Raw genomic sequence first — 122150 nt, 5'->3', positions numbered from 1 at the left:
TCCAGAGGTTCTCAGCCTGGCTGCAGGTTAGAATCTCTGGGTAGCTTTCAGGAGCTCCCTCACCTAGTCCGCACTGAAGACCGATTAAGTCACAATATCTGGGGGCTGGGGCCTAGACATCTTATTGTTTGGAAGTTTATCCTGTGCCTCTGATGTGTAGTCTGGTGGGACTGGTGGATGAGAAACAGCATTGCCTGGGGATCTGAGGCTGACCTAGCCTTTAATTCCTGGGGAAATCATTCACACTTTCTGAGAATCGATTTGCAATTCTATAGAAGGTGATAATATTTGCCTAGCAGAATTATTGAAGGGGCAAACGAAATAGTGGTGTGAAAAGCCATGGTAACTGTAAAGAACTAGGTACTGTTATTAAGATTGTCACACTCCTGCTGCTCCCAGTCTGATTCCAGCCCTGATCCCCTTCACGGGCACTAGGACTCTCTAGCTGTGTCTGTTGCCTCCAGGACCTCTGCCTCCAATTCCTCCTGCACACCAGGGTCACATCAGCTTTTCTAAATTCCACTCGTGCTCAAAGACTATCCTACTTTCCATTTCCCATCAAACCGATACATCCTCACGTTGAAACCCAAATTACTTTTGTAACCTTATCTTCTATTTCCTAAATATGGTTCATCTGCATCCAGATGTGTAGCCAGCCAACAAATGTCTTGAGTTTCTGCCATATGACAGCACTGAGCTACAGCTCTGAGGTAATGCAAAGATGAACCAGAGATAAGTGAACCAAGAAGGTGACCATCCAGAAGCTCATATAAATGCTTCGTTTTAGTTAAATATAATTTCGGAAGAGCAGAGAATGCCTGAAATTCAATAAAAACAAAAAACAAACCACCTAATTCAAAAATGGGCAAAGGACTTGAACAGACACTTCTCCAACAAAGAAGACATACAAATGGCTAATAAGCACATGAAAAGATGTTCAACATCACTAATCATTAGAGAAATACAAATCAAAATTACAGTGAGATACTGCTTCACAACCACTGGACTGGCCACTGTAAAAAAGAGAGACAGAAATATGTGTTGGCAAGGATGTGGAAAAATTGGACCCCTTGTGCACTATCGGTGGGAATGTAAAATGGTGCAACTACTGTGAAAAACACTATGGGTATTTCTCAAAAAATTAAAAACTAGGATTTCCAGATGATATAGCATTGCACTTCTAGGTATATATCAAAAGAATTGAAAGCAGGCACTTGACAAATACTTGAACACCCACATTTATAACAGCATTATTCACAATAGGAAAAAAGTGAAAACAACCCAAATGTCTATTTGATGAGTGGATAAATTAATGGTGGTATATCCATACAATGGGATATTACTGAGCCTCAAAAAGGGAGGAAACTGATACACGCTACAACGTGGATGAACCTTGAAGACATCAGACTCAGTGAAATAAGACACAAAAGGACAAATGTTGTGTGATTCCACTTATATGAGGTACTGGAGAAATCATTTTCATAGAGACAGAAAGTAGATGGCCGTTGTCAGGGGCTGGGAGGAGGGGGGATGGGGAATTATTATTGTTTAATGGATACAGAGTTTCAGTTTGGGATGACGAAAAGTTCAGGAAATGGATAGTGGGGATGGTTGCACAACAGTGTGAATGTACTTAATGCCACTGTAACCATACATTTAAAAATGGCTACCATGGTAAATTTTATGTTATGTACATTTTATCACAATAAGAAAAAAATTGTTTCTCTCTGTTAGGCCTTTGAAACTCTGTGTGGCAGTCCATCTGACATAGTTTCTCATATAAAGACTGCGCAGTGGAAAATCAAAGCATACCTGTGGAAGTGGCATATTGGGACGATTTTGGTTATAGGTAGCAGAAAACAATGCAAAGTGTCTCCTACAATAGGAGGACTATTACCTCGTGGGATGATAAATATGGAGGGAGAACACTGCTAGGATTGCTTAGCGTGCAGACAAAGTGATGTCATCAGCCTTGTCCTTTACCCACCTCTCACCTTTAGAATGTTCTCCAGGAAGCTCCCCTTGTTACAAGACAGTTGCCCCATCCTGACATCATATGAAGATCAGGTAACATCCAGCAGCAAAAAAAAAAAAAAAAAAAGGGAACTACTTCTCCCTCCCAGAGTGCAGAACTCTTTCCTAGAAGCCTTCCAGCCAACTTCCTCTTGTGACTCATTATCCAGGACTGTGTCACGTACTCATCCCTAAACCAATTCCTGGCAAAAGGAATGGCACTACTATGAGTGACCACGTGACTAGGCAGGATTGCCGAAGTCACGTGGGGTAGGGTGGATGCTGGTTATGCTATATGGGAAGAGAGCAAAGTAGAGGAACAGGTCACAGGCAACTACTGAATCTTGCGGGAAGTATGATCCTGGGCAACTTACATAAATATCTCCGAATCTCACTTTCCACAACTGAGGGTAACAATAGCTACCCCAGCTGGGTGGATGGGAGGAGTTAGTTAGGTGATGTTTGCAAAGTACCTAGCAGAGTGATTATACACATTATTGTACTAAACATACTTCATTACTCACACAGTAAGTGCTTCATAGATGGTAGCCATCATTACTGTTCTTCTTCTCCCAAACATGTAAATGAGCATTTGCTTGGCTATCATTTTTATTTATTCAGTTTTGAAAGAAGTAATTTTTTAAGTTTATTTATTTATTTTGAGAGAGAGAGAGAGAGAGAGAGAGCAGGGAGAGTAGGAGCAGGGGAGGTGTAGAGAGGGAGGGGAGAGAGAGAATCCCAAGCAGGTTCTGCGCTGTCAGCACTGAGCCCGATGCGGGGCTCAAACGTATGAACTGAGAGATCATGATCTGAGTGGAAATCAAGAGTCGGATGCTTATCCGACTGAGCCATCCGGGCGCCCCTGCTTGGTTATCTTTTCTAGCTTACCCAGTGTCGGTAAGTACTCGGGAAATACATAGCACTTGGATATCCCACCATGGGTGTGGTATCCAATCGTACGTGAACAGGAGTCCTAAGGTACATTAGTTTGCTAGGGCTACGATAAGAAAGTGCCACAAACTAGGTGGATTAAACAACAAATTTATTATCTCAGTTCTGGAGGCTAGAAGGCTGAGATCAAGGTCTTGACAGGGTTGGTTCCTTCTAAGAGCTGTGAAGAAGGGATCTGTTCCAGGCCTCTCTCCTTGGCTTATAGATGGCCATCTCCTGCCTGTTTTCACATCATCTTTCTTCTTACGTGTCTGTGTCCAAATTTCCCCTTCTTACACGGACACTGGTCATATTGGATTAGGGCCCACTTTAATACTTTCTTTTAACTTAATGACCTCTATGAAGACCCTTCTCCAAATATAGTCATGTTCTGGGGTACTGGAGCTTAAGACTTCATACAAACTTTTTTTAAATGTTGATTTATTTTTGAGAGAGAGAGAGTGTGTGTGTGGATGTGTACAAGCAGGGGAGAGGCAGCGACAGAAGGGGACAGAAGATCTGAAGCAGGTTCCATGCTGACAGCAGAAAGCCTGATGCGGGGCTCGAACTCATGAACAATGAGATCATGATCTGAGCCGAAGTCAGACATTTAACTGACTGAGTCACCTGGTGCCCCAAGAGTTCAACATACAGATTTTGAGAGGACACATTTCAACCCATAACATAGGGTAAGTATAGCTATTAGAAAGTCCATATGCCTGAAGCCCAGAGTGAGAAATCTCAGGTCACGTCATAATTCTTTATCCCACCATACCCACCTCCCTCCCCACTATGATTTGGAAATAACCCTAAATCCCACTTTGGCTGAGCTGGAGTAGCTAGGTTATAACAGATGTGTGAAGAAACAACTTCGGGAAAATCCCCTGAGAGCTGATACAGGAAGCTAGGAAGCATGACTCTGGAAGGGAAAATAGAAACTCCTGATTGGTCATCAAAACGAACATTTATTAAGCACTGATCATGTGCAGGCATGAGCCCTCTATTCTATATGATGCTGGGGTGTGTGTGTGTGAGAGCAGATGAAAGGAATAAACAAGAGTTCTAGTCTTTAAGGATATGTTGATGTCCACATGGCAGCTTGCTATGATGTCAGGCAGCGTGCACTAAGTTTGAAATAAAAGAACAATGATAGGCCACAAGAATTCACAGAAAGTAAAAATGAATCTGGTTGGAGAAATTTGAGTGAGCTTTGAAGGGACAGAAGGTGGGCACCTGGGTGGCTCAATTTGCTTAGCGTCTGACTCTTGATTTCAGCTCAGGTCATGATCTCACAGTTTGTGGGTTCGAGCCCCACGTTGGGCTCCATGCTGACTCTCTCCCTCTCTCTCTGCCCCTCCGCCACTCTCAAAATAAGTAAATAAACTGAAGGGACAGAAGATCATGGTGAGAGACACAGATGTAGACAGCCTTGTAAACTTGAAAGCACCAAACCTTTGGGGATTGACAATTATAAATGGTCACGTAGCTGCATAAGGTTCAAACAAAGGGTGAGGGTGAGGAGAGGGAAGAACAGATCCACTTGAAATCTGGGGATGCTTTGGGGCCCTGAAGTACTCTGAGCCACTGTGTCAGGCTTAGAAGCCACTTGCTGACCGTGGGCTACAACAGGAGCAGCTTGGAAGAGGCTGAGATGCATTTCAGCCAAATGCAGTGGAATTGCCTGGAGACTGTGGTCCACGGCAGAAATCTTGGTGCAGATAGTCAGGGGAAGTGCTTTGGGTTTGGTAGACCTGGGTCAAGTTTGTATTCACCATTTACCGGTCCTATCTTATTGGGCAAGGTATGTCAGTGGTGTAGGCATCAGTCTCCTTGTCTGTAAAGTGGGGGTGATCATACTACTACATCATACTTGGGAGGATGAAATACTGTAGGTTATGGTCAGCAACACTATCTAGTACACAGGCCCAGTTACTGTTCACCAACAAAAAGCAAGTTATCCTTTACTGATTTTGGACTTGATGGTTCTCTCGCCCTGTAGCAGAATAATTTGGGTTCTTTAGAACAGCCAAATATGAGAACGTGCCAAACCGCTGTGGACAACGGTGAAGCAGAAAGGTTGGGAATGGAGTGGAGGGTGCTTGACTCCATCTCCCTTCCCAGCGCACTCCACCCACCGGGAGGGAGAGCATCAAGAGGAAAGACGTTAAAGCAAAAAGAGTAGAAAGCATATAGAGAATAGCCTATTCATTCTCTTCTGTATTCTATATTCAGAATATATTCTATATTCAGAATATTCTGAATATTCTATTCAGCCTATAGAGAATTGCGCTATCCTGGCCCCTACAGGGGTCTGACCTCTAGGTGATGCAGACCAGAGGTTGACATCTCTCCTCCTGACCACTAGAGGGTGCCCTGATTTGACCCTTGGGATCCAGAGGGCCTAAAACAGATGTTTGCTTCCTTCGTGTTGGAGAGATTGCAGTTCAGAATGACTGTGGCTCAGAGGGGAGACAGTGGGGAGAAGGGGCGGGTGAAGCTGGGTCTGGACCTGGGTCGGGTAAAGGGGTGCCAGGTCAGCTTGGGTAAGACGCAGGCTAGGAATGGAGTATGGAAGGATGGATTGCCGAAGGACTGGAGCCAGCTTCGTGGACCAGTAGGGCAAAGTGGTAGATGCAGACTTGGGTCTGAACAATGGTGGTGGAACCTCCTTGTTGTTTTCCTTTTCTCCTGTCTCAGAGCTACACCACTGTGCCATCCGGCAGCTGGATCAGCAGGTTAGCCGAGGGGAGATCAGTGGGTTCCAGGAACCTGACAGCCGATGGAAAGGAAAGATAGGGAGGACAGTGATTGATGGGCATGGGTGAACAAATGGATGAAAAGAGAATAGGACAGATGATGGAGGGGAGGGACAGTGGGTAAGAAAGGAGCTGCATAGTCCAAATCTTCCCTGGCCGATCGGATGTGGTCCTTCCAGCCCATTAGGCAGTGAGAAGTGTCTCATGTTGATGGTACAGTATAAGGAATTCAGTTTATAATGATTTCCCTCTACTGTACTTAGAGCAGACATTAGCAACTGACCGGTGGATATGAGGATCTTGCTCAACCCCAAACTGTACAAATGTGATGAGAACATAGCCGACACCTGCTGTTGAGGGGGGTGCCTAGAGGACTTTGGTATCATAGTCTAAGGCTGACATTCAGCCAGGATGCACCAAATGGCTATATTGTTTATGGTCATCGTCCAAACAAATTGGTGGATGCCTAGGCCTACAGCTGGTTAAACATGTTGACTATTACCCTGACTATGCTCACATAACTCTAGACAGCTGCTCTATAATGTCTGCTGTACCTATCAAAGATGAGGCTAAAAAACAATGAGTTGTCTTTGTTCAATCCATCACCACTTTTAGAAAAGCGATCTAGATGTAGTTCCTTGAAGGTCCTATGGGGTTTCCAGAATACTTCAGTATTTTTTTCCCGAGAGGTCTCATTGTCCTTAGATCCAGAGTACCTGGCTGTAAGTAGGTAAGAGATTTAACAATGTATCCAATAGAGTACCTTTCTCACTTGGTATACCTTATCAGAATAATTAGTCTGTCGGAATTGGCTTCAGTAGGGCCCCCAAATAAAAACCAGTTTTGAAATGTGCACCCTCTTTAGCAATCATTATCGGTAAACTTTATCTAGACTATCTATCGTTTAAGACAACTTTTTTAGACTCTTAAAAAGATTATATATGCCCTAAAGTGGCAAATATCCCATAAGGGAAAAGTAAATTTGCAAATTGAGTGAGAAAAAGTCACTTTTCTTCCCTTACTTTCACACAGACCACTGTATTTCTGAGACTTCTGGTCACCAAAGGTATGGGGTTTTTTTTCCCCACAGGCAATTCTCTGTGACACCAGCTGGGTGTCCTACAAGTCAACTCCATTCTCACACTGGAGATACAGCCAGATCCCACAGGTCGAAGGTTCAGTCCCACAAGCCTGCTGCCCTGTCTCCCAATTGCAATTCCATGTGGTCACCTGAACACCTGACCACTGGTGGGCCATAAGGCAGACGTTTATGGCCCATCACTTCCTCCTCAGTTTCAATTAATTTGCTAGAGTGGCTCACAGAACTCAGGGAAACAGTTTACTTACTGTTTATCAGTTTATCATAAAAGGATATGATAAAGGATACCGATGACCATCCAAATAGAAGAGATGTGAAGCTCAAGGTAGGTGGGAAGGCGCTGGGAGTTTCCATGCCTTCTCTGGGTGCTCCTCTCCCCCGCCCCCACCCCTGACTTCTTCATACTCACCAACCTAGGAGCTTCCCAAACTCTGCTTTGGGGACTTTCATGGACACTTCATCACATAGACCTACTCAATCGTTAAAGCCATTTCCAGCTTCTCTCCCCTCCCTGGAGAAGGGGATGTGGAGCTGAAAATTCCAAGCTTCTCCTCATGGCTTGGACTTTGGGGCGACCAGCACTCAGCCAGGAGCCCACCAAGAGTCACTGCATTAGAACAAAAGACATTCCTATCACCCTGGGAATCCTCAGGGGCTTAGGAACTCGGCATCAGCAACTGGGGGCAAAGGCCAAATATTAGAACAAAAGATGCTCCTGGTGCCTTTATCACTTAGAAAATTACAAGGGTTTCAGGAGCTCTGTGCCAGGAACCGGGGGCAGAGACCAAAACTACAGTTTCTGCTATTTCACACAAATCGCTTTGGTTTAATTATCTATCAGGACGGATGATAATGTGTTTGGTTAAATATGGCTCCTTCGCTCATCACTGACAGCATGTGAAAGCTGGCTGACTGCGGGGTGCTTCTTCGATGTTTCCAAACAACTCTACTGAGGTATAATATACATACCATGAAATCCACTTGGTTTAACATTTTTTTTTAATGTTTATTTATTTTTGGCAGAGAGAGACAGAGACAGAGTGCGAGCAGGGGAGAGGCAGAGAGAGAGGGAGACACGGAATCTGAAGCAGGCTCCACGCTGTCAGTGCAGAGCCTGACGTGGGGCTCGAACCCATGAGCTGTGAGATCATGACCTGAGCCAAAGGCGGACGCTTAACCAACTGAGCCACCCAGGCACCCCTGAATCCACTTGTTTTTAAGTGTGCAACTATTACCGTAATTCGGTTTCAAGATGCAGTTTTGACATGTAAAACTCATACGTGTTAGACAACTCACCTTCACTGTTGGGCTGGATTAAGATCTTTCGGGGTTGTAAGCATCCAGCAGGGTTTGCTTGTTCCTTGTCCTGATTCCCCTCTTTCTTTCTCTTCTCCTCCCCCTGCTTCCTTCCTTCTCTTCTGCCCTCTTCATGTGTTAGGTGCTCCGGGTAGAAGGTGAAAGATAATCCCTGCCCTCAAAGAACAGTAAGACAGTCACAAAATCCATGAAAAGACATCATCACATTCTTCTGTGGAAGCATCATCCCCCATAGAAGGGGTGTCTTTGGGGTTGTGGGGTCACATTTGTCTCAGCCCCACCCCACCTTCTCAGAGACTTAAGGGCTCAGGCCAATTAACACTTGTTGGGTACCTGTGCTCAATGCTGCGGGTATAAAGATGAATAAAAGCTCATCCCTGTCAGGATTTAAACAGCTTTAGTTCAACCTCAGGTGACTAAGCATCAGTCAGTGTTACCAGTCTGACTGACCTTGTGACCCAGTCCTGGTCTCCCGACCTTTGCCCGTGGGAAGTACAGACCCATCTCTTGGGCGCTGTCTGATAAGGGCTCACTGCCTGCCCTGCTCCCTCACTTCCTGCAGTGAGCTCCTCGAAGGGCCCTCCCTGGCCCCTGAACTAAAATTTCAGATTTCTTCCCACACAGAGACTTCATCACCCCCTCTCCTGCTCCTCCCTTTGCCTTTTCACCCTCCAACGTGCAATTTATTTTACTTATTTGTTAGGCTGTATATTCTCTGCTTTCTCTGTTTGAGTGTGTGTCCTGTGAGGGCAGCAATTCGGGTCTGTTTTCTTCTCTCTCCTGATCCTAGTCCGTACTCAAAGAATATCTGTCCAGGGGCGGCTGGGTGGCTCAGTCGGTTAAGTGTCCGACTTCGGCTCAGGCCATGATCTCACCGTCTGTGAGTTCGAGCCCCATGTCAGACTCTGTGCTGACAGCTCAGAGCCTGGAGCCTGCTTTGGATTCTGGGTCTCCCTCTCTCTCTCTCTGCACCTCCCCTCCTTATGCTCTCTCTCTCAAAAATAAAATAAAAACATTTAAAAAAAAAAAAGAGTATCTGTCCAATGAACTCATGAATATCTGATCTTTATGTTGCTCCTCAGGACCAGTGCCCATCCTGATGGGTGTCTCTGTCTGGCGTGTGAGGCCAGAAGCTTTGACCACGCTGTCCGCCAGCTTGCAGCTCCGAACCCTGCCCGGCCGTGGCCGCCTTGCTCCTGGACCGGCCTCACTGAACACTCTGCTCAGACGTGTCACTGCCTGTTCCTCCCCTGACTCAAACGGTTGCTGCCTTCCCCGGGGGGCTGCCCCCGACTAGTCTTAGAACTGGCCTATCCCAGTCTGCCCCAGTTAATTAACCTTCTCTACGAGACAGTTTCACAAGACTGGACAGAAGGCAGAACACCCATGATGTCGAGTGAATTAAAATGCCAGCCAGCGGGAATGAATGAGTAAGGATGCAAGTGACCCCACACCACGCCGAATGCTCGAATCCTCCCAAGGGGTTGTTTTGAAAGCAGCTGAAAGAAGAGTTTAAATATTTTGGAATAATTACTGGTCCCTGAAATTAGCTTCTTAAAAGTAGGCTTTAAAGACCCTCGTGTATAATCATAATATTTATAGGCTAAACTTTCCCGGTAAAATATTTGGGTGTGATAACTTACCATCCTATTCCAAGCTCCTGGTCACCATCAGAGATTTCAATACTCTCGTTAGCGTCTCATTGAAAAAAACCTTTTTTTTTTTTTTCTTTCTGCCCTGAAATTGAGGCTGAAAATAAAGACTCCTAAAGTCTGCTTCAAGAATACCTGAGGCTTTTTTTTTTTTTTTTTCAACGTTTATTTATTTTTGGGACAGAGAGAGACAGAGCATGAACGGGGGAGGGGCAGAGAGAGAGGGAGACACAGAATGGGAAACAGGCTCCAGGCTCTGAGCCATCAGCCCAGAGCCCGACGCGGGGCTCGAACTCACGGACCGCGAGATCGTGACCTGGCTGAAGTCGGACGCGTAACCGACTGCGCCACCCAGGCGCCCCAAGAATACCTGAGGCTTTTAAAGCCCCCATCTAGTTTTCACTCCTGCCAGGTGCAGCGAGGAACTTTAGGGAACGAAGGGAAAAGGGGTAGTAGCCAAGTGAACGCTTTAGTTAGGAGAGAACTGACAGCCATCGAGCTATAAACCTGTCCCTGGGTGACTGATTTCTGTATGTGCTTAGTGACAACACATTTGGAAAGACCATTAACAGGTTTTACTCGTGGAACAAGGAGGGTCAATTGAGTACATTTTGAATTTTAGTAGGCCATACAGGGCCCCCTCGTTGGTTCACAGGGTTTCCTTTCCTTGAAAGAAGCACTTCAATGAGCTTTTGGCAAAGGTTAGAATGGGAGTTCTTTCTTTGTGGACAAGACAGTAGGACAGAAAGACAGCTCCACTCCAGCAGGAGTGGAAAGGCTGCATATGCTCTGTTGATGGACTCAGTAAAGCCCTGGTGCTGAAGATCCGGGCAGGATGGTCAAGGCTTATCTTTACCAGAGTCATAGAATAGAGTTTTGGATCTTCATTCTGCATAGAAATCCTTTAAAAAGAGCACGGATACCCTCCTCTACGGGCGACTCCCCCTCCTTCATTCCCCAATTTTGCAGTCACAACAAGAGGCAAGAGACCAGGTCTTTACATTTCCTTGGAGGAAGTGGTCATTCTAAGCAGGGTTTCAAGGTGGAGAATAAGGTGGGCCCCGGTGGGTCGCACCTGCCATATAACCCTCAGGACTTGCACCTGCCTCTTTCCTACTCCCCGACCCCCTCCCAGGGAGCGAGGCGGTGATGTGTGTGGGGGGGGGGGGGGTATCTGTTCCGGCGTCTCCGGACGCGTCCTCCACTCCACAAAAGCAGAACCCCTCCCTGCTTGGATTACGTGAACTTTTAGGGGCAGCCCAAAAGTATCTGAGGTGACGCGGATTCCAGTCCCTCGGTCGCCAGCCGCACATTTGTCCCCGCCAGCCTCTGCCCCCACCTCGGCTCCGCTCTGGAGCCGGCTGAACGCGGCCTCTTCACACCTGATTGTCGTCCAGGTCCCCCCCCCCCCCCCCCTTGCGCGGGGGGAAAGACAACGCCGAGGTCCCGGCCGAGGTTGGGCACTTGGGGCGTGGCCAAGGGAGCGCGCGAGCCAGCGTGGGCAGCTCCGCGCTCGGGGTGTCGGTGTGGCAGGCCGGACTGACAGACGCACGTCCCGGACCCGCCGCCGCGGGGGCGTGGAGGGGGGGGGGAGGTGTCGGAGGAGGTGGAGCCGCCGGGGAGGGGCGGTGCCGCGGGGAGCGGAGCCCGGCCTCCCGCCCCCACCCCCTTCGGTGCCTGAGTCTGGGCGGTGACACAAAAAGCTCCCGCTCGGAGCCGAGCGCCTGGCGGCGGTGTCCGACCGGGAGCGCCGAGGGCGGCGGGCAGGTGGGGCGCCTCCCGCAGGGTCGAGCCGGGGGCAGGGGCTGCGGGCGCCGACGCCGCGCCCCCAGCGCCCGCCCCGCAGCCTGCCGTTGCGCGCGTCTGGCGGAGCGGGTGGCGGGAGCGCCGGGACCACCCCGCGATGCTACCGCTACCGCCGCCGCCGCCTCTGTAGGGAGCGCCCGAGCCCGCTGCGGAGAGAGGTCGGTGACTTTCGGTTTGTTTCTCTGCTCTGGCCCTCCCGGGTCGGGGGCGGCGAAAGGGGCGCGAAGGGTTGGATGTCTTCGCCCCCACGGCGGCCGCGCCCGGAGCCAGGGAAGCGGGGAAGGGGAGCCGCCGCCTGGTGTGTCGAGGGGCGCCTTTTGCACAGTGGATGGGGGGAGTCGGGCCGCAGGGGTCCCGGGAAGGGGAGCGCGGGCCACAGCGGGGCGGCCCCCGGGCGCCGGGGACGGGGTCCCTGGAGTTGCGTGTCTCCGGAGAGCTGGCGGAGTTGGGCTGGCGGCTGGGGCGGGGGAGCGGCGCTGTCGGCGGCTCCTCGGAGTCCTCGGATGCCCCCTGGAGCTCTGGTCCGAGGGAGCGCGTCTCGTGCCCGCGCCGCGCGCGCCCCTGAGGGTGCACGTGCGCGCGCGCCCCAGCGGCGCCCCCACCCCGCACGCGCCCCGGGATGGTCCCCTAGCGAGCCCCTGGTCCAGCGTCTTGCCCGCCCCCCAGAAGTTGCCCTCGCGCGCCACTCCGCCGCCCCGGAGCCCCTCTGGGGAGGAGAGGGAGCAGTGGCGGGCCAGATGTTGGGGGGTCTTTTGTGCGGACCCACGTGCCTGGGGCGCCTGCTCCTGGCACGGCAGCGGCAGGACAAAGCAGGCTGGACGCGTGGGACGCTGCACGCGAGGCGGCGGTCCCCGAGCCCGCCTAGGGTGGGGGTGGGGCGGGGGGAGCGCTGCACGGTTTTGGAAAGAGTAGAGAAATCGGCTGAACAGAGTGACAGTGACTTGATGAGGTGGCGGACAGGGGCGAAAGAAAGGATGCTTGTGAATGCGGCGCCGCTGTGTGTGTGTGTGTGTGTGTGTGTGTGTGTGTCTGGGCGGGTGACCGGGCGCCCCGCATTCCCATATAATCTGGTTTACTAGTATATTTTGCTAGTGTATGTTTGCCCCAAGATGTTATTCTACGCCTTCTCGTCTTTCTTTCCTTTTGAGGGGTTACGGTTGCTGGTAGAAGCTGTACCACCGGGGAACTTGGGGGCGGGGGAGACTGCAGCGGAGTGGGGGGAGGGGGGTATTTATCCTGTAGAGACAATTAGGGAGCGTTACGCCCCCTCCGCGGCTGGCGGGCGCTCCACGCCTCCGCCGCCTGCCTCCACCTCCCGGTGCACCCACTCCACCGCCGCTGGCCGGGGAGGGTGCTCGGATTTCTTTCTCTGCTGCGCGTACCTAACCCTTACTGCATGTATTTCACTGCAGGCTGAACAAAGCTCAGGCTCAATTGTGCTTCCTGCTTGTCAGCCTCTTGCCTCCCAAACGCGTACCGTTTCCACTTGATGTCATCATGCAGAAGGGGGTGAAAGGGACTCGGTGACAGATGCAGGTAACCCCCAGTAGTCTGGGTAGCCGCCTGGGTGTCTCTGGGTCATTTGGGCCAGCAGTGTTTGCACGGGGCTGTTTGGGTGGTTTCTGCATCCATTCCTTTGCTGTCTGTGTTGAGGAGCCTGGGGGCTGCTGAAACTCCTGGGTCTGAGAAGGAAATTGCAAATGACTTGAAACCTTCCTTTTGAAAAAGTCATTGAGGGCAGGGTGCGTTTGGGGTCGAATAAATTCCACCGGGTTTCTACTGATGGGAATTTTGATATAATCAATACATAGACAGTTGTGTCTGAATGTGGGGTTTGGATATATGCCTGCTTTCTTATCTGTAGTGATACATTTTGGCTCCAGTCTGGTAATGGATATCGCTTGTTGAAAAGGTATGGCTGGAAGGCCGATTATAAATTTGACCAGTGCTCAATTAGGGCATTGGTCAGATGTAGTAACCTTCTTACGAAATAATGTCTCTCCTCCAAGCCTTCATGGCAATAGTGTTTGCAATATCAGGAGGGACATGCCAGCAGTAAGTTAACTGGGAGGTGGAAGGGAGGGCAGTTGGGGGAGCAGAAAGAGAACAGAGAGCCTGGAGCGTTAGTTAAGTTTCCATTTACATAGCCATGAACCATTAGGCTCTCGGTCTGCATTTTATCTTTAGGTTGTTGGTGCTTTTCCAAAAACTCTGGCCGGTACCTTTCTTTCCAAGGATAGTTTTCTGCTTCGATGTCGAGCTAACGAAATCTGGGGTTATCTCGATAGAGCTCCATGAAAAGGTAACCTTCAGACATACCAGGACACCTTGGCACTGGCATTGTCTCCTAGAGGGCAGAGTCCTGGCATCCTGCACGAGGAGCAGAGAATAAGAATGGTGATGGGGGTGGACTCAAGGTTTATCTTGCTGGGAGAAGCGATTGCGGAGGGCCACGGGCTCCTGGTGCTCTGTCTTCTTGCACTGCAGCCACAGCAGTGCCGTGGCTATGGCAGACTCTCTCGTCACCATTTCCGCCCCCAAACCCACAGAAAGATAAAATTGAAAAACTTGAAACATGTGTCATTCACCTCTAGGGTAGTTGTGTTTTGAAAGGGGACTTTGAAAAAACAGGAGTGGCACTGGCATTGATCCCTATACTCAGAGCATCCAGGAATCCCTGGGAGAGGTGAAGGAGTTATCTGGTCTCAGCTAGAACAAAGGCCACCGCTTTGGGAAGATCAGATTTGTAATGGTGTTAGGATAGAGGTACTTTGACAAGTAATTTGAATGTCAGCAATAATGCAGGGTGTGTGCTGTGTTCCAGCAAGAGGAAAAGCCACGTGATGGGATAATAGGGAGTGTTAATAATGCAATAGAAACAAAGGGTGTGGTTTTTTTTTTTTTAATAGAAAAAATAAATACCTCACACACAAAATTCCCCATGAGAAGACCAGTTGCCTGCACATGTAAATGCACGTCCAAGAACAAAGATAGCCATAGTGCAGTGTTAGGTTTCCTGTGGTTTTAAACTGTGTGCGGTAATAAATCACAATAAAGTGTTGTATTGATGCTTATTTTGGTTTTTCTTTTTGTAGGTGGAGGCTCCCCGCCCCCAGATGTCTGCAGTAGTGTTTAGCTGTAGGCTGGGGGAGCCCTAGAAGGTTATCAGACCAACCTTTGCATCCAGTGCCCGAGTCCTTTCTACAATGTTCATTTAATTCATTCAGCAGATGTTTATCAAGCACCTGATAGGTCATAGACTGTGAAAGATGCCAAGGGGTGGGGGCGTGGGGTGTCTGGAGACATAAAAATGAGCCACCTTCAGGGAGCTTCTCAGAGACCTGATTCTGATGAAATTCAAAGGAAGCTAGAGAGAGAGGAACAAAGGGTGGTATTGGACTGCTGAGGGACTATGATCATTGAATGCCTCTTTCATTGGGGAGATCACTACTTCATAAGTGACCGGACCTGTTGTCCGAAGGTGACCTTTTCTTCAGCTCTTCAGCTAAATTCCATGTGAATATTTAGATTTCACCATTGTTGGAAGGTCATTCTGTTTCATTCTTTATTCCCTCAGAGTTGCTTGAACCTGTCTATCCTGTCTGCACCCTCTACTTTTCAAAGAATTACTTGAATTTTGAAACAAACCCTGCTTTTTTGTATTATCTGATTTAGGAAACAGTTGGTGGGAGCGGGGAGGCACTTTTGCAGGTTCTCTTTTATAAACAGCGACGTCTTGGCAATGTAGGTTAGGTTATGTTGCAGTAAGAAATCACCTCCAAATCTCTGGCTAAATACAGATTTCTTTCTCTCCCATACGATGTGTCCTGCGTGGTCAGCAGGTGGGCCTTGCTCATCATGGTCCCTCTAGGACCCAAAGTGATGGAGGTGTGACCCTGAGTGTGTGTGTGAGGTCCCTGCAGTGTGGGAAAGGAAACTCTGGAGGATCTTGCTGTCTGTATTCACGACACCCACGTCACCCACAAGTGACGTACGTTGCTTTGGCCACAACTAGTCCTATGATGCCATTTAAACCCCAATTCAATATTTCTCGCCCTGCAGAAGGGACAGCTGGATATAGGTGAGCCTCTCTCATGACCTCCGCAGGTGGTGTGGCCTAGATGAGGTTATGAAGTGTGTTCCTGTGGGGCTAGCTCATGCTTTGTAGACGTTGGGTGTTTACGAGTGCCAGTGCGATGAATGAATAATAAATATCTTAAGGAATTTGGTCCTGCCCCACCATGGTATTTACTGATATGTTGGTGTTATATATACTAATGTGATTGTCCATTGATCATCAAATAAAAAATTAAAGTGTTCTCTCTTGTCGCCTGTTTTGAGTAGTTGTTTATTCTGAAGCAATAGGCCAGGAGGTAGTTCCAGGGCTAGTTCTAGGAGGTTCTGTGTTTAGCATTATGTAATAGAGAGCTGTTACTTACAGACTTTCTCTCCCTCACCATCTGCCTCTTGTCTAAGACTTCCTGAGTTTGTCTGGAACAGCCTGGGGTAGAGAAGGAGTGGTCGTGGGCCTAATAAGGGCCACAACTAAGATTTCGAGGGGGCAGGCATGTGTGTAGGGTGGCCTTGGGTCACCCCCTTGTTACTCTGATGTTTAGAAAAGGCACTTTGGATATGTGCTGTTTTCTGGTCACGGGCCCAGCAGAACACCAGGTTGGGTTCTGGCACATTCGTGCTTCCATCAGCAGCCACGTTGACAACGAAGGTGGTCAGTTTTAAAGCCTTCCTTACCACGCTGTCCCTCAAAATGGTTGGGTGCTGAGGGGCAGGCATTGCAAGGGGCTGTGGATTAAGCAGTTGGTGGCTGGTAGAGAGAGTTTGCTGTAGGACACACCGGTTCCTTAAATACCTTTGTTGGTGTTGTGATAAATGCATGCACGGATTAGAATTTTTAGGATGTGATAAGTACCTGCGGCATAAGTGTGGAATTTAACAAAATAGTATTGCTTCTGGCTCAGTAATCACCTTGCTGAAGTCATTTCTATAAAGACAGCTCTCCCCAGACAGGCGATACGGTAAAATGCCTGCTGGCCCCTGAGTCACAGAGGCTAGAGGACATCAGTGTTAGCTTCAGAATGCAGAGGTTACCCTCTGCTTCCCTGGGGTGACAAACTATTGCCTCCAAACGGAGGGAAAGTGGGAAATGAGTGGCGGAGAAACCAGCAGGGAGAACCAAATATAGCCCATCCGGGACCTCCAGAAGCCAAGTCGGGGTGCGCGGGGGCTGGGCTGAGGGCGAGGCGCAGACCTAGCAGGAGGGGAAATGAGGCCCTGAGAGGCTAGGCTCGAAATATATTTAGGAAGCTCCAAAACACACGTCTGTATTTTGTTGGGCCTCTTGAGCGCCCGCCGCTGTCATTGCACGACGAAGGCGGCCGTCCAGGTGGAGGACGCTTGCGGAGTGGAGGTGGCTCCTAGCGCTACCCGTCCCGAAGGTGTGGTGGACAAAGCGAAAGGGAGGAAGGCGTTGATCTTCCTGCTCCCCCACCCCTGGCTTGGTGAGCCACGAGGTGTTCCAAGGAGCCCGCCTTCGCGGTTGAAATCTCCTTCGGATAAAATAAGTCCTTGTTTGATGTTTAAGGATTTTTTTTTTTTTTTCTGGATGACCTACTGTCATCGTAGGACGTAAGGCCAGCAGTGTGTGCGACTCGTTTCTCCTTTGGGTGGTCGTCGAGGCCTGTGGTTTTTCTGGCCCGGACCCTGTATGCCTGCTGAGGCTTGGAGTGCATTTTTTATAGAATCGTGGGGTGGGGTCGGGGGGGGGGGGGCTCCTTGTGATCTACTGGGAGCGGAGAGCATGAGTAGGACAGGATGCCTTCTTTGCCACTGGATTTATTAATTCCTGCGTACCTAACACTCACTGCAAACATTTCGCATGATAAAAGTTATTCTGACATCACACAGGCTTCCTGGGCTATCAGACTGCTTGCGGGGAAGGTATTGATCAAATGCAGACGAGCCTCTGGTGGAGGCAAAGTCAAGATGAGGTGGAATCTTGGAGGGCCGTGCTCTGTCCTGCTGTTTTCTGATTCACCTTCCATTTATAAGTCCAGATAACCACACTTAATACACTCCTCCCTGAGGTTCTATCAGCATTGATGAGGTTTTGGCAAAAGCTTGGACAGATAAGTGTGAAAATAGGGAGTATTCTTATTAATATTGAAGTTCTGCTGATTAACAGATGAACTTAGATGTCTCCTTACTGACAGATCCCCTCTCTCCCTTGATTTCTGTCCCCACCGCCATATCCCAGATGGGGACCTCATTTCTCTGGACTGTAAGAGTGGGTACCCTTACCTCCTGGCTTTTCCACCCCAATCCGTATTACAAAATGCTGATACTCTCAGGACAGTAGGCCGTTTTAATTGTTCATTCCCTTGCTTAATAGGGAATGGCTTTCAGTGGCTTCTGCTTTTTGGGGATGAAGTGCCTATATTTTTAGTCTTCCCTTTAAAGTTTTCCCCACCTAGACCCCAGACTTCATGTCCATCCCTGACTTTGGCTCTGCCTGACTTGAAAATGCCACACTAGCTGGATGGTTAACACACTATTCCCCCCAAATGCTTTCTTTGCATAGCCTGTGTTAAAATTCTGGAATATTCCATAGCCTGCAATGTCCTCTCCCTATGCTCTGTCATTGAAGGTGTGACTGGCTGTTAACTCTTCTAAAAAATTTAAGTCTGTCTCCTTAGCCCATCGCAATCCTTCACTTCTTCCAGGTTCTCTGACAAAATTGCCTACATCTCTCATTTCATTCAACATTCATTCATTCGTTCCACAAAGGGCGCTTATCATAGATTGTCTTGTATTATCGCCTGAGATAGAGGTGTCTTTTTCTTTCTGTTTAATTGCAAGGAACAGAAACCCACTCAAGCTACTTCACGTAAAGGGAGATACACTGAAAAGATGTCGCAGGGTGGGAATGGGACTTTTCCAGGCTCTGCTCAGCTGGGGGGAAGGGTGAGGGATCTGGCTTCCTCCAGGGGGACCTTCGAGCTGGTGGATGTAGGGACTGAAACCAGCAAGATCTCCTTTCTCTTTTTTTTTTTTTTAAATTTTTTTTTCAACGTTTATTTATTTTTGGGACAGAGAGAGACAGAGCATGAACGGGGGAGGGGCAGAGAGAGAGGGAGACACAGAATCGGAAACAGGCTCCAGGCTCTGAGCCATCAGCCCAGAGCCCGACGCGGGGCTCGAACTCACGGACCGCGAGATCGTGACCTGGCTGAAGTCGGACGCTTAACCGACTGAGTCACCCAGGCGCCCCTAGAGATCTCCTTTCTCTTGCAGGCTCCTCAGAGATGAACACTGGATGAGGTTTGAACCTATTTTGTATTCCCCACCATGTGCGTACAGCATAAGGGCTCAATAAATACTCAGTCATTGATGAATCTTTGACAGCACAGAAATGATCTCGACCCACTGCGATAAAGGAATTATGGATGTTTTTGGTCATAGACCTACGGGAAGTTAAGAAGAAGAAAACTTCTTTTTAAGAGCTTCCCCTACTTGCATTAATAATGATTAAGTATCGAATCAAATTAGAGTTGCCAGGCTGCATTGTACATCTCAGTGGTTGGGAAGTGAACATTCTCACCGAGGGTCATCATTCTAAGAAAATGAATGGTTATTGGTAGTCTGTTTTTTGATTTTAGTTTGTCTGCTTCTTCCAAAACAGTAACAAAACAAACAAAAATGTCTTCTCCTTTGTGACATCTAGCAAGCCGTGTTAGAACTTTACATCCCATAATCTCAAGGCCACCCCACAATCTCAAGAAACAGACTGTGCTGTTTGGGTTGAACCTTAGCGGGTGACAGTTGCCCACAACTGACTACCATATCTCCCTTTGTAATTAGCTTTTAGCCATAAATGCCTTCGTGATGGACCTCTGGTTTGCCTCGCCTCTTTTGATTTTGGAATACTCATTCACATGATAGAAACTTTTGTTTAACACTTGGAATGCTTGATCATTATGGATAGCGTTATTATGAAAGAGGAAATGTGTTCAGCTGCTTGAAGAAAATGGCCAGGAATACATTGACGTGAAAATAATGTTCTCAGTTTGAGGGATAATGAATGGAGCAGAGATAAATGTCTCAAAAACAAAGTGTTTGGTGTGATATTCTCTTCCAGTTGTGTTGCTCTGGGATGGGTTCGTAAACTGCTTCCTTGCAGGTTAAAAGGGGTTGGAGAAAAACGTGGATAGATCTCTGTACCTTGTTTAGAGAATTTGCCCCTTTGTTGCATGAGACATAAGGATTATGGTCATTTTAAGTGAATAATAGCTAATTCAACCATACAGGTAGAGAGCCATCCTTATCTGGGGCAAGAGACAGAGAGACAGAGCGTGAGCGGGGGCAGAGAGAGAGAGGGAGACACAGAATCGGAAACAGGCTCTAGGCTCTGAGCTGTCTGCACAGAGCCCGATACGGGGCTCGAACTCATGGACCGCGAGGTCACGACCTGAGCCGAAGTCAGACGCTTAACCGACTGACCCACCCGGGGCACCTGGGCATGAGAATCAGTGACTTAAACTCCATGTTAGATATAAAATTATATATATTAATTTTATTCAAATAGTGCCTGCCATTTGCTGGGCACAATTCTGTACAATTCTAAGTAAAATCCTTGCCTTTCCTCAGCTTAATGTACAAACGTAATTAATTTGGTTTTCTGCCTTTTATTTTTTGTAATGGCAAAGCTAACAGGGGACAGAATAAACCAAATGCATCTGATACTCTTCTGTCTCAATTCTTGATCCCTTACCATCCGTACCCACCTTACTTGATCCTAATTTAGTTAAGTGATTAAAAACATGGAATTTTGAAGCAAGATAGATTTGGGTTCAAGTGTTGGCTGTGCTGTAACGACTTTGAGTAAATAAGGTCTGACTGGGCCTTGGTTTCTTCATCTGGAAAATGGAGGGGCAGTCAATCTCGTTGACTTATTTAAGAGTAAGTCAGATAATTTACATAAGGTGCTTAGCGTGTTGCCCTGTGCATTGTAAACACTACATAATGGCGGCTATTATTAATGTCTGTTTTATTTAGCATCTACCATCCACCGGTCTTGGTGTTCAGTTCTGGAAATCTCAGGATGAATAGTTGCGCTCTGAACTGAAGAAGCTCGGTAACCAGCCAGGAGGATAACCACATCTAAGTAACTACGGCCTTTGGCATTTTTATGAGGATTTGCTTTGTATGTCATGTCATTGGAGTCTTGTCATTGGAGAGTCTCTGTAAAGCTTTGCTTAAATGATGTGGGGTTTAAAAGGATAGGCCTTCTCAGGAGGAAGCTGGAGGAAGCAGGGAGGCTGTGAGACCATCTGCAGGGAACTCAGGCTTTCCATAAAGAGCACCAGACCCCCTTCCTGTGGCCTCGCTCCTCCCAGGCAAAGCAAGGGTCTGGTTTCCTAGGGTCTGGTTTCCTGGGATGTAGGATGACACAGTGACTCAGCTTGGCCAGGACTAAGAGGATGCCCAGGTTGAGGGACTTTCTGTTTTAAGACCAGAACAGTCCCAGGAAACCTAGGATGAGTTAATCACCCTACTTAGGGGTCCTGTCCTGGTTCTGTGACTGTCTTAGCATCCTGAAGCAGGCTTTGGGGACACTTCACATGGTTACAGATGCAGCCATCCTCAGAAAGGAGGTAGGAGAGAACAGGACAGGATAAGACTGCAGAAGGCCAGCGTGGCTTTGTCAGTCGTTTTATTTATGGATCTTGTTTTGGAATGGGATCTTTGTTATTATTATTGCCATCTTTATTAAAGAAGAGATCTCTTTAGCACAGGCAGGAAGGAAAACTGGACTATACAATGTAAAGGTAAAGTTAATGGGATCTTTTAAAAATGCTCCACAAACCACGGTATTTGCTGTGCCTGGTAGGGTTGTTGCACAGGGCTTGGGGCACCGTTGACATTCATTAAATACTTGTTGAGGGACTGGTGGAGTTTCATCTTGGAGAGCTGGGTTCCAATTCAGGGCTGGGTTGCTGATCTTTGTAGGATTTCAGTCTGGGCCCTTTGACAGCTGATTTGAAAATGCGTACACCTAGATCTGCTCTGGGTTCCTTTGTTGTGCAGATAACTCGTGTTTTTATGTATGAGCTTATGTTCTTCTTGCCTGTTTTTTTTTTTTTTTCTTCTTGGTGGAACCATGTGATGCTAGCTGATGAGTTGCCGTGTCTTTTTGTTTGCAGCTAAGGATGCTTCTGGAATGCACACATGTTGTGAACATAACAGTAGTGTGATAGGAGTGCTTGTGTGCACAGTGCCCAGTGCTTCCCTCCCAGAGTTGAGGGAGAGATTTCCCGAGGAGTCTGTTCACTCCAGCGGGGTGGGGGGTGGGGGGGGCTGGGGGGTGCTGGCGGGGGGAAGGGAACTGGGCCACTCTACTGAGTGGAGATAGCTGGAGCCTGGGCTCCAATTTGCCGACATTCCCTCTTCCTGAATCTCCATTACTAACACATGGGATTGATGGCAACTGATAAGGCCCTTGGATAAGCCACAGATTGTTCTAGTCTTTAGCTGATGCCTCCAGTGATAACCCTTTGTGTTCTGTTTCTTTTTGGGAAGTGTAACTATTTATCTGGGGATGTTAGGACCTGCAGCAAATTGCCAGAAACAGTAATTAGCTTGGTAGGTCTGCAAAAACCCCATGCACATAGCACCTGAGGGCAATTGCTAGACATTCACGTCTCAGATTCCTGTGTAATCACTTCGTGCACTGAGAAATCGTATTCATTTATGTTCCTGATAAGCTAGATTTCTTCGTGGGCTATTGCTTCACCTGAGAAAAAGGTAAATGGTTTGTCTATGGAAGGGGAAACTCACAGGCAAGCAGAATTCATTTTCTAAATTGCCTTTATTTCTACACACGGATGCTAAATATTAGTTGAGAGAGTTAGTGTTTCTTTGCAGAATCACCCGCTCTCTTTTTTTTTCTTCCAACAGTGGAGTCAGAGCTATCAAAAACAAATCGTTCACACATCTTGAGTTATGTCAAAATAATAACACACAAGGTATTTGAGAATCGCATCTTACCTCAGTCATTCATTCCTACAAGGAGGTCTTTGATTTGCCAGGAAAAAAATGCCTTCACCAAGGAGTTAAAAAGAATATGTTAGATTTTACCCCCAGATTTATTACATCTTATTTGTGGAACCTGTCCGTGGAGAGCGCCAAACCCTGTCTTTAAGTTGCTCCTTAAAATAACACGCTCAGGAATCAAGGCTAGTCTGGAATGGAAATTGAAAAACGGATGCTGTCCAGACAGTTTAGAATTCCTTGTAAATTAGGAAGGCAGTGGTAATCAATTTGGAAGCGTAAATGTGATTCGGCCTCGGTTCTCTGGTTGCCTTGGCTTTCATTTTGCTCCTTGTCCTTGACTCATGGCAAAGGGCATCGCCATTAGATTCTGTTGCTACTCTTTCTAAAGGTGAATGGGCTTCACATGGATGTCCACTTAGAACAGCCTAGAAGTGGGTTGTTCTCGCTGCAGGAGGAAGCAGTTCTGCACGGGCTGATGTTCCTCTGGTTCTGGAGTTCACTTCCCTCGGTTTAACTTCTCCTTTGAGATTCTGACTTGTAGAGAAACAAATTTCTTCCTTTTATGAGGCTTTTAAGTGCTAGGTGACTGATGTCGCTCGATATAATCTATAGTACTTAACAGCTAAATACACTTTGTTTTCCCAGAGCTGATCACAGCGAAAATGAGAAAAGGAGAGAGAGGGACAACAGTTTGAGGGAGGAAAGGCGAGTTAAAGCGAATAACGGGGTAAATAATTGTGTAGGAGCGTGGTATTTTTTAAACTCAATTTTAGCTTCAAAGTCAAGAACAACTGTTGTTTACATGGTGCTATTGGCTTCGTAATTAAAAGCATCTTGCCCAAAGCAAATTGACGTTGTTATTAATAATGCATGTTCTACGAAATGACATGGACGTTTATCAGATGCTTCCCTTCCCAGACTGTGTTGGATTCCACAGTGTTTGGATTGGCAACTGAAAGAAAGTTGGGGGGCGGGGGATGGAGGAGATACCTATAGAGCAGAGGTGACAGATAATGGTTATCATAGGCTCCAGGCACAGCCCTAACTGCTTTAAGCATGCTCTCTGAGAAGCGGTAGATCCTGGAAAGTTAGGTGTCTTGCCCAAGGTCACCTGGTGAGTTTATGTCAGAGCTGAGATAGGCATTTGTGTGCGCTCTGTGCTCTGATCCACAGCCTGGGAGCCGCATTCACAGCCGAGATATGGGATTGAAAAAAAAAATGCGTTAACGCTTTTTTAAAAAATGAGTTCGGTGTAATATAATTTAAAAAGAGATCTGACTGCTGCGCTGTTCTGTCTCTGGGAACCAAGATGGATGATTTGGGTTCACATCTGCCTCAATCAGTTTGATGTTGACTTTGAGGCCGCATGGTTTGGAGAGTCGGTGATGGGGTCTGTTGGGAAATTTGCAGTGAGATTTCCGACTGTTATCTGAGCTTTGCCCTGTGCTAACAAGTGTCTATGTAGTTTGGTGGTGTGAATTGTTCCTTGAAGGGCCACTTGACTGAGAGCCAGTGCGTGTAGCTGGGAGCTTAAGACTTTCGTGAATATGCTACTAAAAACATTGTTTGAACAAAAAAACATTTCTTACAACCCCTTCTCCCCTGGTTACTGTTCTGCCCAACACCAAAAGGGGAGTAGATCATATCCTTTCATATCGCCATTCCTTTGTTCATATAGTTTCCTTGTCCTGGAGTGCCTTGTCTGCCTGTCCCCCCACTGCCCCTTCCCACTAAACACCATGTCTGGATGGAAAGCTGTAAGTATATGCTTGCTTCAAGACTTCCTACTCATTCCACCGCCTTACGGATTCTCCTCCAGCTATCTCAGGAAGAAGCAAGAATTAGTTTTCCTTCTATTTGCTCTTAATTTTTATTTTGTTTTATTTTAGAGAGAGAGGGGGGAGAGAACCTTAAGCAGCCTCCCTGCCCAGCACAGAGCCCCACACGGGGCTCGATCCCATGACCCTGGGATCATGGCCTGAGCTGAAAATCAAGAGTCGGACACTCAACCGACTGAGCCACCTAGGCGCCCACCCCTCCCATTTGTTCTTTGTAATCCCACTTACCTCTGTGTGTGATCATTTTGTACGTGGTTACCTCCCTGCTCCACTGAGAATTCTCTGACTGCAGGGACCTTGTCTCGTTCAGGAGTTTGGATGAATGGATGAAAGGATGAACAAGTGAATGAACAAACTTGATATGTGGATTTGTTGGGATGGATTAGAGTGTATCTCCATGAAAAATGGTGGTAGACCTGAGCATTGACATGTCATTTGATCTTGGTGACTGGTTAGAGGCTTAGCAGAATCTCGACAGTATTGATATTTGGGACTGGATAATTATTTGTTGTGGGGAAACTGACCTGTGCACTGCGGGGTGTTTAGTAGCATCCCTGGGCCCTACCCACTAGATGCCAATTGCCTCGTTGTAACAATCAAAGATGTTTCCAGACATTTGCGATCTTTCTGGTCGTCAGGCCAGCTGCAGGGAGAGTGGGGGGGAACCGTGAGGCCCCAGGGTGTGATGGAGCCACGAGATCGAAGAAGCCTGGGTCTTGAATGACTGAGTAGAGTAGAACCTCCCTTACCAAGCTGCACTGGAATGCAGTGTGAACAAGCGATGAAACCATTTATTGCATTAGGCCAGTGAGATTTGGGGGTGCTTTATTCAGGCAGGCAGTCCACCCTGCCTAACCTTCCCTGACATTTGGATGAAGAGACCTTGTTGGAGCGCCCATGCCCATATTCCAGGTAGTAAGTAAAAACAGACGTTCCAGCCATGGAAAAAGGGACAGATATTTTTGTTTGTTCTTGTATGGCGTCAGTCTTAGTGCTCTTAAGTCTTTTAATTTCTGTATTTTGTCAGAAAATGAGATAATGATAAATGTGACTTTGTTATTTCCACCACTCTGGTAATTCTGACCTGTGAATGTTGAGCTATAAATAACTTTAGTAAAAAGTAATAAAACATCAAATGTCCTCGCAGGTTTCACTTCACTGTATATGTGTGTCTGGAATGCAAGCTCAAGTTGAGATATTTGTGGCAATTTATGTCTAACGCATTGTAACATTTTTGGGGAGAAAAATGACAGATGTTGATACCCTACAGCCACAGCTGTTCCCCACACCATGAATTAATAAGTCTCTATATGACGCGATGGGCTTTGAAACGGACTCATATACGCTTAGTCCAGCCGAATGCTGTAGATTAGTGCCCAAAAGCTTGCTTATCAGACAGAATTCAGTGCATAGTTCTCGATTTCTTTTGCAGCTATTAATTGTATCTGTGGTTGTGTCTACACAGAGCCACTGACCAAAATGCGTGAGTCAAACGGTTTCGTTTGGCATCCGTCTGGAGGACAACAGTGGGGTTGTTTGTGGGAGACAATGGCTGTTTGCGGGTGAGCCCTGCGGTGGCTGAGGGCTTTGTGTTCGGTTCAGGGGTCGAGGTGCCTGCTCTGTTTGCACAGCATCCCCTCTGTGGTACAAAGAGCCACCCCTGCTGAATTTCACCCTACCTGTCAGTCGGTCAGAGAATTCCTGTCGGGAAGTAGAGTAAATGTGGATTGACGATTTTAAGACGGTAGAGGCCCCCTTTCACGTTAGAGATCCTCTTAGGCGTCTTAACTACCAAATAGCAGATTCTTGTGTTTTTACCCCATAGAGAACGCCTTCCAGTAATAAGACTAACTTACATGGATGACACTGATTATATGCCAGGCTCTGAGTGTTTTGTATGAGGTGTGTGCATAATTCTCGCTGCAGTCTGAAGGGGAAGGTACTTTTAATATCTCCATTTTAATTTGTCGACAAGAAACTGAGGCTCCGTGACTTGCCCAAGGTCACAAAGTGAGTAAATGCCAGAGCGCGGATTAGAACTCAGCCACAAATGGCTCCAGAGTTTGGGCCGTCGGCCACTGCGGTGTGCTGCCTCAGATTCTTCATTCTGTTCAGGAGACTCCCTTTCTCTGAGATGTTCCGTATTTTCATGAATCCAGCAAACATCTGTATATGATGCTTACGAAGAGTTAGTGATATGACTGCTTTATTTTTGCATTGTTTGAGCATAATTTCCCAATTGAGCTGTCAACCGATACTCTTGGGTCTTCTATAACTCTTGGCACAGTGCTTCCTTGTAAGAAGGGTACTAACGTAGCACGTTGGCTTGATTATTTTCACACAGAGATGCTCCTTTTGGAGGTCACCTCTGTCGGGGTAAGAACACATGTACACAAGGGACTCACGTGCCAGGTGGTACTGGATGAAGTGATACTGGGACTCGGAGGGGAGAGATTACTCTGGCTAAAGGATTTAACGTAGCTTCATGCAAGGTGATGCTCTTGAAGTGCAGGTAGTAATCCAGACGTGCGGGTGGTAGAATGACATTCCAGCAGCAGCAAGGTGACAGGGGAGCGTGGATGTTGTCTTCCGGACACCAAAGAACGCTTTATGACTACAGCATGGAGGATGTGAGCTGGATTGGTCGGAAAAGGATTGGAATAGCTGGTGGGAAGGTGGGGGGAGGGGGGACTTTGGGACTTGTTTGGTTGGAAGTCATTGATGGTTTGGGGGCTGGGGATCATGCGGATTTGAAGCTGTGCTTTTGGAAGCTTCATCTGGCAGCGGTCAGTGTGGATTGGAAAAGACAAAGCTGGGGAGACCAGCTGGGGTCCAGAAAAGACGTAGTGAACACCTGCACCCCAGGAAGAGGGCCACAGGAACAGAAAGGATGCATGAATGTGAGAGACATGTCAGACACAAATTTAGTGGAATTTTGGAGACCGGTTCAATGAGAGGTGGGAGGTGAATGGGTTTTCAAGTCTGGGGTACTGGGTGAATAACAGTAGCAACTGTAAAATTACATGGAAAAGACCAGATTTGGAGGAGATCAAGAGTTCTCTTTGGAAATGGCATTTGGAAGAGAGGTCAGAGCTGTACCTCTGAGAATAATCCACATCCAGATGGCCGTTGTGAGTCTGAGGTCGAACCGTGTTGCCAAGTGGGAGAGAGAGCCTCTGCAAGCTGGCTGTGAAGGATCGTAGGTCGAAAGGGAGGTGGGAACAAAGAAAACACATTTGTTTTCTGGAGCAGAGGATACTTGCATGTATTGAGAACTAAGAGTGACTTCATGTCATAGTGTAGCTTAACTTGTATTATTCCCGAATTGATTGTGATTTCTCCTAGACTTAAGATATTTGAGCTATTTTACATGCATGTAAATAGCGCATGAAGAGTGGTCCACATGGGACCCTGCCTGGAATACTGGGAATCCGGATGGACGATGCTCGGCTCGTCTGAACCGGCTAACTCACCTGCCCCTGGGCAAGCGCAGGCTGCCTTCCTCTCGTTGCCTCCTTGAGGAAGCTTGCCTTCTCTTTTTTCCTCCGTCCTTCTGTTCAAATCCTGACTCTTCCTTTGATACCCTGTTCAAATCCCATTTCTGAATCCCTGATGATCGCTACCGAAAATGACCGTCGCTGCTTCCCTACCTCTTGCAGACCTAGCGTAGGTCCCGGGGGCGGCCAGCTGCTGACCGACGATAGATGTGGGTTCTGGGAGGGCTGTGCCTACCTTGCGCATCTCTGCATCTCAGGGACCTGGCTTATTTTTTCCCACCATGTTGTCACAAGCTGTTGTCATATAAACTGTTAACCTTCTGTCTCTCACTGGCTCTTCATCTCCTTAGAGACTGCAGTGATCTAACACTTTCTTACATCTCCCCCACTATTTGGATATGGTGTCTTAATGCTACTAGTTGCTGAAGGGCTGGATCATTGGGAAGTTTTCTTTTCTCTTTGGGGTCCTGTATCTTGGTAGTTGAGTCTTGTATTGGCAATTGGAAGTATGATATGTCGGTTACCACCCGTGGCTTAGCTTGTATTCTACTCAGAAGATACATTGACTGTCTTGATTGATTCTTCTCTCTCTGGTCAGTTAACGCGCTGTGAAACTAACAGCAAGGGGATCGTACGGGGGCGAATGGCCCTGTAGTGTGGCCTTCGGTTTCATGGAAGAAGTTGAGGGTAGATTTTCAGGAACCAAAATATACTTGTAGCCTAAATGGGTAGGACAGTAGTAGAGGCCTGAAATTAGTTTTTCTATTTCTAAAATTAAATTAATCAGACGAAATTCATTTAGCATAGTGTGTGGAGTGCTCACAAATATACAGAGTAAAGCTTCGTGTTTAGATAGATGAGGAAAGTCTTTTGGGGACAGGAGAGGCTTTCCTTTTCCTTTTTTTTTTTTTTTTTTTTTTGTCAGACACCTAACTGACTGAGCCACCCAGGTACCCCTCTTTTGTTTTTTAATGTTTATTTTTGAGAGAGAAACAGACAGAGCACGAGCGGGGAGGGGCAGAGAGAGAGGGAGACACAGAATCCGAAGCAGGCTCCAGGCTCTGAGCTGTCAGCACAGAGCCCAAGTGGGGCTCGAACTCACGAACTGCGAGATCATGACCCAAGCTGAAGTCGGCCGCTTAGCCGACTGAGCCACCTAGAGGCGCCTCCTTTTCCTTTTGTGGAGCTTGTTTACTAGTATGATCTCTGCCCCATCGGTCTCAAAAACTCTAGTATTCAGTGCCGATTAGTTCGAATCTGGTGCCCTGCGCTCTGCTCTAGCTGGTTCCGTGGTCTCAGAAAATGAGTCTGCTTTCTTTGGGTTATGGAGAAGGAAGGAACTTTATAGACTGTGTCAGGTAGACTGATGTGCATAAGTGGTGGTTGAATAATCAGTTTAGTACATTGGCCGAAAAAGAAGCAAATGGCAGTGGCATTTGGAGATGACATACGAAGATGGCAACATTTTGATAAAAGTTTATTTTGGTTTTTTAAGTGTTTGTTTATTTTTGAGAGAGAGAGAGAGAGCATGCACCACGAGGGGGGGGAGAGGCAGAGAGAAAGGGAGACAGAAGACCTGAAGTGGGCTCCGAGCGGAGAGCCCAACGTAGGGCTCAAACTCAGCAACTGTGAGATCATGACCCCCGCTGAAGTCTGACGCTTAATGGACTGAGCCACCCAACTGCCCCTATTTTATTGTTTTTAGGTAGGCTCTATGCCCAACGTGGGGCTCGAACTCTCGCCCTCAAGATCCAAGTCTCACGCTCTACCCACTGAGCCAGCCAGGTGCCCCTGGAGTGAAATTTTAAACAGTGAATATCTTTGAATTGACGTTATAAGTTAAAGAAGTAACTGCTAACTTTGCTTGGCGGTAACTATGTCCAGAGCATTTTGCAAAGCTCTGTGTGAGTTATCCAAGCTAATTATCACGATAATTTAGGAGCAGATTCCGTGTTTAGCCTCATTTTTTGGATGAGCAAACTGAGACACGGGGAGGTTTGGTAGCTTGGTCAAGATTACGCTGTCGAGTGGCAGAAGCAGCTTGCAAACCCTGAGTGTGATTGGTGACAGCACTGGTAACTGAGAGCGTCACAATACGGTGGTCTTTCCAGACTTTGCCTTAGTAGTTATGGAAAAGTACCAATAAAAAGAAACAGCGGCTATTACAAAGAAAATATACTAACAATAAGCGTCTTTAGAGTAATGATTTGCTGGCTACAAAGACGAACGTGATATTAAAGATGAAATACGAAAACTTTCAGGGGTTTAATTTCGGTCACTCTGTGCTGTAGTCATAATAGAGTTGTAATTAATTATCTTATTGTGGCTATTTTATTTCCACACCAGAAATTCATCTGGAAATTATAGTGCAACAAATAGCTGCTGAAATCATGATGGTAGTAATTATATCCATGACATAATTGTGGAAATATAGAATAATGAGGTTATTTTGAGGGAAGTCCGCGTCAGTAGAATAGTGAATGCTTTTCAAATGTAGAGCAAGCCAGAAAGGAAAGGGGCCTAATTATGGATTTGTAATAATATAATGGAAATAGGTGAGTTTTCAGGAATATTTTGGAGACTAAAAATTACACTGCTCAGAGTTAATGTGGAACTTTTAACCAGATATTATCAAGGTCATTAGTAATATTTTTGGCTCTGGCAGGTTTTTTTCTTTTTTTTAATAAGCATTGTTAATCTCTAGACTATTGTTTTGTGAAGCCTCCCGTTTCTAACATTAGAAGTAACTTATATCCCCAGGTTTGCTGTCTTCCCTGCTGCAGGATCCCTTTACGGAGTTTCCCCATAAGAGGTTTTATTTTCCGCTGAGAACACCTCCAGATGTCAGGAACTTACAGCGTCCCAAGTAAATTGTTCCACTTTATAGTCAGGAAAAGCTGAGCCCAAATGAGGTAAGTTGGTAGCCCAAGGTCTGCCCTTCAGAGCTGGGCCTTGAGTTAGCCCTGACGGAATGTGCCATGCTGTTCAACCCTGGTCACGCTCCAGGAATCGTTCTGTGTCTACCCCAGCTGCCCAGCCTTTTCTTCTGGTAGTACACTATCAGCAAACCATAGGACCCTTTCAGTGGGATCTTACCCCATGGGCCTGCAGGGTGTCTTTGGTTTTACCATTAGAGATTCATTCCTTGTGGTGTGGTGAAAAGAGCAGGGGGACCGTGGTCTCTTGGTAGACTGAGGGCTGTATCCCTGCCCTGCTAATTCATCAGCCTTGTGATCCTGAGCAAGTCCTTCCGTGTCCTCATTTAAGATGAGACCGGTTAGTACTTACTTCAGAAGGTCATGGGGAAGGTCATGGTTAATGATGATAAGTGATGTGCATGGAGCCCTTGCAAGATGCCAGGTGCTGTTTTAAGTATTATGTATATGTTCACTTACTTACTTCTCAGAACAGCAGTCTGAGGTAGGAATCAGAGGCAGGCCCAGAGAAAGTAAATGGTATGTCTGAGGGCTGAAGCTGGTATGAAGACAGTTCGTTATAAATCAGTTCCTTTTTCTTTTCCTTTTGGGTTTTGTGTCCATGGATCCTTTGCTAAAATGTGAGCGCCCGTGTGAAGGATGACACAGTCACCTAATCACTTGGATCAAGCATTTGCCAGCCCCACGGGGACGCAGGTGCAGAGAGGGAGTGGGCAGGTATGATGAGGGTGGGGTAGTGGGAGGAGAGAGAGCACCAACACCAGGGCCGGATGGGCGGACACGGGGAGACCTTGAGACACTCCATTGTACCTGGACCGATTGGCCTTGGATGAAGCTGGCCCCTTGCTTTGGCTTCACTTTTCTTTTTCTTGGATGTGAAGAGGTCAGGTCTCCAAACATGCCGGCAGGAAAATAGGACTTTGGTCCTTTTTCTTGCTTGGTTAACCTTACAAGAACTCCTCTCCTTTCCACATCCTTAAAAAAAAGGCAGGGGAGAGAAAGAAGAGTGACGTCCTGGAGTAAAACCTAAAGGGAGTGGGGATGGGTCGTCATTGGCTGAGACACAGGCCCCGGCCTGGACTCGGGAGCAGTGCAGACGGTGGGGCCGTGAAGTCTCTCCTGAAACGGGGGAGCAAGCCAGCAGTGCAGAGCCTACAGGCGAGGGGACAGACCCGGAAACACGGAAGGAACACTCCGCACTTTCTCTGTTGGGTAGAAGAAAACCAGAGCAGGTGAGGCCACTTAGTTGAAAAGAGCTGTGTGGGAGACAAGGAGACAGAACACATGACATGAAGTGTTTTTTAAAATCCGTCCTTGAGTGTATTTGCGACAATAAATCCCATCCTCAGACTCTGATCAGTAAAGGCTGTTTCTCTTTGGAGTGTGTAGGCCAGTGTCAGGGCCCAAATGACATTGGGCCACCAAAGGGTTCCTGTGTGCTGTCAACTCCACCCCCCACTCTAGCCTCTTTATAATCCTGAAAGCAGGAGATTAGTGTCAAACGTGGGTCCAGTAAAACAGTATTTCCTTACTTCCAAATTATTTCTTTCCAAGAGAGAGCAAGGTTTAGGAGCAGTGGAGAGAGACCATATGTGGTGAGGCCCAACTTGGGTTGATAGACTTGCCCATGTTTTTTTCCCCATGGATTAAATTCAGCTCAGTGTATAAGCCTCTATCAGAAAATACAGATGCTTGGGGCACCTGGGTGACTCAGTCGGGTAAGCGTCCGACTTCGGCTCAGGCCATGATCCCACTGTTCGTGGGTTCAAGCCCCATGTCAGGCTCTGTGCTAACAGCTCGGAGCCTGGAGCCCGCTTTGGATTCTAGGTCTTACTCTCTCTCTGCCCTCCCTCCTCCCCCGGCCCCCCCACTCATGCTCTCTCTCTGTCTCTCAAAGGTGAATAAATGTTAAAAAAATAATAATAATAAAAAAAGAAAATGTAGATGCTTATAGTGAGTCCTGATTACACTGTCACTGTTGTGATGGTGGCCTGTTCAAGACACATGCTTATAAGCTTTCTTATTTCGTCTTTATATCATTGTTGTGTGTATAGTTAGCAGTTGAAATTTGAGGTTAGAAATTTCCCATGTCTGTGGATTTTACACACTAGGATTTCGTGGTAATTGAAATAGTGAAGACAGGGGTTTCCTTTAGCGCATCATCCTTACAAAGAAATGGCGGGCTTAAGATGTTCAGGGAACAAACAAGCTTACCTGCAAGGTGTTAGAAGATTCTAAAAATGCTTTCTAAGAATTTCAAATCTTATGAAAGACCTATATTTAAATTTTGAAAAAAGTGTCTATGTTTGAGAGAGAGAGAAACCAAGCACAAGCGAGGGAAGGGCGGAGATAGAGGGAGACACAGAATCTGAAGCAGGCTCCCCGCTGTCAGTGCAGAGCCCGACGCGGGGCTGGAACTCCTGGACCGCGAGATCATGACCAGAGCTGAAGTTGGACAGTTAACTGACTCAGCCACCCAGGTGCCCCAAGACCTGTATTTTCATAAACAATGAATACTTTTAGTTCTTCTGTTTACTAACATGGGAACTCTAAGAACCTCAAGTATAGGCAACGCTTTACCTGCTTTAAGTCATGTGTGAAGCCTCCTGTATGCCATTGACCTTCTCAGACAGCTGCTTTTGTAATGCCTGCTCCTGACTCCCCTCTACACTTTCCTGCTCTGCCTCTTTCCTCTGTGTAGGCGCAGGGCATGCTACCGATTTGCACTTTTTGTCCATTTAGTGGACAACTTTGACGTTACTTCTAAAACCCGCACTTATCCTTGCGATCCGAAATGGCTTCTGTGGAGGCTCCGGGCAGCAAGTGCCCTGCAGGGTCAGCTAACAGGGATCAGGCTGCAACCTCCCGCCATCCTGCATTCTCTGAGCTGACCCTGGGCAGGTGTGGCTGCTCTGGAGACCTTGAATAAGCTGGGAGGAAAAGGGAAACGTTGGAAACTATTTAAGAAAGATATCCTCTGATTTCACTCACATGCGGAATTTGAGAAACACAACAGATGAACGTAGGGGAAGGAAAAATAAGATAAAAACGGAGAGGGAGGCAAAATAAGAGACTCTGAAATCCAGAGAACAAACTGAGGGTTGCTGGAGGGGAGGCGGGTGGGGGGATGGGCTAAGCTAAATGGGTGATGGGCATTAAGGAGGGCACTTGTTTGAATGAGCACTGGGTGTCATATGTGGGAGATGAGTCACTGGGTTCTACTCCTGAAACCATTATTATGCTGTATGTCAACTAACTTGGATTTAAGTTAAAAAAAAAAAAAAAAAAATGCTTGTCCCTGGGAGAAACACCTCTGAACATAGTGTTATAAGCCTACAGTGACCCTTGAAGCTGACCTCCCTGGTCAGCAGGTTCTGAAGGGCGGTGCTGGATACAAGGAAAATGGGGAGAGGTTGGAAAAACCCAGCTCCGTCCGTTACTGTGAGTCTCCTTGGGAGGTTTCGTGAAGGAGGCTGGGGCATCCAAATCACATCCCCGTGCCCTACCCTGTGGGGCTCATTAAGTTCTAAGAAGGTGAGCAAAACTGATTTAATATAGAGCCTGTTTCAGCTAGCAAAGTAGTTTTAGGTTAATTCTGCATAGTGGCGGAGTTGTGTTTTTATGTGCGTTTTAAGTGTTTTCCCAGTACCGTGGGGTTCCTCAGAGAATTTGCGTGCATTGTGCATTCGTACCCGTTTTATGGGATTTAGGAGCATTATTTTATATTTTAAATTATTACCGTGAGTTATGGTTGTTACGTTTGCTTCTCACGCTGCGTTGCTGCTGGTATCGGGGTTTATTTGGTGCCGATTTCCTAGTCAGGAATGGATGCCCGCCTGGTAAGCCTGGTACCGTGGGCAGACCAGCCTGGTTTACATCCCTTCACCCTGCGGCAGGGGCCACAGAAGAGCTTCGGGGAGTGGGTGCCCTCCCTCCTTAAAAATTAAAAAGGAAATTCTTCACCTGTCTCTTTGCTCCCCCTCCCGCTGCTAGGAAACAACAATAAAAAGCAGTCTGAGTTGTGGATCCAGTTGTCAAGTCCTTGCTTTTGTGATGCCTGGGTGACTCTTGAGTTCCCATTCTGAAGATTATCTCTTGCTGATTTTAAATCCCAAGCAGGCTTGTTGCATGAAGCCACAAGCTGGTGAGCAGATAGATAGGTGATCTCTCCTTCATGTGGTTGCAGTGTTTGAATGCTTAATTGGTAAAGTATTCCCTGACAGAGCGTTTCAAAAGTTCACATAAATCTGCCATCCCCTCGTCTTCACTTTTAAGCGACTGAACGCAGGAGTCATTTGGGGACAAGCTCCTGAGCCCCTGTTGTTTGTTTTTGGGTTTTGCTTTTTTTTTTTTTTTTTTTTTTTTTTTAAATGTCCCTGATGATTTGCCGTAACACATTCGTGAGTTCCAGAGGTTACAGACCATCTCCCCATGGCCTTGCTGAGCTGTGGGAACACAGGAGCTGGTCGTGGGAAAGCCGGAGCTGGGGCTGGAGAAGGTCACACACATGCTCGAAGGGCGTCCCTGGTGTTAGTAGGAAGTCGTGAATGGTCAACTAAAGGAAAGAACATGGCACCCCAGGTGCATAAAGATGGGGAGAAGAGACCCTCCCCCCTCCACCCCTCCACCCCAGCGGGGACGTGGAGGCTGTCGTAGGAGGAGAGGTAGAGGGAGAGCGTGTGGATGGAGGGAGGTGGATGGAGAAGAGTTGGTCAGATGAGGCTGGAAATGTAACTAAATCACCAAAGGACCCATGGAGCCTGGCGGCTGTGTGGGCCCTCCCCCTTGGTCGTCAGCAGTGAGTGGGGATTCAAAGCAGTGGCCTGATCAGACGGTTCAAAGCGTGGGAAATTAGGCAGAAAGTGTGGGTGTGAATCCCAGCTCTGCCGGTTACTTGCGCTGTGACTTGGGCAGGTGTTTGGAACATCCTTGTCACCGTCTCTTGCTCTGCAACACGGGGACGATGAGGACACCTTCCCCAAGTCGTCTCAAGGATAGAGGAGTCACCATACGTAAATCCCGGGCATGGAGTGGCACCCCTGAGGGCTGGTGGGGATCTGACTTGCCACTTAGGGGCAGCACACAGGACGGTTGGAGTGCGGCAGAGCCGGGGGCTGGGGGGACCTGGTTTGCAGGGATTTTTGTGGCCATCTGGAATCAAATCCCAGATATGTGCCCTGTGGGAGCCCTGAGTTCCTTTGGAGGCGGTGTGTGTGGTCAGGAATATCTTTGCCTGCTTCTCCTCTCTAGGCTGGGTTGTGAACCCAGGCAGTGGTTGCGGGAACAGACCTGAGAGAAATTTCAGGAAGCAGAGTAACCTGGGCTTGATGAAACTTCAGAAGCATTATATTATCTTGTCTTTTGGACAGCGTGGTTACTCCAGTGCCCGATTGTTCTAACGGGGAGATATGTAATTGGATCTTAGCTGGCTAGGCTTCCTTGCAAACTGAAAGAAAATTGCCATTTTTAGAGTTGCATGCGGGTTTCTTTGGGGAGATGTGGACAGATATCATGCGGATATTTGCCTTTAATTTAAAATGAGTTTCCTTGGAAATCCATCGGATTATATGTCTAAACTCTAATGTCGAGAAAACTCTTTTCTGAGGCACAAAAGTATTAGTCCATTATGAACCTCTCTGAGGCAATAGAGACTCTAAGTACTAAATTCCACAACGGAATGGAGGCTGCTAGCAGGCAATTATTGAGGACTTGGGTTTAGGCAGTTTGCAAAACAATTCAGCAAAGTATATAAAGGCAATGGGGGGAAATAGTATTGCTTTTTTTGTGCTGCCAACCAGGTTTGTCACATGGATTAGTAATTTAGATAGGAACAGCCATGAATCACTGCTTAGAGTTTCGCATTTAATTTTATCCTGGAAGCGATTTCCTTTCAAATTCTCGAGCTGTAGTTATCATTAATGAATTAAACATTATGAAACCCAGAGAGCCACTAATTCATTTTGAAATAAGTAGACGTTTAAATCTGAAAAAGAAACCTTAAATTTTGTTCAGTGGTGTTTAATATTTTCAAGCCGACAGCACGTGGAATGGCATCTCACGGACGTGTTTTCCCAGAGAGGCTGGTACTGGGGGTACCATCTTGGTTCAGGTCTGGGGGATGAAAGAAGAAATCAGGTTTTCCCCATGGCCAGTGACTGGGTGTTTTCCAGAGGGGAGAGATTTAAATATTTGGAAAAGGAAGCTGATTAGAGTCAGAGCTCCCCACCCAACCAAGGTCCTTATCTCCAGTGCTTTCCTGCTTAACCCTTTCAATCCTGTCCTTTCGTGGGACACCTGCCATCTCTCTGCGTCACTGCCTTCTTCTGCCTTACCAAGTGCTGCTTTGGAATAGGGCTTGCGCAGTCATCGAGGTCGTTGGACACAGTCTGTGGGAGCTCCGGCCTCTCAAACACTCAAGATCAGCTTCAGGAAGGCACGTCCTCGTGCAGGTGACGGCTGGGCAGGGGCTGGGTGGTTACACGGCAGCGCTTGAAGATTTTAGAGCACACGGTGAGATAGCACACAAAAGCCAGACTCCTTACATTTCAAGCCTGGAAAACATGGTCAGTTTCTTCCCTTCAAAGACTTTAATGTAAAGAGCTGGCCAGAGAATTGGCAGATTGTGTCTACCATTATGCGAACGTTGTTATGTTCAAAAAAGGGTAACGGGGCTACGTGTCAAGGCCAGCAAATTTGATTTGGACATGGAAGGTGTCTAAACTTTTGTTTAACTTGTCTTCCCCCCACCTCCCCAAACAAGATTCACCCCCATCTTACCTCTTTTGAAAGCCTTTTGCTGTGTCAGCTGAAGTTATTTTTGGAATGGTCATCTGTGACAGCCTGTGGTCTGGTCTGAGCCTCAGTTTCCTTGTCTGTAAAAGGGGATGATAATACCTGCCCTCCTCTCTATTACGCAAATGGGCATAATGGTTAAATGAGATCATAGATATGAAGACACTTGTCTAGTACCTTCTTAAGGATGTGAGGCAGAGAGGTGCCACGAGGCTCAGGCTGGAGGAGGCAGGACTTCCTCCTCCATTCCCTCCCCTACTTAGGGCCTTCCCCTACTTCGTCTCCCTTCTTAGGGGAAGCAGGGTTCCTCTGAGGGACTCGGGACCTTGTCTTTCTTCCTCCAGTTCAATCAGGTGGGTGGCCCTGGTGCGAAGGATGCCCCTGAGCACAAACCTGTATTTCCTCTTTCCTATTTGGCGCCGCTTCCAAATCGAGAGGTTTTTGTGATTCCTTGGTTGTTCATTTCCACCTCATATTAATTTCCTAGGACTGCCGTGACAAAGTACAAGGAACTGAGTGGCTTAAAACAACAGTAATTTTTTGTCTGACAGCTCTGGAGGCTGGGAGTCTGAATTCAAGGTGAGAGCCGGGCGACGCTCCCCTGAAACCTGTAGGGGAGGACGACTCCTTGCCTTTTCCAGCTCCTGATGTTGCTGGCAACCCTTGGCTCGTAGATGCATCTCATCTCATGCCTGTGTCATCACAGGACCCTCTTTCCTCAGGTGTCTCTTCTCCTCTTGCCGAGCACCCCAGTGGTGTTGGATTCAAGGCCCTCTCATCAACATGACCTCATCTTACCGAATGACATGTGCAGCAGGCCCTAATTCCCAGCAAGGCCACATTCTGAGGTACGAGGGGCTAGGGCTCGAACATACCTTCTTTTGAGACTCCCTTCAACACCCCCTACATGCGCACACACACGCGCACACACGCGCGCGCGCACACACACACACACACATGTGGATTGCTACTCATGCACACCACAGCTTCAAGTCCCTTTTCAGAGGGGTAGCACGTGCCACCCTGGACAGGAAGGCAGCTCTCCCAGCTCTTTCCAGAATCAGTAGCTGTGACATTATGTTTCTAGAGACTGTGTTGCAGGGCCTCTGAGAACATGGTCGGTGAGGCCTCTGCTGCACTTCGGAAGAAACTCAAGAGTTTGAATTAGTACCAAACAGCCCTCTCATGCTCTGTTGCCGACTTCACTTAAGTCAACTAAGCCTGAAACCAAGAAGCTTCGATGGTACCGGTGGGAAGTACCAAAGTCCTTCCAATTTTATTGGAGACAGTTGGTTTTATCAGAAGTACTGAGTTGGGAATTTGAGCAAATGCGTGCTCTGTCCCCTTCTGTGCAGTGGAACAAGTATGCGGTGGCCTCAGAGTCCAGCAGGCAGGTGACGGGCTCGCCAGGGAGCCCCAGCGCATGTCCATAATAGGGGGCTAGCCCACATGAGCCAGAAAGGACATCCTCTGCCCTCCTGCACTGGGTAATCGACATAACTCGGTGTGTAAGACACCTGGTTTCCCCAGAGAGAGTTCATACTGTAAGACGAAGCCGGGAGACTCTGGGTTAGTTTTCATTTTGCCCCCACCTCGCCAACTGAACTTAGGCACGGTTCTTGTTAGAATGGGATCCTAGGTTTCTCATCTCTGTGTGAAAATAGTGAAATTTGCTGCATCATGATGTCTGCAGGGCAATTAATAGGTTGCTGTATGCGGGCTGCTGGCAGACCTCAAGTAAATAGTGAGGGGCTGGTGATGAGGACAGCCTCTCAGACGCTCTGCGTCCACCAGTAAATAGGCTAAAACGGAGGCATTTAAAGAAGAACGTGGTCTGAGATGCAGAGGGCTGGTCGAAGAGCTGCCGGTCTTGTCCTTGCGGCCCAGCCAGGCCCGGGAGGAGTGCGGTGGACTTGCCCCGTGGGAGCCCTGGGAGGAAGTCCACCTGTCCGATACGATGGAGAGGCCGCGGGAAGGTCGGGGACTCGGCGGCGGCCCCTCGGGATAATGGGTTGCAATGGGAAGTTGAAGGCGGCAGAATCGGGGAGTATTGCCAGAGGTGGCGGTATCTCAGGGACAGAGTCCCAGTCCTAGAGTACAGGGTTGAAGGAAGGGTGGTGGATCCAGGTGCTTGGGGGAGGGAGGGGCAGCCAGGGGTCCAGTGAGCTTCAGACCTGAAGCCTAAGGAATCAAGAACGTGCGTGGAGGTAGAGGAGCCCGGGCAGGATGTCCTAGCCAAATCGGCATTCTGGGGGGGACTCGGGTGGGGTCCCAGAGGATGGCACCAGAGTTACCTAGGCGTCTCCACTAAGGTTGGGGTTGATCCTAGAAACTGGCGTAGGTGGGAGGGATTCATTCGTGACACAAGAGGCCTGGGGCAGCCTGACTCCAAGTTGAGACAGACCACATGTGGGACAGAGCCATCACCCTACCCTGCTTCACTCGTTTCAATAGACTTTGGAGACTTAGAGATCCTAAAAATAAAGCTCAACTCACACCCACCGCCTGAGCATAGACTGGGGCTGTTTTTCCTGCTGCTGTTGTTTTAGTTATCTGATGACTTAAAGTGACAGGGCAAATGCATTATTTTGGAAAATGCTATTTAAAAAAAAAATTTTTTTTTAAGTTTTTTTCCTTTTTTTTTATAAATTTTTTTTAAATGTTTATTTATTTTTGAGAGAGAGAGAGAGAGCAGGGGAAGGGCAGAGAGAGAGGGAGACACAGAATCTGAAGCAGGCTCCAGGCTCTGAGCTGTCAGCACAGAGCCCGATGTAGGGCTCCCACCCGTGAACTGTGAGATCATGACCTTAGCTGAAGTCAGATGCTTAACCGACTGAGCCACCCAGGCGCCCCAAGTTTTTTTTCCTTTTGTGTGTGTGTGTGTGTGTGTGTGTGTGTGTGAGAGAGAGAGACAGAGAGAGGAAGAGCGAGCGCATGAGCAGGAGAGGGGCAGAGAGAAGGAGAGAGAGAATTCCAAGCAGGCTACGCATTGAGAATGCAGAGCCTGAAGCGGGGTTTGAACTCACAAACTGTGAGATCATGACCTGAGCCAAAATCAAGAGTTGGACGCTTAACCAACTGAACCACTCAGGCGCCCTGGAAAACACTGTTGAACCTAGATGTTTATACACTTCCATGACAAATTTACCTTAAGTGACTATTGATTAACAGGGCTGGGACTGCGAGGTGTTTTGTGATAGAGTGCTGTCCAAAAATAGAATGAAGAAAGGCAAACAGCCCTGTCTTTGGCTGGCCAGGGCCTGGAAGACGTGGAAGTAATGTGGAATTATGTGCTACTTTTCCGCTTCGTACAAGCAGAACATGGCCATGAACCATGAGGCCTGGGCATTAAAGAAATCCATGTACCCACAATGGAATATTACTCAGTCATAAAAAAAAAGAATGAAATCTTGCCATTGGGGACAACGTGGACGGATCTAGAAGGTATTTTAGGCTAGGTGAAACAAGTCAGACAAAGGCAAATGGCATATGTCACATATATGTGGAATCTAAAAAACAAAACAAACAAGCAAAAACAGAAATAGACTCCTGAAAACAGAGAACAAACTGGTGGTTGCCAGAGGGGGAGGGGGGCGGGAGAGGGGACAAAACAGGTGAAGGGAATTAAAAGATACAAACTTCCAGTTATAAAACAAGTCACGGGGATGAAAAGTCCAGCGTGGGGAATAATAACGTTGCATGGTGAGGACACTTATCGTGATGAGCAATGAGTGATGTATAGGGTCGTCGAGTCACTATGTTACAGACCTGAAACCAGTATAACATTGTATGTCAATTACACTTCACTTATAAAAATGTAAAAAAGGTAATTGGTAGGTTATGAGGAGAATTGCAGTAATAACAACAGACAATGAGGAGCATTCTCTTGCCTGTCTCTGCTTGTAGGCAAAACCCTGTTGATGCAGGTGTTGAAAATTTACTTCATTTTTCCAGGACTCAACCCAGAGTATTCTGAGGCCCTAAAGGTTCAAAAGCAAGGCCCAGATGGAATGTATGACAGCTTTTGATGCAAAAATTATTTTAGTGTCACCATGAAAACAAAATCACATGGACAGTGCTTCATGTCCTGAGGGAGGCATCGAAATAAGGAGGTGGGTGGTCGGGAGTTGGGTGCCTCGCCTTTGGATGAATCATTTAATTTCCTTAGAATCTCGGTTTTCCCATCTGCAAAATAGGGAAAATTGTACACTTTCTCCCTTTTACGGTATTGGGTCATGGACACAACACTGGAAACTGATATGTTATACAACTGGTAAGTAGGGGTTATCAGCACAAAGGTAAAAAGTCAGCTTCTCCCCCTTTTATGCCCATTCCCCTGCATCTTATTTAAATTATATTCACTCCAGAGTTTTGATTGAAAAACGCTTGTTTTCCCGTGTTTTACTACTTAATTAATCTAAAATGTTGCCCTGAGTAATGGCGCTATATCTAGACGAGGGCTGTTCAAAGAGGAGAAATTGTGCAGAAGGATGTTTGTAAATAATGCTTAGGTGACACGATTGTGATAATTATGGCTTTTTGAAGATGAGTTTTATAGCAAGTCTTCAATTTTCCTGTCACTTGTTTTCTGGGCTCTCCCACGTAAGCAGGCACATTTGTTTCATGGAACTAGCTCTTCGGGGACCTGAATCCCGGGAGAGCTCAGCAGCTCTGTGAATCCACTTTTCATTTTCTGTGGCTAATTTTGCAGACTTTCAAGAGGATGCAGGTTGCTTTACTGTCCCCTTTCCCCAGCCCAGGTAAGGACAGAAGGAAGAAGGTGCAGCAAATTCCTAACCACTCAGTCTCCAGCTCATAATGAATAGCCATCCCTGCCTCAGACTGACCTTGAACGCTATACTGGACCCCCAGTGGCCAGAAGGGGCCCTAGTGATGATGCTCCGATGATGCTTTGGGTGGAATCCCCAGCTCACGGTTGACCCCTCTCCCCATTCTCGCACATCCCTTCTCTGTCTCTTGGGAGGTTCTGAGCCCTGGAGGCGTCCTGAAAATGAGGACCCTCCTGCAGGGTTGTTGTATGAGCACCCTCAGGAGTCTTTGAAATAAACTCTCGGGACCCCCAGGCTTTGTAGCTTTCTCAGGAGAGGGACCCAATTTTCTATTTCACCATGTTGTTCTCCAGCTTTTTGTTGTTCAGGGTCTTGACCATCAGTGTCATGTCTTTAGTTTATTTACCAACTCAGTTGGAATCTAATTCCAGATAGAAGTCAGCCAGTAAGCTTTGTCAATGGCTCTTTTTGGGAGCTTCTAGAGTCACCATTGGAGGAGCCCTTGGAGGTCATCTTGTCCAGCCCTCTCACCTTAACCAGTGAGAACCCTGAGGCCCAGAGGAGTTGAGTGGCTGGTCCAGGTGAATTAATGGCGGAACCAGAACACGAACCCAGGGCTCTTCAACCACCTGGATGTAGGGAAACATGGAGTGAAGAATACTTAGCAGGTGTGTTCTCTCTTAGTTTAGCCAGCTTATACCTGAGTCACATGGATTAGAACATCCTCATTTTATTACAAGTTTATGGTTGACTCCTGGTAAACCAGAACTCCCATGTAAAGCTACCTTGTTGAAAAGCTTTAAAAATGCATTGGTGTACTTTTCTGAATTAGTGGCCCAAAGTGACTCCTAGTTGTCAGGGGATCTTGCTGCCCCTAAGAATCATTCCAAAATATTGGTTATAATTGTATAAAATGATCGCTTCAGAGCCTGGATTTGGCATGAATAAAACCACGAAATCTATTTCAGTATTCCTCCTGTCTCCCACCACATTAGCTTATTTAAAATATACTATTCTGGTTGTTTGAATTATTCCACATGATCTTTAAAGCCCTGTTTGTTGTTATGTTATAGTTTTGGGTAAGGAGTCGATGAGTTATCTTAGTTCAGGTAAATCATGTAACTTGCTCGCATTATACCAGTTGCCTTCTGATGCAGCAGTGATATTTTTTTTTTTTCCCTGACCTACCATTTTCACATCAGATTGAACACAGACTCAGGCAAGGTATAAGCTTGGCAGTGAGATTTGCTTGGCTTGTTTACTTTCTCCCATTGTTAAAGTGGCTATGATTCAGCACCAGGTTCTTCTCTCCCTGATGTGCTTGGGAGGAGGGGTATGTGTGACCCCAAGGCATCAGTGAAAGTGTGACCATCATATGAGAACGTCCTTTGTGTAGAAAAGCCTTACCCACTGCTTCCTGATGACTCTAGCTAAAATAATACCACCTTCCAGAAAAACCACAGAGATTCTAAATACATACCACGTCCTCAGTTAAGAAGACAGAAGGTAATTCTGAATAGCATGCAGGATATAGGGGCATCATGCTGGTTTCAAGCGTGCAGGCTATGGACATCACTTATAAATTTTTCTCGAGATGGGTGTTATATATGTATATGTCTTAGCAAGTTCAGATTGTTTTGGTTTCTTCAAACTGAGAGCTCGCTTTTTCTCTGCATGTACTTTCTTGCGCAGCTAACACTGAGATAGCTATGACATCATAGTCTGTATAATGGATTACTGCCTCAGTGGGCTTGCTGGTTCTTCCGGCCGTAGGGAAGGGGTCTGGCTTGAAGCGTGTTTACCAGTGGTAGTGCATGGAAGTTTCCACTTGGCATGTACTGGCTGAGGAACTGAGATAATGACTGAGGCTGAGTGAAAACACTTCTTGTTAGCAGTGTGGTGAGAGCTTGGAAAGGAAAGTAATATTGCAAACATCACCTTAGTGTGGGGAAGCAACACTTGCGGCAGAGGGAAAGTGGGACTTAGAAATATGAGATCAGATTTAAATTCAGCCCGGCCCCAGACATGAGACCTGGTTAAGTCATGCAGCTCTGAGTCTGAGTTTTAACTGAAAAATAAGGATGGTGGGCAGGGGCGACGGGCAGGATGGTAGTGGTGACATTTGCCTTATTCTGGGGCAGGCTGAATAATGGCCCCCCCAAGATATCCTTGTCCCGATCCCCCGAACCTGTGAATGTTACCTTACATGGCAAAAGGGACTTTGTAGAAGCGATTAGGGATCTGGAAATGGAGAGGTTATCCTGGATTATCTGTGTGGGTCTAAAGTAATCGCAAGGGTCCTTCCTGAGGAGACGGAGGCAGCGAAGGAGCCATGCATGGGTCAAACAATGCAGGTGGCCTCTAGAGGCTGAAAAAAGCAAGGAACAGATTCTCCCCTCAGGGCCTTCAGAAGGAACCAGCCATGCCCACACCTTGACTTTGGGTTAGGGAGGCTCTTTTGAGTCTGGCCTCAGAAGAGGCCCCTCTGGCCTCCAGAACCGTAAGAATAAATTCATGTTGTCTTAAGCCACTAAGGTTGGGATAACTTGTTATAGCAGCAAGAGAAAACTAATACCTCCTAGTGCTTATAACGATTACATGTGACTTTGTATTTCTATATCTGTAAATCTCTTTCTTGTATTTGTAAGTGCTGCATGGATTTGAGTACTTTTAAAGTGCATTTTTGTATTCATCTGAATTTCCAGATTAAATTGGTATGGCGATGTCAGGAAGACCAGGAGAACAATTTCAATTATGCAGCGAAAGATTGTGTCTGAAAATTTAAACTCATGTTATCAGCTAATTACTAATTGTGAAGTTGTTCATGGTCATTAGCATCTGTGAGTCACTTAGTTGAGCAGACAGGTGTGCCCCTTGCTTTCTGTACCTGTGGGTCTCAACCTCGGATGTTCGGTGGAGTCACTGGGAGGGCTTTTAAAAGTCCCAGCGTCCAGACCTCACCCCAGGACAATTAAATCAGCATCTTCACAGGTGGAACTTGAGCATTGGTGTTTTTTAAATCTCTCCGAGTGATTGTAGTGTTCAGCCAAGAATGAGACCCACTGCAGAGGTATGTGCCTGCTAAGTAAGATTTTAAATCAGTTTTCTGAAGTCTGACGACCTAGATGTTCTTTTGAGTTTTGGGGAAAATGCTCTGCTGGGGACTCTGTGTTATATCTTTCAATGATATTAACATAATCGGTTTATGAGCTGTGGTATAATTCTGGCAAGAAATACAAAAGTCTAGTTAGCCAACAGCTCCTGAGATGTTCAGCAGATTGGTGTGCCCACAATTTCAATAAGCAAATACTTTTCTCCTTGTATTGCCCAAAGGCTTTTAAAAGCAAAAGTGAGGGAGAGAGAAGAAGGATGTTGAGACCTTCTCCGTAAATGGTTGATCTCCTTGAGAATTGATAAGAATTGTATTTATTCACGTTATATGTCCTTACATTTCCAGTCTGGAGGAGAAAATAATCATTTTTGAAATTTCTTCCTTTGGAACCACTGGTGGCAGAAGCTGTGGTCTTTGAAAGTTGCCTCCCTGTGTTCCTGGGCGCTTTGAGCTGTGATGTGTCGCTGAGGGCATCTCTGGGCTGCCTGTCACTAAGATGGCCCTTGTCTTTGACAGCAGGTGATGTTACCTGCATCTCGTATGTCACAGGGAGGGTATTATAGATAAAATTGTTTTTATAAATCACAAGGTGCTATGCGAATGTTGCGATTGTATTTTCAGTGGAATTCTGGGTTGAAGTTAGAAAGATGATAGAAAGCCTGTAGCATAAACTTATATTCATGTATGAGAACAGATAGAGGTCCTTATTTTCTAGTGTTCTAAGGTAGTGACCGAGGAGATGCACTGGGTCTTGCACCTGTAGATGGCATGTGACTTTTTAAACATTATTTTTTTAAGAGAGAGAGAGAGCATGAGTAGGATAAAGGGGCAGAGAGAGAGAGAGAGAGAGAGAGAGAGAGAGACTCTTAAGCAGACTCCATGCTCAGCGTGGAGCCCAGCCCGGGACTTGATCCCACAACCCTGGGATCATGACCTGAGCTGAAATCAAGAGTTGGACACTCAACCAGCTGAGCCACCCAGGTGCCCCAGCATGTGATTTTTTTTTTTTTTTTTTAGTGGTCATTTAGCTAGTTTGGGTTTAATTTTCTTTTCTATAAATGAAAACACTAATGATGTTTTGGGTGTCCAGATAGTAGGGCCGTACTACAGTATATCTCTGGTACTGTTTAAATCTTGGCTCTGAAACTTACTGGCTGGGGGATGCTCAGGAAACTATTTAACTTCTCTGTACCTGAGTTTCTGCATCCTTAAAATGGGTGAGTGAGATACCCTCTCCTAGGACTGTTGTAAGGATTAAGTGAGGCCCCTAGAAAACTTGGTACCGTTTCTGGATGTGTCCCATAGATCTGTTTTCCTACCTCCTCATTCAAATGTGGGACAATTCAGGAACCTAGGTAAGTGTGTTTTCCACCTTTCTTTCTTCCCTCCATCCCTCCCTTCAGTAAATGTTTATTGGATACCTGCTACTCATAGGAACTACACTGTGGCTACAGTGTTAATGTGAAGTAGATGGTGTGTTCCAGAACTTTAATGGTTTAAAAGTTTGATTTAAAATATTGATACAAAGTAGTGATGGGGCGGGACCGGCTGAGCAAAGCCTGTCTGTTTCTGTGAGATCAGAAATGTAAGACTGCTGTGGTTTATCTGTACCAACCAGAATAAGATTGTAAGATGTTTTTTTATAATTGTGGATATCAGTAGATGGCCTTGGGGACCAAATACAGGAAGGTCGTAGGCATGTTGCTGATGCACTGAGTGGTTGCCTGGGAAATGGACATGGTCTCTGATCTGATTTGCCAGATAATCGGTCATTTATCAAAGCAAACATTGTGACAAGGCGTTTTTTTGTGTGCTTGGCACTGTGCCAACTCTCCGGGGCCCGGGGAGGGGTGGGTGGGGGGGAGGGAGGGCTGGTCCCTGCCTGGTGGAGCTTCCTGAGTATCAGAAGACTTTACAGTTGAGGGCTGGGGTACTTCATAGTGTGAATGCTGGGTAGAAGCTTCAGGAAGCTTTCACCAGATCCCTGAGCTCAAAGAAGTGTGTGGGGTATTTTATCGTTCATGAAACTGTTTATTTTTTTAACCTGTATTTTGGGTACCATTCATTCACAAACAGATTTACTTTGTTGTCATGAATTATATCTTTTTCATATAGTCCAAAATGAAATCCTCTTGCCCCCAAATTTCCCGTAGTATACCTTTCTTGTACCCTAATCAAGTCTATGTAGCTTGACCCAGCTTTTCAGTAACTTGGGTTTTATTATCTATGAGAGCTATTAATCAAGTTTGGTGGAGATCATAATATCCATTTGTGTTATTTTCAACTCTGCTTATCAAGACTTAAAAAAAGGAGAATTATTTTAAGGTCATAGAATAATTCTAGAGAATGCTCAAAGAAATTTTGCATTTTCACCAATTCTACTTAGAACCACCTATGAAAAATGATAGTGAGGATTATAATGATGATAATGATTACATCGGCTTTCAAGTGGTTATTCTATTCCAGATTAATATCCTGAGGGCTTTGCACACACATTCTCATTTTATCACCCAGCAACTGTGTGAGCCCAGGCTTTCCTAGTGTCCACGTTTACAGATGATGCACACAAGGGCACAAACAAGGTTGGTTAAATCATCCAAGTTCAAATGGTTCGCCATTGAAGGTCTCCCACTTGACTCCAGATGCGTCTGACAGATGTGCTTTCTACACTACTGTGTTCTTGCTTTGGGCAAAATGCGCAGGAGGTGGTTGGGGAAGCAGAGCCTGTAGAAAAGACAGGAAGGACACATATTAAGTAATTCACTTCCATATATCCCTGACAGGTTTGGATGAAGGGTCATTGTATTTAAAGAGATACAGACAGCTGAGAAATTGAGTATTGCCTCAGGCCACAAAGTAAATCATTGATAGAACTTAATCCAGAAGCCAGGTGCTTTTCAAACTCGTTCCGTGAAGGCTCAGTGGACGCGCCTGCGCAATCTCCATCGATTCAAATGAGTTGAAGAAGGAGGGATCCATTTTGTTACAGGTAACCTGAAGTCAGAGGTTTAAGAATTTTTTTTTTTTTTAAAGTTTATTTATTTTTGGGACAGAGAGAGACAGAGCATGAACGGGGGAGGGGCAGAGAGAGAGGGAGACACAGAATCGGAAACAGGCTCCAGGCTCTGAGCCATCAGCCCAGAGCCCGACGCGGGGCTCGAACTCACGGACCGCGAGATCGTGACCTGGCTGAAGTCAGACGCTCAACCGACTGCGCCACCCAGGCGCCCCAAGAATTTTTAATTTGGATGAAATTCTAAAACTATGCGGGCTTTGGCACCTGTTAGGGCAGACTGGGCAGATTGGGCAATGCCAGTTTGGGCACATTACCTCAACTGAGCAGTGAATACTTCCTTTGTGTGGCTGTTGGGAGGAAGCGGGGCTGGTGGCACCTGGAACTTTGTCGGTATTTTCTATAATCGCTCACTGATTGGTCACTTGTTATGCATTTGAAATCACCTCAGGGAGAGTTGGGTTCTCAAAACTCTAATCATGGGCCTAGGGAAGTTCTTCAGGGCCACCTTGAAGGTAGCAGAAATGGAGACTTTCTAAAAAATTCTCTGGCCATACCACACAGCAATTGCATCTCGGTTTTTGCGTGTTGGGTACCGAAGACCATTTGCTTTGGAAAGGGCACTTCGTGCGTAGGTTGGGAGCTGTTAACCGCCCCCCTCCTTCCAATGTTCCACCCAGGGCAGCATTTCCGTGACACAGACTTGGCTCCTAACAGCTAACAGTGAGGAGAAACCAGGAAAACTCTCGGCCCTTATCCAGGCTCCCTTTCCATGCCCATCCTGGATTGGTCAAGACTCCAGGACCTCCACTGGGGGTGTGCCAGACATTCTCTGTTCATCCCTCCGGATCAGTCTCCCATCTTCCTAGACCTTCTTGGGCTGTGTCAAGGGAAGCCAGCCTTCCTTGCCCTCTGGCTTCAGGTTGGGTTTGACTACTGGCAGGAGATAATAGGACAGAGAAGAGAGAAGTCGGAGCCCTCCTCTGCTTTCCCACACCCTTGCTCCCTCCCTGCCTGAGCCCCCATTCCCTCTCTCTATTAGCTCCTGCTGGAGGAGCCCCTTTCCATGTTCCAGAACACCAAGCTTTTACTTACTGTGGTGACAGTTCCCTTCTCTTGCCCTTCAGCTCTGGGGTTGATAGGGGCCTTCTAGTGTTGCTAATCCCTGGGGGCCTTGAGAGGACCCTCACCCCTGCCCAGACCTGCATATAGTCCCTTCCTTAACTCTCTTCAGATACTTCCCAGGAAGCTATAGCTGTGTCCAGTTTAAGTCATGGACAGACTGGATCGCTATGTGTTACCGGCATATGGGGTGCCTGGGTGGCTCAAGTCGGTTGAGCATCCGACTCCAGCTCGGGTCATTATCTCACGGTTTGTGAGTTCGAGCCCCACATCAGGCTCACTGCTGTCAGTCTGTCAGCACAGAGCCTGCTTCAGATCCTCTGTCCCCCTCTTGCTGCCCCTCCCCCGCTGGTGCTCTCCCCAAAATAAATAAATATTTTTAAAAATGGTAAACATATGGGGTGCCTGGGTGGCTCAGTTGGTTAAGCACCCGACTTCGGCTCAGGTCATCATCTCACAGTCCGTGGGTTCGAGCCCGCGTCGGGCTCTGTGCTGACAGCTCAGAGCCTGGAGCCTGCTTCTGATTCTGTGTCTCCCTCTCTCTCTGCCCCTTCCCCACTCGGGTTCTGTCTCTCTCTGTCTCTCAAAACTAAATAAACGTTAAAAAAAAATTTTTTTTAATGGTGAACATGTGAGTGTCGCTTGTTGTTTTCTTACTGACTTCCAGTTTAATTAGAGGAAGGTGATGGTAGAGGAGGGGTATTAATTTATTTTTTTAATTTTTACTATATTTGACGTGCACTTCTCTTAATTTAGGATATGGAATCGTTCACACGTGTGGTATGATTTTAGTGGTCAGAAAAAGTATGGGAGCCTGACATCTCTTGCAAAAATATTGAGAAACCTAGAAAACTTCAGTCGTGGTGGGACAGAGAGAGAGAGGACAGAGTCAGTAAGAGCCTTCCTGGCCCCCGTGGCGCTTTAGTTGGCTGGTGTGATAGCAGCCCCTGATGTGATAGAGCAGTTTTTCAGTGGAGCATCTATCCAGGGTGTGCTGGACACAGTTCTAGAGGCTGGGGATGCGGCACCGAATACAACACACATAGAGCCCATGTTCTGGGGACTCAGTGGGGTGACGCCGAATAAAATAGGTGAGTGACACACGGCGTTCGAAGATGATGTGTCCAGAGAAGGATAACCGAAGGAAGAAGAGAGGGGATGTTGGGAGGCACTGCAATTTTTAAAAAGGCAGTCAAAGAAGACCTTCTTAAGGAAGTCACCTCGAAGGAGGTGAGGAGGAAAACCCATCAGTCAGTGATACTGACTCACTCAGTAGTGAGGGAGAGCAGGGGGCAGCGGGGAGAGCAGGCCTGGAGCAGAGGGAGCCAGGGGTCCGCAAGGGGAGGCCCCGAGATGTGACGGTGATGTCACGGGGCCCTGTGGGTCATTGGAAGTACTTTGGTTTTACTTCTCACGGCACATGTGGCTATCCTAGGGCTTGAGGGAGGAGTCCCTTGCTCTGACTTTTGTCTTACGGTACCCTGGATGCAGTACCCATAGTAGACTGTAGGGGGCAGAGGAGGGGGTGCGGGGAGCTAGACCACCATCTTGCCAATGCTCCAGGCGAGAGTGCTGGTGGCCTGGACCAGGATGCAGCAGGGGAGTAGGGAAAAGTGGTCCGATTCCAGACATTTGTAGAGTGAAGCTGATGGGGTAGGTGGAATATGAGGCATGTGAACGAGAGGAGACTGGATGGGGCTGAGGGTTTTCACTGGCACTGCTACAAGGATAGAGTTGCCAGGAAGTGAGATGGGGAGGACTGTGGGGACAGCAGGTCTGGGGCTGTGTTGAGGGGAGACCAGAATTCCATGCTGGACATGCTCACTTTGAGAAGTTTATGAGGAACCCCAGTGGTGATCTCAGATGTGTGACTGTTGTCAATGTTTGAATGGTAATTTTAATTTTCAAATTATATTACCCTTGGCAGCTGGCTTTCTCTGAGATGTGTTTTAAGAAAAAGAAATGTGTAGGAGTGCCTGGGTGGCTCCGTTGGTTGTGTCCCACCTTGGCTCAGGTCATGATCTCGCTGTTTGTGAGTTCAAACCCTGCATGGGGCTTTGTGCTGACAGCTCTGAGCCTGGAGCTTGTTTCAGATTCTGTGTCTGTGTCTCTCTCTGCCCCTCCCCTGCTCTCTCTCTCTCTCTCAAAAATAAACTAAAAAAAAATATTTTTTGAAGAAATGTTTATACCATGGCTGTAGTGATTTTGAGAGTAAGCCTCAAGGCAGACTATGCAATGCCTATATTTTCCATTGATGCAAAGCCATCTTTGCATAGTTAACAGATTCAAGGACACTTGTGGGAATTCATCCTGAGCCAAGAGACTTTTGGCACTGTTTTACCAGCTCCTACTATAACTACACCAAACCTTTTTGAGAGCACAGCTGCCTTCTATGGCATTATGCAATGAGGGTTTCTAGTCAGCCACAAAAACAGACCTCATGCAAATGGAAATAGCACATTTAGCAAGGTTCCTGTTTGCTCGTGTGTTAAAACTCTCCTGCCCTTTTAGATACATTTTTCCTTTAAAGATAATTCTGCTACCTCTTTCTTGTGCTTTTCTCTCCATTTCTTCCTTCTGATGTATTCCTGAAAGTTCTATTTTCTTGTTGGTAATGTCACATTTGCTCCCAAAGGGAAGTTAGGCGGCAAGTACAGGAGAGGATAGCAGTGTTTATCGAGCAGCTGGATGCTGGACTGGATACCTTATCAATTACCCGGTTCGTCCATAAAACAGTATTTTGAGCGAGGTGTGATTCTTCTTGCTTAACGGATGAGGAAACTGAAACTCAGCGAGGTTAAATGATTTGCCTAAGGCCATGTAGCTAATTAGTGACGAGCTGAGATTCCCATTAGTGAATTTCCAAGGTCCAGGGACTCTGCTCTGCCCCAAATTCTGTCTTCGGGCACCTTAATGCTTCTAGATGTTAGTGCATTGCCTCATCTGGACTTACCGATGCAGAAGAGGGGAGCAGCACTAGTATTTCTGTGCCCGATGCCTCTTTCATCAATGCTTCCACATGCTTCCACCATGTTCAGTGGTGGTAGGCGGGGCGGCAGGATCTCAGGGCTTACAGTTGAGCAAACAGTAAGGAAACGCACGGGTGAAAAGCAACAAGAGGAAGGAGCAGGTGCATCACAAGTGTGCGTTGGTCTGTTTGGGACCACTCCTACCTCGCCCTTCAGCCTCTAAGCTGAAGAATAGTCCAGCCGGGGAGGTGAGGAAGAAGGCTCTGGACAGCAGGCGCAGCAAGAACAAACAGAGGCAGGGCTGAGCCTGGGTAGATGAGCTAGAGGCTCAGGTGTAGTGGGGAGGGAAGAGAAGTGGTCTAGGGGAGACAGAAGCGGTCTGCTCTGTAGTACTGAACGACCGTTGTGTCTTTGACTTTTTATTTCATGATCCCATGGCTGCTCTTCAAGTTCGTTTTTTGGGGATATTTTTTAAAGATTAGGAAAAAGGGGCACCTGGGTGGCTCAGCCGGTTAGGCATCCGACTTCAGCTCAGGTCATGATCTCCTAGTTCGTGAGTTCGAGCCCCACGTCGGGCTCTGTGCTGACAGCTCGGAGCCTGGCGCCTGCTTCGGTTTCTGTGTCTCCTTCTTTCTCTGCCCCTCCCCCACTTGTGCTCTGTCTCTCTCTATCAAAAATAAATAAATGTAAAAAAAAATTTTTTTAAAGGTTAGGAAAAAGACCAGAAGAAGCATGAGCGCGGATGGGTGAGGGTGCACGGCTGCTTTTGAGCGGGCTTATGCTCAGGCTCATCACGTGCAAGTATGACTACTGGGAGGACAGTTTTAACTGGGAGGAATGCAAGATGGGCTGCCCCTGCTTTGGGCAGCTAGTGTCCCAGAGTGAGGAGTGTGAGTGTTTTGGGGGTACTCACATAAACCCGGTGGCGTCTTAAAGGACGCATGTGCCTCCCCATGTAAGATGAAATGATAAAAACAAGACAAAACTAGGGGCGCCTGGGTGGCGCAGTCGGTTAAGCGTCCGACTTCAGCCAGGTCACGATCTCGCGGTCCGTGAGTTCGAGCCCCGCGTCGGGCTCTGGGCTGATGGCTCAGAGCCTGGAGCCTGTTTCCGATTCTGTGTCTCCCTCTCTCTCTGCCCCTCCCCCGTTCATGCTCTGTCTCTCTCTGTCCCAAAAATAAATAAACGTTGAAAAAAAAAAAAACAAAAAAAAACAAGACAAAACTACGTTGTAAGGGAAGAAATCTTTTTTGACTATAAACTTCACCCTTCAGCACGTACATAGATGAAAGGTTGATGTTTTCTAGCACAAAGCTTCCAGATGGCTTGGTCGGCCCGCGCCGTATGCCCAGCTGGCGTGGCCCCGGCATGTGTTGCTGGTGAGAGGTCTGGCACTCCAGGCCATCTTCGTTGTTTAACTAGATTCTATCTGAGATCCCTAGCATTTCTCTTCTTAGCACGGTCAAAACTGTCGCCTCTACAAGTGAATAAGAAAATCATCTTAACCCAACCTCCCTACTGTTATAAAAGTCTTACAGTATCACCCGTATTTTTTTGCCCTTGGATCCACTTATGGATCCCCAGGTCCCTTGGATCCACTTATGGATCCACTTCTCCCCCAGGGAAGCAGGGAGAATAAAATGAATGAAATAGCCTGTTTGTTACGTGCCATCTATAAATTGCTCATCACCAAGGTGAGTAGGTGAGTGAATGTGCTTTTGCAAGGCCACCGTGAATATCTAAGGGTCATCAGAGCTTTTAAAAACTAAGATAAAATGCATTTTGCTCATTCCTTTAAGAAATCAAGTCTCACTGTATCTTATTACTCTCGTTGGAGATACAAGTTTAAAGTACCTGTGACCTACAGACTCATGTTATTATTACTTTCATTCTCTCATAACCTCTAGAGTTACTGTGTAGGCACAAGATGAATCACTTGTGATTGGACAATCTCTGCTAGCGATTTAGGAAAAAAAAAAAAAAATCTGACCTCCAGGTAAAAATGCCGCCGTGAATGCCCTACAGTCCCAAACACATTCCTCAAACATACAACAATAACCAACACACGAGAAACCCCAGAGCCACTGCGTTGGCTTATTCCACCAGATCGAGATGATGAATGTCCTTTGCCGTCGTAGGAGGTGGGCGGCAAGGTATTGATTTTATGATTGCCAGTGTTCTGTTACTTATAACTCTTTTCCGATTAGTTGTGTGAGATTTGATAAAAGGCACTGGCTCATAAATTTGACTTGTACCTCCATACAAAATGCTAAGCATCATTTGTGCTTTGTAGAGTTTTGCCCTTTGTGCTGTTTAGACACCTAGATGCTGTAGGTTTTTAAACAATAGCTGGCAATCCTAAAGAAGTTAATGTCTAATTTGGTGAGGCTCACCTTGGGAAACCAGTGAAAATGGCTAAAAACACATCGTGGGCCCAAGTCATATCTAGCTAGAGCTGGCTTTTTCTCTTAGGGTGTGCAATAGCTGAAAAGTTTTCTCAGTCACTCCAAAATGGTCATTGAGGGGTTGGCTGGGTGGCTCAGTCGATTGAACGTCCAACTCTTGATTTGGGCCCAGGTCATGATCTCATGGTTCGTGGGATTGAGCCCTGTGTTGGGCTCTGTGCTGGTGTGCAGAGCCTGCCTGGAATTCTCTTTCTCCCTCTCTCTGCCTCTCCCCCATTCATGCTTTCACTCTCTCTCTCTTTCAAAAAAAAAAAAAAAAAGTGGTTGTTGAGGTATCGCTGATATACACCCAACATAGGTCATGCTAAAATCCCCCCGACAGAGCAGGTCGGCAGCTGGCTGGCCAGGTGTGAACTCCAGAATGCAGTACACTTGGGAGGAGAACCCGTCGAAACCACTTCCATTCTGTGGAGTCAGGTGGTTGTGGTTGAAGGGGCTTGCCTGAAACAGTCAGGAAACAGGAAGCAACCCGGGCATCTCACCCAGGAAGGCGCTCGGTAGTCAAGCATTTGCTCTTTTGCCATGAAGGACGGGATACGCCGGGCAAGAGGCTTGTGTGGGTCCTAATTTTTGCGAAAACAAGTCTCTGTGGAGACAAAGCCCTTGTGGCTGTTGGCCTGAGTCTGACAGCTGCCAGGCTTGTTAAAATGACAGCAGGATTCAGAAGAGAAACGGGCCGCTTGGAACACGGGAGAATGTGTTCTGCTTTTATGTCTGGCGTGCGGTCAGCTGTCAATTAATAGAACTGCTCTGTGAGTTAGAAAAGCAGGCCACAAAGGGTCTTTCAGGGAATGTTTATAATGTGGAGTTATTCTGACCCTTGCTGTGTTGGCTGCAAAATGGAACAATGGCTTCTTCCTAACAAACTGTCCAGTAGGAAAAAGCGTAGTGATGGGAATCGTTGGTTACGCTGATAACAAACAGAATGTGGTAGATTTGCAGTAAAAAGAAATGTGAGTCTTAAAAACATCAGAGCTGAGTTCAGTTTTGTAATTTGCTGTTACAGTCCTTGTGCTGGGTTTCAAAGTAATGCCTTCTAGCATATTCCTCGGGTCAAATCCAGCCTGCCCCCTGTTTCCGCAAATCAAAGTTTTGTTGGAACCCAGGGCATCCATTTGTTTGGGAATTAGTGTGTGGCTGCTTTCTCCTACAGTGGCAGGGTTGAGTAGTTGTGGCAGTTACGGTGTGGCCCGCGAAGCCTAAAATATTTACTATCTGTCCCTGTAGAGGAAAAGTGTGTTGACCTCTGTTCTAGAAGTTTGCCACTCGAAGCAGCATTGGTGATTCGTTGGCACATTGACGTTTGGGAAGCGCTGGCCGGGGGCAGGGGTTCCTTACCTGGAGCTTCAGTGATCGAACTCCCTGAAGTTATGGGCACACTTCTGCTGGGGCACATGCATATTATTCTGCACCTCTACCCTCTCAGACACAGAGGAATCTGCACCCGTTGTCACTTTCTCAGAATGGTTTGTAGCCCTAAAAGTGAAGAATCATTAGTCTTGAAGAGGGAGACCTTGACTCAGAACTCATGGATTCGTGTTTGAAATGATGGTTACAAAGATCTCACTACTGTACACCAAGAGAAGTCAGACCAACTTATGCTTATTTATTTATCTGTTCTTAAATAAAGAATGTAAGATTTGCAGCCCCGTATACAGCAGTGAGATATGACATTTCCTAACTATTATTAATGGACAAGGGACTGTTTCATGGATATTGGTTCCTTGAGCCTTAATAGCTAGTGTCATATCACGTTGTGGTTCTGGAGATATTTATTACGTGCCTCTCCCATTTGGAAAAATGAAAGCTCTGAGGTCCAAAATTATAGGCCTTGGTGGTGACTTTTTATGGGTATCCACTAGAAATGACTGCTAGTTAGCTTGACAACGTTATTAAACATCCATCATGTGTGGAACCCTGTAGGAATTTCCAAGAAGCAGAAGATCGACTGTATAATGGGCTGGGACTGACTTCTGATCACCTTTCCCATGAACGGCTGTTTCATGTACTCTGCGAGCCTTTCTCACCCCAGGTTAGGCACCTGTAGTAGGTAGTAGGAACCAGAAGATTTATATATCATCTTCAGGGTACATATATGGACACGTTTCTGGGGATGGAAGCTGAGCAGATCAGTAGAGGAAGGAATAACAATGGTGCTTTTAGCAAAAACTGGGGTGGGATGCTGGGGTGGCTCAGAGTTAAGCGTCTGACTCTTGATTTCAGCGCAGGTCATGATCTCACGGGTTCGTGCGTTCAAGCCCCGTGTTGGGCTCCTCACTGACAATGCAGAACCTGCTTGGGATTCTGTCTCCTTCTCTCTGTGCCCCTCCCCTCCCCTGTCCTCTCTTTCTCTCTCTCTCTCTCAAAATAAATAAACATTAAAAAAAACAACAACAACAAACTGTGGTGTCAGAGGTAAGACAAAGTGAAGAAGCTCAGAAATGCAAGCCTAGCTGAGGAGCCCTGACTTTGGAACCAAAGTATCACCCCCACAAGCCTAAAAAGGTACCTATCACTTTACTACACCACTTTAAACTTTTTGTTTTTAATCCATTAGACATTAATATAGAGAAAGATGGACTGTTACCAGGAGGAACATAAATATTTTTTTGGTGCTGTTTTTCAGTGGGAGACTTCTTCTCTGGGACAAACAGGTTCCTGGGGTCCTGGGTTCTGGGAGCTGGGATGGATTGTTCCCAGCTTTTGGGCTGCCTGGGACCCATGGACTCTGAAAGTCCACCTGGGAAGCCAAGAAGTTAGAAGCGAACACACAGATTAGTGTGACAAGGAGAAAGACCAAGGATGACACAGTCAGATAGAACTAGAAACTCCCAGGCCAGAGCATGAGGCTTTGGAAGAGGAGAGCAAGCCATGGGAGACAGGACAGGACCTCTGCTTTGTAGGCATAGCTTCTTGGAATGTGGGCTACGAAGAAAGGACACACCAGTCTGAGTTGCAGGATCCTAGGCGATTTAACTGGTGTTGTCCACTACATGGAGGCAAGACTTTGGACATCTCCAGTGGAGCTCAGCTCCTAGCAGTATCCACTGACAGGGCCTGGGAGCAGCGATAGCTGATGACTGTGAGCACCCCTATGGTTAAGAAGATCTTGGTTTCTTTCTTTTAAGGATTAAAACCAAAAATTTTTAAGTAGTCTCTACACCCAGCATGGGGCTGAAACTCACAACTCCGAGATCAAGAGTTGCATACTCTATGACTAAGCCAGCCGGGCGCCCCACTTAGATCTTGGTTTCTAAATGCCATTCTGCAGCTGAGAGGAATGAGCTCTTGGGAGGAGTGGCCAATTCTGGGCCTGGGACAGGAAAAGTATAAGATGAGCCTAAAGCATCTTTTTATGTCACAAAGTAAGGAAGTGCTCAAAGAGCGATGGGGACATAGGAACCAGCCTGAAAGGAGCCCCCAGGAGCCACATAAATTTACAGCATGAAGATAAATATGGCAATAATGAGTCCTAACTCATTGAATAATATAAAATCAATGAACCCATACTAGTATGAATAAAATAAATATGGAAAAGAGGACATTCGATCAGAATGTCAACTAATAAATGTAGAAGAAAGGGTAGAATTAAAAATCACCATCTGGCAACCATCGTGTTATAGTTAATTCAGGCAAGAAATTTTAAAGCATGCTAAGGTGAGTGGATGAAAGTTTGATAAGGAATAAGCTTTATAAAGCTTCAACATACCTCTCTACAAAACGCTTGTTAAATACAAAAGAGGGGTGGGGCTCCTGGGTGGCTCAGTCGTTTAAGCGGCCAACTTCGGCTCAGGTCATGATCTCGTGGTCCATGAGTTCGAGCCCCGCATCAGGCTCTGTGCTGACAGTTCAGAGCCTGGAACCTGTTTCAGATTCTGTGTCTCCCTCTCTCTGACCCTCCCCCATTCATGCTCTGTCTCTCTATGTCTCAAAAATAAATAAACATTAAAAAAAATTTAAAAAAAAATACAAAAGAAGGGAGGGATTAAAGATTGACTTTGCAGTGGAGAAACTTGGGAGACGCAAGTGATCAAATTAATATAACATAACCACTACTAGAATTACTTCTGTAATTCGTCTCTCCTGCCCACCAAATAAAATGTATAAACTGAATTTGTTCATGAGAAAACGTCAGGCACACTCAATTGAGGGATATTTTACAAAGTAACTCTTGGTAATATTTTACAAAGTAACTCTTGGTAATTTTCAAACTGTGAAGGTTATAGAAAGTCAAGAGAACACTGAGGAATGAAGAATTGTGACCTGTAAATACAACCTGTGACCCTGGATTCTCTCCGTTTGTATTATTAGGACATTTGGTGAGATTTTCGGAATTTAATAGTTGTACTGCTGTTAACGTAGGAAATACTTTGAGCATATGAGAGTAAGGGACTTCAGGTCTGCGACTTACCATCAAATGTTACAGGGAAGGGGGAAGTTATTTGTTTTTTTTGCAAGGAGGTGGGGGTCCTATGAGTAATCATTGTATTGAAGGTGTGGAAGCTGATGGCAAAAGCTCAGCTCGGATTGCTGATGGGTGAGGAAGGTTGGCAGCCCGTGTTGTCATGTTGTCGTTAGCAGAGAAGCAGGTACCAGTAGGGACAAGAAGGACAGAGGAACAGATGGGGAGTAGTCAGTTTAGGATAAAGAAGCTCAACGTACAAAAAGGTGAAAATCCTCCAGGAGGGATTAAGTGGGTGGCAAGGAGGTGAGTCCTGAGAAGAGGATGGGGAAGACTCTGATAGATCTGGGTGGGGAGGGGAAAGCAAGGACCTTGAATTGGGGCTTTGAACAGCAGACATGCATCAGCTTATGTGCTAGTTCTTTGCTGGAGCCTCCAAGTGCCAGCCTAGTCAATGGCGGCTCTTCTGTCTCTTTGCAGTCATTGTTAGCACTGTCTGAGGATGCTCTGTGACTGTTTGTAGATGCCTTGGGGACAAGCTGGGTGGGAGGGGTGGCAGGAGAGATGGTTTGCCAGGAACTAAAGAAGGATCACAGCAGTTAATTCTAGAAAGAGAGGTTGGTTTAAGTTCACACTCAGGTACATTTCATTGGATCTTGGTTCTCTGAGATTCATTTCTGCTAATACTAATGAAAGTCAGGCTGGCTTCAAGTACAGGCTGAAATGTGAGCATTTAAGTATTACTCCTGCACCTTTGGTTATAGGGCTGAACTTTGGAGTCCTTCTTGTAATTGGATTTCTCATCTCTTGAACATGAAGAGTTAGAAGAGCCCCAAATCGGGGCGCCAGGGTGGCTCAGTTGGTTAAGCCTCTGACTCTTGATCTCGGCTCAGGTCATGATCTCACAGTTCATGAGTTGGAGCCCATGTCAGGCTCTGCGCTAACAGCACGGAGCCTGCTTGGGATTCTCTCTCTCCCTCTCTCTCTCAAAATACATAAATAAACATAAAAAAAAAAAAGAGCCCCAAATCGAATAAATAGGATTGTTCGTATTTCATATTAATTTAATTCACCAAAGTTATGAATGCCTAGCATGTGCTTAAAAGCTGTGGTTTATAAAGACTAAGAACACCCATTTCCTGCTCTAGAGGAACCAGATGGGGAGGGGAGAACTGAATGAGCAAGTAGTTACAATGCAGCATGGGAAGGGGATTCATAGAGGCTGTACGGGCTGAGGAACTGGGGAGGAGGGAGCCTCCAACTTTTTTTTTTTTTTAACGTTTATTTATTTTTGAGAGAGAGACAGAGCATGAGTAGGGGAAGGGCAGAGAGAGAGGGGAGCCATAGAACCCAAAGCAGGCTGCAGGCTCTGATGTGGGGCTCAAACCCACAAACCATGAAATCATGACCCGAGCCAAAGTCGGAGGCTTAACTGACAGAGCCACCCAGGCTCCCCTCCAACTTTATAGGGATTGTAGAGGGAAACTTTCGAGTCTGGAGGAACAGTGTGTATGTTTCTTCAAAGAAAGGCACAGAGGCAAAGAACCAGGAGTTGGAGGGTGTCCTGGAGCCTAGGGGAAGGTGTGGGGGTGGGAGACGGAGCCTGTGTGATTAACGGGGATGAGGTCTAAGGACCCTGAGTACCACTCTAGTGGAGTCTAAAGGAAAGAATGCATTTGGGTGCTAGGAGCCCTGCTAGACACTTGGCCTGGTAAAATCGAAAATTAAGATAAGCACAAGGGGCACCTGGCTGGCTCAGTTGGTGGTGCATGCAACTCTTGAACTTGGAGTTGTGGGTTCGAGTCCCACGTTAGGTGTAGAGATTACTTACAAATAAAATCTTAAACAAAAAGAAAGAAAAGAACAGCACAAAGCCAGTGTATTCATTTGCTTAGGCTGCCATTACAACGTAGCACGGGCTGGGTGGCATTGACAACAGAAATGTATATTCCCGCAGTTCTGGAGACTAGAAGTCTCAGATCTAGGTATCAGCAGGGTTGATCTCTCCTGAGGCCTGTGTCCTTGGCTTATAGATGGCCACCTTCTCCGTGAGTCTTCACGTGGTCTTCGAAATACCTGTCTGTGCCCTCATTTCCCCTCTTGATAAGGATGTAGTCATATTGAATTAGGGCCACCCTTGTGACCTCATTTTATTTAACTCAATCACCTCTTTAAAGGCCCCATCTCTAAACATGATCACATTCTGAGGTGAGAACTGGGGTTAGTACTTCAACGTGTGAATTATGGGGGGACACAATTCAGCCCATAATAGGAAGTTTTATTTTTGTAGATCCTCCCAAGTTTATGAAGTATGACTGGCAGCTTTTTGAGATGCGTACGAGGCTGGCTTGAGCTGTATTTAGCTTTCTCTCACCTATAATCTTAGAAATAGAAGGACTAACTGAACAGGTGGAATGGAGATGAATTTTACACATTTGCAGGCATCATGACACTTCACTCCCAGAATACATCTCCTGAGAACAAGGACATTCTCCTACAAAATCACCGCATGACACCCAAGAAATTCACCGTCAGTTCAATAATATCATCTAATGTAAAGTCCACATTAGAATATGTCCTTTATCACTGTAGAGTCACTCCCCCTCTCCCCCCACCCCGGCCGCTGCCAACTCGTGGATCCCAACATGGTTCGTGCATCTTCTTAGTCTGTTATAATCTAGAACAGTCTCCTTGCTTTTGTTTTCCTTTCCACAATGTTGCCAGTGTTGAGGAGCTCATAAAAGTCCTACGCGTCTTGTTCCTTGTGATTAAATTCAAGATGAACATTTTGGCATGGTACCTCACAAGCAATATTGTGTTCTTCCATGCACCGCTGTAGAAGGCACATGACATCGGTCTGTGCCATTATTGGGAGGTGATAAGTTAGATCTTTGGTTAAGGTGATACGTGCCAGATCCCTCCAGTGTAGAGATGACTTTTCTCTTCACCATTTAATAAGCAATCTGTGAGCTGATCTTTGAGGCAAGTAAATATGCTATGCTGTCTTCCAGCAACTTTTCAACCCAGTGATTTTTAGCGTTTATGGATGATCATTGCCCGAGTCAGTCACTACATTGGGGGTAGCAAAATGGTGGTTGTAAAAATTAATTTGTCATTTTTCATATATAAGCCAGGATTCATAATTAGAGAGAACTCCCTCCCCCTTCCTCTCTTTCTTCTTCTCTTTCTACATTTTCCCTCTTTGGTTATGTTGGCTCTGTTATGATGGTTATGTTGTCTATCTGAGTTCAGCTCGGTTGTTTAATTTTATATATTTTTTAATATATTTTATTAATTATATATATTATATATTTTTATATATTATAAAATATATATTATATAACTTATTTATATAATTTAATCTATTTAATTTTAGGGTTTGGTTTTCATCCTTTTTTGATTTAATTAATTTTTTCGAATATTTAAAATGTCTACATGACTCAAAAGTCATGGCTGTACAAAAGAGACACTGAGAGAGGCCTCACCCCCAAGCCCTTGCTCTCCATTCCCACCCACCCCCTTATATGTGGCCATTTACATTAATTGGTTTGTTCTCTGTTTATTTCCATAAAAATAAGCAAATATATCTTCTTATTCGCCTTCTTTCTTTCACCTTGCTTTGTTTTTTTCCTTCCACATAGTATAACCAGGTTGTCATTCCAAAGTCATTCATAGCATCTTCCACATTCTTCTGTATGACCACATACCATGCTACTCCAACTGAGTGGATAGAAACCAATTAGCTTCTGTGAATGGGAATTTAAATTTCTCTCCCCCGCCCCGCCCCCCCCCCCCCCAGCATAAGGCTGTTACAAATAATGGTGAAATGAATTACCTTGTGAATGTTTTATTTTGTAGTAATGGAGGTGTATTTTCAGAGTGAGCACTTAGCTCACTAAGCTAGGTCAACAGGTAAATGTAATTACCTAGGAATTACTAGGTCAACAGGTAAATGTAAATCACACGGAGCTTTGTCAGATAACGACACCCGCCCCTCCTGCTGATGGGTTCTCCCAAGAGCAGTGTGTTGAGTGTGCCTGGTGTGGGATGGATTGATTGTTAGAGTCCTTTTTAGTTAGAGGAATGATCAGTGGCTCTCAAACCTTAGTTGACCTCACAATCAGTCCTGGAGTTTTTGCATTGGTACCACACTCCCAAGCACTGATTTATTCAGTGGTCAGTGGACATCATGAGGCATGGGAAATGATTTTATAGAAGTACTAGTTTAACATCTAAGTTTGTTAACCAACACAGTAATCCCTTCCTTTAGCTTACCATTCTAGGAAGAAGTAAATGAAAGCATACTGTTAATGCATGTATCTTAACCATGTTCATGATTTCTGAATTCCCTACGAATACTGGTGACCGTATGTCCTTAATTTTTCAAAAGTGGCCTGATTTCAGTTAGTTTTCATTTAGTCCGTAAGCATTTATTGAGCTCTTACTGGATGGCAGTCATTGCCTTTGTACTAAGGAAAGGATACAGGCCAGGCCAGATCCCTGTCCTCAGGTATTCATTCTGCTTTGGGGAGATGCAGGTAAACAGGAGTCCTTTGAACCCCTCAGTTGGTCAAACACAGGATGTAAGTAGGTTCCTGCCCCGAAGGAACTCTTTCCAACGGGGAGACACAAGTAAACAGAATATGAGAACGTAGGAGTGGCGCCTAACCCAGCTAGAGGGGTAAGAGATGCTATCTTGGAATGAGTGGTGGACATCTGGGCTGGATTTTTCCAGGCCAGAGAAGGGGATGGCATTCTAAGCTAAGAGAATGATGTGTGTACGGGGCCTTGGAGGCAAGAGAGGCACGTTGCTTTTACAGAAGTGCAAGTGGCTCAGAGTGGCTGGAGGGTGGATTTCAAGCCAGAGCGTGACAAGGACTTGGTTAAGCAATCAAGGGCCACATCAGTTGCTCCAGTGCCTGGTGGTGGTAGGTGCTCAGTAATTCCCTGGATGGCTGATTGCACGAATGACGGACGACTTGCTGATTTGTGGAATAAAGCAGTTTTGCATTAGTGTTTTGCTAACCGCACCCATAATAAAAGGACTTGGTGTTCCCAGTGTATATGATATTTCATCTTGCGGATGAATTTTTTTTCAATGCAAATGGCAATCAGGTTATATTGGGAAGGGTGGCCTGGATGATGTATTGATTGCCCCATTCTGGATTGATGGGCAGAAAGAAAAATCTCTGCAAATTGTTGTCATGACGTTTCTGTCTCTTTATCTGCTTATTGTAATCCAGCTTCAGGGATAGATGGCATTTAAAAAATGCATAGTCCCTTGGGGCGCCTGGGTGGCGCAGTCGGTTAAGCGTCCGACTTCAGCCAGGTCACAATCTCGCGGTCCGTGAGTTCGAGCCCCGCGTCGGGCTCTGGGCTGATGGCTCAGAGCCTGGAGCCTGTTTCCGATTCTGTGTCTCCCTCTCTCTCTGCCCCTCCCCCGTTCATGCTCTGTCTCTCTCTGTCCCAAAAATAAGTAAACGTTGAAAAAAAAAAAAAATGCATAGTCCCTTTGGCCTTGAGAGCCCTAGAATGTTTCCCATCAGCTGAAGGAAAACAAACAGATGAGACTAACAGCCTGGGCCTCGAGTTCAGTGATGTTAGCTCTAGAATCACTTCCCCAGGAACATGTATTTGTGTGTTAGTCTGTGGTTCTGTGGTTTCATTGATATTCCATTGACGGGAAGACACAGGGATGGCGACAGTTAAAGTGAAGGACGGGAGTTCCTGTGGGCACTGGGACTGGATTGCAGCTGCCAGGGTGGGGGTAGAGGGGCAGTGGGAGAGGTAGGAGGAGGGGGAAGGGGGGGGGTTGGAAGGGTGTGCTGTGCATCACCTTAGATTGGAATTTCTTTGAGGCTTTGCTACCTCTTGCCCCTTTCAATGTAGGTTAGATTCAACCTTGTTTTATTTTAAGTTACTCAGTAATTTGAGAGCATTAGAGAATTATTTTCTGAAATAGACTGGCGGTCTCAATAAACCGATATAATCTGATTCCCATGACCTACATCAGCTAATGGTTTGTGAGACATCTATTTTCATTGAAATTTGTATTTGTTGTTTTTACTCCTATTATTGCTATCTCGCTGTGTTTTAAATTCAAAAGTAGACTTTGGTTAATAGAAAAAAAAATCAACATTGCTTTTAGATCTATTTTGTGACTATTCTGAGAAAGGTAAGTATGAGAATTTTTTTCCACAAGGGATGTGAAAACTGAAACTCAGGAAGTTAATTGGTAGATTAAACAGGCTTAATTTAATAGGGTAGTACATGGCTACTTGGGAAATATTTGTGTCTTAGTGAACTAGGATAGCACTTTTCCCTAAATAAGACATTGATTACTGTAACTGAACTACTAGCTTAGGACAAATATTGTGTACTGTAAGGATCGATCAATTGATATTTTTATGCTTTAAGTAGTTTTATAGGTAATATGTATATACATGTATACTTAAAACAAAAATTAAATATCCATGTTGTAACAGTGAAGACTTTACTACAGAATGATTTTATCCCAACCAAAAAGTATCCCTTTGCATTAGTTAAAAATTATTGTGCTGATCATTACTGATGAATTCAGATGTTTAAGTGACTGTCAATAGTTTAAAAATGTGACAATATTTTACTTCCCCTAAAATTGAATATATTTGATTTTATTATTGTAATAATTATTACAATAATTTGATTTTAATTATCGTAATAATTACAATAACTCTGTAATAAAACTAGTTTAAGAATTAGGAATTGCGTCTTTGAGTTTCAAAAAAAATGAATCGGATTTTTATGTGGCCTATACATAAATATTCTTACAGATCATGACACATATATCCTTACAAGTACATACTATATTTAGAATATGTATTCACATTCTGAAAAGGTTACATAATTAAGAAAATGTTTTGGAACTAAATTTCCTATTTGATCTTTAAGCTTTAACATTTAACAAGAAAATATTTTTTTATAGAAGTCATTTACATGTAAAGTTTTTTGATAACATGAATCACCGCCTTCTAACAAACTTAGAAATTGTATTTTTACAGTGTCTTTTTGCTTCAAGGGTACTTGGTGAGAGCAGGGTAAGCATGATTGCTTGATTTTTTTTTCCCCCTTGAAGCTTAACTACTTTGTGTGTGGTCTTGGATGTAAAAATTTGGATAATCCATAACCTCACATTTTAGTTTGGGGCTGCTTGAATATCCTTTTTTTTTTTTTTTTTTTTTTTTAAGTTTATTTATTTATTTTGAAAGAGAGAGAAAAAGAGTTCAAGCAGGGGAGGGGCAGAGAGAGAGGGGGACAGAATCCCAAGCAGGTTCCGCACTGTCAGTGCAAAGCCCCATTCGGGGCTCAAACCTACGAACCGTTTGATCATGACCTGAGCCGAAATCAAGAGTCAGATGCTTAACCAACTGAGCCGCCCAGCTCCCTGGGGAAGTTGAATAGCCTTCTTATCGAGGTAATAAGAGAGTGAAGGGCAGGTGTGCTCTTTTATCTGGGTGTTATTTCATAAACGAGTGCCCACTGTATACCGCCTACTGGGCTTGGCAAGTTTTAGTAATCTGTAAAGATGTGTCTGTTTGAAGAGGAGGGGGGAACTCAAAACTGAATAAGCAAGAGAGAGATGGTGAATCTGAGCATTTCCTTGCACGGAGTTGGTAATCAAGCCAGGGTTTAGAGAGAAAGGAATTTACAAGGCAAAAAATGGCTTGGAGCCTGGTGACAGTTGTTATTGGACAATGTGGTGACCTAATAAACCACTCTAGCCCGGCACCATAGAACCTCATACAAGTATTTTACTGTGCCTTTTCAGAGAGAAGAATTTGAATACTGCTAAGTTTTAATCTTTGTGAAGTTAGACATTTGTGGTTCAGTCTCTTCTCCCCTGTTTTTTCTAGAAGACCCACTAATGAAAATACCCATCTCTTCATTGTCTAATAATTGACTTGGTGAAATATAACTTCATATAAATAAAATTATGCAGTAATGCTGGTTTCCCAGTGGTTGTCTAAATTTCACATAGAAGTCATGACTTGAGCAGTTAAAAATTTTCAAAATTCACAATGTATTGGCCATTTCTGTAACCCTCAGACCCTGTGCCACATTTCAAGAAGCAGCCCTCCTCAGAAGTCTGACCTCTATCTAGTAGGCTGAACCAGAAACCTGGGGATCTTTCCCTCCCCCACTCTGTGTTACCAAATGGTCTTATCATAGTCACTAACTCGGAAACGTATGCATGAGCCCTGGTGCTGCTGTGGTCAGCCGCTCATCCTGGGGAACTCAAGGGGGCCAGACGGATCAAAAGCGTAGCTCCTGGCTGGGTTGGCCAACACTGTTGCCAAGCAAATTTGGATAAACTTGTTGCGAGAGAAGCCAATAACTCACGAGATGAGTTTGGAAAAGAGAAAGGGAGAAATGTATTTCAGGTGCTATCAGCCTGGGGAGGCAGCAAGCTCAAGCCATAACAATTGACCTCTATGCCGGCAAGATGTCCATTGGGACTTTATAGGAGAAGTTCAGGAAGATATGTGCAAGAGAGCAGGCAGGGAGCTATGATCACAGGTGGGGGTTGGTATGTATTCAGCATGTGATCACAGGCAGGGAAGGAGGCATGTGGGGTGTGGTCTTCTAGACATTACCTTGCTATCTGGGCTTTTCTGGCCTGGCGATTAGAATGTTACAGTCATTGTGAGACAGCTTGGTCGGTGCCTCAAGAAAATGCGGTAAGAAATGAACACAGTGGATTTCAGCTCGAGCATGAGTTCAGCCGTCTTGTCTATTTCTGGTTTTAACTGTTGGGGTCTACAGTTGAGCGGGAGGGCTGCCTGACACTCCCTGTCCTCTCTAATTCTAAGCAGCCTCAGGTCCTCTTCAATTGCTCTTCCCCCTTCCCTCCATCCCCCCTGACTGCCTTCCAGCCATGACCACCCCCTTCACTTGAACCCCTCCCAATTCATTCCCCAAACTGCTGCCCAAGGAGCTGTACCAACTAATGCACGACGGAATATTACTCAGCCGTTAAAAGGAAAGAAACTCTGAGAACGTGCCACAACATGGGTGAACCTTGAAAACATGCCTAGTGACATAGGCCAGACACAAATGGACAGCGATATGATTCCACTCATATGAAGCACCTCGAATAGGCAAATTCATTGAGAAACAAAAGCAGCACAGAGGTTACCAGGGGCTGTGGGGAAGGGGAAGTGGGGAGTTACTGTTCTAGAGTACAGAGTGTCAGGGAGGAAGAAATTCCTATTAGACCTAGAAGAAAGACCATTAGTGGGGAGGTAGAGGAGATGTTTGCAACACAAAGGTTGCTCTGATAAGGAGATAAGTTTCTTAGGTAAAGAGGACTCTGTTAACAGCTCTCTTCTTGGTACAAGCAGGCAATTGACAGGGAGGTGAAGAGCATTTCCTGAATCTGTTGGGTTTGGATTGTTTGTTTTTGTTTTTGTTTTTTTTTTCAAATTTTTTTTTTCAACGTTTATTTATTTTTGGGACAGAGAGAGACAGAGCATGAACGGGGGAGGGGCAGAGAGAGAGGGAGACACAGAATCGGAAACAGGCTCCAGGCTCTGAGCCATCAGCCCAGAGCCCGACGCGGGGCTCGAACTCACGGACCGCGAGATTGTGACCTGGCTGAAGTCGGACGCTTAACCGACTGCGCCACCCAGGCGCCCCTGTTTGGTTTTGTTTTTAAGTGTACTTATTTGTTTTGAGAGAGAGAGAGAGAAAGTGAGCAGGGGAGGGGCAGAGAGAGAGATGGAGAGAGAGAATCCCAAGCAGACTTCGCTCTGTCAGCATGGAGCCTGACGTGGGACTCGATCCCATGAACCAGTGGGATCATGACCTGAGCTGAAACCAAGAGTCAGACGACTCTGGAGTCAACTGACCGAGCCACTCAGGCGCCCCTGGATTGCTTTTAACTCGTAATAATCTTCTTCATGTCAAAGTGGCCCATCTTGGGGTGGCCTACCCTTGGCCCCTACAAGAGTTTCTGTTTGGGGTGATGGGAAAGTTCTGGAAACAGTGATGATGGTTAACCCACCATTATGACTGCACTGAAGGCCACTAAGTTATATACTTTAAAATGGTTTGGGGCGCCTGGGTGGCGCAGTCGGTTAAGCGTCCGACTTCAGCCAGGTCACGATCTCGCGGTCCGTGAGTTCGAGCCCCGCGTCGGGCTCTGGGCTGATGGCTCAGAGCCTGGAGCCTGTTTCCGATTCTGTGTCTCCCTCTCTCTCTGCCCCTCCCCCGTTCATGCTCTGTCTCTCTCTGTCCCAAAAATAAATAAACGTTGGAAAAAAAAATTTAAAATGGTTAAAAAGAAAAAAAAGGCCATGCAGTTATGATTGTGATATTCCTCCGCAGTGAAGTCTTCACCAGCCCTGTCACTCACGGGATAAAATGCAAACTCTGAGTAACAGGAAGGGGAGCAGCCATGTTTCCATTCCTTGGAATGGAATCGAATTCCATAGAATAAGATGTGCGGCTCCTGCCTGCCACTGGGCCTTTCTCGGCACCCCTTGCTGAGGATTTGGAAGGAGGAGGGGAAGAGCCCCCCCGCTGTGGTTTGCTTTCTTTCCTTCCCCATTCCCTTCCTCTTCCCCTCCCTCTCTCGCTGACTTATTTGCCCTCTTTGGGGGCATGTTTTGGTCTCTGTTCCTACTGCCACCTAGTGACCTGGCCCTTCCCAGCCTGCAGGGACAGCTGCTGTGTTCCGGGACCAGAATGCAAAGAAACAGGAAGTGCCATTTTGGCTTTGGGGCCCAGCCCGCTTCCTCCAGTCTTGCTTGAGTGTAGCCAAGGCTGTATTTTCAGTCCCACCTGTTTCTTTGGCTGCCTTTCTGTTGGGCTCGGAGCATGGAGGGAAGGGCTGTGCTTCAGTGACCAATCGGTCAACGTACTGCTCAGACCACACCGCCTCCCCGTCTTTCAGGCTCTGTTTAGGCCTCCTCTTGTCATCCTCATCAGATAGTCGTCATGCCAGGAGGGGCCACCAGGGTGTCAGGCGCTGTTCTAAGTGTTTTACCTGCGTTAATCTGAACAACCTCTGAGGTAGGCGCTGTCATTATCACCTTTTACAGACATAATTTGGGTACCGCTGGAGGCCACAGGTTCTGATCGCTGCTCCTAACCGCTGGTACTGCCTCGTCTAGGACTCGGTGCTGTCGCGTATGCTGTGTCCTCATCCTTGAAGTTAAAATGCCACCTTTTCCTGAAAAAGCTTCCCGGGCGTCCCCAGACAGACACAGGTGCTGCTGCTTCCCTTGCCATCCGATCCCCTACCGTAAGCCCAGACCACACTGCGCTGCGGTTATTCGCATGGTCATCGTGGCAGGAAGGGACCCATCTTTTTCTCTTTGGGTCCCCCAAACCCAGAAGAGTGCCTTGTACTGCCTGGTACTCAGTGCGTGCCTTCAGAGTACTGTTTGTTACTCTCTGGTTGTCTCTGGGGAATAGGAAGCTGATTCAACACCTTCTTCCCCAAAGCACGGTCCTGGGTCATCTGAAAGTACACTCAGAATATTACCACTCCCCCTAAACCTACACCTACAGATCAGCTTTAAAAAAAATTTTTTTTTTTTCAACGTTTATTTATTTTTGGGACAGAGAGAGACAGAGCATGAATGGGGGAGGGGCAGAGAGAGAGGGAGACACAGAATCGGAAACAGGCTCCAGGCTCTGAGCCATCAGCCCAGAGCCTGACGCGGGGCTCGAACTCACGGACCGCGAGATTGTGACCTGGCTGAAGTCGGACGCCTAACCGACTGCGCCACCCAGGCGCCCCCAGATCAGCTTTTAAATTTGGAAACAGAGTCAAAGATGGAACAGGGATGGGGCAGGGAGGATGGACTGAGGCACAAAGGGACCGTCTGCGGTGACGGAAAGAGCTTGATTGGCATAGTGGTCACCAGCTATGTACAGTTGTCAAAACTCCTTGAACTGCACGCTTAAAATATGTGCATTTTATTGTCAAATATTACTTCAGTGTTGACATAGAAATAAATCTAAGAAAGCAAAGGAGAAATCTTTTGGATTTCTTGTTTGGTTGGGAAGGATGGGTTAATGATCGGTGGCATTTGGTTGCACTACCATTCAATATCCAGTTTGGGGGAGGGGTGTACTTTTTTCTTCCTACCTTGCTTAAGTGGAAAATCAAGTCTCCTTGAATTGCTGCAGCTGAATGTCAGGAAAAGCAGAAGTGTAGCACGCAGGCTGACAGCTGACTCCCCCCGTGCCCCCCCATGCTGCTTCCTGGGTTTCGTTTAGTGCCGATGCCTTTAGGAATCCTTAGCAACTTCGGTTTGAGACTTAACTTATGCCATGAATCATCGAAATTGACGGCAGGGTAGAGAGACTGCAGCCATAAACACACTCTGCTCAAAGAGAATAATCTTATGAATGGCTTCTGAATATTTATTTAAAGAGATAGCCATAAAACCCACCAGATTTTTCATGTGCTGTTCCTTCCAAATGTTTAATATAGAATGCTTTCTGGGTAATCTGAAGAAATTTAAGAAATATATATTTTTTAAATATGTAAAAGTAGATGAGTCCCAATAGTTAGATTTTTTTTTTTTTTTTTTGGTTGAGCCAAGACTTTCCTGTCTTGCACCCTTTCTAGCCTTAGGGCACCTCAGAGGAGTGGAGCTATCATCATCATACATGTTCCGTGGCACCTGGAAGGAATTCTTTGTGTGTCTGGGAAATTTACCCAATGTTCCTTCTTGATAAAGGTGAACGACCATAAGATGCTACAGCGTAAAGCTGAGATTCACCCAGCCAGATCTAAATTTGTCCAGGGGCGCCTGGGTGGCTCAGTCGGTTGAATATCCGACTTCGGCTCAGGTCCTGATCTCACCGTTCGTGGGTTCAGACCCCGCATTGGGCTCTGTGCTGCTGACAGCTCGGAGCCTGGAGCCTGCTTAGGATTCTGTGTCTCCCTCTCTCTCTGCCCCTCCCCTGCTCACACTCTGTCTCTCAAAAGTAAATAAACATAAAAAATTTTTATAAAAAATACAAATAAAAAATCAATTTGTCCAGCTATTTCTTGGGCTGCCGTGCCTGTGGAGACGAACAGAGGATTGTGTCCACGGTTAGACCGTCAAGTGGCATTACCATCTTGTCTCTGGAGTTCCATCCAGTTAGGGGTCATCTTTAATGTGGAGCGGTCACGATGAACTCTAGAGTTCTTGCCCATTTTGTTGAAGTACTAGATCTGTATTTCTAAGTGTGAAGGAAGTCTGGAGCCCTACCTTTATGCTCTCTTGAGTGGTCTTAGTACTTGTTGGGACGGGTGACTGATGGAAATTGTCTGTATTCTTTGCTCACCTCTCTTCCTTCCTGTTTTTGCGAACACTCATTTGAAAAGGCATTGCTTCTATAAAGCTGATGTTTTCTTATTGTCTCCCCTGAATAACTATGAAAATATTTTGCCTTCTGTAGCTTGACAGAAACGAGGTGAGACAACGAATGTTAGAGCAGGAAGCTGACACGAGGATGGGTGTCTGTGGAGTAATATACTGAGTTCAGGGGATGAAGGGCAGGGCTGAGGAGAAATGATGGAGATCTGGGGTCAGCAAACCATGGCCTGTTGGCCAAATCCAGCTTCAGCCTGTTTTTATAAGGGCACTGTTCCTTGTCTGTTGTCTATGACTGCTTCCACAACCTTGACTGCAGAGTTCAGGATTTGTGAATGAGCCTGTATGACCCACAAAGCCTAAAAGCCTAAGATACCTATCGACCTCTTTTTTTTTTTTTTAATGTTTTTTTCATTTTTTGAGAGACAGAGACAGAGTGTGAGCAGCGGAGGGGCAGAGAGAGAGAGAGGGAGACACAGAATCCAAAGCAGGCTCCAGGCTCCGAGCTGTCAGTGCAGAGCCTAAGGCGGGGCTTGAACCCACGAACTGTGAGATCATGACCTGACCCGAAGTAAACGCTTAACCGACTGAGCCACCCAGGCGCCCCACCTATCTACCTCCTTATAGAAGAAGGTTGTGGGTCCCCGATATAGATAAAATGTATTGGGAACACTTTGAAAAACAAATTGCCTGAAGGCTTCAGTTTGTGCTGGCATTGGTGGTTGGGCAAGAGAAAAAGCATGCAATGCACATGTGTGACTCACATTTTGGAGATGGAAATATATACATAGGAAGTCTGTCTGGGGCCTTCAGGGGTCCCCTGTACCCCGCATGAGAAGAGCAGGGGCCGTGGGGACCCACAGCAGAGAGGGGCCTTGGCTCTCCAAGGAGCTTGCCTACTTAGAGCCTCACGGTCCTTAATGCACAACTCTAAGCGCTCAGACCCTCCTCCCCAGTGATGACCTAATGGGCTGTCTCTAAACTGCTTTGAGGTGCCACCTCAAATCCCTGCTTCTCTTGAGGCTTGGAGGCTCAGAGCCCACACTGCTGTCTGGGGTGATGCCCACATGAATCAGATGTGATGCTTAATCCTAAAAGAAAATGTTGTCCTTGCCTCTGACTCGTCTGTTCTCCAGTGTCGTTGGAGTAGAAAGAACAAGAGGGCCAGCTGGTAGCCTCCTTCAGTTCCAGCAGCCTCTCTGGCTCTAACAATATCCAACACTATCACTATCTATCTGTCTATCTATCTATCTATCTATCTGTCTATCTATCTATCTATCTATCACTATCTATCTAACACTATCACTAACAGGTAGTGATAGTTCTTTGTTTCGTAGTTCTGTCTAAGCCCTGTGCATGATCCGTTGAACACTACGATCACTTGATAAGCAGCTCCTTTCAGTGCTCTGTCTGTCCTCCCCCCCCCCCCCCCCCCCCACCCTGTGGATCTCTCTCCGTAGCTCTTCCCTCAGGTGCACATCCAGGCTCCTTGAGGGCAAAGGTTCTAGTTTGCCATAGTGTCCGAGTGCCTTGGGTAATGCTTGGTACACACTGGGTTCCCAATAAATATTTGCTTAAGTGTTTTGCCTTAGTAGATGACCAGCCATTGAGAAGGCTTCAGGTTTTTGTTTGTTTTTCATTTCTTTGGCTTTACTTGTATGCCTGACTTGTCAGTTCCTTCAGCTGTACTCAGAATCCTAGGAGTTGGGGTAATTGATCATTTTCCCTTTGTTCTGCCTGCCTGTCTGTCTGATGGCATCTTTTATTATCCCTTCTCTCCAGGGAGCCTGGGGAATCCCATGACAGGTCTTTATATCTCTTCTCTGTGTTTATGAGTGTCTGCAACTTTTCCTTGACCATTACTTGGTGATCAGAACAAGCAAAGGGGAGGCAGTGTGTCTGATTTATGCCAGCGTTAGCCTCTGTGTGAGGGGGACAGCTGTGCAGAATTCTTTTCAAGGGAAAGCTGGGGCCCACCTTCACCCGATAGCAAGTTGGGGTAATAGCAGTATCTTACTTATTTCAGAAGGTGATTGATGAGACATAAGATGGTTATTCTTTGGATTGTTGCTACAAATTGAAGTTGTGGTTGTTTCTGTTAGCGTGTTAGCTCTAGTTAGACTCATTCGTTAAAGCAGAGGCACAAAAGAAGAAATTTCTAACGTAAGTTGCCTCCCATTTATTGAGATGGCCGCTCTCTCACTTAGATGTGCATTCTTACGAGATCATTAACGTGATATTTACAAATTATCTGTCAGGTATTATAAGCACAGAATAAACAGCCTGATAACTCTGTCAGGCCATCGGAAACCCAGCAGCGTGAATGTGTTCAGATGGTAGAACTAGGTTTGCTAGAAGGTACTTTGGGTGATCATCTAGTCTAGCGCCCTCTTAGGTGAAAACACTGCAGCTCTTGGAGAGCTGACTTGCTTAAGGCAACCCATCTGATTAGGGTAGAATTAGAGCTAAAATCCTCACCTCCTGACCTCTAAGAGCAATCAATGAGTGTTTGATAGCTATGGGAAGAAACAAAAACCAATGGTTATTATCACTCATGGCCATTCTGAACTTTGCCTTTAATTCCTAAGATGTTTTGATTCCAATATACTTTGATTTTAAATACGCATTGCCAGATGATGGATGGGTCAGATTCGTTCATCTTTCTTCTGACTTCTGCGTAAACGAGATGTGCCAGGGTGAACACCATCTCTGCAGACTGTGGTTCCATCTCAGCTGCTTGGTTGTGTGCATTTTCAGAACTGGCATCTGCATCTGTCCCGTGGCCTGGTCCATTTGGACTGCAGCAGTCCCAGGGGCTGACCCCGGCGTTCTGGCTAACCTACTGCCCTCTGCCTGCCTAGCCACGGTACCTCTGGCCCACCCTGCCTGCCTCTGCCACCCAGACCAGTCTGGCTCCAGACCATTCCCTGCTGCATCCTTCTGGTCACCCAAGACTCCTAAGTGACAGTGTTCACTTTCTAGATTCCTTACGTCGTTAAATACAGCAGACCAAGGATGGTCAGAGGAGGAAGCAATGCAGATATTCGAGTTTGGGTGGATGGAGTTCTCATCTAGAATTTGTCAGAGTCCCAGACTCCACTGCCTTCTCCATTAAATCAGAGATAGTTACACCAGTGGGAGTCTGCATGTATTGGGCAACTGTGTCCTGAATGGATTGCTCTCGGCTGTCAGAGGACGAAAAGTCGGTGACACATCTGTCACCGCCAGGCCATTCCCATTCTTGCCCCTAATGAGAGTGTTTGTGAAGAGCCAATGTAACTAAGTGGTCTTGCCAGCTGAAATACCAAATTAAATGGAATTGTATTTATTTTATTTAATCCCATTTCCAATACTTACACCTTCTCAAAGAATGAAGTGAATTATCTGCATCAGAAAGACATGCTCTTTCAAAAGAGTAAGCGAAGCAGGACAGTGTCTAGTTTAATCTTTGACTTTGACTTTTTTTCAGCATAACCATTGAATTTAAGGTCCTCATGGAGTTCATCAGATGGGACAGCTCAAGGTCAGCCAGATGTAATCACTGTCAGTTCATGCCACAGTTCTGAGGGAGGCTTCCCAATTAATGTCACGGCCACAAACCTGAACATTTTTTTTAAATGTTTATTTATCTTTTTGAGAGAGAGAGAGAGAGAGACAGAATGCGAGTGGGGGAGGAGCAGAGAGAGAGGGAGACATAGAATCCGAAGCAGGCTCCAGGCTCTGAGCCATCAGCACAGAGCCCGATGCAGAGCTGGAACTCACAAAGTCCAAGATCATGACCTAAGCCGAAGTCGGACGCTTAACTGACTGAACCCCCCAGGCGTCCCATGTCACAGCTGCAAATCTAAATCAGAATGAATGAAGAGTCTTAAGAGTGCAAGCAGAATAAACTATCTGCATTACTTACTTCATCGGCTTATTTATCCTTATATACCTGAACTTCTAACAGCAACTGGGACTATAAAAACTCAGTATTGGAGACCTTTGCTGTTTTACCACCCACTAAATTCATGGTAGCGCTTTATCATGCCCACACCTTTTATAAAGGTGCTTAAAATTATACAGTTGTTTTTAAAAATGAGGAAATTTTATTTTGTGAAAGTGGATGGATCAATGTTGTAAAGCATCAGCTATCCACTGCCCCCAAAGGACAGCAACATACACAACCCTTTAGTTTTGGGCATCCCCACCCCCACCCCAAATTGCACCTCCCTCTATTTACACAAATCTCAATTCATTTTTGAAAGTATTTTGAACCAGGGCATGAGCTAGTATTGCATTCAATGACTATTCAAGGCCTTTGATCTGTATTTTGTACTGCTGACATCATTTATGAAACTAAGTACTGTTTTATGAAAATATGTTTGAAAATAAGTTCTATCTTATAAGTCATTATTTTCTCGAGAATGCTCACCTTTAGCTGCTATTCCTCTTTTTGTGATCTGATTTTTGATCTTTACTTTAGAGTCTTTCAAAATAAATGGTAGTGACGTTTAAAAATTGTTCTAGTTGGGGCTCCTGGGTGGCTCTGTCGGTTGAGTGTCCAACTTCGGCTCAGGTCATGATCTCACGGCTCATGGGTTCGAGCCCCGCATCAGGCTCTGTGCTGACAGCTCAGAGCCTGGAGCCTGCTTCGGATTCTGTGTCTCCCTCTCTCTGTGTCCTTCCCCCACTCCTCCTTTCTCTGTCTCTCTCTCTCTCTCTCTCAAAAATAAAATAAAAACATTTAAAAATATTTTAAAAAAGGAAAAGTTAAAAAAAATTCTTCCAGGATATTTCCATATACACCTGTTTGTACGCATTCCACTAAAGTGCACTTTCCTTTTAAGTGTAATGAGTGTCTTATTTGAGTGTGTATCCTGCTCCTTTAAGGACATAAACATCAAACTCCAGTTTCTAAAGCTTCCGCCAGTGTGTGCTTTGTGTGTGATGCATTTGGCCAGGAACTCTGAATTTATTTTCCAGCTTACGTGGGCCTCGTTTCCATTCCCTTTCTTCCGTAGTCGACTCACACCTTTCCAGTTTCTGAAGAAAGGGAAATGGGATGATTCACCATTAGCTTCGGTCCATAGCCTCATAAATTTTCTTCTCTTTACCTAACTAATCATCATTATTACTAATTATGCTGCAGAAAATACACTGGAATGCAGACAGGCTGGCCTACCGTAGAGCAAATCCATATATAAATCACAAATGCGGCCTTCAGAATGGCTTGAGTGGCTGGGCATGTAAATTGGAGCTGTTTCCCCATTCTGTTCTTGTGCTCAGCCTATATTGTAGGGCCTAGCCTTCCTTGGATAGTGTTGGAAATCCAGTGGTATAATCTAATTTTAAGGGAGGTCAACACCAATTAGGTGAACATTACTTGGAACATAAATTCATGAATAAAATTGCATGTTGGTTTTGTTGAAAAATGATGGTGTGTCAGGTCTTGGGGCACTACCAAGGCGAACACTGGCATGCCTCCTCCCAAGCTGTTCAAAATGGCAGCTCTCTGAGAGTCAGGAAGCGCTCTCTGGGCAGATGGCGCACAGCACTGGAAGGCGTCTGGGGTCAGGGGGCAGAGAGAGAGCACCAGCACCCTTCACTACAGCACAGTACTTGAGCTCTTTCAACTCTCTTGATCTTCAGCTACACCTCCGTCTTAACTCATTAGCTAGTGAGGAAGCAGGCTTCCAGAGGTTAAATGACCTGCTCTCGTGTCACAGCTCATAGTGATAGGGCAAGGATTTGACCCAGGATTCCTTGAGGCCAAAGCCCCTGTTCTTCCTCCTCTGCTAAGCTGCTTCCCACGTTTTTATATGGAAGTAAGGTAAATAATTTGGCAAGAAGGAAGGTTAATAAATTGGTGGTCACTGTTTTCATTTTGGTGTCAGGAAAACCTTTTTGTTCCAGCTCCGTGTATATTGAAGGTAGTTGTCCTAAAGGCCATGGTTAAGCAAAGCTGTCTCCAAATTCACAAAATTGCAGGAGTCTGAGCTTTTCCTCATACCCCTCCCCGATGCTGTCGTTTCTGTCACCATAGCTCAAAGCCGTCAGTCCTTTGCATGCGCACACATTCACATCTCCCTATGGTCTGTAATACTGTGACCTTAGCTCTGTCCGTGGGCTTTAACGGTAAGAAGTGATAAGAGCATTTGTCAAAGTTCACCAGCAAACCCTGTGTCTTGTTTTTGTTCTTTAAGAAAAAAAATAAATTCACGGGACGCCTGGGTGGCCCTGTCTGTTAAGCATCTGGCTCTTGGTTTCGGCTCAGGTCATGATCTCACGGTTCGTAAGTTCGAGCCCCTCATCCCGTTCTGCGCTGACAGCACGGAGCCTGCTTGGGGTTCTCTCCCTCCCTCTTTGACCCTCCCCTGCTCACGTGTGCACACAAAGAAAAAACAAATTCAGTACCTTGTGTATGAGATCAGCAGATTCTACCCTAACTGCTAACATAGTGGGGATTTGCATCCCTCACCCCTCACTGCAGCAGCCCGTGGATGTGCCCCTTTGTGACGCCACACACTACCTTCACCTGCCCCTGTGGCTGGTGTTCCCTGTGTTGGACAGCGCAGCACAGACCGCCCGGCTTGGAGTCCTCCTGCCTCCTGTGCTCTCTGTTCTCAAAGCAAAGTGTCTCTTGATTCCTCTCCTTCCAAGCTACTAGCTTGCCCCCTCACTTCACACCGTCTCATAAGGGACTCCAGTACTCACACACTAGCACCCTGCAGACTCCAGTATGCCCCTGATACTGCCCTGAAAACGCTCTCAAAAGTACTAATGCCTTTGCGGTCGCCAACGCCTAAGGTTCCCTCTCCATAACCTTGTGCTGCTCAGATGTCTTTTTTGCCGGCAATACGTGCTGGGATATGTTGATGGGTTTCCTTCTACTTCTGTCCCAATTCTTCCTTTTGATCAGACTTAGCTATGTGTTCCCCAAGGGTATCTCTCTGTTCTGTTCTGTTGTCTCTGGATGACAGTTCTTCTCTGTGGCCATCAGCTGGGTCTCTGAGGTCTAAGCCTGACCCTTGTCTGCAATATCAGCCCCACATTTTCAGCCTTTAAAAAAAGATTTGATTATGATTATGATTATTATTTTTTATCTTAGAGCACGCGAAAGGAGGAGAAGGGCAGAGAGAATCTTAAGCAGGCTCCACGTTCCACACGGAGCCCACCACAGGGCTCGATCCCACAATCCTGGGATCAGGACCTGAGCCAAAATCAAGAGTTGGCTGCTCAACTGACTGAGCCACCCACCCAGGCACGCCTCAGCTTTACTTATTTATTTATTTTTGACTCTTTCATATCTTCCTGAATAATTTATTTCGTATATCTTCCCCACACTCAAGTGGAATAGGGCCCAAACAGAACTCATGGCCATTCTCTCGGGATCCGTTTCTCTTAAGGATGCCACCCTCCTCTCAGACTTCACTTGTGACTTCTCCCACCACAGCCCTGCATTGCCATACGCGGCCAGCTCCCCACCGGCTTCTCTAGAACCACTCGGCACTTCTCATCTCTTCATCCTAATTGCCACCGTTTCCTTCAACTACTCATTACCTCTTGTCTAATGTTATAATAGCTTCCCAGCAGGTCTTTCCAATCTATCCTGAATATGACTACCTAATGAATCGCTCTCAGACTCATAACCCTCTGGTGTTTTCCCACTGCCCGCTACAAAGTCCCACATCCTTGGTCTGGTGCTCCAGGCTGTCCACAGTCTGTGGTTTGAGCGTGGCTGTGCTCACGCTCCCCTCTCCTCTGCCTGCAGGACTGTGCTCCCCAGCTGGGCCAGTGGGAGGGTGCTTGCAGGTTCTGTGTGCATTTTGTTTCTTTCAAAGGCATCTATATCTGAGACCTAAACATAACAGCTAAAACTATAAAACTCTTAGAGTGGGCTTTTTAAAAAAAATTTAGAGAGCGCCAGTGGAGGAGGGGCAGAGAGAAAGGGAGATAGAATCCCAAGCAGGCTCCACACGGTCAGTGCAGACCCTGACATGGGGCTCAAACCCACCAACTGGGAGATCAGGACCTGAGTCGAAGTCGGACATTTAACAGACCCAGGCACCCCAGGGTGGGGATTTTTTTTAAGTAGTTAATTAATTAAAAAATATTTTTTAACATTTACTTATTATTGAGAGACAGAGAGAGACAGAACATTAGCATGGGAGGGGCAGAGAGAGGGAGAGACACAGAATCTGAAGCGGGCTCCAGGCTCTGAGCTGTCAGCACAGAGCCTGACGTGGAGCTCGAACTCACAGACCGCGAGATTATGACCTGAGCGGAAGTCAGACACTCAAACTGACTGAGCCACCCAGGTGCCCCTAATTAATTTTTTAATTTGCATCCAAGGTAGTTAGCATATGGTGCAACAATGATTTCAGGAGTAGATTCCTTAATGCCTCTCACCCATTTAGCCCTTCCCCCCACCCCCACAACCCCTCCAGCAAGCCTCTGTTTGTTCTCTATATTTAAGAGTCTCTTGTTTTGTCCTGCTCCCTGTTTTTATATTATTTTTGCTTCCCTTCCTTTGTGTTCATCTGTTTTGTATTTTAAATTCCTCATACGAGTGAAGTCATATGATATTTGTCTTTCTCTGACTAATTTCGCTTAGCATAATACCCTCTGGTTCCATCCACGTAGTTGCAAATGGCAAGATTTCGTTCTTTTTGATTGCCGACTAATCAGAGTGGGCATTTTTAAGTTACTGTAGTATTAGGAAAAAAGTCCTCTAGCCAGTTGCTGCAGGTTGAGAAATAACTCTGTAATTGCACACACTCTTTCCTTTGCTCACACTGAAAATAAACTGTCCCCTGATTTTCCATGCCTAAATATCCTCTCTATAACCCAGATTTTTCATTGAGCCGTTCCTGATTCCTCCAGCTCCCCTAGGGCGTGCATCACTTTGTATTTATATTACAACTGTTTACATACATAAATGGTCATCTCTAGGCTGGGAGTCTCCTATGGGCAGTGATAAGGTCTTAGTTACAAGGGACAAAGACAAATACCATAATGCTTCACATGTGTTAGATGTTCAATAATTTGAATGAATAAATGAGTGGGAGAGGGAATCTATTCATGTTTTTATTCATACGTAACCTTAAATTGCTTAAGAGTAGGATTTGGATCTGATTTATCCTTATATCCTACAGTAGCTACTAGCATTGTGCTTTGTGCATGATAGATGCTCTATAGATATTTATTTCTTTACTTTTTACTTTTTTCAGCTCTATTGAGGTATGATTGACAAAACTGTTAAGGTGTGCATGGTGGTGATTTGCTACACATACACATTATGAAAAGACCCCCATCTAACTGATTAACCTGTCAATCACCTAATATATATCTTTTTTCCGGTGACAACACTTAAGGCCTACCCTTAGCAAATTTCCATTATTCAGTAAACATTTCTTGAATCAGTGGATAAAGACGCAGTTGATTATGATACGAACTTCCTGAATGCCGTTACTCTATCTGACTTTCAATAATTGCATTTAGGCACTCTCACTACAGCTAAAATGTTTTACGATACGTCGCTCTTTTTGACTGTCACTGTGAATTTTTGCCAGTGATTATTTTTTACTTTCAGCTTTTTCTGCATTTTTAGTTTTGATTTTTAACCAATCATGTTGTTGGCAAGGAGTACCCTCTTAATTTCACAAAGGAAGTTAGAAAAAGGTTTGCTTTTTAAAAGCACGTGCAGGAGCTTTTCCGTGTCATTAGCTCGTGGCTCTGGGGGCAGGTGGGGTTCTTGGACTAGCAGTTATTTCTGCAATAGTGGTTGGGTCGTTCCTTCCGGAGTCACCGTGACTCCATCCAGAGACGCGTAATTTGGATGCTTTCAACAGGAAACAGGGTTGGGCAGCCTTCGTTGAAACACTGGCACACTAGCGGGTTCTTCAAACCCCGGTTAAGTTGCTCTGCCTCCTTTTGAGACCAGGAGGCTAACACTGTTTTTGCTGTTACTGTTTTATGGTGGGGGGCTGCCTACCATCTTCTCTGACAGCCTTTCACTACTTAATACTTGGTTACGACTGGCGAGTTAATAGTATTTGCTTGGGGTCCCGTTGCCAGATGCAAGCCTAAACAGTAATGAAATTAGAATTGACTGAAAGATACAAGTGGTCTTTATGTACGTTTGTGATGCGGCTGCCTGAAGGTGCGATGCTACTGCTGGTTTTTGTTGCCGTGGGTTTGGGGTTTTGTTCTGTTTTTGTCTCCTTTAAAACCAGATGAAATAATTACTTTGTTTCAATGATTTGGTGGGAAAAAAATAACAGATGCCTGTGTGTGCTGCTTTTTGGAGGCATCGTTTTAATTTCCTATAAGAGAGGAATAGTTCTAGCCTGTATAAAATGAGCGAGCTAGTTACACGGAGTCCCTAGGTTTGGGAAGTTGCCTGAATCTAGCAATGGATACTTACAGTAGGGTAAGTAGTGTCAGGAAAAGAAGACCAGAGGGTCTAAGGAAAGACCGTGACTTTTAGGAAATGCTAGAAACTTACCAAAAACAGGAGAATTTCTCCAGTGTATTTTAGAAGAACAACCCAGGGTCCACCGAAATACACAGAACAGCATCAAGACTCCCCCTTTATCAAACATATGGGGCAGCATCCACGGCCATCAAGGTGTTCCCTTTAGAAATGAGCCAAGGATTTACCGTAAGAAGCCACCCAGACAACTCATTTACCTTCCATGGGACGTTACAAGCGGGAATCCCGCAGCCTCATGAGTGGGAAATTTTTACACTTTTGACCCAGCGTCAAAACCTCTGAACGGTGGTGCACAAGTCCATCAGATGTGCTGACCATCTCGGCTTGTTTGAAGTCATTAACTTTTGTGCATTTTGTTTGTTTGTTTCCTCCAGAAATGAACACGCCTGAGCATGCCCTGTGCCCGTGAGCTACCTGATCTCCTCACGACTTTGGCAAGACGACAAGGAAGGCGTGGGGGTTCTGGACTCTGAGAACACGCTCCTTCCCCTTGGCCTTGGCCTTCCCGCGCCCAGCCCACCATGGAGACGCTCTCCCAAGATTCCTTGCTGGAATGTCAGATCTGTTTCAATTACTACAGCCCCCGGCGAAGGCCCAAGTTGCTGGATTGCAAACACACCTGCTGCTCGGTGTGCCTCCAGCAGATGAGGACGAGCCAGAAGGACGTGAGGTGCCCCTGGTGCCGGGGCATCACCAAGCTGCCCCCGGGCTTCTCCGTGTCGCAGCTGCCCGACGACCCCGAGGTCCTCGCGGTCATCGCCATCCCGCACGCGTCCGAGCACACCCCGGTCTTCATCAAACTTCCCAGCAATGGGTGCTACATGCTGCCCCTGCCCATCGCCAAGGAGCGAGCGCTGCTGCCCGGAGACATGGGCTGCCGCCTGCTGCCCGGGAGCCAGCAGAAGTCCGTCACCGTGGTGACCATCCCGGCAGAACAGCAGCCCCTGCAAGGCGGGGCTCCCCAGGAGGCGGCGGAGGAGGAGCCGGACCGGCGGGGCGTGGTGAAGAGCTCCACCTGGTCCGGGGTGTGCACTGTGATCCTGGTGGCCTGCGTCCTCGTCTTCCTTCTGGGCATCGTGCTGCACAACATGTCTTGCATCTCTAAGCGCTTCACTGTGATATCCTGTGGCTGAACGGGGCTGCAAGGGAAGGAAGTCTCTCGTGGGTGCCAACTGGGGGTTGAGCAGGTGTTGGTGATGGGGTCGCAGTGAGGAGATGGGGGGACGACGCTGCTCGTTTGGTGCCGAGCGCTGGCCTCCGGGCCTGCCGCTTGATGAACCGCAGACAGACACGGAGGGTAGAGGCGAGGTCTCAACGACACGCCGGGCAAATCATTCTGAGCGTTGGCGGCAACAGCTTCGAAGACGATTGCATGCATCCTCATAATCATTTATTAAATGGACTGTAGTTTATGATTTTTCAAAATCATGTTACGAGATAGACAGACGTATTCTGCTTAGACGTTAAGCCGTGCAAGTGCATACAATGTGATCTTCTCTAAATGTGGTAGATTAAAACCAAGATGCTATGTATACAGTAGAATTAAACCTGAGAATCCATGTAAAACTTCAGCGGCAACATGCAGCGCCGGTTTCTTTCCCCTTTTTAACGGAAACCCAGCCTTCCTTCCGTTGCTAAGGCTTTTTATACTTTTTGAACGGCACCCACATTAAAGTAAGTGAAGTGGACAGTCGTTTTCCGAAGAAAATGTCTGAACAAGTGTTTCCAGCGTGTTGTGTTTTGTTACGTACCTTCAGTTTTCTTCCCTTGTAATTAGAGCTCGCTATGTGTTTATTAAACGGAAAGCCCAACAGGGGAGCAATAAACTGAGTAATCATGAGAAATGCCTAATCCCACAGGAACCCTGTATGCCAATTTTTCTCAAGCCATCTCACGAAATAAGGATTTTAAATGTAAATATTGCGTATTTGTGTGTGTGCGTGTGTGTGTCATTTGATTTACCTCAGGTTTTGAATCTTTTCAGAAGAATCCCGGGAGTAAGACTTTGTGGGCCTGAGTCCAGGGTCTGAAACGGTGGCCCCCTCTTGAGCACCGGGACCCACACAGTGAGGTGTCGCTCGCATGTCACTTCCAACATTTGCTCCTCTTCTATGCATTCAAGTCCTGTATCCTGTGAGGCACGAATGGAGAGTAACAGAAGAGTTTCTGTCTCTTCTCCCGATCTGGAGGTATCGTAATAGATAGGAGTGTTGTCCATCGATGCCAAACCTAGACTGGCATTTTAACAGACAGCCCATGATTACTTTTTGAAAGATACTATTCCATGAGAGCTAAACCACTTAGAATTCCGGTGTCCTCTTGTTGGTGTAAGTGAGAAGATCTCTTGTATTTCAACATATGTTGTTATTGAGAAAAGTGACAAGGTAAACTAACAACTCACATTGCCAATTTCAGTGGACCAGTTCCATCAGAAGTTCTCAAATATTTTTCAGTGTGTAGTAAGTCTATAGATGCTCATAAAGAAAGATCTACTGGCATCAAAGGGTAAATTCCTGTACCTGGATGTGTGTGCGTTCAGAAATCACTATGAGTTTGACAATTGTCTTCTAATTTCTTTTATGGAATTCATAAAGCAAGTGTATTTGGAAGCTCAGAGTAGAAATTAGGTTAAAATGCCATTTTATTGTGTAAGCTATTGGGCATTATACAACAAATAATCTAGGATTTATTTGGTATTAATAATTTAGGTATCATATTAGCTAAATACTATCCTCTATTACGTAACATAATATACTGTTGGGTTAGTGTCAATTTCTCAAACTCTTCCAGGCTGCCATAATGCATGTCTGACCTAATTTCTATTCCTCTTGGAGGAAAAAAAAAAAAGAAAGAAAGAAAGAAAAAACACACCAAAATGTCGCATTAAGAATGCTACATTTCAAATGGGCTTTTACCCTTGCAATTTTCAGCCAGGCCATATTTAAGTTAATTTTTTGAATGATAATCTACATCTGTTTACGTACAGTAGGAAATGACTGGCCCTGTAGTGTAGCGTGTCCTAGAGTTCTACGTGTTAAGTAGGTTATTTATAGACACTAATGTGTGTGATGATACAGCGCCCTGTGTTTCTTAGTGCAAAGCTGTAGAATAAAAATGTCCACGTAACTTAAAAAACAATCCCATGCTAGAGCTGCAGTGAAGCAGTGCAAAATTAATCGGCTCTGTGATAGATTCTTGACTTTACAGTTTAAGGTAGCAAGAACACCTAAACCAGAATTTTTTGTGTGAGACTTACTGACATGAGAAATCCTGTTTAAATGGATTCTGCCTGCAGTTATTCATGCACTGCTCGTTAAGGTGCGCATTTGTGCACACACGTGCGTGTGTGTGTGTGTGTGTGTGTGTATGTGTGTGTGTCATATCTCAGCCTGCAGATAAAGTTTTCCTAGACTTGATGTTTTCATGATGGTTGACATCCCACTGCTCTGGCCTCTTCTGACATTTACCCACGACACTAACAACTCATCTGCCCCCTGTGACAAAAGTCCAGTGACACAATCAACCAGAAGTCACAGTTGCACATCAATGAAAAAGTCACAACCGAAAGCACAGAAAGTTGGAGCTGAAAGCAGCCTCTGCTAGCTTCATTTTGTACATGAGTCCGTTGAGGCCCACAGAGGCACGTGGCAGCTTGGAATTCTGCAGCAAAGGGGAGTCGAGAACTTTGCACTGTAGTTCTCTCTTGCTCCTGCCTAGGCCAGTTGACATCTCTGTTGGGCTATGATCTTTTTGAGGGTGGACGAATACATTTTACTAACTCAGCTATTGCTTTAGGGTTTTTTTTTTTTTTAATATATATATTCATTTTAGTTAGCATCTACCTCTCTGGAAAATGACAGGAGGGTTGATTGAAGGAAGAGTATAGACATTTAATAAAAACAATGCGATTTGAAGTTTCGAAATTGCAAACCATTGGTTCCCCTCCCCCTTCTTATATAAAGGACAATGAGTGTTGTGTAAATAGTAAACCTTAAGAAGCATGAATTTTCATCTTTATTAATGATCTTGACATAAGCAAGAGAATGCTTAATATGTTAAATAGAGCCAAGTATGCTATCAAAACAGCATTGTCTTTGGAAAATTTTTGTGTAGTGACCCGGGGCATAAGTTGTGATGAAAAGGCAAATTAGTTCTCAGTTCTGGTCATAGTTTATGATTAGAAAGCTAAAAGGTATTTTCTTTAAGAATATAATTAAGTTTAATCTTGCGCATGACTTAAGAGTAGGTCCCTTGAAGGTTAAACCGTATGCTGGTGCAGCCTTTGAGATCTAGTCTGTTCAATAGAACTTTCTCTGATGATGGAAATGGTTTATAACCTCTGCTGTCCAAGATAGTAGCCACTAGCCACATTGGCTAGTGGGCAGTTAGAATGGGGGGAGTACAACTGAGGAGCTGGCTTTTGCATTTTATTTAATTTTAAGTTATTTAAACATAGTCACTCACATATGGCTGGTGGCTACCATAGTGGACAGTGCAGTTCTGGAGGGGTGTGCCCTGGGATCTAGCATCAGAGTGTTAATAGAGTAACAGAGTAAGGCCAAGAAGACAGTTTGTGGTTTAGTAACATGCAGTTGGTTGAAAAATTCCTTTCTGGGCTTAAAAAGTATATGATCTCAAGTATGACAATAAAAATGTACTGATCGCCCTTAGGGGTTGTTACTTACGTACGTTGGGCCAAAGAACGATCAGCGAAGCTTAAAGAGTGCTTTATGAAGCCCCTTTTCTGGGATCATTAGCTGCATGTGAATCTGTCGTCCCCAAATAGTAGTTAGACAGTAGCTGTAAAATGTTTGACTTGCAAGCTATGCATGACTTGTACTGTGAAACTGTGTTTAGGGTCTTATGTCCAAAAAGTAAATGTTACAGATAAAAAAAAAAAAAGTCAAATGAAATTCCTCTTCACTTCTATCATCTTACTCAAACTTCTCACTGCATTAGTAAGGTGTGAAATGTAAGAGCAAGCACGTTTTGCAGTGTTCATAGAGGGTTTTCGTTTGCCCTTGAAGTCTGCCAGCTTGTCGTTGTATTTGGTGTGGCATATGTGGGCATCCTTTTTCAGGTGCCAGACTAAAACATAGGTATGATTTTAAAATGAGATTTGACACTGTTTTATAGTCTCTTTGGTTTTTCCTTTCAGTTATCACTGGACAAATTAAAAATTTGCAGCCTTGCTCAAAGACTTTTATTTTTTACATTAAAAAACATTGCCCATGGAATTTAAAGACTTGAGGGTTATTAAAATGACTAAAACTGCTTTTTAAGTGAGTAGAGGAAAGCAGAAAATTCCGTTGGAAATACATTTTCATAGAAAGATGAGACTCTTCCTGATAGTATGGAATTTATTCCAGTCTAGATTTCATAAACATCGCATTTGTTTCGACTGGGCAGAACCGGTGAATTTTTTTTTCCCCTAGAACTCATCTGTGGGCATGACTGTTCTTTTTAGCTTGGTTTTTTGCCAAAATGGTAGTTTTTCTTTAGGCTTAAGAGGAACTTAGAGGTCTGAAGGCTATTGGTATGAGGAGTGATATCGAAAAGGTTTGAATTTCTATCTTATCTGAGAAGAATACTGCTGCCAGCCAATCAGGGTTTTCTTTCCACACAAGAAGTCACCAGTCAGTTGATCTGTTGTCCTGGACCTGGAAGGAAAGACCGTTCCTTGCCATTTCCATCGTTACCAGTAAAATATCACTTACAAGGTAACCCTTACCAAAACAGAAGCTCCAAAGAATTAAGTGATCAAGATCATTCAGTAACTATTGAAAATAGTAGTCTATTTCAAAAGCAATGAAGATCAGTTAAATTTTATTAAGCATGAAATACTTCTAAAAAAAATAAGTGGCAATTCAAGCCATTGATTTTTTTTTTCTGACCTGATTCACTGTATACAGATATATATCTATATCTGCACATGTAGGTATAGACATATATGTAGATACACACACAATGTAGCTGTAATAAGAGTTAAAAAATCAAGTAAAAATGTTATTAGTCATGTCTTCCCACGTGTGGGTTATATGATGTTGAATTTAGGTGTTAATTTCTTAGCACATGCTATAGGCTGCATACATTATATCAAACCAACCACCTTTGGGAATGTCTATAGAAATAAACCCATGAGACTTTTCAAATATACAAAGAGGTGGGTTCTACTGTATACACTTTATTGGAAAGCCATTGATGACTGAAGAACATAAACAGGTGGGGCATTTAATTTCTGTCTTCCAAATGGCTTGTTTTTTGGCTCTGCTCAAGCATCATGCGGGGAGTACCATTATTCCTGAACTCTTGCAACATGGCTCTGATTTCTCTGCACAAGTTTCCTTGCACAGTTGGGCCAATGGGTTTTTCTTTTTTTTCCTTTTTTTTTTTCAGGATTCACTGCCTGGGGTATCCCACTATGTATCTCTCACTTGTGATGTAGTGGTGCTTGAAAACACTCATTTCGTTAGCTGGACTTTATTATTCTAGTCTAAGATTTTTGATACTATTCATATTATGATCTTTTTAGGGACAATCAGTAATATTTGGGGCAAAGTACAGAGGAGTCCCTCAAAGTCTGTGACAGCATGTATTTTCTTTGTTTTTTTGGGGATGCTCTCATAGCTGTCCCTGTTCTTCTAGAACACTGCTCTAAATTCATCACCACAGGATGTAGGGCTAATAGCTCACGTGGAAGTTTTCTGTGTTCTTCCTGTGAGTTACTGGGTGATTCTAACAAGAGTTTTCCAAAGGAACATTCGATTTTTAATTTGACATTTGCTTTTTGAGAATCCAGAAGTAAGACAGTTGAATGTGTTGGTGGTAAAGGAGCATGGGCTATGAGAAGGAGGAAATAGATGAGGCAGATGCCCCCATGAGGGAAACAAGAATCAACCTCAATCTGTGTCATCTCTATTTAAGCAGTGGGAGAACAGGCTGCTGTCTTACACTGTGCTTCAGAAAAGTCCTGGTCTGATGTTTCTGGCTGAGAGACAACCCACCCACTGTGTGGGAGCAGTGGGGACGTGATCTTGGATCTATAGCAATAGATAGGCAGATCTACCCAAGACGGTGAGAAAATACTTGCATAAAAGGAGGGAAGTCTATAATGGGATTATGGGTCCAAAACCAAATATAAAGGAGTTGAAGGTCCATCATGGCAGAAACCAGCTGAAGAAAAAAACACAAGGACAAGTAGGAATAACTTAGCCAAGCACAATTTGTCATTCTAGAATGGCCTACCGAATTCAGTTCAGGGTGTTGAAGTTGAAGACATCTAGGGAATGGGCTCAGCTGATGAGCGGATCCAAGGAGGACCCCTGGGTTGTCCACACGCCGGTCAATTTGAGAGCTTGCTCTTAGAGGTGGTTGCTGAATCATTACAGACAAACTCTCACAATGGCCTCTTCACAGTGGAATGCCATGCCTGTGCCTGTGGATGTATCCTGACTTGAGTAGGTTGATACTATTGGGAAGACTCGTTCGAGACTATTTTGGTTTTTCTCCTGGTTGTTGTCATTTATTATATATATAGTTTTTATACCATCACGTGTTCCTGTTTGCCTCACTTGACGGTTGCAGGTGGGGAGGCTGGTTTCAGCGCGGGGCAGAGGAACTCTCCGACGTAAGCCATGCAGCTGCTGCACGGGGTTCCTGCCCTTCTTCCAGCTCCACTGGTGGGTTCCCTGGCCCTCTGGATAACTAGTACTCCAGTCAAATGGCTAGATTAATGCTGCTCAGAGGCTAACTCAAGTCCTTGACGTGTTTCATTTACAGTTATGTGGATTATTTATTTTGGGAGCTTTTCTTTTAAAGGGCCAAATAGCCCTACAGATAAATGAGCTGCTGGGCTGTGTAGAAAATATTGTTCAAATGTTGCCAAATAATTGACTTTGGAAGGGGGATATCAAGCTGCTGTTTATAAATCTGAATGTCTTAAAAGCACTCTTGCTTGCTCTCTCTGTTGTAGATGGTGTCTTAGCAAGTCCTGAGGTTTTCCAATGAACCCCATTTTAATATATGGTATTTTTGTATGCCAAACTGGTGTCTTGTCCTTTGTATATGTGGTAATGTTGATTTTATGACTACTGTTAAAACACATTTGCTATGATTAAAATTCATAAAACGATTTCAAATAGACTCACGCGTTTGTTTCCTTTTTCTTCCCACTCCACGGAGAAAAAAAAAAATTGGCTAGAATTTTCATCATCAGCTAGTCTAAGAATTTTAATAGACTCAGGTAATAAAGCAACAAGAAGCTCCCAAGCCAAGAATTTTAAGTGGAGGTGACCTTCAAGTGGCTCCTCTGAGAAGCCAAAGAACGCATTTGTAATGAGCAAGCCCAAACATGGTTTTGCAACTTGGGTTTTCGTGGCTTCTGGTGGCCCTACCTTTCTCTTCTACTGTTTAGAAACGGCATTGTGTGTGTCCGACCCCAGGTGGACCATCTTATTGTACTATGTGTAGAACAACTTCACACAGGCTCATGTGTAGTGAGAGGTCTGTCTGGAGAGGTATCTTTCAGTATATGTTTTCATCAGTGGGACAGAGTGTTTTGGAGAGCCTTTAAAAATATATATATTTATTTCTTTTGAGGGGGAAGGGCAGAGAGAGTGGGAGTGAGAGAACCCCAAGCAGGCCTGCACTGTCAGTGCAGAACCCTACACGGGGCTCAATCTCATGAACCTGGAGATCATGACCTGAGCTGAGTTGGATGCTTAACCAACTGAGCCAGCCAGGTGTCCCTGGAGAGCCTTTTTTGATAAAAGCATCCTTTCAGTAACTCTGGGTCACATGAATGAATTTCAATTTAGTTTAGCAAGTGGCCTAATCCTGCTTGAGGGGTCATCAATGATCTGATACGCATGCATGCTAGAATAAGCATGACCAGGCTCTCTCTGGACAATTCAAACATAATCCCCATAGTTTTAAAAGTGTGAGATTACTGTGATTCAATACCATTTCTTGGTTCAAAAAGCAAGCTTTGTATTAGGGAGTCCAGATTTTTGAAAATGAGAAATTTATTTAGCATATTTTAGAATTCCTGGTATGGATTTCCCTGGTCTTAGAGTGTGTGCGTGTGTGTGTGTGGGTGTGGGTGTGGGTGGGTGTGTTGGGGAGGGGAGGGATTCCCTTATTGTTAGGGCTGCTTTCTCATGCTTGAATTTTCCTTTCAGCTGTAGAAGGAGTCGACTGGGAGGGGACAGAAAGGCATGTAAGGCATTTATTAAATAACTTACGCTCCTCCATTCCAGAACTGGATTGATTGCGCCTAGAGCCTTATCTGGAGACTTCTCTGGAGACTTCGTGGGAACTGGGTGAATGAGAGGGGATCACAGGCGAGCCCCACGTGCATGTCTTGTCTGAGAATGCCCGCGTTGGCAGTCTCTTCAGACGCGACTCTGTTCGGAAAGCACAGGTTTTCTGCCTCTGGGTGTAGGGTTGGACGAGGGTCAGGGTGGCGGGGGGTATCCTGTATCCACTCCTAGGTCTTTGCCACTCTGGCCCCTCCCAACAATGGGGCACTGCGCATGAGCAGCGAGGGGTCGGGAGTGGATGGTAGAGGACGCCAGGAAGTGATGGGAGCCAGGCCTGGTGTCCACTGCATATGCCACCCTCACCTTCAGTCCTTACATACGTGTCGCCTCCAAATATCCGGCCAGATTTCCTGAAACGAAAGCCTGTCTGTCTGCCAGTGCCTTGTTTCTCTCAATGCTTTTATTTCCAATGATGACTCTTGAAGAAAAAGCCATGTTCCGTGTACATAGTATAGCACCAAGCTGGGTAGATGGGAGCTGGGGGCAAAGGGACTGAGATCCTGGGAGCGGACTGAGCCTCTGGTTTTCTTTTTATACATTTGAACTTTTGCACCATGCTTGACCCAGAAAACGCTGTAGCTGCAACTGAATTCAGTCTCTCTCATTCCTCTTCCTGCTCCCTGCATTCCCCACCTCTTCACACTATTTTGCCTCGATAAATGAATGCTTCTATTATTGTTTGCAAGGGCAGGTGAATGTGGAGGTGTGCATGTGTGTGCACACATGCGTGTGTATGTGTATGGTGCGTGCATGCATGCATAGGAACACTCGATGTTCATATGAAATGCATGTGAACATTTCACAGACTCTTGGCACAGAGGTTTTTAAAGGTTGAAAAAGTGAAGATCTTTAGAGATAGATCAGAGTAGAGGAGAGTACACCAGTTGGGCTGTAAAGAAAGGATCATTTATATGTAATCACTTGGGAAAATAGGGAGGAGGAAGCTCCCCTTGGGCCATTCATTCCTCCACATGGCATTTCCGATGCTTGCCAGGCACTGATGCTGCCAAGATGAACGAGATGGAAATGGCCCCATCCTCTTGGACCTCACAGTCCTGTAGGGAAGACAGGCATTAATAAATAAATACTGTTGGGGCGCCAGGGTAGCTCAGTCGGTCAGGCGTCCAACTTCGGCTCAGGTCATGATCTTGCAATTCATGGGTTCCAGTCCCATGTCGGGCTCTGTGCTGACAACTCTGAGCCCGGAGCCTGCTTTGGATTCTGTGTCTCCCTCTCTCCCTGCCCCTAACCCACCTGCATTCTGTCTCTGTCTCTCTCAAAAATAAACAAACATTTTAAAAATACATACATACATACATACATACATACAATTTATGGTCATTGCAGAGGTATGTGGTGTTTAAATGCACATAATAGAGAAGAGGTCAGGCTGATCTGGTGGGTTCAGGGTAAGGCATTAGTCAGAAAAGGCTTTCTGGAGGAAATGGCTTCTAGAACGAGATCTGAAGGATAAATTGGGGTCAGCGAGAACCATTTGTGAAAACACATTCAAGAAGGGACAATAAGAGACAGAGGAGGCATGATGCCTTTTATGGAGGCAGAGTTGGCTTTTCTTGCCAGGCTCCCTGCCATCTGTGCATTGCCTTATGCCGTGTTGCATGGCGATTGATGATATTTCAGTATGACTCTCCAATCCCCAGAAATAGCCACAAAAGAACGTTTTACAAAAGCACAGCCATGGGGTCTGTTTCACGGGTAGTTATTTTCATCAGACATCACTGTATGTGAGACCCGCTCCACAATGAACATTTCACCTCGCTGTGCTCACAGAACACGTGGTTGTTATCCGCCCGTGCCATGTGCAGAAGAAAAGGACACGTCGAGTCTTTTGTTCCAATAGTTATGCTATTAGTTTCTCAGCCAAATAGGTGTCGAGTCTGATCTTGCTGACATAGGCTATGGGTCAACCGCTATCTAAGATCATGTCTTGAGAAAAGCATTTCCCAAGCTGTATTTTGAGATAGTTGTAGGTATTATGTGAAAAATGTTTTGTGGTTAAATAAACTGGGATAATACTGGGTTAAACAGTTTTTTTTTTCTTAATTGCAGAACTTTTCAGAGACTTTAACATACGTAGCATGTTCTCTAGAGAAACAGAACCAATAGGGTATGTGTATGTGTGTGTATACTCTCTCTCTCTCTCTCTATGTGTGTGTGTGTGTGTGTATTTATATACATATATCTATATAAATCTATCATATTGTATACATATCTATAAGAGTTATTTTAAGGAATTAGCTCATGAAATCACAGAAGCTGGCATCTTCAGAGTAAACCAGTAGGCTGCAGACCTAGAGAAGGGTTAATGTTATAGCTTGAGTCCAAAGAAGTCTGCTGGCAGAATTCCCTCTTCCTCAGAGGTCAGTATTTTTTTCTCTCAAGATCTTTGATTGAATGGACCCACCCGCACTATGGAGAACAATGGGCTTTACTCAAAGCCCATTTAACTGTTAATCTCATCTAAAAAATACCTTCACAGTAACATCCAGACCGGTGTTTGACCAAATATCTGGCCATCATGGCCTATCCCAGTTGACACATACAATTGATCATCACAATATGCTAAAGGGCCTTGCAAATCTGGAAAAAGGAAACATAATACGTATCACTTTCTGCCAATTGAGGTGAGTAAAGAATCCATTATTTGCAGAACACCTATTAACATCTGGTAAAACACAGTTTGGAGACTACTGACCTTGAATAATGATTCACAATTTGACTTATTCTAGAGAGTTAAAATATGGCTACACACACACACACACACTGCTTAATTTTTATGTAATAAGATTAAACCATTAGCCTGTATGTTTGCTGTTTAAAACAATACCATGTAAATGTAAAATAACCCAATACTTCTATTCGATTTACTTTCATGTTATATTGTAATTTGCATGCTAAAACTCCGTGTTCTGCACACATGACTGATGAAATGTTCCCATATCAGTAAATTATGAGGGGAACTATGTATACATCTGCTTTAGTAATAACAGAATGGATGATTCATACTCGAACACAGTGCATACATACCAGAGTAATTTTGGAAAATTATAGCCTAAAAATTCATAAATATTCAGTACTACATACTATGGGGTTAAAAACAACCCACAACAAACCAAATTGATAATGAGGAACAAAACTAACAATAATTTGCTGTGAAGAAGCAAGAAGCGTGGCAATTAAAATCCGATTATTCAAGGCAGTCCTGATAATTCATATGTATCCTACCCCCAAATTGGAGGAATCCAACCATTTGCATATGCACACATGTAATTGGAGCCTTGCGATATTAGTAAAATACTAAATTAGAGCCATGCCTAAATTCTCTAAAATCTAAAAAGCACTAATTTTGGTTTAAAAATACCAAATGTGGCAGAACATATGTAGGCAGTTATTAATGAGTTGATTTCATGCAGTCACTTAAGAAAAAGTTTTGAGATTGGCAAGGGCAACCCATTAGGAAGATTTGTTGGCCCTGGTGGGCAGAGGTCCACACTTTGAAAACCGCTGCATAGAGGACTAGACAAACAAACAAAGGAGTTTACGAAGATATGCACGACACATAAATTAAAAATAAATTGTTTTCCCATTTCATAGGAAATCATTTTAGCAGAAATATAAATTTCATGGAATGAAATCAATAGTTGTAATAGTTACTTTCCATATACTCAATATATAGGCAATATAAGGACTATCTATGCTTCCATAAATTTCTATCAGTTTATATATACTTTACTTTTTTAAGTTTATTTATTTATTTTAAGAGAGAGTGGGGAGGAGCAGAGAGAGAGAGGGAGAGAGAGAGAATTAAGCAGGCTCCACATTGCCAGCGCAGAGCCCGATGCAGGTCTCAAACCCACAAACTGGGAGATCATGGCCTGAGCCAAAACCAAGAGCTGGACACTTAACCAACTGAGCCACCCAGGCACCCCAGTTTATATATACTTTAAACACAATTGGCCCCACTGCACAGTTAAATTACATCCCCCACCCCATTTAGGACAAATCACATCTCGTTTCTGGCTGTACGTCAGGCAACCAAGAAATGGTCCCTAGTTTACCCATGCTAGTCTGCCTCATTCCCCAGCCATCGTAAAGGTAACATTCATTCCAAAGTAGAAAGTTTGCACTTCCTCAAATTTCAGCCGAGCTCCTCCAGCCTTTTCCAAAGAGATTTGGTGACTTATTTTTATACAAACCATTATTAATTTCAGAATGACTTCAGTTTATACAGTTCTGAAAAACGGGGTTTTGCTTTAAAAAAAAAGAAGATGGGGCTCTGGGTGGCTCAGTTGGTTGGGCATCTGGCTCTTGATTTCGGCTCAGGACATGATCCTAGGGTCGTGGGATTGAACCCCACATTGGGCTCTGTGCTGAGTGTGGAGCCTGCTTGAGATTCTCTCTCTCCCCCCTCCCTCTTCCCCTCTCCCATGCTTGGGTGCTCTCTCTCTCTCTCTCTCAAAATAAAATAAAATAAAATAAAATAAAATAAAATAAAATAGAGGAGAGACTGAATATGTAAATTTTGGAGAAGCAGATTTAGTGGATTTGGGGTTACATGGGGAAAGACTTCCTATAAGAGAATTTGAACACAGTACTACTGACAGAGGGGTTCATGTTAATGCTGCCTGGATTTTCCCCTGATGGACCGGGACCTATCTGTGCTTTGCACTCACCACTGCACCCCCAGCACCCAGAGGAGTGATCGAGGCTCAGTGAGTATTTGCTGAATGAATGAGGATATGAGTCAGCCTGTCTGCTGGAATAACGGCGCCAGCAGGCTTCAGATGCGCTGGCAGTTTTGGAATACCCGGGTGGTTGGGATTCTCTTCTTTGCCGATCTCATCACTTTCCACACTTAGATTCTTGCCACTGCTGAGGGGAAGAGTTTGCTTTCTCTTTCCTGCCCATCAAGCCCGTTTTAATGAGCTGTTCCTGTTCAGCTGTCTTCCTGCAATAAAGTCATTTCCTCTTCCTTAAACTGTTCGTGCCCAAGGCTGAATGCCTTGGTGACTTCATTTGTTCATCAGAACTCACTGATGTCAGGTCTATACCAGCCCTCTCACTCGGCCGCCTACAGATGTTGCGTTTCCCCGTGGCCTACCTGGGGCACACGACCGCGCTCTGTTTTGTTGTACTGAACGACGGTGTGTGGTGTGTGTCTTAGGAGGGAGGGGGAGGGTCTGGATGAGGGAGCGACGGGCACGAGAGGCAGCCGGCGTGGAACATCGGAGCAGGCGCTCACTCCCGGAGGCCTCCCTCACCTCATCCCGGGCCCAGCTCTGGGAGGAGAGGGGGCAGTTGTGTGTGAGGGTGACTGTGTGCGTGTGAGTGTAAGTATGTGAGTGTGAAAACGAGTGTGCACCAGCGTGTGAGAGCCTGGGTGTGAGTATGACTGTGCGTGTGGGCAAGTGTGTGAGTGTGAGCACGAGTGTGCATCAGTGAGAGTGTATGAGTGTGGGTGTGAGTTTGAGTGTGAATGCGGGTAAGTATCTGAGCAGGAGCACAGCTGTGTGAACGTGAGCACGAGTGCGCATCAGTGTGTGAGAACACGGGTGTGAGTATGAGTGTGAGTGTGGGTAAGGGTGTGAGAGTGAGCATGTGTCAGCATGAGTCTGCATCAGTGTGTGAGAGCCCGAGTGTGAGTGTGAGTTTAAGTGTGGGGAGGGATGGGAGTGCGAGCGCATGTGAGCACGCGTGTGCACCAGCGTGTGAGAGCATGGGTGTGAGTTTGAGTGTGAATGCGGGTAAGTATCTGAGCAGGAGCACAGCTGTGTGAACGTGAGCACGAGTGTGCATCAGTGTGTGAGAGCCTGGGTGTGACTATGACTGTGCGTGTATATACGGGAGCCTGAGCATGTGGGAGCACGAGTGTGCATCGGTGAGTGTGTGTGAGAGTAGCGAGTACGGGATCGAACAGTGGGATCGAAGGTGAGAGCCACACGCACGTCGGTTCCGCCAACACTCGTGGGGCGGGTCTCCACACACCGCGTGTGCTCAGGTGGAAAACAATCTGAATTATAAGGTGATACCTTATCTTTCCGGTGGGAAGAGCTAAAAAAAAAAAAAAAATGCAAGTTAGGCCAACTTGAATATATAAACTTTTATAGGCGTAGATGCCAAATGTCTGCTTTAAACATAATTTACCTTCATTGTACAAGAGTCTTAAATCTTGGGTGACGTTTCGCTCTTTGCCTTTAAAAACAATTCTATCAGGTGACCTCCGCAAAAATTTAAAACTAGCAGTTTTTTCGTATTGCAATGGAAATGATAATAACGGTGTATGATTTGTAGGGTCGTTGTGAGGGTTAAAACATTTGATGCAAAGCAAGGGCTCAGGGCAGTGCCTGCCTGGTACGTTGCGAGGGCTCCACCAAGGGCTGAGGCACGAATGCGCGTGTGGACGAGCGAGTTGCTAGCCCGGGTCTCATCCAGGCTGAGTTTTGTTCTTCAAAGCACACAAACCTCATACTAGGCAAGACAATAGGGATGTGAAAATTTGGGCCACTTTCTCCTTTCCTTTAGGAGGGGTAAGTTTTGAGATAAACAATCTTGCCTTCTCTTTGGGCAGATCTAGTAACTGTCAGATAACTGTCACCGACTCCACATTTGAAAAGACCTGCCCGGGGGCACTTGGGTGGCTCAGTCGGTTCAGCGTCCGACTTCGGCTCTGGGCATGATCTCACAGTTTGTGGGTTCGAGCCCCGCGTCAGGCTCTGTGCTGACAGCTCAGAGTCTGGAGCCTGCTTCGGATTCTGTGTCTCCCTCGCTCTGTGCCCCTCCCCAGCTTGTGCACACACTCTCTCTTTCTCTCAAAAATAAATAAATAAACATTAAAAAATTTTTTTAAAAAGACCTGCATTCAAATTTCAGTGGAAGGGTCTAGAAATGTAAGGCGAATTGAGGCTATGGAAAAAGGCACTTGAGAGACAAAGCGTCTAGAAAATAACAATAACTAACTGTGCAAATAAGACTGCTTTGTTTTTTAAATTTTTTCACGCCTTTGAGCACAGTTTTTTCCCCGTTCTCACTTTTTCCCAAACCAGAAGCCTGTTTCATTACGGTCTTCACTTTGCTCTTCAAGACTGAGTGACTTTAGGTGCGTTTAATTCAACCGGATTTATTCGAGAAGCTCAAGAACTAATTTATTTATTCTATTTATTTTTACAGCATGCCCATTACCCAGGGATTCTGGGCACATATAAATGATATGCTTGGGGTTGGCAAACAGGAACTGGTGATAAACGGACAGGGAGCAGACCGTCTGAAAGCATTAGTCAAAAGGACTCTTCCCTTCCAGAAATGCTTGGTTAAGCAGGTTGGTCTTGCAGTTTTCTTGGATCTTGACATTTTATGTGCACGTTGCTTGCCCGTTTTTTGACATACACAACAAGCACAGCGAGGTCCCTGGGTGGAGGTGGGGCAGCCAGAGAGGAGCCCCCAGCAGGGCAATGAGTGGGACCCAGAGGCAGGGGGTGGGCCTCCCCCCGACCTCCGCAACCATTGTGCAAAGGCCCCGGGCTCTGTCCCCTGGAGGTCTATTTTGCAACTCACGAAGGGGAGGATTCTGGGGCAGAGGATTCTGCACGTTCTCAAAAGGTCATGTAGTTTCAACCCAGGTTCAAGCAGAAAAAATCAGAGATACCGGTCCTCACTTGAGGGGAGGTCAGGAACCCAAACTGAAGATCTCTTAAGTCCTGCTCAGGAGAAAAGCACAAACAGCGACATGATCAAAGAGGAACCAGAATGTTGTTTTGGCTGCTCCCGTTAATTCTCTCCTCAGCTGAGGAGACCCATTGGACGCCACACTGTCCCTGTCATTTGCTGTCAGCCTTTGAGCAGGTCACCTCGTCTTTCCAGGCTTCTGTTTCCTTATCTAAAAAAGGAGGAAGCTGGCCTGCAGTAGAGGTTTTCAGAGAATGTTTCCTGGGAGGCCTGGGGGACGCCAGTGGAGGGCAAGGGGAGGACTGGGAAGGTGCCAACCATATTTCTGTCTGGTAAAAGGAATTCTATCGGAAGAAATAAACTTGAAAGCCACTTTTCTTGGGGCGCCTGGGTGGCTCAGTCGGTTAAGCGTCCGACTTTGGCTCCGGTCATGATCTCACAGCTCATGGGTTCGAGCCCCATATTGAGCTGTGTGCTGACAACTCAGAGCTTGGAGCCTGCTTCGGATTCTGTGTCTCCCTCTCCCTGCCCGCAACCCGCCCCCCCGCCACCCCCCAGCCCTGCTCTCTCTCAAAAATAAACGTTTTTAAAAAAAAAGAAAATCGGGGCGCCTGGGTGGCTCAGTCGGTTGGGCGGCCGACTTGGGCTCAGGTCACGATCTCGCGGTCCGTGAGTTCGAGCCCCGTGTCGGGCTCTGGGCTGATGGCTCAGAGCCTGGAGCCTGCTTTCAATTCTGTGTCTCCCTCTCTCTCTGCCCCTCCCCCGTTCATGCTCTGTCTCTCTCTGTCCCAAAAAAAATAAATAAACGTTGAAAAAAATAAAAATAAAAAATAAATAAATAAATAAAACGTTAAAAAAAAATTAAAAAAAAAAAAAAAAAGAAAATCACTTTCCTTGACAAATTCTAAGGAGATTTCTGCCTTTTCTCTCGCCAATCTTTTCCCACTAATTTGTTTGACCCTAATTTGGGTCTAAACTTGAGATGTGGGCAACCTCTCCCACGGGGGTTCAGGAAAAGATTGCCAACATAGTCTTCTTTAAAGCTGTTCTCCTGGGGCACCTGGGTGGCTCAGTTGGTTAAGCGTCTGACCCTTGACTTCGGCTCAGGTCATGATCTCGCAGCTTGTGGGTTCGAGCCCTGCATCAGACTCTGCACTGACAGTTCAGAGCCTGCTTGGGATTCTCTCTCTCCCTATCTCTCTGCCCCTCCCCGGATCTCTCTCTCTCTCAAAATAGTAAACTCAAAAAAAAAAAAAAAAAAAAAAAGCTGTTCTCCCTACCAGGTGATTGTGGGGGTCGTGCCCAGAGGCTATTTGTCATTTTTACAGATTTTGATGAGAGAAAGTGGCTGATTTTAAAGAAGCAGCTTCAAAACCTTGTGGTTTTGAATGTGCCACTCAGCCCAAAGTGCTCTCTAAATGGAAAAAAATTATTACAGCAGGACTAATCTCTTTTTACAGCAATAAAACGCAGACCCAGTCAGATAAATACAGCGGTGGAACCAGCCGGATTTAACTCTGAATGGAAAATGTTTTCAACAAATAGGTCTGGGAGCCTCAAATAAATGACAGACTTAGCAAGAGGTAGAAGATGTGACTTTGCCCTTTTGAAGGCACTCACTCATGTTTGGGACGCAGGCGTATGGAGACGCCAAACAGAATCAGTGTGTGTTAATGAGCTAAACAAGGCTCACCTCCCAGCATCCACAGATGGTAGAGAAGCCTGAAAGCAAATTAAGCCTAAATGGGTCACCAAATGCTTTTCGGTTCTTCTTAGTGATCAAGACGGATCTTCACGGCCCCGTCGGCCTTTCTATCTAACGCAGAGATTGTACAGATTTTACCCCGGCAGCGGGAAGGAGGCGAAGGCACCCTGTGAGGTGCCCCACAGATCCTTGTGATTCACTGTGCCAGCGCTGTGTGTATGGGTAAGTGGACTCACCACCTACTTAAAAAACAAACCAGAAACAGCCCTGCATTCCTTCCCCTTTGCTGGGCCGTTTGTATCTAGATCAATGACTCCAAGAAGTCTACAGTTCACTAAAAGTTTTGGCTTTCTTTGACATTTTCCGTTCCCCTGACCAATAACCCGTTGTCAAACTGACTTTCATTTTGGGGGGATGCATAAATAGGGAGTTTGTTTTGAGCTGTTGACGTCATGGGGTGCGGGCAGGGGGGACACCTGGTCCAGGGTAAAGTTTGGGTGTAAGCTCAGGCTTCACAGCTAGTTCTCTGTGTAGCCTTGGGAAAAATGAATTCACCTCTCTGGACCTCAGTCTCTGCGTTTGTAAAACGAGGATGGTAAAACCTAGCACCTTGCACAGATACTCTAGGGCTCACACTTGTGAAGATGCTTCAAAAATATGAAAAATATAACATGTATTAATGAAATGCTTCAGTTAACAGTAAATGCTCATTAAATACCTGTTAAAGCAGTGGCTATAGACTAAAAACATAGGTGCACCTGGCTGGCCCAGTCGGTAGAAAGGGCGACTCTTGATCTCAGGGTCATGAGTTCAAGTCCCACACTGGGTGTAGAGATTACTTAGAAAAATAAAATCTTAAAAAATAGACTAAAAAAAATGAAGCATAGGATTTGTTTATTTTTCTTTGACATTCTTATGGCCACTGCCCTGGTTTTATTTTTTTTAACATTTATTTATTTTTGAGACAAAGAGAGACAGAGCATGAACGGGGGAGGGGCAGAGAGAGAGGGAGACACAGAATCAGAAGCAGGCTCCAGGCTCTGAGCCATCAGCCCAGAGCCCGACGCGGGGCTCGAACTCACAGACCGTGAGATCGTGACCTGAGCTGAAGTCGGACGCTCAACCGACTGAGCCACCCAGGCGCCCCTGCCCTGGTTTTAAAGCTCATCGAGATTCCGGTAGATTCTTGGCTAATGTCCCTGCCTTCTCTGCTTTATCTCTACCACCCACTTGAATAGTTTGTTTAAGTTTATTTATTTAGAGAGAGAGAGAGAGAGAAAGAGAGAGAGAGAGAGAGAGCGCACACACATGAGCAGGGAAGAGGCAGAGAGAGAGAATCCCAAGTAGGCTCCCCACGGTCAGCACAGAGCCTGAACCAAGGCTCGATCTCATGAACCATGAGATCAGGACTTGGGCCAAGGTCAAGCTTCAGACGCTTATCTGACTGAGCCAGCCAGGCACCCCCTACTACCCACTTCGTATACTCTTCACCAATGCTAGTGTGAGCTTTCGAAAACCACAGATCTCTGAGCACGCCCCTCTCCTGGTTAAACCCTTTACTGGCTTGGTCCCATCAATAAGACCAGGGTCCCCAAACCTTAGCATCACACGCAGGGGTCCTCACTCCTCCCCGCACCTACCTCTCCAACTCCAGCAGCGTTGAAGGATTTTAAATGTCCCCTGAATGCAATTGTCTGTACCGTGTCTCTCTTTCCCTTCCCGGTGTGACTGGGAACTTCTCAATAGTCTAGCCTTGATGTCGTATAGGCCGGGGAGCTTTTCTGACCCTCCGAGAGAGGGTTCATCCGTCCCTCCTCTGTGATACCTGGTATCTTACGTACCTTTCCTCTTGTGAAAGGCACTATCATGGAACTCGTTGGCTTACATACCTCTGTCTCCTACTGGCCTGTGACCGGCCTGTGGGGAGGGGCCTAACTTAGTTCCTGTGTATAAGGGATCTGTAGAGAGCCTTCTCACTTGTATCTTTTCTCGCACCTGTACTTCTCGAACAGTGCTTGGCTATCGACAAAGTTGACGCTCTTGAGGCTCATGAGTGGCATGTCAGAATTTCTGCCCCTACGCTGAATGGCCTTGTTCAGTGGCTTAGATCCCTCCTTGCCATCTACGCCTGCCCTGTTCCTTCTTCTCTCTTTTCCTTCTTTCCTTTAAGATATTTCTGTCAGCTTCCCTGCTGAGAGTTGTCTCTGTGATTCTGTCATGTCAGGTGTCCTCTAGCCCCAAACTTCACTATGACCGCCGTGAATGGGACCCGAACAGGGAGCCGTGCAAGGGCTCTGTGGCAGCTTTATCTTCTGATAGTCCCGGGTCCCTGAGCAGCCCCCGGTTAACCCGTAGGCCACAAGAACTTATTTAAAGACATTATTTAGAATACGCACGCACAGATATAAAATCAGCCCCAAGTTAAGTTTCCAAAACGTTTAAATGACTAAAACTGCTGCGAATGAATGGCTCCTACTGTGTTGTATATCACATGGGATATTAGCATACATACGAATTATTATTCTCCAGGCTTTTTGTGTGAGAACTCTAGGGCACGGAAAGGTTAAGCAGCATTGCTAGAATCATACAATAGTTGATGGTGTTGTCAAAATTCAAATCCAGGCGGTCTGAAAACCATAGATTTGGATAATCAGGATCCTTTCTTTTCGAGAGAGAATTAAAGCTTTGAATGGTGCACACGTAGGTGGTTTTTGTGCTAAAAATATTATACTCTTGGTATATATTTACCACTCAAATGGGGGAAAGTGGTGAAGGAAACAGGGGGAGCGGAACAAAATAAAAGGGAAATGAGATATTTGCAACAGCATGGCTGGACCTTGAAATGTTATGCTTCGTGAAATAGGCCGGACCCGGAAGGACAACTATTGCATGATTTTGCTTACGTGAAGTGTGCAGAGACGGAAAGCGTGATAGAGGTTCCTGGGGGCTGGTGGGGAGGGAGGGAGGGAGGGAGAGGCATTGTTTAGTGAGTAAACAGTTTCTGTTGGGAATGACGAAGACGCTCTGGAAATGGACGGCAGTGGTGGTTACACAACATTGCAAACGTACCTAACGTCACGGAGCTGCACTCTTCAAAACGGTAAGAAGGGTACGTGTTATGTGCATACGACCGCAAGAAAAAATAAAATACGAAGCAAGGTAGCAGTTGTATAATCCTGGACAACAGCTTCCTCTTGAGGCAGCCGAAGAGGCCTGACGTATGATTGAGGGCTCTGCCATTTTCTCTCAGCAAATAGAATTTAATTACTCACGGCCACCCCCCCTCTTCCGCAGCCCTTCAGTGTGGCAGTGGCTCAGGACCATTACTGTTGACAGAGCAAAATTAAGTATATGGGGGGGGGGAGGGAGTATACATTTCCTCTTCAAAATTAAGGAATTATGCAAAGTAGATGTGCTCTACCTAACGTCAATTTAATCAGAGCTAACTATATCCTGCACCCAGGAAAAGTGGAGTCTCCTGAAATGCAAAGGGTCGTCTCGAGCCTCCCGCCTGGCTGACCTAGGTCAACAGGTGCCACGCTGCAGCCCAGTCCAGCCAGAAACTGTTCTATCTGACCTGCCAGAGTGTTTGCCTGAGTGGCCAGCAGGTTAAAATCTGGCCATTTCTTACAAATGCGGGCTTCTAGCGTTTTCCTTGAAAAATCGGAAGGTCGGGCAGCGTGGCCCGTACCCCATGCTGGTACGCAGAGGGGGTCGAGGCTGTCCCGTCCAGGCTGGGCACCTTTAGTACCTCCATCCGCTCCCTCGCTCACGTTTTCTGCTCAGCCTCCTGCACGTGTGGGTTCCTACCTCAGATGTGAGACTTCCCTACCCTTCATCTCATCTCCTCAATAAAACTGCCCAGTCCTCCAATCCCGCCCCTTGGCACCTCTTGATTCCTGTAGCACTCGCTGTGCCTACGCTACTCTTGGCCCTTATCGCGTATTATCTTTTAAAATGTCATATAGACATGACAGAAAGTTCCAGACTCTCTGAAACGGCAAACGTAATTATTTTGCACTACTCTCCATTTCTGCCTTAGAAGACACAGTCACTCATGACCCAAACTAGATCGTAAGACCCTTCAGTGCATAGGCTACGCCTTAAATCATCGGATTTTTTTTTAGCACCAGCATGGGTTGTGTTGGTGTCAGTAACGAATCAGTAGGTTTGGGAACCTCTTTAAGAATGCAGATGACTCGTGAGTTCAGCGATTTAGAGCATTGTGCTAAGGCGGCCAACAGCAGGGACTTCATCCCTTGGAGAGTCAATCCATTTGTCCCATCCTGTGGACACGAACCGTATCTCATCCTCTGGACAATACCCATTCTTGCTCAACGGGCAGAAAGAGTGGCAGACACATGCAAATCCATCGCCTAGTCCTGGGGAAGAAGTCATGGGCTGGCCTTGTTATTTCTGTACAAGGAGGCTGTCCTTTACACAGTAAGGCATCTTTACAAAAGAAGATGGCAGCTATTTGTTTTTAAGCTCATGCTGCAAAGTTTTGAGTGAATCAGTGATGAATTAATGATTATAAGCCAATAACCGATATTAGTTAGATGTTAGGAAGAACGGTGGTTTCGATATGAAGAAAGAAGACCAAGACAATCCGCAATGTTACGATAGAGTGTGTGGAGTTCGTTGTTATTGAGAAGTCATGTTAATTTATAGGCAAAACATTCTTGATCTGTAAAGAAAGAACTAAAACCAAAGAAAACTGTCGGGTAATTGAGTGTCAAAGCCTTGTCCCTTTGTAGTTCAGTACTTTTTGGTAAAGTCAAATTTGGGCAGTCCTTGCTTTGCACAGTAGAGCATTAACTGAATCGCATGCATGTTAGAATCAGGACCATTCAGTTCTGAGACGCACAGGTTTCAGTAAATATGGTAGCATGCAAAGCGAGGACTCCAGTGAAGTCCAGTAAAGATTAGTTCTATCTACAAAGAATGAGGGACAATTAAGGAAGATGAGAGAATATTTCCACGATCACTGAAATAAACTAAAGAGCATACATTATGAGTTATTTAATATTTCAGGTGAGACACAATTTTGCATTGATAGATTTGTTGGTAAATGCCAAGACCCTCCTTCTGACTTGTCAATCAATCCACCCAATACACTTTATATTAGTCAGCATAGTTAGGTTATGCATAGTAACAAACAACCCCTAAGTCTCAAGGCTGAGCACCACCAAGCTTATTTCTCGCTCTTACAACGCTGTTTGTGGGTCTAGGTGTCTCAATCTAGGACAGATGCCCTCTGGGCAACATCTCAGGATCCAGACTGAACGGAGAGCCCACCATTCCATAGCTCTACCTCCTGGAACACGTGACCTCCTCAGTTGACAGGGCAGACGAAGAGGGTCTCACACTGGTCATTAAATGCTTTGGCCTGGAAGTGACACACTTCACTTCTGCTCCAGAACATGGTCCTGCCTAACTGGGAGGGAAGCAGAGAGATGTTATGCTCTCACACACCCCAAAGGAGAGGCAGAGAAGAAACGGGTGAGCAGTAGACATCGCTACTGCCCCTTTCCAATCACCTGACACTTATATACCAAACTTATCTGGTTAATATTCTAATTTGTTCTCTATAAACCTAGCTAGTTTTGAGGAACTGGCAATAAACATCATCACTTTGTTTAGAGATACAACTAAAAAGAAAGAAAGAAGAAAGAAAGAAAGAAAGAAAGAAAGAAAGAAAGAAAGGGAGAGAGAAAGAAAGAAAAGGAGATCCTCATGCTTTCATGTGTTCAGCAAACATTTGTTGAATGCCCGCTATGCACACTGGTCCAGGTGCTGGGATTCAGCAATGGTCAAAACACATAAAAGTCCCATGTTTTTGAAAGTGTATTCTTGTGGGGGAGATAGACAATAAAATATACGCATGACAAATATATATATGACAAAAACAGTTGGCATATACTGTGACTTCGGATGAGAATTAGTGTCACGTCGTGATGAGGCCCAGTGGAGAGAGAGGTAGCACGTGACTGGGGTGGAGTGGAGCCATTTTGGATAGGGTACCCAGGGAAGGCCCCCGTGAGCCCGATTTTGTAGAATTTTTTTTTTTTTTTTTGAGTATTAATACATGGCAGGCACTGTGAGGGAGAGGAACTGGATGGGTTTATGATACAGATTCTACCCCCAGAGGGTTTTACAATGGAGGAATGAAATGGGGAATATATAGACTATAATAAAGGTTAAATGAGAGTTTTTAAAAACAAGGGTTAATATTTACTATCAACTCCCTGCCAGGCACGTTCCATGATTTAATGTATTTAACTCTCACAACCACTGGCCACCTCGTTTTTCAAAAAGACAAACATAAGCTGTGACTCCCAGAAGGTAAGCAACTTGTTCAAGGTAACATATATAAGGAGCGGCCGAGCTGGGCCTCAAACCCAGTTCTCTGCCTCCAAAGTTGTGCACCTAACTACTGCACCCTACTGACTTCCCTAAATGTGATCAATATCACGGCAGAGGTGTAACTGAAAGGTGAGAATCTATTTTTATTTGAGAGAAGGGAAATCAAGGAAGACTTCTTGGAGGAATTGGTGTATCTGGGCCTAGGTGAATTCCGGGGATTCAAGGAGAGGGCATTTGAGGAAGGGCAAACATAAACAGAGGTATGGAGTCACGAGGGCTCAGGGCATGTTTGGTGAGGAAAAGAAGCTTGTGTTTGGCTAGAATGACTGCATAGAAATATGGAAATGAGCTTGCGAAGAAAATTTGAGGTCATATCACAGAAGGTCTTAAATGCCAGGCAAAGGAGTTTGAACTTTGTTGAAAAACACCAAAGCAATAATAGCTATTGAAACTTTTGAGCAGAGAAATGGAATGAGGAAAGGCCGTGTCCTGAAAGAAATTAGCCGGCCAGTGCCGTAAAGAATAGATTAGACTGTTGGGTCGGGGAGATCAATCAGGAGCGCTGGAAAGGGCAGCGTTAGTGGAATGGAAAAGCATGACATGAGCCGTCATTTCAGAAGTAGAATGGAGAGCATTTGTAAGGAACGTGGGAAGGGAGGGTCAGGGAATAGGGAAGGAAGAGTAAAAGATAACAGCCTGGTGAAAAGTCTAGATAATTCTTTATTTTCTTACAATTTACACTTTGTTTCTGCTTCTATCACTTATCTTTGATCCCCAGACAGGAGTCAAAAAAAGAATTTTACTGCCGTCTTTTTGGGAAATCCAGTGAATGCAAATGGAACAAAGCTACTTGAATTATGAGCTGTACAGCTCCCCATCTCTTCTCCCAATGAAAATCTCATTAGCCTGCCATTTGAAAACTAGCGCATTCAAATTTGACTTTGTTTGGCTTGTGCAGTTGGATCCCTTTAAAGCGATAGTTTTCCAGGAGTGTGGCAGGAGGCCTGAAATTTCAATTAGAGAAGCCAGAGGTTTACCTGTTGGAGGAAAGAAGGTATTATCTTCGTGTTGCTAGGTGATGGGTCTCTAAAGCAATAGTTCAGTCTTAAAGGATCAGAGCTCTTTTTAAATTCTGTTTCTTTTGAAAGCAAACATCAATTTAAAACTAACCCCAGATGCCCCACTCTGGTTCTATAAGGAATAAAACCACTTACCTGCCGTAAATCCAGCAAACCTTCTGCTTACCCCTTCCCCAGACTAGATGGCCCTAATTTACATGGACGACCAGCCTTTACTCTTTCCGTACCGTATGGGTAAGAACGACAACCAAGAGCAATGCCAAGGAGCCATTCTCACTGCTTTTCATGCTCTGTTGCACTACCATTCTATGACACATATACTATTTTTTCCCCTTTAATAGACAGTGTGATAGTTCATTACACCCGTCAACTTGGCTGGGCTATGGTGCCAGCTGTTTGGCCAAACACGCCTCTAGATATTGCTGAGAAGGTATTTTGTAGATATGATTAACGTTTAAATGAGTACACCTTGAGGAAGACAGATGATGCTCCGTAACTTGGGTGGGCCTCACCCAATCAGTGGAAGGCATCAAGAGCAAAGCCTGAGGCCTCCCGGAGTGGAAAGTGTCCTCAGGAGTGCCACGTAGAAACCCCGCCTGAGTTGCCAGCCTGCTGTTCTCTGGAGCTCTGACTCTATGCGGCAACGTCAATTCTCAGAATTTCCTGCCTGCCAGGCTGTCCTGCATCTTTCAGACTGGCCAGCCACTTCCTTAAAATCGATCTCGATCTCCATCCGTAGCCATTGCTTCTGTTGCCCTGGAGAACCCTGACCACTACAGAGTGAGAAAGGGAGGCTTCCATAGGCCAACTCGTTCAAGGTCACCCAGGCAGCGAGTGGTGGAAGCAGGACTCGAGGGAAGTCCGCTCTCATAACCACTAGACTAGACCGCCTCCTGTGCCAGGACAGGGAGTTCTACTCATGCCGATGCTATTCAAACTTGAAACAAAAAAAAAAAAATTTTTTTAATATTTATTTCTTTTGGGGGGAGTGCAAGTGGGGGAGGGCTAGAGAGAGGGGGACAGAGGATCCAAAGAGGGCTCTGTGCTGACAGGCTGATAATACTGAGCCTGATGTGGGGCTCGAACTCATGAACTGTGAGATCATGACCTGAGCCAAAGTCAGACGCTCAACTGACTGAGCCACCCGGATGCCTCTGAAACAAAATTTTTGATGAATTTTTGTCAAATCCCGAAGAAGGAGGGGCAGAAGCCAGAAAACGACACTCTTCTGGCTTTCCTCTCTTTACTTCACTTCCTCTCATCTCTGAGGGGCAGTCTGATCTGAGTCCCCCTGGGAGTTGTATTCTTCTCTTTCTTGAGCCTCTTTCTTGACCTGGTCCCCGTGAATGCTGGGTCTTCAATCCCCTTCACGTGGTTCTAACAATGATTCACTGCTAGTTTCCTAGCTTAAGGAAGAGGAAGATAGTTTGGGTTTGAGTCCTAGGAGACAGAGATTCCCAGCAGTATCGCAAACATCTTTCTCCTCTCTTAAAGATGCAGGGGTGTGGTCTGTGTGGAAGTTAGGGATATATATGAAGACACATTAAGGTAGGAAAGCATGGGCCCCAGAGGGGGAGACTCATATGGTCTGGGGGATGAAGTGTGCACCTCCAGATCCCAGACCTCATGAGGGGGTGCAGTACTCATTGCAAACAATTAGAGCTGAGTGTCTGTGGGGCCCATGATCAAAGGCGGAACGTCTCATAAAATAGCAATTTCTGGGAGATTCTCACCTAAAAATCTATACCTAGCAAAGGAATATTGGAGTGGATTGTTTGCACAAATGCCTCTATAATTTCCTTCTCTGCCCTTGAGTAGTGCCCTCCCATACTGACTCTGGGCTTGGCCGTGTAAGTTGCTTTTGTCAAGAGGACAATAGCAAATGTGACACAATCACAGACTTGAAAAGTAGTTGAGCATCGGGACTTGCTCTCTCTGTGTTTTGAAACCCTGAGGTCACCATGTGAAGGAGGCCAGGAGACTGGAGGATGAGATGCCACATGGAGAAGAGATGAGCCATTCCAGCTGGAAGGCCTTAGACCAGCCTGTCTGCAAATCACCAGTCATGAGCAAGGCCATCTCATCAGTTGGCCATGGCACATGAGAGGGCCCAACAGAGATCGGCTGAGCCAATCCAGAAAAAACTCCCAGCTGACTCACAGAATTGTGAGCTGAATAAAAGCTAAATTGTGTTGTTTTAAGCTGCTTCATTTCAGGGACGTTTGCTTATGCATCATAAGCTAAGTGATAGATACTAGCGCCCTTCAATAAAGATCCCATTTCCTCCTAACAAAATTCTAAAACATATCTACCAACTGAAATAGACCCAACATACCCATAAGCTGTTCGCCTTACGAAAGGAACTCGAATTCACTTCTTTTCTATATTTTACATGTGATTTATGACTTATACCTCAACCATCCGATTGTTGTATCACTCCAGTATCAAAGCACATTAACTTTCTCTCAAATCAGAATTTAGTAATGAAGTGTATTTCATAGTGAATTTTAGAGTTTCCTTTTATCTTGATGTCAGTCTAATGAAAACCATAGTGATGTCAATATCATTCAAGTTTACAATTTACCTAACATTTCACATTTCCAGAAGTATTCAACTGTTGTTAGATAATTCCAACAACGTTTTGGGTAAGTGGGAGAGTACATATTCTAATACGCCACTAGAACGTAAATTCTATAAGGGCAGCACTATTACCTGTTTGGATTATTGCTTATCCACAGCACCTAGAACCCGAAGCATAGTAAATGCTGGATAAATACTTGTTTAATGAATGAATGATTAGGGACCCAAGAGACTTGGGTAAGTAAGTATGTTACTCCCTTATGGGTGCTATGAAAAAACACATTTTTTTTCAAATTTTCTGTTCTCAATTAAGTGGATTATTCCCTTTGTCCTACTAATGATCTTTCCAGCAAGACCATTAATGTCAAAAATATTCACATAACTACTTTCTAGAAGTACTATGTGAATTTTCCTTAAGTTCCGTGAATTGTCGACCATTCCAAAGAGTTCCAGATTGCCACAACTTGTATTATCTCTATATATGTTCCCTTTAACCTAAGAAGGAAGAGAACCCCCCAAGACTTCCAATAATCGGTAAGGCCATTCATTATGTGCAAGGCATAAACCACGATGGTGAACAGAGCCATTTTCATTTGAATGAATGCCTGCTACTTTAGGGACAAGTGTTGAGAAAACCTGGAAAAGTTTAGGCTGTGGTTTAAGCAGAAATTATTTTTGCAAAAAGCTGTTGAAGTCCAGTCGTGTAGATATTGGTTGCACTAAAACCGAATTCTCAGCTCTGCTTGCACCTTTGAATGACTCAGGTCATTTATATATATAATTTTTTTATATATATTCTATATGGTATATGTGAATGGGTACATGGGGACTCTTTGGACTAGGATCAATTTTTCCGTAAACTCAAAACTGGTCTAAAAAGATAAATTCTATTAATTAAAAGAAAGAGCAGAAAAAGAAAGATGCCAACACACACACACACACACACACACACGCACGCATGCTGATGCCTAGTCCCCAGACCAAATGAATCAGAATTTCTAAAGCTGGGATCTGGGCATCCAGATGTTTTTTAAAGCTCCCCAGAGGCTTTACAAGCCTGCAACCAGGTTTATGAGGATTTGCCTTAAGGATACCACCACTTTTCTGGCTGATAGAAGTAGCCCCTTGATGGCAAATGGGTAAAGAAGCTTGATTTTGCTTCATAATGCCTATTAGATGCTGAGTGGAAATGATGTATGGAGGCGTTACAGGACCAGAGTTGAGCTCATGTCTGGAAATAGGGAAGCACTATTAAGCAATGCATTAATCACGTGCTTACCCGAGACTCATCTAAGAAAGAGCCCCATTGCAATCAGTGACTATTTTATTAGAACCTCAGGTGCCTGTCTGTGCAAGATAATGGGCTTGAATTTAGCAACTGTGCGCACAAAGGGTTCAAGGAGACAGTTCCCCTCCCCCATATGTTTACAGTGAGATAGTCTTGGGTTGGCTCAGGGTCCTAATTACGGTAATAACCGAGCATCCTTCACAATAAACTGCACGCAGGATCCTAATTAATGAGCTCAATTCATCTGAAGTAAAGAGTCCACCTACTGCGCAAGAGGGACGCATATCAATCAAGCCCGAGTGAGACACGGGGCCTGCAGAATGTGTTCTATTAATGCCATTTAGCGTCTTTTATCAGAGGCTTTCAGAGCACTTTATAAACATTAACTCTCACTGCACTCTTGGGAAAGTTACTGATAACGTGCTAGCTGTGAGCAAGCAAGCTTAGCCTTGGCTCTCCCGGGGGTTCTGGCTTGTCAGCAGCTGGTGGGGCCCGGGGATACTCTGGGCTCTGCTCACAGCCCCCACTGGAGAAGGGCCCAGGAAGGAACAAGCAGCAATTGGTGGAGGGAGAGAAAGAGTAGGAAATGTAGAAAGTGACGTTTCCGGTCCAATTCTGACTCACATTGGTCCTTGAGGCAAATCTCAGATTTCAGCGTCTCCACCGAGAAATAATGATGATACCTCGTCCCAGTTTCCAAGGACTCTCTCAAGACGGGCACTCAATCTCTTTTAGGAGCTCTGTCTGCTCTTTTAAGCCCTGAACTGTGGTTCATCACCCCCTTCCCCAGGCAATACAGTAACACAGGAAAACGTGGTCAGTTAGGCAGGCCTGAGTTCAAACGCCAGCTGTGTGACCTCAGGCTAATTACTCAGTGTCCCTGGGCTGTGGTCTCCCTATGCCTCAAAAATGAGGTTTAGGGTACAACTTATCACAGAACTATTGCGAAGATTTAGTTAAAGGAGGATTAGGATCCCCATTAGAATTCGGCCTGCACTTTTCCACAGCATGCCCACTGATTTTGACAGTGTTCGTAACACGGTTTTTGATAAATGTGACCACGATTACTGTTAGGTTTGCCCTATCCCCGGGTGGAAGCCTGGAGTAGAGACACCAGTTAGGAGACCATCATGGAATCCTGGCAACAGGGCGTGGGGTCCTTGTTCCGAGAGGTGGGCAGATCTGAAAGCTATGTAAGATAGAATGTATTGGTTGGCTGCCATTTAAATCTGTGGTGCACATCTTGAAGGCCTCCCTTTTGGCTCCTGTTCCTGTCCTATCCAGGATTTCCCATTGTGTTCATTTTCTAGGGCTGCTGTGGCAAGCAACTGCAAACTGGGTGGCTTGGATGAACAGAAATTTATTTTTTTCAGAGTTCTAGAGGCTAGAAGTCCCAAATCAAGACTCCCTCTGAGTTGCCATGTTTCCCTCCTAGCTTCTGGTAGCTCACAGCATCCCTCGGCATTCGTTGACTTATAGACATATCACTCCAGTTTCTGCCTCTGTTTTCACGTGGCGTTCTTCCCTGTGTCTCTCTGTGCCCAAATGACTCTCTTCTTATAAGGAAACCAGTCATTGGATTAGGACCTAATCCAATGGCCTCATCTTAATTCGATGACTTCTGCAAAGACCATTTCTAGATGAGGTCACTTTTACAGGTACCAAGGATTAGGAATTGAACATATTTGGTGGTCGGGGTGGGGGGCGGGGAGACACAGTCCATCTATGAGACCCTTTATGAGTAAAGACCATTCAGTAGCCAACAGTGTTGTTTCATTTTTATGACTGTTACCGCCATCACCCTATAGATGCCTTTCTCCCTCTAAGTAGTGTGGGAAGGAGGGTCTTGGCAGGTAGGGTGATGCAACTTCCCAGATTGAGTGAGCCAATGTCTGAGCTTTGAAGGGGCTCTGAAAGTTGGGATCAACCTCCAACATGGTTTGGAGGAGGAGATAGGGACTCCCTCACCCAACCCTCCCAGGCAAACTCCAGCTGACTGCCTACTGGCTACTTAAAAGGCTTTGAGGCACTAAAACTGATAGCTTATCATCTAACAACATATGTCGTTCCAGGTTCTCCTGGAAGTAACTTATCATATTTGCTGATATTAAATACTTTTACAACAAATGCAATTCAAATGCCTCAAAAGCAGACTTTAAAGGGCATATTCAACACCAAGGTTACTACATCATCCCAAAACATTTACTACCAATGGAAGTCTACTCATTTGAATATTCAAATCCTTTTTCCTAATACACAGATCAAATTACCATTAAAATATTTCTTTTTGGCCCTATTAAGCTCTCTGATGGTCCCTCAGGCAGGGCTCTATAAGTCTCTTCTCAGGGCACTGGCCTGGCTTACCTGGGGAGTTTCCAATTTCCCAGAATCAACATAATCGACAGGATTATAACCGATGAGAAATGGACAGAGAGAGAGAAGTAAAAGATGATGCGAACTTTTTGGTTTGGGAACTTCATGGTAATTCTGCCATGTCAACAAATGGCATATTAGAGAGAAGTTGGTATGTGTGCGATGGGGAGGGGCCAAAAGGGAGTTCAAGTTTGGACACGTTGAGTTTGGAATGTACGTGGGACATCCAAGTAGTGATGTCCAGAGGGCTGGTGCCTATGAGTTTAAGGTACTGGAGTGAGATCCCTACCGTCAATGTCGACTTAGGCATCGTCAACATAGGATGGTACCTGAGGCCAAAGAGTAGATAGGATCTACTTAGAAGGTGGGCATAAAGTATGTGAGAATAAAAGAGCACCCAAGATGGAACTGGGGGCCCTAGCACTGTGCACAAGGGAAGAACGACCATGAAGAAACCTGAAGGGGAGGTTGGGAGTGATTCCAAAGGTAGTAGACACATCGGGAGTTTGGTGGGACAAGAGAAGGGCAGGAACAATTTGAAGGAGGAAAAGGTCAACCGGATAAACTCCTGCTTGGTGGTCTAGCCAGGTAAGAACTAAAAAGCACACGTTGAATTTTAGAAGAGGGTTGTTGATCGATTAGAGAGGATGCATATCTGAAGGTAGTGGCGAAAGAGCCAAAAAATAGATTCTACAAAGTACAAAAGATTATTTGAAGACTATTGGCCAGAAAGAGGTGAGAGAGAGAGGAAGGGAGGGCTTGAAGGTCTAGGAGAGAGAGAAAAGACAGGATGGTGAACAGAATGAAGTCCCTGAGAAAGCTGGGGATGATGTGATCCAGAGCCTTGGACTAAGGGAGATCACTTCTTCTTTCATTTTTGAAAAATTGTGGTAAAATACATTTAACATAAAAGTTACCATCTTAGCCATTTATTTATTTATTTATTTATTTATTTATTTTTTTTTTTATAAATTTTTTTTTCAACGTTTATTAATTTTTGGGACAGAGAGAGACAGAGCATGAACGGGGGAGGGTCAGAGAGAGAGGGAGACACAGAATCGGAAACAGGCTCCAGGCTCTGAGCCATCAGCCCAGAGCCTGACGCGGGGCTCGTCGAACTCACGGAGCGCGAGATCATGACCTGGCTGAAGTCAGACGCTTAACCGACTGCGCCACCCAGGCGCCCCTATTTATTTATTTTGAGACAGAGAGTGCATTTGAGTAGGGAGAGGCAGAGAGAGAGAGGGAGAGAGAGAGACAGAGACAGAGAGAGAGAGAGAGAGAGAGAGAGGGAATCCCAGTCAGGCCCCACGCTGTCAGCGCAAAGCCTGATGTGGGGGCTTGATCCCATGAATCGTGAGATCATGACCTGAGCCGAAATCAAGAGTTGGACACTTAACCAACTGAGCCCCCCAGGTGCCCCCATCTTAACCATTTTTAAATGTACAGCTCAATGGCAGTAAGTACATTCACATTGTTGTGCAAACATCCCCATCGTCCATCTCCAGAATTTTTCTCATCTTGCAAGATTGAAACTGTACCCGTTCAACAAGAACTGCCCCCCTCTTGTTTCCTCAGCCCCAAGAAACCACTGTAGTACTTTCTGTCTCTATGAATCAGACTACTGCAGGTACTTACATGTAAATGTCATCATACACTGTTTGTCCTTCTGGAACTGGCTTATTTCACTTAGAATAACGTCTTCTACATTCATTCTTGTTGTAGCATGTGTCAGAATTTCCTTCCTTTTTAAGGCTGAATAATGTTCCATTAAATGTGGGTGCCACTTTTATTTACCCATTCATCCCTGTATGGACACTGGAATTGCCTTCAACCTTTGGCTATTGTGAATAACGCTGCTGTGAACACGGGGTACAAATATGTCTTCTGTCCCTTTCAATGACTTTGGGGACATACAGAGAGTCACATTTTTTTTATGAGGTGTCTCCCATATCCAGACGTCAGCCTGACAGGTCTCCTGGACTCTAGCCTCCCTTCCTGAACCACCTAAGTATCTGCAGAGAGGCTCTTCTCCCCTCTCCTGTCCCTCCTCCTCCTCTCTTCTGCTTCTGATCCTATTTTGTCTTATTTTCCCTCTGCCCATCTATACGTAACTCAGTTTTCAAAGTCACATCTGTCTAACCTTCCCAGAACAGAACATCACCACACCTCACATCCACTATAGGCTGAATGTTTGTGTTCCCCCCAAATTTGTAGGTTGAAACCTAATTCCCTGTATGATGCTATTAGAAGGAGGAGCCCTTGGGAGGTCATTAGGTCATGAGGGTGGACCCCTCATGAATGACATTAGTGCCCTTGTACAAGAGATGCCAGAGCGCTCCCTCATCCTTGCCCACCATGTGAGGACACAGTGAGAAGTCAGCCATCTATGAACCAGGAAGCATGTCTCACCAGACATCGAATCTGCTGATGCCTTAATCATGGACTTCCAGGCTTCAGAATGGTGAGAAATAAATTTCTGTTGTTTAAGCCCCCCTGATCTGTGCAAATCTTTTACAGCAGCCCAAATGGACCAAACACCCACTTACTCAAGAATTCCCAATCCCCTCCTGGTTCTCACATCACGTATGAACTCTTTGAGTTACTTTGCAATGTCCTCATAATCAGGTTCGTCATTTCCTTTCCAGTCAGTCTTATATCCCAGGGCTCACTATTCTCTCCATTCAAGCAAATCACCATTTCCTCCAGATGCCATGCTTGTTCTTACCTTGCTGACTCCATTCATGCTGTTCACCCAGTTTGAAATAACCTTCCTTGTGCCCTCAGCCTGAACAACCTCTGTCCGTCCAAGAATGTCTAGCCCAGGTGTCGTCCAAGTCCCATTCCTTCTGTGCTTTGACAAAGGCATCTCCCACCATTGTACCACATTCTCCTCTCTGAGCAGTTATTGTACCTAACATTGTGCAGGTTCGTTCTTCCTTCCCTGCGGGTGAGAACTGTCTGACCTATGGGTTAGATTATAAAGTCCTTGAAGGCAGGTCCCATGTCTCTTAATACCTGCCCTGCATTCTCTGCTGTACCTGGAACAGCTGAGAGAGGTGATGAGGCTTAATGTGGACAAACGTCTCCTTGAGAAATGGAAAGAAGTTGGTTTAGTCTAAACAGACAAGTAGTAGGCAAAAAGTCGAGGCTGGAGAGGGTTAGTGAGTCCGACGTCAGCCCAGAACGGTGAAGAAACTTGCTTAAGAGCATCACTTATTTGGTAGCAGACCTGTGACTTGAATTCAGAATGCCTGGCACTTAGACCATTGCTTTTCTCTTTACACCACACAGGTGAAGTTTTTGCTGGTGACATCAGCAATTTGAATTTGCTTCAGCTTGAAGTGGCAATCACAACTCTGATTGCTCTTTGGGTCCTCTACTCTCCAGCCATCTGAACATCCCCCAGCGTCTCTTGCCATGTACATGTTCCATCAGAGAATGGGGAGCACAGTCTTGAAAGTGACCCTGGAAATCTTCCAGCTCCCTTTTTGAAGACCCTCCTCACTGGGTAGCTCACAACCTCCGTGAAGCAGATAAAGCTATGTGGCCGCCTTGTTGATAATGTGAAGGTAGCTATCAACTAGGTTGAAATGAAGAAGTCTCAGAGGACTTTTTTAGGACTGTGGTGAGTGGTGATCATCAGATTAAGGAATAATTAGGTGGTCAGAGTGGGTTCGCACCATTCATGTTGCAATAATGACCAGCTGCCAGTGATACCAGATTAAAGTTATCACTGTTTGAGGCCAAGCTGCTTCTTAAGGACCATAGCTCATCCATAACCATCTGTTCCTGGACATGATGCATGTGAAGGACTTTGCAGCTGACTAAGCAAAGGTGTATTACCATAGCAAGTCACTATGTTTGATAAGTGATTTGTGAACATTAAATGGTAACGGAAGTCTTTGCTAGCATTGCAGGTACAACAAAAGATACAAAATCAAATATAAACCTCTGGAAGTATTTAATGCTAAGTCAACATTTGACCTAATTCCTCTGAACAAATTATGATTCTCCTTATTTTCATATTGCCTCCTTTTCCGTGATAATGTATGTTTTACATTTTCCAACATCCTAAAGCTCTAAGGTTCCGTCTCTAGAACAAACCCACATCTGAGTCATTGTTCCTTTTCTGAAGTAGCCTTGTAAATCATATAAGTAAGCAAAATGTTCCAGTCCCCCCACGAAAAAAATATTACCGATATTGCTATTCCCTAGGAGAAAGACAGCCGGCTATAAAATAACAAATTCAGCATTTTTTATTAGTGGGATGGGAACATTTTATGTCACATTAATTAATAACGTATAATCTTTCCTTTTTTTTTTTTAACACTTATTTTTGAGAGACAGAACATGAGCAAGACAAGGGCAGAGAGAAAAGGAGACACAGAATCCGAAGCAGGCTCCAGGCTCCGAGCTGTCAGCACAGAGCCCGATGCGGGGCTTGAACCCACAAACTGCGAGATCATGACCTGAGCCAAAGTAGGATGTTTAGCCAACTGAGCCACCCAGGCGCTCTGTTAATGTATAATCCTTCTTTACATGTTCTATTTTCAATTCCCTCTCCTCTACAAGTTATCAAAAATTCGTAATGTGGGAGTAATGTTGGTTTTCTGTGGAATATTGTCAAGATTCTTCTGCTACTGACGCTGCCCCTCAGATTTAAGCGCACAGATCACATGTTCTAATTCAATTACTCATAAATTCGATGCTACACATTATTTATAGACCATAATTCATTTCTAGAAATTGTCATAAAGCGACTGTCATAAAGCAAGCTATATTCTCCCGTGGGAACCATGTTACAATTAGGGGTTGCATTTCTGATCCAAAATGCAATATCAAATAAGTAATGGATATGCAAAATATGTGCCATAAAATCAAATATACAAAACTATTAACCTTTTAAGTAATTACAATAGTAATGCTATAAATTGGGCATAAATGTGCTGTGTACATTATACAACAGGCTTCCAATGAGCTATAAAGTGCACAAATAGCACATAAAAATTACGAAGTGACCAAAGCAAAGATGTGACCTATTAGAAACTGAAATCCATGTAAAACCTTAAATTAACAATACTTCTGCACGTCCTATTAGGCTATGCAAAGGAGTTTCTGGCGGGGTGGGGAGATATTTGTACTACGAACCCCCTAAGATTGTTTCAAAGAGAAAGTTGGGTTTTGTGAACAGTGCTATTCACAGGGGCTATGAGGAAAGTGAGGTTTTGAGGAAAGAGATCAGGACTGGGGTTCAGGCCACTTGAATGAAACTCAGCTGCTTACTATGAGCTACGCAATGTACAAGTTACAGGTTTAGCCCCAGCTGAGATCTTGGGACCTCAGCTTCCTTAGCTATTGAAAATGATGTTGGAGTCATGACCTCCAGCTCTAAACCTCCATGATTCCACACCTAAAAGGGTCTTCTGAGGATGATTTGGATAGCTAGGTTTCTTTAAAAGCCGTCTAAAGATGTTTAGATTAGTATCTTTTACGTTTTCCTACATAAACTCACTTAGAAACAGACGGATTCAAAGTCATTCCTTCCATGTTAGGGATGTCTAAAAATATTTTAATAGCCCTTGTGTGTGGGGAGGGACTCAGGATGAAGTTGAGGAATAGGACTGGTATCTTGCTCAAAAAATTTACTTAAGATGACCAGAAACACAACGGACCTCCTTTTGACCTTTCACATCTTGACCCAAAGTTGTACATGCAGCTGCTTGAGATCAAATTATAAGGTTCCCTAGAAAACGATAAGTCTGCTATCGATGGAGTGGTTATGTTCTCCCCAAATTCATAGTGGAACCCTAATCTCCAATATGATGGTGTTAGGGGTTGGGGTCTTTGGGAAGTGATTAACTCATGAGGATGGAGCCTCATGAATGTGGTTAGCACCTTTATGAGAAGAGACTTGAGGGAAATGAGAGACTTTCCAGCATGCGAGGACACAGTAGGAAGACAGGTGTCTGCAAACCAGGAAGCGGGCTCTCACCATTCATTGGATCTGCTTGAGCTTTGATCTCGGACTTGCCAGCCTCTGGAACTGAGAAAGAAATTATGTTGTTTAAGCCACCAAGTCTATGGTATTCTGTTACAGCAGGCTAAAATGACTAAGGCAAAGTGTTTTGAATTATTTTACTAGACGCATGGTTGAACATTGTTAAATTAATTCACACTTCATTAGAAACCTGCAAAAATTAAAAGGAACCTTTCCATTTCTGGCAGCACGCTGGACTCAGTAACTCTGCCTCTGAACTATTTAAAAATTATTTTCAGATGCATCGCTGAGCCAGCAAGAAGGTAGCAGATGCCAAAAGCTAGGTAGAAGTTTTAACCTACAGA

General features: G+C 45.5%; 1 protein-coding gene and 1 long non-coding RNA gene across 10 annotated transcripts; one reads left to right on the top strand and one right to left on the bottom strand.

The window, feature by feature from the left end:
* Nucleotides 1-11306: 11306 nt before the first annotated feature.
* Nucleotides 11307-91553, top strand: RNF152 (ring finger protein 152). Of its 8 annotated transcripts, none has more exons than XR_006707846.1 (4): nt 11307-11731; nt 12986-13109; nt 13761-13875; nt 18882-20636. XR_006707846.1 is itself a non-coding variant. In XM_045459421.1 (4 exons), the coding sequence occupies exon 4, from the start codon at nt 83933-83935 to the stop codon at nt 84542-84544; it is 612 nt and encodes a 203-aa protein (XP_045315377.1). In that variant the 5' UTR covers nt 11434-11731; nt 12986-13109; nt 20643-20751; nt 83786-83932; the 3' UTR covers nt 84545-91553. The 8 variants fall into 8 exon arrangements, 6 of the variants coding, with proteins under 6 accessions (XP_045315372.1, XP_045315377.1, XP_045315375.1 ...); XR_006707845.1 differs by lacking the exon at nt 18882-20636 and adding an exon at nt 14669-15893 and having other exon boundaries at nt 11313-11731; XM_045459421.1 differs by lacking the exons at nt 13761-13875; nt 18882-20636 and adding exons at nt 20643-20751; nt 83786-91553 and having other exon boundaries at nt 11434-11731.
* Nucleotides 91554-99853: 8300 nt separating this feature from the next.
* LOC123587527 lies at nt 99854-103959 on the bottom strand. 2 transcript variants are annotated; one of them, XR_006707348.1, is made up of 3 exons: nt 103760-103959; nt 100304-100446; nt 99854-100156 (listed from the first exon to the last, which is right to left on the bottom strand). It is a non-coding gene; the product is annotated as an uncharacterized LOC123587527 (long non-coding RNA). The 2 variants fall into 2 exon arrangements; XR_006707347.1 differs by lacking the exon at nt 103760-103959 and adding an exon at nt 101475-101492.
* Between the last annotated feature and the right edge of the window lie 18191 nt (nt 103960-122150).

Source organism: Leopardus geoffroyi, chromosome D3 (genome assembly GCF_018350155.1).
Source record: "Leopardus geoffroyi isolate Oge1 chromosome D3, O.geoffroyi_Oge1_pat1.0, whole genome shotgun sequence".
Taxonomy (NCBI): domain Eukaryota; kingdom Metazoa; phylum Chordata; class Mammalia; order Carnivora; family Felidae; genus Leopardus; species Leopardus geoffroyi.
The sequence above is the reverse complement of the archived record's forward strand: the minus strand, read 5'-3'. Positions and strand labels throughout refer to the sequence as shown.

Bases quoted from the DNA above. Each gene is read 5' to 3' on its own strand.
- RNF152 (XM_045459416.1), top strand. From the start codon at position 83,933: ATGGAGACGCTCTCCCAAGATTCCTTGCTGGAATGTCAGATCTGTTTC.